The sequence below is a fragment of the Theropithecus gelada genome, chromosome 14, assembly GCF_003255815.1.
Source record: "Theropithecus gelada isolate Dixy chromosome 14, Tgel_1.0, whole genome shotgun sequence".
Classification (NCBI taxonomy): domain Eukaryota; kingdom Metazoa; phylum Chordata; class Mammalia; order Primates; family Cercopithecidae; genus Theropithecus; species Theropithecus gelada.
The window spans coordinates 75,012,622-75,156,800 of NC_037682.1; the positions used below are offsets into that span (position 1 = coordinate 75,012,622).

At 40.8% G+C, this 144,179-nt stretch overlaps 1 protein-coding gene, 1 long non-coding RNA gene and 1 other non-coding gene across 8 annotated transcripts; 1 reads left to right on the plus strand and 2 right to left on the minus strand.

The window, feature by feature from the left end:
• Nucleotides 1–10,529: 10,529 nt before the first annotated feature.
• Nucleotides 10,530–109,455, minus strand: RAB30 (RAB30, member RAS oncogene family). 6 transcript variants are annotated; one of them, XM_025357551.1, is made up of 7 exons: nt 72,046–72,271; nt 71,432–71,487; nt 70,881–70,981; nt 34,968–35,068; nt 31,525–31,608; nt 24,997–25,180; nt 10,530–19,831 (listed from the first exon to the last, which is right to left on the minus strand). In XM_025357551.1, exons 4-7 carry the CDS (start codon nt 35,058–35,060, stop codon nt 19,581–19,583), a joined length of 612 nt encoding a protein of 203 aa, XP_025213336.1. In that variant the 5' UTR covers nt 35,061–35,068; nt 70,881–70,981; nt 71,432–71,487; nt 72,046–72,271; the 3' UTR covers nt 10,530–19,580. The 6 variants fall into 6 exon arrangements, with proteins under 6 accessions (XP_025213336.1, XP_025213334.1, XP_025213339.1 ...); XM_025357549.1 differs by lacking the exons at nt 71,432–71,487; nt 72,046–72,271 and adding an exon at nt 109,224–109,402; XM_025357554.1 differs by lacking the exons at nt 70,881–70,981; nt 71,432–71,487; nt 72,046–72,271 and adding an exon at nt 109,224–109,455 and having other exon boundaries at nt 25,001–25,180.
• On the minus strand, nt 77,757–77,891 carry LOC112607475. Its single transcript, XR_003115816.1, has one exon. It is a non-coding gene; the product is annotated as a small nucleolar RNA SNORA70 (small nucleolar RNA).
• Nucleotides 109,456–109,598: 143 nt separating the features above from the next.
• Nucleotides 109,599–111,502, plus strand: LOC112606486. Its single transcript, XR_003115641.1, has 3 exons — nt 109,599–109,679; nt 110,156–110,341; nt 110,843–111,502. It is a non-coding gene; the product is annotated as an uncharacterized LOC112606486 (long non-coding RNA).
• Nucleotides 111,503–144,179: the final 32,677 nt, after the last annotated feature.

A 144,179-nucleotide genomic window follows, 5' to 3' on the forward strand; every position in this document is an offset into this window, starting at 1 on the left:
CTACCATTTTTCTTTTTCTCTCTTTTAGATTTACCCACATATTTACTATTTTCTTTACTCTTTGATGTATCTTTCATTTCAGACCTTATATCATTTTCCTTTGGCCTGAAATATATCTTTTAGAATTTCTTTTGTTGAAGTTCTCTTAGTGACAAACTCAATTTTTGTTTCTTTGCTTGCTTGCTTATTCATTTGTCTGAAAATGTTTTTATTTGGCCTTCAGTCTTAAAATATATTTTATCTGGATGCGGAAGTCTAGGTTGGGAGTTATCTTCTTTCCAACCACAATGCCAATCCCTTGTCCTCTGACTCTCATTGCTGTTAGGAAGCCAGCTTTCTATCTAACTGCTTTTTGCTTTTGAAAGTGAGCTGAATTTTTTTTTAGTGTTCCTTAGTTCTACTAATCAAGTGTTGTGATATGGATTTCTTTTCATTCATCTTTCTTGAAATTCATTGTTTACTGAATTTGTAGATTAGCACCTTTCATCAATTCTGAAAAATTCTTAGCCATAATCTTTAAAAATATTGCATCTACCCCATTCTCTCTTTTCTCTCATTCTAGAATTACAAGTAAATATTATACGTTTTCACTCTATCTTTCATGTCTCTTTAGCATTCCCTTGATATTTTTCATCTTTATATCTGTTTATGCTTCATTCTATGTGATTTCTTTTCATCTCTTCAGGTATGTCTAATTTACTTTTCTACCTATACATTGAGTTTTTGTTTTAAATATTTTCTTGTATTTTTTATTTTATATGTAAAATTATATGTCTTAGGTCAGGTGCATTGGCTTATGCCTGTAATCCCAGCAGTTTGGGGGGCTGAGGCAGGTGGATTGCTTGACCCCAGGAGCTTCGGACTAGCCTGGGCAAAATGGTGAAACCCAGTCTCTACAAAAAATACAAAAATTAGCTAGGCATGGAGATGCATGCCTGTGGTCCCAACTACATGAGAGGCTGAGGTGGGAGGATGACTTGAGCCTAGGAGGCAGAAGTTGCAGTGAGTTAAGATTGCGCCACTGTCCTCCAGCCTGGGCAACAGAGCAAAACTCTTTTTCAAAAGAAATTATATATGTAATTTCTATATATTTGATTTTTCATTGTGTATATTTTAAAAATTATATATTTTATTTCTAAAAGTTGGATATATTCTTTTTCAAATCTGCTGTATCTTAAAGTTTGCTATTTCATGCAGACATTTTCAAGTTTATCTGTTACTGCTTTAAGCAAAGTAAACATAGCTGTTTTATACTTGTGTATGACAATTCTAGTAATTAAAGTCTTGGCAGGTTTCTATTTTTTTCTTTTTTATATTATTATGATACTTTAAGCTCTAGGGTACATGTGCACAATGTGCAGGTTTGTTACATATGTATACATGAGCCATGTTGGTTTGCTGCACCCATCAACTCGTCGTTTACATTAGGTATTTCTCCTAATGCTATTCCTCCCCCGGGCCCCCACCCCCTAACAGGACCCACTGTATGATGTTCCCTTCTATGTGTCCATGTGCTCTCATTTTTCAACTCCCACTTATGAGTGAGAACATGTGGTGTTTGATTTTCTGTTTTTGTGGTATTTTGCTGACAATGATGGTTTCCAGCTTCATCCATGTCCCCGCAAAGGACACAAACTCATCCTTTTTTATGGCTGCATAGTATTCCATGGTGTATATGTGCCACATTTTCTTTATCCAGTCTATTATTGATGGACATTTCAGTTGGTTCCAAGCCTTTGCTATTGTGAGTAGTGCCGCAATAAACACACGTGTGCGTGTGTCTTTATAATAGAATGATTTATAATCCTTTGGGCATATACTCAGTAATGGGATTGCTGGGTCAAATGGCATTTCTAGTTCTAGATCCTTGAGGAATCACCACACTGTCTTCCACAGTGGTTGAACTAATGTACACTCCCACCAACAGTGTAAAAGCATTCCTATTTCTCCACATCCTCTCCAGTATCTGTTGTTTCCTGACTTTTTAATGATCACCATTCTAACTGACATGAGACAGTATCTCATTGTGGTTTCGATTTGCATTTATCTGATAACCAGTCATGATGACCATCTTTTCATATGTCTGTTGGCTGCATAAATGTCTTCTTTTGAGAAGTGTCTGTTCATATCCTTCACCCACTTTTTGATGGGTTTTTTTTTTTTCTTGTAAAGGAGAATGCTGCATGAACCCTCATCTCTCAATCTAGGCATTTCTCCGTGAAACACCTTCCTTCCTGTTGATCAATGTCTGCCACTACTTGAATAACTTAAGGTCAAGCATAGGTTAGGTATTCTGCAATGGTTTTCTCTGATCCACCACTTGCTTTTCAGCCTAAAGTAATTTGTGATGTGATTAAAGAAAGTTGCCTCCAAGAGAGAAACACAAATTCACCTGTAAAAATATCACACCTTTCCTCTAATAGGACCCAGTTTATTTCCTGCAGTTCCCTTTATGTGCCAAGCCAAAGTGCATGACCACTTGGCCCTTCCGCACAGCTCCTTCACAGTCTGAAGCATTTTCTGCTAACTAGAGGCATCAGCTGTGCCAAGACAAGTGTTTGTCCCTCCCTTGCCTGCCTTGAGTGGGAAATGATAACATGATATTGTAAAACACAGGGCTGACCAGCAGCCTTTCATTTGGTGAAAGTAACTGCAAGGGCTCAGAGCTGGGTTAATAGATACAACAATGCCTGTAAGCAGATCCAGGTGCTGTATATACTTGTTATTGATTATGACTTCAATAATTGCAAAATCAACCAACCAAAATAATCATGAAAAAAAAGTTACTCAAGAGGCCCCATAACCAGCAGTTGCTAGAGAAGTGTTTATCACCCTTTTCAAGATCTAAGCTTAGGGTATTGTATGTTTGGCAAAATAGCTATATTTCAGCAGGCCTTAAAGAGATAACTTGTCTCAGGGTTTTCAGTTTGGCTGGTAACAGATGAAGGCAGATTGATCGAAAGCATTTGAACAAATATTAATTTAAACAAGCTGAATGGACATGATTAAGTTAATTAGAGTTGATAAATGCCATTGACAATATGTTATAACTCTTCCTTTATCTTAGAGTATTTCTTTCTTATATAACACAGGGAAAGTGGATATGGTGACTCTAATATTAAACCTGTAACTGAGTAGCCATTTGGCCTAATTAACTAGACACCATCTCTCAATGGCCTGCTAGATAATTAATGTTTTATTTTATACATGTAATATTACTCATCATTTACTGTATGTCTATCATGTACCAGACGCTATGGCATTTACCCTGTATTTTTTTAATTTAACTTTTATTTTAAGTTCAGGGTCACATGTGCAGTTTCTTTACATAGGTAAACTTGTGTCATGGGGGTTTGCTGTACAGATTATTTTGTCACCCAGGTATTAAGCCTAGTATCCATCAGTTATTTTTCCTGATCCTCTCCCTCCTCCCACCTTCCATCCTCCAATAGGCCCCAGTATGTGTTGTTAACCTCTGTGAGTCCATGTGTTCTTATCATTTAGCTCCCACTTACAAGTGGGAACATGCCATATTTGGTTTACTGTTCCTGAATTAGTTTGTTAAGTATAATGGCCTCCAGCTCCATCCATGTTCCTGCAAAGGACGTGATACAATCTTTGATCTTTGTTGGTTTAAAGTCTGTTTTGTGAGAAACTAGGATTGCAACCCCTGCTTTTTTCTGTTTTTCATTTGCTTAGTAGATTTTTCTCCATCCCTATAATGTGCATCATTGCATGTGAGATGCATCTCTTGAAGACAGCACAGCAATGGGTCTTGGTTCATTATCTAGCTTGCCACTCTGTGCCTTTTAACTGGGGCATTTAGCCCATTTACATTCAAAGTTAGTATTGAAATATTTGGATTTGATCTTGGCATCATGATGCTAGCTGGTTATTTTGCAGACTTGTTTATGAGGTTGCTTTATAGGGTCACTGGTCTGTGTACTTCACTGTGTTTTTGTAGTGGCTGGTAAGGTTCTTTCCTTTCCATATCTAGTGCTTACTTAAGGAGCTCTTGCAAGGCAAGTCTAGTAGTAACAAATTCCCTTGGCATTTGCTTGACTGAAAAGGAACTTCTTTCTCCTTTGCTTATGAAGCTTAGTATGGCCAGATAGGAAATTTTGGGTTAAATATCTTTTCCTTAAGATGGTCAAATATTGGCCCCTAATCTCTTCTGGCTTGTAGGGTTTCTGCTGAGAGTTCCACTCTTAGTCTGATGGGCTTCCTTTTGTGGGTGACTTGGCCTTTCTCTCTATCTGCCTTTAACATTATTTTCTTTTATTTTGACCCTGAAGAATCTGATGATTATGTGTCTTCAGAATGATCTTTTGTAAAGTATCTTACTAGGGTTCTCTGCGTTTTCTGAATTTTAGTGTTGGCACCAGTGGTGCATGGCCATGAGGGCTGCCCTGCTGGGGATCTCCACTGGTCAGGCACAGTCTGCCAGTGCAGAAGCTATGGTGCAGGCCCCCAGGGCACCTGAGAATGCCCTATAAGTAGGTATGGCCAGTCTGAGGCCTCAGGAGAGGCCAGCAGACCAAGGGGTGCTCAGGTCAGACCAGCCACATCTGATAACCAAGACAGCCCTGCAGAGATCAGGTCCAACAGTCTCCCTAGAGATAAAGTCTCCTGTGAGAAAAAGTTAAGCCTAGGGGAATGGGTGTCCCTGGATGTGCTCTGCTACAGACCATCTGGCACTAAACTCTCTGGGCTCCACATCAGCTGGCTTGCTGCCCCTACCACCTCTCTAAGCAGCTCTTTCTGCCAACTCAAGTGTCCATGGTGGTTGAGGGGTCTCCTCCTGCCAGGGTTCCAGAGGCCTGTAGTGAGGGTGTGAGTTGCTCCTTATCAATTCAACTCACCCATTCCTCTGGAGCCATTGTGGGCCAGGAACAAGTTCCAGTGCACAGTAGACCATGCAGGGTTCCCACCATTCTCCTCCTTCAGCTCAGCTTCTGTGTCTTCCCTCTGTTCACTCTTGGTGCCTTCCCTCTGAAGATCTGTTAGGAGCATGCCGGTCATCTCAGTCCCTCAGTGGGAGCTGTTCCACCTAGCTGTGTCTAGTCATCCATCTTGCCCACCCCTAAAGATGATTTTGCATGTACAAATATTGACACTCAGTGGCTGGGCAGAAATTCTGTCATTTTAAATATCAATTTGAATGGCTAGCTGAAGTTTAAGTAAGAATTTACTTTATAACTGTTCGCTGGTGCTGCGTGCCTCTGTGCGGCACAGCTGGACCATACCCTACAGGTTTCCCACTTCCACTGCACACACTGGGAATGCCCTGTATCATTTCATTTAATCCTCTGAACACTGCATGGTCAGTGGTATTAGCTCAATCTTACAGAAGAAAAAACTGAGGGACAGAGGCAAAATAACTTGTTCAAGGTCACAATCAGTATATGGTAGAATTAGAATTCAGTCTTGTCTATAAAACCATGTTCTTCCCACAAATGTTAAGGCAAAAATTGTTAACTGCCTACTCAAATATTCATTCTCTGCTTCCTTCTTTGTAAAAAACACCTATTTTACTCAGGGTAGCATTATTCCCTATTGAAAGAATATATTTTCCATGCTCCCTTGCAGGCCAAGTCCTGGCCAGAGAGATAAAAATGGAAATGTTGAGTGGACAATATCATGAAACCACAATACTAGTCCCAGGCTACCAACCTCTAGACTTTCACATGATGACAAAAAACAAGCAAACAAACAAAAACCGTATTTTGTTGTCTCAGGTTTCAAAAATTATATATAGCCAAATAATCCTAACCAACATTCCACCACATTTTGTTTTCGGGATAGGATCTTGCTCTGTTGCTCAGGTTGAAGCACAGTAGCACAATCATAGCTCACTACGGGTAAAAACTTCTGGGCTCAAGTGATCCTCCTACCTTAGCCTTCCAAGTAGCTGGGACTACAGGCACATGCTGCCATTCCTGGTTAATTAAAAAGTTGTGGGGTTTTTTATTTTGTAGAGATGGGGCCCCACTATGTAGCCCAGTCTGGTCTTCTGGTCTTGAACTCTTGGTCTCAAGTGACCCTCCCGACTCGGCCTCCCAAAGTGCTGGGATTATAGGACACGCCACCATGCCTAGCCCTCACCATGTGTTTTTTGTTGTTGTTTTTGAGACAATTTCACTCTATTGCCCAGGCTGTAGTGCAGTAGTGCAATCACAGTTCACTGCAGCCTTGACTTCCCAGGCTCAAGTGATCCTCCCACCACAGCCTCTTGAGTAGCTGGGACAATAGGTGCACACCACCATGCCAGGCTCTTTTTTTTGTTTTTGTTTTTGTTTTTTTTTTAAGAAATGGAGTTCCACCATGTGACCCAGGCTGGTTTCAAACTCCTGGGCTCAAGAGATCCGCCTGCCTCGGCCTCCCAAAATGCTGAGATGACAGGCATGTGCCACTGTGCCCAGCCACCACATGGTTGGGTGTTTGTTTTTGTTTTTGCCTTGCACGATTTTCTAAAGCCAAATAATTCTGCTCTTAATGACACATTGATTAGTAAAACAGCTGTCAGTGTCCAAATTATTAGCATTATCTTAGAAAAAAATAAGCCCAGGCCTGGCACAGTACCTCATGTCTGTAATCCCAGCACTTCAGGAGGCTGAGGTAGCAGAATTGCTTGAGCGTAGGAGTTCAGGGCTGCAGTGAGCTGTGATTGCACCACCGCGTTCCAACCTGGGCAACAGAGAGACATCCTGTTTCTAAAAAAAATAAATAAATAAATAGACCTATAGGTTCTATCCTTTTTAAAAATGCAGAATCCATGCTTGAGGATATCAAAGAGATATTCAAAACTTTTCAGATACAATAATGATATTATGGTTGTTTTTAAAACTCTTGTCCTTTAATGATACATACTGAAATATTTCTGGATGAAATCGTGTGATGAGCCAGGTGCAGGGGCTCACATTTTTAATCCCAGCACTTTTGGAGACCAAGGTGGGAGGATTGCTTGAAGCCAGGAGTTCTAGACCAGCCTGGGCAACAAAGCAAGACCCCATCTCTAAAAAAAAGTTATTAAATTAAATTGAAATTTAAAAATGAAGAAACCAATTGTATGATGTATGGGCCTTGCTTCAAAATAGTACAGAATGGAGAAAATGGAGGGAATATAGATAGAATAAAATTGACCATGAGTTGATAATTATTGCAATTATTGACCATGAGTTGATAATTATGTGTACATAAAGTATCATTACACTATTTTGCTTTTATTTATGTTGACATTTTCTGTAATATAATACAAAGTTAAATAAGATAGAGCCAGGATCATGAGCACTTTCTACAATCTCCACACTTACTCCTATAGTACAAGTCACCTTTCCTCACCTGCATTGTAGCAGCAGTCTCCCTAGATGGTTTCATTTCTTCTGCCTTTGGCCCTTTATAATCTATCCTCACAGGACAGCAGAGTGACCATGCTAAAATATAAATCCAAATTGCTCTTCTACTCAAAACCCTCCAAGGGCTGCCATTTTACTCTAAGTGAAAACCAAAGTCCTTGCAATGGCCTCCAAGGTGCTGTGATCTATGCCAGTATCCCTCTCAAATCTCATCTATCCTTGCCCCTACTCATTGATTTTATTTCACCCATACCAGAATCACTGATGCTCCTAGAGATCCAGGAATTCTTTTGCCTTAATGCCTGTGCACATTCTGTTCCCTCTGCCTAGAACACATTTCCTCAAGATGTGTATACTATTCCCTCCCTCGCTTCTTTCAGGTCTGTTTTCAAATGACACATTATCAATGAAGCCTTCCCTTGACCACCCTACATAAATTAGCAACACTCCACCATCATGGCCTTTCCCTGGTTTGTTTATTCTTTCTTACCCTCACTTAGGCTGGAGTGCCATGGCACGATCACAGCTCACTGCAGCCTAGACCTCCTCCTCAAGCGATCCTTCCACCTCAGCCTCCTGAGTAGCTGGGACTGCAGGTGTACACCAGCATGCCATCTAATTTTTTGTATTTTGTATAGAAGGGATTTCACCATGTTGCCCAAGCTGGTCTCGAACTCCTGGGCCCAAGCAATCTGCCTACCTTGGCCTCCAAAAATGCTGGGATTATAGGTGTGAGCCACCATGCCTGGCCTTATTTTCTTCATAGTAATGATCACCACTTGATGCACTACACATTTCTTTATTTTCTACCCCTCCCATGCTATGATGCAAATTCCACAAAAGTACCTTTTTAAAATTTTGTTCACTGCTGTAGTTCCAGTGACTAGAACACTACCTGGCACATGACAGGTAACTGACAAATAAATGAAGACAAGCATTGAGATCCTCATTTAATAAATGAGGAAACCGAGGTGAAAACAGGTTAAATAACTTGTCCAAAGTAATATAGGTTCTTTGGCCTAAAGCCTTTGTACTCTTCATTCCCTTTGCCCAGAATATTTCCATGTTCAAAGCAGCGTCTTAATCTTTGCCTTGCCTCAAAATCTGTATGCCTTGTACTTCAGGAACTGAAAGTACTTCACAGGGTTACAATGAAGATTAAATATAAATATGAGCATCAGTAAACTTTGTAGAATGTTAGGCCTCATACAGTTGTTAATTCTTGTGGGTTCATCTCTAAGAACAAAGTCAGAAAGACTGTGTCTTCAAGCTTATTTTGATCTAGATGTGAAAATGCAACCATTCTATGGCCAGAATAAAGTCCAGGCATGAAAATACAGATGAGATGTCTTATATTATTAAACATGTGGTTTCTTGCAAGTAATAGAAATAAGGTATTTCAGTTCCTGAAATGTACTACAGGTCTTGAAATATTCAGATGTGAGCACCTGGCCGAAAGTACACCCATGTGGTTATGGTTTAACTATAGCTCCAGGTTTCATCTCTCAGTTACAGATACATTTTGAGGTATATAGATAGTATATGTCAATTATAGTCTGCCAGGTAACAGACATGGAATAATCGAGTCAATTAATAATACTGATCCTCAATGGTTTTTAAAATACTGATTTCCAATTTGCCAAAGAATTGTGTATCTGTATCATTACACTGCCCATGTGAGAAGCACAATGATCTAAACATTTTGATATTTTAGGAATAAACTGTATTTATGTTTTTCTTCAGTGATCTGTAATGATTTTTATATGAATGAGCATTTTAAAATTCTATGCAAGTTTGCAATTTGTCCCATTTAACTAGTGGAAAAACCAACGTGCAAGGCAAACTAACTTGTCTAAATTCCCTTAGTGGTAAAAACAAAGCAGAATGAAAAAACTTAAGAGTTTTAATTTTTTTCTACAGCTAGTGGCATTTGCCTGCCAGTCTTTGCTGCTATGACTTACAAGATCATATGAGAATGATATAAAATTGCCAATATCTGGCTGGTTTTGACTTACAAGAATACCAATTCCATGTGGCTCAAACTAATATTAATAATAGAATGCTTAAAAACCATGACACATGCAAATTTAGAAAAGAAATTTCTGCAAACATATCCTTTTAGTGAAGGTGGTAAAATAGCAAAATTAAGAGCCTCTTACCAACTGCAGATAAGCTGCCACAGGACAATAACATAAAATTATAGCAGATGGTTTTCAAAGCTCAATACTTTATAAATATTAAATAATAGTGGCAGAAAGGGTTACAGATTGCCTGTGTTCAATCAACTAAAGAACACTATGCTAGAGAGCCCAAGGTCAAAGGTTTGACACCTTTGTCATCCTGTTAACTCTATCATGTTCCATGACCTCCTGTACTCTTAATCTAGGACATTCAACTCTGAAATGCACGCTCAAGGCAGAGGGTGAGAGGCAAGGATTGGAGTGGAAATGAATTTCAGGAAAAGGTGCAAATCTATGACTTCTACAGTGGAGATGGGGGCATCTAAAAGGCAGACTCTTGTGCCTGCCCTATGGTAGATGTTCAATAAATGGTGAATAAATGAATGGGTGAAGGAATGGATGTCCTACTAGTGATGAGTAGTCTTATTACTAATTGTGTAGAAAATCTCAAGTGATATCATATAATGTGTTTTAGCTGGAAGGGATCTTGAAACTATCTAATCTAGTGTCCATATTTTGTAGTTGGGAAAAATAAAGTTTAAAATGAAGTGATTAACCTGAAGTCACACTGACTGGGACTAGAATTTATGGCTTCTCGGTGTCAGAACTGGGACTAGAATTTGTGATTCCTAGTTCTCAGTGTAAATACTCCTTCCAATATATATGATAGGATAAAGGATCTTTCTCACCAATAGAAATAATTAGCATACAATTTTCATATCCTGAATATAGCAGAGTAGTCTCATTTAGTGTTTATAATCACAGGACGCCTTAAAGATGATCTAATCTAGCCCTTTGTTTTATAAAGGAGAAAACCATAGTGCAAAATGTTAAATGACTTGTCCAAAGTTAGCCAGTTAGAAAATCAACATTTAAACTCAGATCTCCAGATCCCCCAGATCCAGGGCACATTTTGCACCATGCTGAAAGACATTAGTACACTTAAAGTTTGTTTGCTTTTTACATATTTTGATGGCATACGATTACCCAAATGTGGGCAACAGGAAATGTTTATTTATATACAAGTACATGGGAAAGCAATTTCCATTTAGTTTTTTTAAAAAATTGTTACAAATAAAAAGTTTTTAATACATTCATCCTTTGCACACAAAATACATTCTTTTTCTTTTACTCTCAGTATGAATTATTTCTGAATAATAAAAACATAAGCTACAATGAATGGACAGTCATATGGTTTGGCAATTTGACAAACTTTTTTTCAAGAAGTAAAGTCCAAACTTTAAAAGACAGACAATATACAAAATAACTTACATATTTAAAATGCTACTTCATTGAATCCTAAAAGATTGAATGAGCACTCTTATCCAGCATGATTTGTAGTTGTCCTTTAAACAATGCAGAGGACAAGAAATCCTCTACGTGATGGCAACTCAATTTCTACAAGACTGAAACAGTCTTCATGAAATTGATTGATTATCACATCTAAATGACAGGCTCATAGAAAAATTCTTATGGATATATTGGGGAGTTAGACTTTATTCAGGGGTCTCCTAATTGATCAGTTAAACTAAGATCATAAGTTGCACTCACCAAATAGGATTGCAAGAGGTTCTGCTTAAACATAAATGATTTGATTTGTTAGACTAATTGTTTTTAAGAGAGATGTGAAAACATACACCCATACAAAAAACTTTTACATAAATGTTCATAGCAGCATTATTATAATCAAAAAGTGGAAACAACCCAAATGTCCATCAAATGATAAATGGACAAATAAAATGTGGCATACACATACAATGAAATATTATTTAACCATGAAAACAATGTACTGATTTATGCTACAACATGGATGAGCTTTGAAAACATTATGCTTAGAGAAGCCAGACACAAAAGGCCACATATTGTTTGACTATATGAAATGTCCAGGACAGGCAAATTCTTAGAGACAGAAAGTAGATTAGTGGTTGCCAGATACTGGGGGAAGGAGGAGGAGGAGTGATTGCAAATGGTATGGGGTTTCTTTTGGAGGTAATGAAAATGTTTTGAAGTTAGGCAGTTGGTGATGTTGCACAACTTAGTGAATATGTTTACAAACATTGACGTTTACACCTTAATAGGGTAAACTGTATGGTGCACGAATTATATCTTAATTTTAAAAAGAGATGCAACTTCATTTAAGAATATTTTGTTCAAGTTTGTGTTCCCTCTCCCCTTCCCTTTTTTAATGTTGATTGAATTTTTCATACAATCATCTTTCTACAGAATGTTTTCAGCTAATTGGACTCAGGTCATCAGTGGGTTATATTTCTAACAGGCTTTTTGTTAAGTAAAAAGATCAATATATGAACACATAAAATATGATGTAGTATACTGTTAATATTTGCATATTAACATTTAAAATCAAGTACTATTCTTATACTGAAGTTGGTTAGATTTTATATATTGCTGTATACAAATAATACTGATATCCTATGCTTAAAACCAATAGCCAAATATCAAGAATCGAGTTCATAAAACTCAGTGATTAACTTGTTTATTAGTTAAAACTATGTGTGTATTAATATTAAAGATCCATGTCTTAATGGAGTGATAGGAAAGGTGGGGGAGATCAAGGATTCTCTAAGTTTTCATAAAGCAGCTTCTCTAAATATTTTAACTAGCTGCTGAGATCTCCAGAATTATATATTTTGCATTTTATTTCATCTCTATACTAAAAGTCATGCATTAAAAGTGTGTACAAGATATATGGGGCACACTTTTTCCCTTCAGATTATCAAAAACCTCTTTTTACTCCTGTATTATCTGAAATTTGGAGCAGAGTTTGTTTCTTCTTTTTCCTTTTTTTTTTTGCTCAAAACAGAAATTTTGTTCACGAGTTAGTTCAAATACATTTATGTAGCTCCCTTATATACTATCAAAGGAGCTCCAACCATCTGGTATGTCTGGAAGACACTTCAGTGAGTAGAAATTAGAAGCCAGCATTTGAAATTTTCTACCACAGGGACATGAAAGCCTAAACCGGCCTTAAAGGGATAAGAGGATTTTACATTTTTAAAAAATAAATCAATTAACATTCATTGTCAAATAGCCTACAAGAAAGTTCCACTAGCATTCTGCAATTGTATAGAATAAGAGAATATTTGTTGCTAATGATTACATTCCAGAAAGCAATATGTTTAGCAGCTGTTTTTCAAAAGACTTGTCAGGTTTTACTATTGTTATTTAATCCAGGCATAACTGTGTAACCTTAAACAAAAACTGTGCATTATTCAACCAGCTAGTGACAAATTATCTTAACAAACTAGATTATCTTTTGCTTTTCTGTACATGAATGTTTGCTTTTTTAGGCATTTTGTATTCCAATTTTTGTTTTAGAATTTAGTGCACATGTAGAAAGGGGAAGAAACCCTTTTGGATGTTGGTAATTATGTACATCAAATAATGTCATATATGAAATTAAAAGCAGATCACAAAACTGAGATTCAAGACTCCATTTTTACCAAGGGGAGGAAACAAGAACCATACAGCCAGAATAATTATTCAGAAGCACACTTTGTTATCAATTATATAACTAAAGAATCAAAGTATATATATATAACTGAAGAGTTAATCAACAGTAAGACTGTGATCTACATCTGATACCAGTAAGAAGCTAAGAGTAATAAATACCTATCCTGACATTCACTAAGTAAATAATGATTATCATTTTAATGATTATCATTTCAATGATAATCATTATTTTTTTTTCTGACTGTTATTGTTTTAAATAGGCAAAAGAGCAATAATAAATGGCATACGTGGCTCCTTAAAAAGAAGAGGGATCAACCCAATTTTCTTCCCATGAAGAATAGGATCAAGAAGAAAGAGGTTTAAATTGCTCTGTGAGGTATTTCAGTTCTAAGATTAAGCTTCCTGATAATGAGTTTACAACCTGGAATTGCCTATTGGGAGAGAGAGAGACCACCTTGCCTGAAGTTTGTAAAGAAATGGAGGGTGACAGCAATGCCCAAAGGCAAAAGGATGGATCAGATAAATGACTTCCTTTTAAGGCATCCTTTCAGAAATGGAGTTCTTTTCTTTGAAGCCAGGAAAGTCTCTTTGTTTTGTCTCTTAAGGATCTACACTTGGCATCAGACCATTCAGTCTGCTCTTAATTAAGGAGAAAAGGAACTAATATTTGAGTGCTGTTTACCAAGCACTGTACTTTCAACTTATCTAATTTTCACAATAATCCTGACAGGTCTGTCTCATAGATGAGAAGATTGATGCTCAAGACATTGTGCTTCGCCTAAAGTCTCAGCTAATTTGTGGCATACTAGGACTCCTCACACCTAAACTAGTGTTTCCCCTTCTATATAACTCCCCACATCACTCTCTGAAGTATCAAAGTCACCAACCACCAAAGATTCCATCAGGAACTAGAACACAGCATCTCCAAAAATTCTGCTTTAAATCAATGGAAAAGTAAAATTTTGGCTCATACCTCAAGAAGTCAAAGAAGTGGTGACTAGCCTTTGTGCTCTGACCTCTTGTCCAAAGGAGTCCAAGAAAGTCTCAATCAAACTCAAATAGATTTGTCACCATACTGATTTAAGACCAATGACTTAAAAAACAAACAAACAAACAAACAAACAAAAACCAGTGAAGAGCTATCTATCAGCCTTGCAATGGTGAAAGTTATTTTGCAAGTGGAATAATTTGGGTCATAGGCTTCATTAGCAAAAATTGCTTACAGTTACCTCTAATTTTCAAGTCAAAAATACTTGTTTTTATTGCTTTCCACATAAAGCAATTTGACCTCAGTTCTTTTAAACTTATGTATTCTCAAGAGAATCAAACCAACAAAGGAAATGTCATTGAGACTTCTCTAAAATAGATCTTGGGGACTGCTTTATGTCAGTGACCCACCAGCCCATCTCTCTTGGGAGCTGCAAAACTTCTTGTTGGTCTGTTTGTAACAAAAGATTCTGCTCTGTTAAAAAGGCATATCCTAAAATCTTGAAGGAGACACCCATTATTTATTAAACAGAGCAAGGCCTATGTTTGGCAAGTGATAAATGAATAATTTCATGTAACTTCTACTAAAACAATACCTTTTGATTTTTAACTCAAGAACCAATTTGTGATTTCAACAGGACATCAATGAATGGACTGATAAAGCAAGTCCAGCATAGGGCATAATGGAGGGTCAGTCTCTTGGCCTAACAACGTGCAACCAACCTCTTCCCTGAAAGATGAAGGTGGGATGCACTGTGGCAGAAGAACAAGGGCCCATTAAAAAAATCATTAGCTATGAATTAACAGATATTTAATTGAACATATTATGAGCGGCAAAGTACTACATACAACATGGGAATTTAGGTTAATAGGTCACCTGCTCCAATCTCCAACCAATGGGATCCTCTCCACATCTTTGCCTCTTGACAGAGGCTATCACCTGAGGCAGCCTGTCCCATAGTGAACCAACTTTTTGAGAATGGTCTCCCTGACACGGAACCCAAATCTGTGTCCCTACGGCCTCATTCAGTGGGCCTCATTCCACCCCTCTGAACCACAGATCATCTTGTTCTAATGCGCTAATTGTAATCCCCTCTTTTTCCTAACCTAAGTCTCCCCAAATCCTTCAGGTATTCTTTAAATGTCTTGCATTTAAAATTCCTTCACCAGTCGGGTAATGCCTCCATTTGTTTTTAATTTCAAAGTATGGCTCCTGGAAATGATAATAACATTCCAACATCAAGGGACTGAGGAGAGGAGATGATATACCATCTCCCTTACTCTAACGTTGCTATATTAATATGTGTTTTGAAGGGATGATAATTTCTTGATTCAGTATGAAAAATTTGCCAGTGTGAAGAATGTAAAGGAAGGCATCTTTCCTTCCAAACACAAATTGGCTTATGTCACAGAAATAAAATCCAAAAAGAAAGTAAAGAAAACATATCCCTCCCTTATCCCAAAATTAGTGTTTAACCATGCTGCTTAAATGGAACACATTTTGTCTGAAGGATGAGAAGCAAATGTTGTTTCACAGCTTTTAATTCTTTAGTGAAGTCTCAAAAGTATCATAGTATAAACATGTCAGGACCATGGTTGAGAAAAGTAACCAGTTGCAGTTAAAACAACAGCAACAAAAAAAAATTATAGAAAAAAAGTAATGGCAAACCCTAGAAGATCTCTCCCAGAGGCTAACAGAGCAATGATCCCTAAGTACTCGTTACTGGGAAATAGAGTTCTACAGGATTAAGAAATAAAAAAGACATTAGATTTTTGCCCTAAATGACAGGTAATAAATCTAAACTTAGGAACATTTCCTCACAGTTCAAAAAGTTCGGCCCACCTCGATTAACTTGTTTTCTGAATATCTTTAGTTGCTGGCTTAGTGGAGAAGGCCATTGGTTTGATATGCAAAAAAAAAAAAAAAGAAAGAAAGAAACAATTTTTCTGATTGTGCTATTTCATTCATGTGGCTTGATTTAAAAGAAGATGTTTCACTTTAGTAGGAAGACCAATTCAAAATCATTTACAACTGCTATTTATTCAGTATGAGTCATGAACTGAAACTTGGTGCGGGATCTGATAGAATTATGGGCTAACTTAAAGGGTAATGTGGCAAATCATTGGCCTAATTCTGTGGGAATCACCAGTGTCCTCCCAAGGCATATATTCATGAATGAAAGAAGATAAGAACCCAGTCCTTTGTTAAATCTGGCGTCTCTGGCCAAATCTAAACGGCTTAAATAATCCTGATCCAAATATCTTATTTTGGTCAATTGTTTCTACCTTCCTTATTAACTCTAAATCAGAACTTGACACATTGTCAAATCAACCCATTTAACTTTCATTTTTAGTTTTCTTGCCACTTTACTTAGGGAGAGATAAAAACGTGAAATGATTAAAAGACCGAGAAAAAGAAAGGTCAGGAAGAGCCCATGGCCTAATCTAAGTAACCCACCAAAAAGATCATTGGCCCTGTAAATTCAAAAAATATTAATATAATTCAACAGATTTAATAAAAGCATACAAAGGGAGAAAAAGCCTTCTATGGGCAAAGAAGCACAAACTCCTTTGAGGATGTAGTCTACACAAAGCCATAATAAAATATCATTATCAGCAAACTATTATTTCATAGATTTTCCCAAGCCTGACTCCATGACATGAGTATCATGCATTTTCATTGGAAACGAAAATGTTTTGCCATATATTTAATAACTTTATTGAAAGAAAAAAAGATCACACCAAAAATGGAGGAATACATGAACCCTGGTAGTCCAAGCCAAACTAAACTATGATAAAGCAATTTCTCTTTTTTCATCCACCATTAGATGAGAGTTCATTTTTATGTAAAGAAGGCTCATCTTAGCAAACAGTGCCATGACAATAAGACTGTTAGGCAAACCAATAAATTTAGGTTCTGGCCTGGGTTAAGATGACTGTAATTAGTGTCCTTTCTCAAGTTCTACTTGAAGGAATTTCTGTTTAATCAAAAAAAGCTCCTCCCCCCACCCCTCCTTCTTGGCACTTAAATGTTTATTTGACTAATATTTATTGCACCTACAAAATTGTCAGGGATTGTTTTCAAACTTGAGATATATTAGTAGACAAGCATCTGTAAGGCCTAATCTGGAATTCACACAACTAAGAAAAAAAGAAACAAAGTCCCACATTCTCATGTGTTCCTGCTGATGGGCTGTGCATGGGTAAGTTATGGAAAGGCTGGGAGGAGCAACAAGGAAGAAAGAGGCCAAGATCAGAGCTTTTTAATCCCCTTCTGAGTCTGGCCAAGGGTATATAGAGAAGGCTAAACCCTAGGGAATAATACAAGTGTGACCCTAAAAGGTGTTATTTTGCAACTAAATCAGTCCAATCTAACACAGCCATTTCCTCTAAGTTCACAAAGCAACTTTATTTTCAACACACTTGCTACTGTGAGACAAAGTTGGGTCGTCATGTGCTGGGGACACTGGATTTTTGCCCTAAATGACAGGTAATAAATCTAAACTTAGGAACATTTCCTTACAGTTTAAAAAAAGTTCTTCTGCCCTCCTTGATTAACTTGTTTTCTGAATACCTTTAGTTGCTGGCTTAGTGGAGAGGATGGGGAGGGAAAGGCAACAATTATTATAAATTATTTTGGTTTTTATTAAAATGACTTTTCTTTCCTGCAGAGACAGATTCTAAAAGAAAAACAAGTCAAACTTCTGGGATCCCTTTCTCTTTCCCATAGGATCAGGAAAAACACAGTGAGGCCAATCAAAAGTATCAGTCCCTTAAAAAATATGCATAATCTCATGTGCAAGAGACTGGTCAATCTGGAATCAGCTAGAGAAATGCCAGAAATGCTTTATCCACATCGTGTCTTTACATGACTCGATTCTTTACAATTAAATAGCTTTCAAACATCAACATATCAGGACTGAGATTGTCACCATCTACAGCAACAGTGGAATTAAACATCATATCCTTATTCCATTACTCCTCCCTCAGTTATGCTAAGCAGCAAGCTACGGAAACATCTGACAGCATCAACAGCATACAGGTTTAATTAGTTTCCCAATTTGCATTTATATCAGTGAACAAATTGGAAGCTCTCAAAGTATGGCACTGAAGAAACAGAAACACATATTCAGCAGCACATCTCCCATTTTGAGTCCTGTTTTTAAATTGGCTAAGTAAAGGCATATACACCTCCATTTGAATTGGAGATTTGCAGTAACACATGCATATAAGGATGGGAGGGAAGGAGGGAGGGAGGGAAGAAGAAAAGGAGAGACCAGAAAAACAGAGAGGAAAGGAGAAAGAAAAAAGAAAGAACGTAGGGTTAAGCGTCTGAAGGTAACATTATTACAAGAAGGAGGGGATAAATGACAGTTCAATCTGCTTCCACAAGCAGAATTTTTCTAAGGTTATCACAGAAGATATAAAAACGGGTTGTGAGACTTTTCATCTGTTGCTATTCTCACTTACCATACTAAAAAATCTACAAAATCCTAAGCCTTGGTCTGTCCAAGATGGAGAGTACCAGGAAGTAAAAGATGTGACCTACTATCGAGGACTGTGCTCTGCTTGGAGCCCTGCACTACAGTCCATTCATCCACAGTATTTTGGTCATATCTGGTCTGTTTCCTCATACTACTCAAAATGTCTTAGAGCTAAGTTTTTATATTAGAATGTCATCAACCATTTATTTATTTATTTTTTTCATTTTGCAAACTTTTTCATTTACATAAAGGGCCGGAGACACAAGAGAAGAAAGTGGTAGAGATTCAGAGAAGAACATAAAAGGAAAACTATTCTCTTTTCCCAAAAATCCACCTTTAAAAAGGTAGTAATGAGACTTTGAGAAAGAGTATTGATTCATGGACTTCCCCCATTTTTTTTTTTATTTCTTTATAATACATTTAAGGACATTAACGTACTAAAACGTTTGGTCTGTGAAATAGCGGAATCATTAGCACCAAAAGGAGTCATGGAGTTTGTATATATTATTAAAACAATGATTGTTACTGTTGGTCATGGGTAAAGGTTTCATTTCATTTTTACATCCCAAAGTTCTTGAAAGTGCCTGTGGACAAGAGAAATAACACTTTTCAAAATCTCCATGGGGTCGTCAATACGCACCACAGAGACTGTACTTGGCCTTCCCAGTTTTGGTTTATCTGGTAGACAAGAAAATCAGGGCCCCAAGATGATTACCACCGAAGCCCTAAAGAACAGCTCCCACATGCACCCACTGATGTGCAGGAGGGATCCCTACAGTACATTTCCCCCTGGACTCTGTTCAGGAATGCGCTTTTACTTGCTTTTTAAAAAAACAAAAGCAACATGCTCTGCAGATCATGGAGTGCCTAGTGCAATTTTCTCCTTGCTCCAACTCCAGACTGCAAAAGGGTGAAACCATTATATGTTCTGCTAATGCTGGCCTGTGGTCGAGGCCCTTGGCCTGCCATGCTTTGTAAGCTCAGGAGCCCACAGGAGTCCGAAGGTCCGAGAGCGGGAGCCACAGTCATCGCCAGATCTCCCCAGCATCTCATGGCCCATCAGGGCAGTTGCTGATTCCTTTTGCTTCTCCATGCCTCAGCCTTTAGTTGAAATTACAACAAGTCAAATAGCTGATGCTTTTCCCTTCTCCAGGTAAGGGTGAAGATACATTGTTCACAAGTGTGTTCTGTCTGGCTTCACTGATGAGTCGGCATGCTAAGTCAAGGAAGAGTTTCTCCACATTATCAGATTCCTTGGCTGAGGTCTCCAGATAATACATGTCCTGAGCTTCTGAGAATTCTTCAGCTCGCTGCTGGGAAACCTCTCTCCTTTCAGCCAGGTCAATCTTGTTGCCTATAACAGTAGTAAAATCAAATAAAGAATCAGTATTTGACTTTTTGCAGGCTGAGAAGCATCAAAATTCAACTCCAGATCTGAAGTCAAACCAGACAGATGGGCAAGTAAAGCAAAACAAATGTGACTGTGATTACTGAAATGTTTACTTTAAAATATGAGTGCCAGCTGTGTACAGTGGCTCACACCTGTAATCCCAGCACTTTGGGAGGCCAAGGCGGGCGGATCACAAGGTCAGGAGTTTGAGACCAGCCTGGCCAATATGGTGAAACCCTGTCTCTACTAAAAATACAAAAATTAGCTGGGTGTGGTGACACGTGCCTGTAGTCCCAGCTACTTGGGAGGCTGAGGCAGAAGAATCACTTGAACCCTGGAGGCAGAGGTTTCAGTGAGTCGAGATCACACCACTGCACTCCAGCTTTGGTAACAGAGTGAGACTCCATCTCAAAAAAAAAAAAAAAAAAAAAGAGTGCCATTCATAATGGCAAGAACTAGAGACAACCCAAATGTCCATCAGTAGGGCACTGACTGAATAAACTATGGTACATCCACACAATGGAGTATTTGCTGCTGTAAAAATCAATTAGGAGTATTTCTATATACTGCCATGTAATGGAAACATTGGGATACGCTGTTAAGAAAAAAAAAAAGCAAAGCAGAAAAAACAAGTATATACAATATGCAACTGTCTACCCAAGAAAAAGGGAAGGCTATGAATACATATATTACACACGTATTTTAGTTCTTTATTTTTTAATAGAAGAATAAATCAAAATCTTAATTTAAAAGAAAATGGTTACCTATGAAAAGAACAGGGTTGAGGTGAAAGGAATAGAAACCCGATCTCTCTGAATATACTTTGTTTTGTAGATTTTACTTTAGGAACTTAAAAATGCTTTATATAATTATACAATTAATTTCAAAATTAAATTTAAAAACCAATCCCTAAAAACTGAAAGCAAAATTAAGCAAATGAACATGTTCATCATGTATGGAATAACCACACAGAGTATAACCCTTTTTTTCTTTTAATTGAGACAAAGTCTGGCTCTACTGCCCAGACTGGAGCGCAGTGGCGCGATCTTGACTTGCTGCAACCTCCGTCCCCTGGGCTCCAGCCATCCCGTCTCACCTCAGCCTCCCCGGTAGCTGGGACTACAGGCGTGCACTACCATGACCAGCTAATTTTTTTTTTTTTTTTGCAGAGATGGGGTTTCGCCACGTCCAGGCTGGTCTTGAACTTGTGAGCTTAAGCGATCCACCTGCCTCGGCCTCCGGAGTGCTGGGATTATAGACTATTGAGCCACTAAGCCAGGCCAACAGAGTAACTATTTCAAGGTGTTTAAAATACAGTAATTCCATGCAACCCCAGTGGTATACAGCCTAAGGACAAAAAGAATTGAAGAAACAATCTTGAACTGTTTCAGTAATCATTCTTGGTGGTGGTGCTGTTGGTATTATTATTCTGAGGTTGCTATCTGTGTATTAGGGGATAAAGCAAATTAGTAGTTATGCTGGTATCTTTGGGAACTGGGACTTTTGGCATAGGAAAAATGAAATATAAACATAAGATTAATGAGGTTAAGTAAAATTTCTGCAGTCCTGAATTATAAATAGAAGTATCAGTATGAATAATTCATGATGTATTTTATCTTTAAAAAGTTTTCTACCTACCTCAAATTCTCCAGGAAACCTGACAAAGGTGTGTCAATTGTATTATCTGGCAACACCACTTATGGTAAAAATGACCCCTCATTGATAAATTACTTCTGGCCTGGGAATTCTATCTACGAATTATAAACACCTAATGGAAAGCCATAGCTCTGAGCTTCCCTGAATGTGGTGACTTCACTTGAAGAGACCCTGAAAGTTATGATTGTGGAGTTGCTATGATAGATTTAGGCTCCTATGGGGTATTGAGGCTGCTAGGCCAAGGCAGATCCTCCATTTGTTTGACATGAACCTTGCTCCCTCACACTAGAATTGTCTGGGGTGTGGGGACCGGGTAGGAGGTCCTGGAAAGTTACGTGGACTGCTACTAGGATTACTTCCACTGAAGAGGGAAGCTGGATGCTGATCTGCTGTTAAGCTGTGTTTCCTGTCCTGCGTCCTTCTAAGTGAACATGATGCCATGCGTGGTCTATGGTAGTCTTGTGAGTCGGAACGCTAGCAGAACATAATAGGAAAACCCTCCTGAGGATACTACAGAATCCACCACACACATGCACACATACAAACAAGCTCTGTCCACTGAAAGGCCTAAAAACAATGGCTAAACAGGAGGGCTCCTAACACCTAGGTTGTGGCCTCTAAATATGACTCCCTATTGAAAATAAAGCACTTCTTGAACAAATGGCTAATTCCAGGTCTGGGGCAGGAAATGCACAAGATGTGATTGAAACACTTGTTATACCAGAAAGCAAAAAAATTATCCAACATTCCTGGGGTCATATCAAAAGGACTCAGGAGCCCATTTAAAGAAGCTCCCACTGGTAAAGTTGGAATAATGGGAGCATCAGTAATAATAATTGCAAGGGACTGAAATACATCAAATTTAGTTAGTTAGTTAGTTTTTGAGACAGAGTCTCGCTCTGTCACCCAGGCTGGAGTGCAGTGGTGCAATCTCGGCTCACTGTAACCTCTGCCTCCCAGGTTCAAGAGATTCTCCTGCCTCAGCCTCCCGCTGGGATTACAGGCACACGCCATCATGCTTGGCTAATATTTTGTATATTTTAGTAGAGATGGGGTTTCACCATGTTGCCCAGGCTGGTCTCAAACTCTTGACCTCAAGTGATCCACCTGCCTCGGCCCCTCAAAGTGCCGGGATTACAGGCGTGAGCCATCGCGCCCAGCCCATCAAATTTATTTAAATCTATAAATTTATAATAATATTAAAAATATAAACAGATGTCAATAGTTACTTTTAGAAGATACTGGAGAACCAGCTCATTACCTTGAAAAGTGGTGAATAAAAAAGAATCAAGCATTCTTCTTGCCTGTCCTATGAGAACTACCCCTCAGAGTATGATATATGTAGCATTTTGTCTAAAAAGAAAACCAAAAAAACCCTGACTGTCATCAGGCCTCTAGACTTACCTACAAATCTGCAAGAAATACAGGTGATGGAGGTGATATCAAATGATACCTCAGGGGCTATAAAACAAAATTTAGACTTGTAAAGCCTATAGGACAAACAAATGCATTAGCAATAAATTCTAATAGAAAAAAAAAATGGGAGTGGAAACTTCAGAAAAAAGAATGAAAAGATGTAGCTGTCAATCACAACGTATGGGCCTTAGATGGTGTTCTTTTTTTTTTTTTTTGAGACAGTCTGGTTCTGTCACCCAGGCTGAATGCAGTGGTGTGATCATAGCTCACTGCAGCCTTCAACTTCTGGGCTCAGGTGATCCTCCTGCTTCAGCTTCCTGAGTAGTTGGGACCACAGGTACAAGCCATCATGCCTGGCTAATCTCGCTATATTGCCCAGGCTGGTCAGAACTGCTGGGCTCAAGCAAGCCTCCTGCCTCAGCTTCCCAAAACAGGTGTGAGCCACCGTGCCCGGCTTCTGGACCTTATTTGGATCTTAATTTGAACAAACAAACAAAAAATTCATGAGTTGATCAGGGAAATGTGAACTCTGTCTAAGTTTTTAAGGCTACTAAGGAATTGTTAACATATTTTAGGTGTAAAAATGCCACTGAGGTTAGGTTTTCTTTTAAAAAATCTATTAGAGATATACACAGATATTGAAACATGAATTAATACAACAGCTGAGATCTGCTTCAAAATAATCTGAGGGAGAAGGTGGACGCATTGCTAGGGAAGAGAAAATAAGATTGGTCATGAGTTAGTAACTGTGAAAGCCGGGAGATGTGTAGAAGGGGATTCACTATACTGTTTCTCTACTTTTTGCTTATGTTTGAAATTTTCCATAGTAAAATTGTTTTTAAAGCCAATTCCTCTTTCATATTGTACTAATTATCTCCCCTCAAATTTTCATTTAACTTCCTTAGATAAAATCCCAAGTAGTAATGCTTTGACTCAAGTTCCTGAAGGCTTTCTGTAAAACAGAAGGTACAAATGTAGACCTCTCAAATGCTTCATGGCAAAGGTTCAATATTGTCCAAAAGGGTTTTACAGGGAGCACTAGCTCATAGAAACACAGATGCTTCACCCAGCAGCTTGAAGGAAGAGTCTAGCAATTTGTTACAACATAACATATTACACAGCTGGACAACTACAGGGCTTGGAGTTGATTTTACATGCTGTGTGACCTTGGGAAAAGAACTTCACCTCTTTGAGTCGTGGTTTCCTGATCTGTAAATCAGGGATCATGATACATAAAGTTCCTCGTATCATTCCTGGCACACATATACCAATTATAACACTATTCTAAAGTGTTTACTGAGCTTATTATTAACCATAATTTGTAACTTAACAATGCTTCTAAGGCTCTCTACTCAAATTTCCCAAATTCAGGTATTGCTAGACTATATAGGAACGTTCCTTTCTAGGAAGAAAATATGTTAATGATCAAATGGTTACTGACACTTTTCCACTACAGACAGAGAAGTTTTTAATGATCTGGTCCATTTCAATGCATGTATCAGTCATGATAGAAAATCAAGGGTTGTTTTATGCTTTCCCCGACACTAAATAGAGGTTTTATTCTCCTACAAAATGAAACAAACTATAGCATTGCCCTTAGCAGATTCTTTCTGAAACATAGAGTTTCTCAAATCAGGCTATATGTTAGGAAGGGAAAAAAATTTACCAAAATCCATTTTTAAGGCAATAAACAATTGCTTCAACAATGAATTCCTAATCAACTTAAAAGATACATTTTTCTTCTAGAACAGCCATTTCTTTCATCTTGTAATTAGACTTTTTAAATTTTTAGCAGCTCACATAACTTTCATGGCCATCCAACTTCTTCCCTAGAGCTTACATTGATAGAAAATGTTTTCTACTTTATTTTTCTAAACCGTCACTATGGGATGGCACCTATTTCATTTTCTCTTCAATTGCAGAAGAACTAAAGGTTGACTGCATGAATTATTAGCTATAGACTATATTCTTGGAAGGTAGCAATGTATGAGCTTTATGTGATTATAAATCCTCTAATGCCCACAAATCAATTTCCCTCCTGGTTAGCCCTTACTTACCCACTAACACAGTGATGACTTTGTTGCTGGCATATTGTTCTATCTCCCGCAGCCACTCAGGAAGGCAACGGAAGGATTCCTCACAGGTAATGTCATAGGTGAGGATCAAGGCATTGGCGCTTCGGTAATAACTCTGGGTAATGGACCGAAATCTCTCTTGACCTGCTGTGTCCCAGATCTGTAGCTGTAAAGGCATAACAGAAGAATCAGGTGGAGAAGGATCAGGTTGGAGAAAAAAAGAAAAAAAAGCTTTGCCTTGCTTTAGTTTGGAAATGTGAACACCTTTAATGGTTTAAATGTGTTTAGTGGGAACACAAATAATTTAACGGTTACTTTCTGCCCTAAAGAAAAAAAAAAGCACTGAAAATTAAAAAAAAAAAAAATTGTTGGGTGTGTTTCTGGTTCGGAAGAGGGGCTTATTTTGTTTTCTGTGTGTTTTTTTTTTTTTCTTTGTTAAGAGTTTCCTTTTCATTCTTAAAAAATACACAAAGAAAATTCATCAAGCATTTATTATGTGCCAAGCTCTATTCTAAGCATTTTACTTGTGGCAACTCACTTATTCCTCACAATAACCCTATGAGGTGGATACTATTACAATACCCATTTCTTGCATGAAGAATCTGAGGCACAGTGAGATTAATTAACTTGCTCAGCATCTCATAGCCAGTATGTCCCAGAACCAATTCAACCAGGCATTGTGGTCCCAGAGTCCACTTTCTTAAACACAATGCCATATTACAAAAGGCATGATACACGGCAAGCTGTTATCCTGTGACTGCTGGCATTTAATCAGCAACTGGAGGGACAGCCAACCTCACCACTTTTCCAGTTCGAAATTCAAATGAATGTATTAAGGTATTAGCTTTGTTAAAGAAAACAAGAACCATGCCATGGCAGACCACAATATAATTTCCCTTCAGGTCTCTTAAGCTCTATGACCTTGGTCAAGTCACTTAATCTCATTGGGCTTCGAGTATTTTTTTACAAAAAGTGGTTAATACACAACCTGATGAAGGTTCACTTTTTCTGCAGTTATCAACCAGTTCTAAGTCCTAATAACTAATAATTCTAATAACAAAGAAGGCAGTACTTCTCAATTTCCCTGAATTTCCCTGCACAGAGTAGACAACTACTGAAAACAAACTATCCTCCACAGTATAAATCACAAGGCCTTGAGAAATAAGAACATCAACGAAAATACTAATCTTTCCTTCTAATTGCACAAATTTTGCAGGTCACAGGTGTATTCATGTCCAGTAAATAAGACTGCTTCCTCAGGAAGGCTTTCCAGAACCTTCAGATTAGGTTAGGTTCCCACTAAGCCACCCCTCCACCCCACACAGTCTCTCTTGCAATACATCCTGCCATTCTCCCTCATGGCACCTGACATGCCTGAAGCACTTACTTGTAATAATTTGTTTAATAGCCATCTTTCCCACTAAACTGAAATCTTCATGAGGGAGACGTCAGGGTCCATTTAGAGCAAATAGAGAACTTGGCAAACAGGAGGTGCTCAAATATTTATTGATGGTCTCATTTAATCTTTACAGCAACCCAGTGAGGTAGGCAAGTGTATACCTCCCCATATTAATGGAAACTGTCCCCTAACTAACTGGTTACCCGCGAAGCTAGGACTTGGCATCCAGGCCTTCTATTTCCAGTTGAGAACTCATTTCATGCTCCCATGCTGTTGTTGCCACCAAAGACTAACTAAAATGTGCATCTGTATCCAAAGAGGATGAATCCACTGGTGTCACTCTCTGCTCATACCAGGTTAGCTAAAGAGACTGCTGAGTGACCCGTAGTCCCTGCCATGAATCAGCAGCACACAAAGGCTCTCCTTTGATCTGCAGTTGCAGCTGCTCTTCGATGATACACATGAAAGCCTGTGTATGCTAAAGGCCGCTGTACAGATGTTACGGTTTTTGCTGGGACAAAGGCTATTTCTCTTCTCTGCCTCAAACCTAGGGACACGGTTCCTCTCTGCCAGGATGTGTCTTAGAATAACGGGCTATTGTTTTAAAGCTGCACTCAGTGCAGCTTTAAAACACTTGTGATTGTGATTTAGGTATTGTTCAGCATTAGAAATCAGTATGTTCTCACATCTTGAGAACAGCTTCGAGGGTTAAAGCCACTGAAATATTTTCTAGAACAGCGATTGTGTGAGCATGCCAAAATATGTTACCTTCTCATAGGGGGCTGCCTGTTTCTAGCTGAGAGTTGATTATTGAGAATATTCATATTCTACTGCCTTTGTTACTCAACTTGGTTTCACCATTCTCTGCAATTCATTTGCACCTTTCAGCATCTATAGGACATTAACATATGCAAGGCACTGTGCTAGGCGCATGGAGTATATAAAGATGAGTAAAACACAGGGAGGATATAAAGATGAAGAAAAGCATCCCTAATTTCAAACAGCTCACAGTCTATAGGAAGGACACACACAGTTAATTAACTATAGTAGAATACAAGATGTTCTATTAAAAAGGAAGAGAGCGTCTCCTGCTGTTAGTCTCATGTCTGTCAATATGTTTTCAATACTGCAGCCACAGGCTTGCCAACCACTCTCACCTGCAGCATGTGGCTACATTGTTTGTCTACTCTCTTCTTTACACCACTACTTAACCTCCATTGCCTCACCGTCACAATAATGTACTGCAATCATTGGTTTACTACTCTACTACTGAGTTCTTTGAGGGCAAAGGCTGTCTTCTATTTGACCTTACAGCCCCAGTACCTTCCTAACACAGTACATAGTATGTGGTGGAAACATTTGAATGATGGCTAACTGAATGAACAAAGGATTGTGGAATCACAAGGGAGGAATTGGTCAATTCTACTTAACAGATTAGTAGGGTATTAAAGAAGATTTCACAGATGGAGCTAGATGACAGTAAGTTGCTAAGGGGTAGTGATGCTTTACCACCACAGTGCTTGGCACAAAACATTTACTATAACACAGGATGGAGGAATGAATGGATGGACAGATGGTTGAAGAAACAAATACATACAAATATTTTGATGACTCGCCTATTAATCAACATAGACCTGATTGGAAGGAGATACAGCAAATCTTCTATTTCTATTATGATTAATCTCCTAAGGCTAAAATGGTTTAAATTGAGCTTAGAATTTTGCTTATTACTCATTAATTTATAATAGACTAAAAATTATATAAGAAAGTTCTGTGTTTTTTCCAATTTTTTATTCTGCTAAAACATACATACAATTTATCATTTTAACCACTTTCAAACATACAGTTCAGTGGTCTATATATGTTTTAATTATATTTTCTACCAGAGGTCACTTTCATAATGCAGACTATTTTAAGAGAAGCGCCTCTTCATTAATTTTGTTTTTACTGATTTGGTGCTTACTTGGCCTTACTAGCTACAAGAATCTTTCTAATACCTTGGATTCCCTGCCTTCAATCCTGGGAGCCATCCTGGAAAGAATGATACTTGTAGAGGACACTGACGAGGGTGTCAGGAGAGTGGTCCTGCCACTCACCAAGCGGATGATGCCATACAAATCACTGGTGGATTCTCTTATCCACTGACTTTATGAGGCTCTGGGAAAGCCTGCAAACTACTAGCAAAAAGACACTTAAACATCACTGAGAAAAGATATTCGGTAAATGTTAAAGAAGAAGGATGACAGGCTGGATGTGGTGTCTCACGCCTGTAATCCCAGCACTTTGGGAGGCTGAGGCAGAAGGATTACTTGAGCCCAGGAGTGATCAATATGGCAACATAGTGAGACCCCATGTCTACAAAAAATAAAAATAAAAATGAATAGCTGGGCATGGTGGCACACACCTGCAGTCCCAGCTACTTGGGAGGCCAAGGTGAGAGGATCACTTGAGCCTAGGAGATCGAGGCTGCAGTGAGCTGTGATTGCACCACTGCACTCCAGCCTGGGCAACTGAGCAAGACCCTGCCTCAAAAAAAAAAAAAAAAGGATGACAGTAAGACAACAACTGTGCAGTTCTGCCCTCTTCTAAGGAAGGATTAAAGAAGTTCTTCCTCATATGCCTACATGGTAATGAGGCCCTTAAATTAATGTGATTGAAGAGGGTCACTCTGTATCTTTATTTTATATATTGGGCGTGAAAGAATCACAGGCAAGTTGATTTGGACTAGATGTGGGAGATGAGCCAACTGTCACTTTTTATAAAGTTCTAGAAGCCTGAAAAGGTACTGGGGACAGAAAGTGTGCTGTGAATACAAATATGAGTAAAACACAAACCTTGCTCTTGGGGAGCCTGTGGCCTTATGGTGGAGTCAGATGTTATAAAAATATCAATTTTTGCAGAGTGTAATAAGCACTTTAAAATAAGGTTTGCAGAAAGAATAAATGGAATATTTATGCCCGGGAATTTAGGAAAGAAAAATAAGCCTGTTCTTTAACACCAGGGACCATTCCTTATTCACCCTTATTTATGGCCAGTGCCTGGAAGGTAGTAGGCACCAACATTTCTGATCAAATAAATGAACTCATATATATATATATATATATATATATATACACACACACACATACATATATTCATATATATTCATATATATATATATATATATGAATGAATGGAAAACCCAAATATCTGGAAGTAAAATGCATGAAACAGTAGTTATCTTTACCCAACTCCTTGGGTAACTACCTCCCCTCCGCTAGGACAACAGAAAGCTACAAAAGGCTCTTCCCATCAATGCCTCCTGAGCATACTCCTGTCTCTCTTTCCTGTCCCCATAGCCTAACTCCTTCTCCCCATCCCCTACACTATTTTTGTTCACTTTTTAGTTAGCATTTATGTGGATTTCATACCCTGCTTTCCTCTTCCAGTGCTCCAGCTCCCCATTCACTGCTGTATTTGGTGTGAATGTCTCTGCAGTACAAGCTATTTTAGTAGTCAGGGCTGGAAGAGACACTGAGAGAGCTTCTGGCCTCCACTCAAAGACCTCCTCCTAAACACTTCTCTGTGATGGCAAGTATCTAGAAAATGCTGAAGAGCATTACGGAGCTTCTCTGCTCTTCCCAAGGCACTCAAAGGAAAGAGAGCATGTACATATGGGAGAAGGATGCAAATGAACGGACCCAAACATAGGATGCTTAGGTTGGGAATCAAGGTAGAACTCTAAAATGCCAGTTTTCATTGCGCTGCTGATGGCTGGGCTCTCCTTCCTTTCCTTCCCTCTTTCCATCCCTCCCCCACACCCCCCTGACTCCATCTGTCTGTCTTTCTCTCTCTCTCTCACACACACACGGTCTCGTTCTGTCACCCAGGCTGGAGTGCAATGGCACAATCATGGCTCACTGTAGACTCAATTTCCCAGGCTCAAACAATGCTCTCACCTCAGCCTCCCGAGTAGCTGGGACTACAGGTGCATGCCACCATGACCAGACAATTTTTTATCTTTTGAAAACACGGAGTCTCACTATGTCTCCAACTCCTGGCCTCCCAAAGTGTTGGGATTACAGGCGGGAGTCACTGTACCCGGCCTTGGCTATCACTTCTTTCCATAAGGCCCAGCTCTGAAGAGCCAATTGTGGAACTTCAGTAACTCTGACGGCAGGTAGAGCACAGTGCCAAACATCAGTATATCTACCCTCCTTCCAGGTGATTTAGTCTCACTTCACATTTCTTTCCATCACCTCCCTCCTTTCCTTGCTCCAGGTGATAGGCCTAGTGTGCCTTTCTTCCCCTCTTCTTTCATGGCAGGGGAGACCCCAGAAAGGCAGTGGTGTGTATTGGTTGGTTAAATGGGTTCAAATCCTGCCTGTCCCCTTTCCTATACTTATCTATGTGTAGCCATGGATAAGTTATTTAACCTCTCTGAAGCCAGTAAAATGAGGATAATACCACTTACCCCATGGGTTTACAGTAAGGACTAAACTAAATATAACATATGTAAAAGCACCCAGCAGAGGCACTGGCAGATTGTAGGTACTCAATAAACATTCTCTCCTTCGTCCTGTTCCTGGACACACCATACGTCTTCCAGGTACCAAACCATCCAGAAGCCACAAAGGCTGGAGCGGAAGGAAGCAGGCGGTAGAGAGCATGTATCCTTTCCCATACTCCTCATTTAGTGTCTTTCCTTTTTAGAGACAAGGATATGATAGGAGAGAGGATAATTTAAATAAGTGATTCATAATGAAACATAGAAATCAGGAGCCTCTTTCATGGGGCTGCTGTTTAGAGGAGGTAGCACCTGCTTATTGGCCCAGCTCAAGAGATTCAAAAAGAAATTTCTTCCTTGTCTTTATGTCACTTGTGACATGACAGGAGACAGGACAAACTTGCCTTAGCCATTTTCTGTCTTCTAATCTGTAAACACATCATCCAAAATTCCTTCCTTCCCCCATAAAAAAGACTAGAAGAACTCTGGAAATAAGCTGCTATGGCTGAGTGCATTGTTTCAATGTGGGTTTCAATTTGGAGATTTAATAAATGTTATGAAAGCACTACTTCCCCTAACCTCTCACATAGCACATGACAACCTTAGTGAATATTTAACACCTTACCTTTACTTTTTCACCATTAATCTCCACTGTCTTAATCATAAAATCAACTCCAATTGTGGCTCCTTGACCTGGGGGGAAAAGACCCTGAAGAAGAAATAATGGAAAAGAACAGCTAAGCAAATATTTCCATTAAATGAAATTCTTTCTCCTCTCCCCCAGTAACACCCATCACCAGGTCCTTCCTTCAGCTGAGTTGACTGGTAGAAAAGAGAACTCTGGTTACCCTCAAGGGAGCCCTGTGCAACTCTGTATGCATGTCTTAAGGAAAAGAGAAAAGAGGGAGAAAGTGTGAGAGAGAAATGCTGAAACAAGAGGAAAGAGATAGGAGGACAGAGAAAAGGAGATAAGACAGGTGAAGGAGAAAACTGAGAAAGGGCAGGGGAACCTGATTTTAAGAATGAAACAGAAAAATCAGACATGAAGATAAGATTGAAGGGCATGCAACCACAGGGATGATATCAGAATCGGAAAGGTCAGGGCAAAACGGATAGGTTCTTTCTAAGAGGTAAAATCAAGGGTACTTAAAACTAGTTATCAGTCTTGAGCATGGACAGCCATGGGAGTGGGCAACAATATGAAAAAACAAAAACTCAGCATGAGAAGCAGGAATAAGAGAGTTTTGGGATCTTTTTGGATCTCCAGAAGCTTCTGAATTTTCCTTTGCCCCAGGGTGATCACTGTTTTCCTCAGTGCAATGTACCATGCATATGTAATTACATGGATCAAAGCCAATGACACTGGGAAGATAATCTAAGAAAATTAAGTCATCAGGGAGACAGTAGGGTAGAAACAGCATTAAACCAGGAGGCAGCAGCCTTAGAATCTCTGTGTAACCTCAAACAAACCACTCACCCTCTCTGGGCCTCAAATTCAATAAGTTTGAGGCTGATGTAAGCCATTTTAAAACAAACAAACAAAATGCTTTACTTCAAACTGGAAACTTAACCAGAAAGATGAGATTTTAACAAAGGCACAAGTATAATTTATGCAATTTACTATTACATACTGTTTCCTATAAGCTTAGGGAGGGAGTTGGGGGTAGCAAGAAATTCTGTCAAGAAAGAACTCTTCACCCAGTTTCTCTTCCCTCTTTACTTATATTCCAGAATTTCCAGAAATTAAAGTAAAATTGACTTTATTAGTTCTGGCAACTATGACGCAGATATCTTTAATTAAGAATTATTTAATTAAAGTTTTAGCTTAAAAGATTGAACTTCAAACCAAAAGAAAATGTTCTACTGCATGTCTGCAAAAGATGTAAATATAAACATTCATAACTTTACTTTCAAATATTGAATCAATTTTCTTCTGTTTTGGTTTGGCTCAGAAACAAAAGCTGCCAAGCTTCAAGTTTATAGCTCCAGATGTTTGCACCTCAACAAATGCCAAAAAGTTAAACAAATTCTTCCCAATGTTTCACCTACCATTTTGTTCCCCAACCCCTGTGCCTAAAAAACAGCTAGATCCAATTCATTTTAACTGTCTGCTAAATAATAAAAACAAACATAATCTTGCCTCTGAAATATGAGTTTATGGTGGAGTGGAGGGGCTGGGAGGGGTAAAATGTAGACACAAAAGACAAATAAGAAAGAAGAAAAATGTGCTTGTTGGCAAAAAATTACTGTTGAAAATGGAGACATTTTCACATCTAATGACAGAGTTTGTGCTTTTAAAGAGAATGGTCTCAGAAGTTAGAATGTATAGGAGGTAGAAATTATCAGGCTTAGAACCTGGAACCCGGGTTCTAATCCTAGCCTTGCCACTCTATCTAATCTCACAATATAAGATCCTAAGCAAGGCATTTAGCCCCTCTAGATCTGACCTTTCATCTATAAAGTGAGAGAGGGGGGTTGAACAATGTCCTAAGTGACCTTTCAGTACTAAGACAAGGTCAAGAAAACTTTTGATAAAGGGACTGAAAACTTTGCTACATCTCTGTGTCTTATCCTTTTGTCAAAAGCAGAAAATATGACTAATGTTAGGTAGAAGTAAAACCAGTTGGAGTTTCCCATATATCTCCATGGCGGCTGACTGAGCCCAGATGCCTATTAGCTTGCTACTTTTGGTTTCAGCAGGCCACGGCTTAAAAAGCATGGGTTCTATTCACTTATCATGGGAAAAACCCTGACATTGCCAAAGTGACTCTGGCCCCTCTAGCTGTTTGTTATTCAATCTGCCTCTCTCGTTCTCCACAAAACCACAGACTGTCAGAGCTGGAAGGGGCCTTGGAGCTCACCCAGCCCCTAATGCGCAACAGGCAGCCCCAGGAAAGGGAGGTAACTTACCCAGGCTCATAGAGCAAGCCAGGGGCAGAACCAGGACTAGGACCCATGTCTCAACTCCCAAGCCAGTGCTCTTTCCACAGCGCCAGGTTATCCTATGCCTTAGATAGGGGCGCAGGTGCCAACTTGCTGAACAAATACTTTATGAAAATTCAAGATATGTATGTAATGGTCCTACGAAGGGTACCATTCATATTTTTAGGGGAAAACACATAAAAAAGGTCAACTTCGGAATGAGTTCTCACTTGTTTCCATATGAAAGCAGTATATAATCTCCAGCAGTGATTCTCAAAAGGGTAGTCTCAAAGGGAACTTGTACTTAGATCATATGTGATAAGAATCGAATCCAACCCAGAGGGACCATTCAATTCAGTTCAGATAATTCTTCACTATTTTCATGTCGTTCCCACTGAAGAGATTTAGAAAATTGGCCTATTTGCTCCTAAATAAAAATGATTCATTCAAGTTTCCTGGGAGGATTAAAGGGGGCCTAGGCAGAATTTGACTGGTTTAATTTGTATTAGAGTTTTAAAAAATTTAGGTTCAGTTTGATGTCTAGATTCATTTGTTTCCACCTGGGGATTATTAACTAGTAACTTACTTTTATCCAATAATTTAGTTTTGATACTGCACACTGACAGCAAAACCACTTGCCTTTGTCATTAAAAGAAGCAAGAAGAGGCGTGGGAGGGTTGGTGGAGACTCCCAGGGCCATGCTCCCAGGAGGTGGTTTAAAACATATGTCTCGGATAGATTGTTGGTGCATGCTACAAAAAGAGCGGAATATGAGCCAAGGAAATAGCTTGTTTTTCCAGAAGGTCCCCTTTGGGAAGACTTATTGTTGTGACCTGAAAATGTTAATTTGAAGATGTGGGGCAGGGACAGTGACATTTCTGTAGTCCTAGATGCACAGAATTATGGGAAAGAATGTTGATTTCTATACAGTGTGGCGCGCTTTTTTAATAATCATTTAATCTTGGGAAAATTGAAAAAAAAAAAAATCCCTTGTCTAGGCTACAAAGCAGATGCAGCTTTCAAAGGGTGCATCAGGAACCCACAGCTAAGCCCCTGGCATTGAAACTGGTCATCCATCTCGACAGATTCCCCCAACCCCTCAGGCTAGACTGACAAACCCAACCCTGGGCTTACGAGTTCCCTTACCTGAGTGAATCTTCGGACGAGGCACGTCTTCCCCACACCAGCGTTGCCAATTAAAACAATTTTGAACAGGAAATCATAATCTTCCATACTCATTTACACAGCTGCAAGGCAAACACAGGCAAAAGTGAGAAGGGCCCAGTCAGACTTGCCCACAGAGCTCAAGCTGCACCAGCCTCGTCTCCGGGGGAACAGGTCTGACTCATTTAAAGAGCAATTTAAAGCTCCCCTCTGGTGACCCTGCCAGCGAGACAGAAACACAGGTGTTTGGTCACAGACGGACTTTATTCCTTCTCAGCTACCTCATGCCACAGAGAATAAATGACGCAGATGTCCTTTCACCTGGTAACCTTTATTCCTCCAAGCTATCATGTCACAGTTTCCTCCTGCAATAAATCTGTTTTCTTTCAGCATGAAAAGGAGATGACAAATCCATGTGCAGGCAAGCTGGGGTGCAAAAAAGCAAGGACAATAGAGAGCCCATCCAGAGCTTAAAGGACATTTGTGGAATGTATATGACTGGAAAAAAGTGCTAGTGACGGGGAGACTGAATGAAGGGGAAGGAACTATAAAGGGCCGTTTTAGTCTCCTGCTTCTGGAAGTCTTAGGGTCCTACCAATGGTAGTCATACCATCTTTCCCTTCTACCTCCTATACGTCTCCTGCCAGCCATGCTGATGCTACAGGGCCTCCCAAAGTGCTTTTCCCAAAGTTCACTCCTCTGGGCTTTGGTATGTGCCATTTCTTCTGCCTGGGATGCCCTCCCTTCCACCCATTCTGCCCCTTGAAGTCCTTGAAGGTCCAATGCCAGCATCTCTTTCTCTTTGAATCTTTCACTGATCTTCCCCAAATAAAGCTAAACACTTTCACCACTCCTCTGTCCTAAAACTTCACTTGTTGTATACAATTCTTTGTTCAAATATCTGCCTCATTCTTAAGGGATGGGATTATGCCTTTCAGTTCTATTTCCTAGCCCCTGGACAGAGTTACACTTTGTAAATGTCTATCCTATTGAAATAAAAAATTAGTTAACGGGCATGTTGCTTATGTGTAGGCCTTAGTTTCTCCAACTGCACTAGAAAGACTGTGACTAAAAGGGCATACTAAAAGAATGCTCTGTCTACTTCAGTGGACTGCCATTAAGATTTTTAAAAACTTACAAAAGAACCTTATACAAAAATTACCCAGGTGTGGTGGCGTGCTCCTGTAATCCCAGCTACTCAGGAGGCTGAGGCACAAGAATTGCTTGAACCCAGGAGGCAGAGGTTGCAGTGAGCCGAGATCACACCACCGCCCTCCAGCCTGGGTGACAGAGTAAGACTCTGCCTAAAAAAAAAAAAAAACCAACCTTGATACACATAAAGCGCTATCCTGGTAAAAGCAATTGTAATCTACTGGGTGCCTACTACAGTACTACAGGAAATACAGAGAAGAGACAATGTCTGCCCTCAAGACCAACATGAGAAAAGCTAAATAATGAAAAAAAAAAAGCTAAATAACAATTTGCGCCAACAGTGGAGCTCTTTTCCTAAGGTGTAGGCAGAACAGACCCAGTAGACTCTGGAGAGACAGGAAATGGGCAATAAGGGAGCTCAGGAGGGGAAAGGTGCTCGGGAGAGTAGGGAAGCCTCAGGGTCACTCCTACCAGCAGACCTGGAGCTCAAATGCCTGTAGCCTTGTAGGGCAGAGAGCAGAGCCCAATTAGCTGAACCTGTCAACTAGCCAGGGGAGAAAATTCCATGTGTGCAAAGATGATGCCTGTGTAGATTTCAATTAATCCTTGGAAAAATAACTGACAACCAAGCCAACATGTAGGTGGCAGCTCATGGGGTTCCACCCCAGTTCACTGGGACTGTGAAGGAAAAACATTTCTCTGTACAAGAATCTGGGTCCATGAGCAGTGGTAGCATTATACTTGGCCCTTTATGTGTATTTCCATTTGTTTCTACAAGTATACGAGGTTTGTATTTACTAACACATTATCTATTTTACAGGTCAGTGAACTAAGGTTAAAGGAAATTAAGAGGGTGGCCTGAAATCATAAAGCTAAGAGCCAGACTTCATGTTCCAAAGGCATATAGTATCGTAAAAAATGGAGCCAGAGAGACCGAGGTTCATACCTGGCTGCACTGACCTTCTAAATCTGTGCCTTTGGGCAAATGACAATTTTTCAAAACCTCAGCTTCCCCATCAACAAAATGGGGCTAATAACACCTATACCACAGAATTGTGATGCTTGAAAGAACGCATGGGAGCCCCTAAGGACAGTACCTGGCTCTTTGTCACCCAAACTCCTTAAAATGATTCTCAAATTTTCCATGATCTGGTTCCTGCTGTCACTGCCAGCTCTGTCTCCTACCACTCTCCTCACAATCCACATTCTAGGCTCACTGGATTTCCTCAGTTGCTTAAATACCATGGGACTGCCTTTCTCCTCAGACCTTCACATATATTGTTCCGTCCGCCTAGAACACAAAACACAACTGAACCTCGCACCCTCGCCCACCACCCCAAGCCTCCTCTAGATCTCAGCTTCAACATGACTTCCTCCAGTCTGCTCCTCTAACCTACGAAGGGCCTGGGCCTCCCCGCTCCAGGCTCCCACAATGCCCTCCTCCTCTCCTGCTGTAAACTCACCATGCTACCTGTAATTAATTATTCACATATCTCACACTCCGGCCCCATCCCTCAGCACTTCAGCCCTACACACGTGTACACTCATGACTGTGAGCAGCATGAGAGCAATGAGGTGTCTGGTTGAGTCCCTAACTGTGAGCAGCATGAGAGCAATGAGGTGTCTGGTAGAGTCCTAACCCCTCCCCATCATCATCGTCTCATTCTATATTCCTAAGTCATTTAATCCTCAAAACAACCCTATGAGGGGGATGCTATACTATTAGTATCCTAATTTGGTAGAGGGGGCTGCTGAGACACAAGAGAAGTTAAATAAGCAGTCATAAGGTCCCACAGCTGATAACTAGTGGAGCTGAGATTCATACCCAGATAATCTGGCTCTCGCATTCATGTCCTTGAACCACTACCCAAGTGACTTTCACAATGCTGGCTCAGAGCAAAAGCTCAAGAAAGATGGATGAATTACATGATGAAGGACAGGCACTTAATCAATGTGACCGCTCTTTCCTCTTCCCCTCTGGCTTCAAATATAAAACTCTACCACCCTGTAGAAGTTAAACAAGAATCAAAGTCAAACTCCTGATAAACACTCAGGGACATGATATGTAAACTAAAATTCAATAAAGCTATTAGAAAGAGAAATCATAAAACTCACGGAAAGGCACACGGGCAGCAGGAAGGCATGAGGCTCTGTGGACCACAACTCTCTGCTTTCATAAGCCCATAAGAAACAGGAAACACAGGACTGGACTGCATTCTTTTTCTGTGCCTAGATTGTTTGACACACACTCATTTCTACATCTTTGCTGGAGGTCAAAGAACCAAAGCAGGAAATCCAGAGGAGAATGTCAAAAATAAAGACTTTAGAAATAGGGCTCTTAAAGAAGGTTCACAGTGCCCCAGTGATGCACCTTTAGAAAAAGAAGGTGAAAAAAAAGGCTTTGTCATAGTGAACATTATCTCGTGTGGTTACCACCTGGAGCAGGCTACAGAATAAGTTAAGACACTACCTCTTTCTATAAGAAATTAATGCTCTGTTGAATGTGTTTTTGTTTGTTTTGCTTTCTTTTGTTTTTGAGGCAGGATCTTGCTCTGTTGCCTATGCTGGAGTGCAGTAGCACGATCACGGATCAAAGGACCCTCCTGCCTCAGCCTCCCAAGTAGCTGGGATTACAGACACAAGCCACTGGGCCCAGCTAATTTTTTAAATTTTTTTGTAGAGATGGGGTCTCACTATGTTGCCCAGGCTTGTCTTGAACTCCTGGCCTCCATCAATCTTTCCACCTCAGCCTTCCAAAGTGCTGGGATTACAGGCAAGAGCCAGCATGCCAAAATGTTGGATGTTTTTAAAATGGACCTCTGGGTAAAAATTGGTCTTTAATAATGCAGGCTGTCTATGGGTAAAGCTGGACTGTAAACTCCAGGTTATCTGTTGTAGTTACTGTTTTGCTTCTAATGGAAAACACATTACTGAACGAAAAGATCACAAGATTATCTGCAAACTTCTACTCTTTGAGGAAGCCCTTCTGTTTAGTACATAAAGTAACAGCCCAGGCATCACCAATCCACATGTGATGAGATAGCATTTCCCCCGAATAAGGGAAACCCATTCAGAAGCATTTACACCCAGCCCTAAATTGACAACAAAAGTCATGCCTCATCTGGGAAGCAGACATGCCACAAGATATGCTACTAACCAAACACTACTGCCGTATTTTATATTCTATTATTGTTAACATTGATAACAGCTTAACATTGATAACATTGATATTCGGCGCATTTTATGTCTTGGGTACTCTTCTACATGTATTTGCTCATTTAATCCTCATAACTCTATGATGTAAGTACTCGTATTATCCCTACCTTGCAGAAGAGGAAGCTGAGACAGAGATATCATCCTAAAATCACACAGCTAGTTAGTCTCAGGACCCAGATTCAAACCTAGATCCATCTGACCCCAAAGCCTAGTTCTTTCTGCAACAGGATGCTGCTACCCTCTGTCTTGTAATTAACATTGTCTCTCTGTCATGAGAGCTAGAGGCTCAGCTGAATGAGGCCCCAGGCCCTTTGAACTGCAGTGTTCTAGAATCTTCCTGCTCTGGAAGCAACACACCCACACTGATGGAGCCACACACTGAACTTCAGATTACACAAGCGCTGCTCCTCACCTTGCCCTCCAGCCCAGGATTCTTTCAGGACCTGAAGTCACACTTCAGCTGCATCACTCTCACAATTCAGTCATCATTCATCCCTGTAAGTAAGTACCAGGCATAGGGAATATAAACAGGAGCATAGATGAGCAAGCAAAATCCCCAGTATCATCATCACCACAACAGTTGTAAATAAATGGATACATGGATAAGATTCAAACTGGAAAAATAGATGAGCAAGATAAAAAAAATGAATTTTAAAAAGGTACAGGAAATGAAATCTAGTATGAAAAGCTTGAAAAGAAAAACAAAAACCATTCTAAGCAACGTGAATTTGGCAACATTTAAACCATTCTTTAAAAGTGGCCTTTACCAGGCATGGTGGCTCACGCCTGTAACCCTAGCATTTTGGAAGGCTGAGGCAGGAGGATCATTTGAGCCCAGGAGTTCAAGGTTGCAGTGACCCATGATCACACCACTGCATTCCACCCTGAGCAACACAGTGGGACTCTATCAATAAATCAGTGAATAAGTGGCCTTAAAAAAAGCCTGTATTCACTGTTGCACACCTGTGCATTTTTCCTCTTTCCCTTTAGGGCTCAATATAACAGATAAAGTCAGAGGCCAGGTCTTCTCCCCAACTTTCTGACACACCTCCAACCCCAGTCCCCTAAAATATTTTGGTGACTTGTCCTTATTCAAAAACTGTGTGTCTCAGGCAGGTCCTTTGGGCCTTTACTTGGTCTGTAAAGGGAGGGGCTGGGTAAACAGGCAACAAGGCCCCTTCCCATGGCAGCAAGTGTGGTTACTCTTTCATACCAAAGAGGCAGCGTAGGCAATGAAGCCAGAGGGCCTGGGTCTGTTAAAGAGCACTGTGTAGTTTCCTTATCCACAAAATGGGGATGATATTAGAACCTATACCACTGAGTTGCATGACAGGCAAATAAGATAATATATGGACAGGTACTCCTTTCAAAAATATATAAATAGTTTTTCCCAGCATTCTGACAAAAATCATACACACTGATTGCAGAAAATGCAGACAAGCAAAAAGGAAAAGAAAATTATCTATCATCTCCTTCCCTACCCAGACCTTCTCCGGGGAATAATTAGTTAGCATTCTGGTATACATCCTTCTAGTCTTTTTCTTTTTTCTTTTTAGACAGAATTTCACTCCTATTGCCCAGGATGGAGTGCAATGGCGCGATCTCGGCTCACTGCAACCTCTGCCTCCTGGGTTCAAGTGATTCTCCTACCTCAGCCTCCCCAGTAGCGGGGATTACAGGCATGTGCCACCATGCCTGGCTAATTTGTATTTTTAGTAGAGACAGGGTTTCTCCACGTTGGTCATACTGGTCTCGAACTCCCAACCTCAGGTGATCCGCCCACCTCAGCCTCCCAAAGTGCTGGGATTATAGGCGTGAGCTACTGCACCTGGCTCTAGTCTTTTTCTTTATATATACTCGTGTCTATGTGTATATTTTATTACAAATTTATTAATTTAAAAAACAAAAACAACATCATAGAATTATATAAATTTTTTTCGATAGAATGGTATTTTCCCAAAACCCAAAATCAGAACTCATGGTCTGCAAATAGAACCGATTACCAGAGACCCTCAAAATTCATTCAACGTTTGGTCATATGACCCTAGATACTCAGTAAGTGGGGGGTGTAGAGGATAGCTTCACAGTAACACAACTCTGAGAAATACTATTATCACCCAATCTTGGAGGTTTAAAATGTTCTGAAACTTCCCATAATGAAGGCTAGTTAACTTCATTTAATCCAGGATTTACCAAACATGATTTTAGCTGAGAATTCTTTTCTCATATAAAACAACTTTTTTTTTTTTTTTTTTTTTTTGAGACAGAGTCTCGCTCTGTCGCCCAGGCTGGAGTGCAGTGGCCCGATCTCCCTCACTGCAAGCTCTGCCTCCTGGGTTCACGTCATTCTCCTGCCTCAGCTAGGGCGCCCGCTACCGCGCCCAGCTAATTTTTTGTATTTTTAGTAGAGACGGGGTTTCACCGTGTTAGCCAGGATGGTCTGGATCTCCTGACCTTGTGATCCGCCCACCTCGGCCTCCCAAAGTGCTAGGATTACAGGCGTGAGCCACCCAGCCGGGCATAAAACACCTTTTATATATGCCTTGCTACTAGGGCTCCATGAAACAGTGTAGTAAACACTATTATATTTTATAGCATTTGAAATAAGAGCTGCCCAGGTAGGGTTGCCAGACACAGTTTAAAAAAAAAAAAATAAGAAATCCAGATCATGTCACCCTGACCATGTCAAATTTCAGTTTCAGATGGTCAGATGGCAACAAATACATTTTAATATAAATTTGTTCCAAATATTGCATGAGACATATTTTAAAGTTTGTTGTTTATCTGAACTTCAAAATGAACTGGACATCCTATCTCAGTACTCAGATCGCAGTAGAAATAGAGGCCCTAGGCATAACACCATGCTTGCCCAGAAGCTATGGAGGGTGATGGGCAGGGCATAAGAAACAAGATATCCCTGATAAATCCAAAACAGCCAGAGGAATAAAAAAGGGCAAGTAAAATTTCAAGAAGGCATCATAGGGGTTCTTTAGAATCTGGGCCAGACTCTGGAGGGTGGGTTCAGACTGGCACAGAGGGCTCAGCAGGTGAGTCTCACCCTCTTTGATGATCCCAGAGCACTGTGGACCTTCCTCCAAGTATGTCCCCACGTGTGCATCTGGCCCGTGGAAGGAGCCATGCTATATGTGTCTCTCACCCTTACTATCCTTAAGGACAAGGACTGTACCTCAACAAGACACCTGTCTCTTCTTATCCCACTGTTGTGTTCAGTAAGTGTACGTTGAATTGAAAGCCTTTGATCCATCTTTCCACCTAACAAGATTCTGTCCCTGGAAGCTCATTATTGCTTAATCACTAGCAGGCAATTACTAACTATTACTATAATCAACTGCTGCAAGCTCACTTGCTTTACATCAGCTGCTAATTTCATGTTATTGCAAGTTAATTATTCTCCTTGGCCACAAATGTCAAACACCCACCTGTGCTGTGGCTGCTCCTTATTCACCAGACTGTAAACTCCAGCATTTTTACATGGCCCTTTATAGTTTACAAAATTCTTTCACAGACATTATCTAATCCGGACCTCCCAACAACTTCAAGAGAAAGCGCTCATCATTTTGCAAATGAGGAAACTGAGGGTTTAGGTGATGAAGTTACTGACTTACTCTGACACACTAGTGAGTCACAAGGTGGCCTCGGTATCCTGGCCATCTAGAATTTCTCCTCTGCCCGAACATACTATGTGTTCCCAGGTTCCTGGCCATTTGGACCATGATTTGAACACAATGTGTGCTAGGAATGGTGTTAAATGTTTTCCACATGTAATCTTATTTAATCTTTTCAGTAGTCCATCAAATGGGTGTTACTATTCCCATTATACAGACAAAAAAATTGAGGTTCAGAGAGATTAATTAGTTCAAAAATCAAACAGCTAATGAGTAAAAGTGCCTGGATTCAAAACCCAGGTCTTTCTGGAAAAAAATTAAGTTGGAGGTTTGTCTCACTCCTTATACTAAAACAAATTCTGGATGGATTCAAAGTTTGGATCTAAAAAACCGAAGGCATAAAAGTACTAGAAGAAAACATTATATATATATATACACACACACACACACACACACACATATAAAATCTTAAAGTAGAGAAGGCTTTTTAAGAATTACTCAAAATCAAGGCTATAAAGTAAAAAGACTGAGAAATTTCATTAAATGTTTCAAAATTCTAAATGGCAAAACAGTAAAAATGAAGAACTGACTAAATATCTGCAATATATATTATTGAGGTCTAACTGATTACATGCATAGAAAGTTCCTATAAAATGAATATGAAAAATTCAATAACCCCCTAGAAAAAACAGGCTAAGGACATGAGCAGGTAATTCACAAGAAAGGAATAAAAATAGCACTTACATTTTTTTTTAACTGATCAAATTTACTCACAAAAGTAAATTCAAACTATAGTAAATTTATAATTATAAATTATAATTTTAACTATATATAGTTATAACAAGAGGCCATTCATCTCAGATTGCCCAAGTTTATCCTGTACTGGTGACAGTATAGAGAAATGGGGCACTTGTATACTACTGGTGGGAGGTAAATCAATGCAACCTCTATGGAGAGCACTATTGATTTAAAGCTAAAAACGCTATTACAAACCCTCTGACCCAGCAATTGCACTTCTAGGAATCTATCACATTTATACTCACAAAGGCACATGTAGTGGGATATTTATTACAACAGTATTTGGAATAGCAATTACAAAAACAACCTAAAAGTCCATCAGCAGAAAATGGTTATATAGATTAAGGTAGCCATACAACAATGGACCACCACACAGCCTGCTATGGATATCTGCAAGATATATTAAATGAAAGAAGCAAGGCAAAGAATGGTGTGTTTATAGTATGAAGAAATGGTGGGGGCATGTGAGTCTATATCTGTATAGGCACAAGATATTTTTGGAATGATACAAAAAAACTGGCAACAGTAGTTGCCCCTGGGGAGGCTATAATATTTAGCTCTTTCTAGGAAAGAAGATAACCTCCAACTCTTAAAATATACTCTGCCCTTTTATTCAGTCTATAGTAGTGATTCAAAAGAAAGAAAGTTTTCCTAATACAGGGGGGGGCCCTTTTTTATAAAAAAAGATCTATTTGGGGTGCTCTGTTTCAATCTTTCTGTCTTTTTCTTTGTCTGCCTAGCTGCGCCCCTTCATGGGACAGAGACCCCAAGAAGGAATGTCCCACCCAGACTCTGGAGTTGCTTTTCCAGTTCACCATGTGTATTACTGCCTTCTCTAAACCATGTCTCAGCATAGTGAGTCTCTACAAGGAGGATTCATTCTTTCACACCGACTTCCCTCAAAACCAAGTATCCACAGTATGGCAGCCAAAACCAATGGATCAAACAATAGCTTTCTTGTGTCATGAATAAAAACAAAACTCTCACACATTCATACAGCTTAGAAATTACTCTCACTTCACTCTGACACAGAACATTTCTGAGGAAGCAGAAGGAGCTCATCTTTTTCTCCCCATTTTACAGAGATGAGATTTGAAACCAAGATAGTGACTTGCCTCAGGCCACGCAGCTTGTAAGCAACAGAGCCAGAAGAGCAAACACAGGTCCGCTGACTCCAAATCAGAGCTGCTGCCAGGACAAATAAGATCTGCAAATATAAATCCCTATTGGGCAAGGCCACAGACAAAACCATCAGGGGGGCTGGCATGAACACATGCCATGGTGTGGGGGTGGAGTTAGGAGGAAGGAACTCAGAAGCAGCTCTTGGAATACTTTTCAAGATATGCAAAAAGTAAAAATGAAAATGAAAAATAAAGCAGGCCTGAGACCTCCACAATACTATTTTCAAAAATCAAGACAATCAAATATTCGATTTTATTTTTTGTATATTATGTTTGATATTTTCCTCATTCCTAGAAATACAAAACAGATTTGGGATTCCAAACATGAGAATGATTCCACAAAGCAGCATTTTGTCAGCATTAACCCAAGCAAACACCTGAATTATCTTCTGGTGCTCTTTCTGCCATAGTGAGAAGCTGGCCATAGGGAGCATCCCTGCACTAAGCACAGATTTGGTTTTCCACAGATGGGTGAGAGCAGAAGGGAGGAGGCCACCGCTTAGGACCCACTCAGTTAACTCCCCAGGCGGGGCTAATTTGTTTTGTACCACAGCACCTGGGAGCAGGTGTTTGACAAAGAGGCTCAGATGTGCCTGGAAATGCTCCTGCTTTGTTTCCTGGGGGAAGAAAAAGGATACCCCTCCCACCCATCAACCCCTTTCCAAGTTGGAGAACTTCTGTCTGCAAAACATGTTTGTTAAACGGCCCTAAAAAAGGACCTTGCAGACCCAACTCGCTGTTTCTGTCTTCTGCACAAGCAGGTGGGGCTCCCTCTGTTGTCCTCCAACAATAAACAATACCACTGCAAAGAGCTCTGGGCTTTGCCCCATTGCCCTCCCAGTTGTATTCTCTAAATCAGGGACCGTGTCTAATCTTTCCTCTGCAGAAGCTTCCCTGCGCCTGCTTGGCTGGACAGGAAGAACCTTCTTATCGGCTTATTCAGTCTCCTCCCCCCGGGCTGAACACACAAAGCAGCCTGGTCAGGCAGCCAGAGGTCAGAGCCATGGCTCAGAACTGGGCTCAAGTCTTTCCCCTGATGGTCCTCTGCCCTGGAGATCAGAGGCGTACCAGGAACAGAGATGTCTTCTCCCCGATGGAAGACTGTCATACCAGGCTGGACCCCTCCCTCAGCTGTTCAGACTCCTTCCTCACTGGAAGCAGGAGAAAAAGTGATAGGGAAGCAAGTGTCCACATGCTCAGCAACCCGAATAGATGAAGACAAAAAAAGAACTCTCCCAAGTTTGTCTCTCAAGTTTGTGACAGGTCCTGTGCCAAGCAGAAGAATGACTACTTGTCTAGAGCTTTACACACAGCAGACCATTATTGCATCCTTGAATCAGCCCCATTGAGCAGAATTTCTTACATACTGTCACTATCAATATGTTTTTACATCTATAGAGCACTTTTAGTTTCCTAAGTGTTTTCCAGTGCATTATCTTGGCAAATTCCTGCATCATGGCCAATTCTTATGCAGAAGATAGGGTACAAATTTTCCGTCAACAGGGACGGACACACACACATGCGCGCGCGCACACACACACACACACACAGCATACCATAACCACCTATCTGTCACCAAGGCCTGCTTGAATACACCCCTGCTTAACCCCTGTCCCTACTGCACCAACATGGCTCAGGGCCTCATCCAGCTCTCCCCCATCCAGCCTCCTGTGAACTTCTAACCAGGTTCCCTGCGGCCAGTCTACGAAGTGTTTTCCCAAAAGTGCCAACTAATTAACAGCCTTGAGGATGCAGTTAAACTCCTTAGGTAGGTTGGTGTAACAAGGCTTTTCATAATCTGGCCGAAATTCACCTCTCTTCAATTCCCATATACCTTAGACTCCATCACGTAACAATGAACTCTGGGCTCCTTAAACTTGAATTCAACAAGTATTTATTAAAGAAACGGCCAAAAAGCAGGAACCTTTTTTTTTTTTTTTTGAGCAGAGTTTCTTGTCATCCAGGCTGAAGTGCAATGGCGAGATCCCAGCTCACTGCAACCTCCACCTCCCAGGTTCAAGCAGTTCTCCTGTCTCAGCCTCCCGAGTAGCTGGGATTACAGGCACCCACCACCATGCCTGGCTAATTTTCGTATTTTTAGCACAGACAGTTTCACCATGTTGGTCAGGCTGTTCTCAAACTTCTGACCTCAGGTAATCCGCCCGCCTCGGCCTCCCAAAGTGCTGGAATTACAGGCCTGAGCCACCAAGCTCCACCAAAAACGGGGAAATTTTTAAGCCAAAATAAGTAGTCTCTTTCAAAGAGTTCTAGATTTCAAAAAGTCTATGAAATCAATAATTCTGTAACCATGCTGCAGGGTACAGTTTGAGGGCTGGGTGGAAGATGTGGATGTGTGAAACTTACCAACAGATGGAACATGAGGGAAATCCTAAAGAAAATATAAATTCTGGGATTTTAATCCCAGGAACAACATGCCCAGGGATCCAAAAACACCAAAAATAAACAAACAAACAAACAAATAAATAAATAAATACAAAGAACAAAAGACTAGAGAGGTCCAAACTTATTTCAAGATAAACAGATAAATAAATGGCCACTGGTGTTAACTTATTGAAGGCAGGAATGGCATCCAAACATTAACAGGTGAAGTAGAAAGGGGCACAACTTTCCTCAATAGCAACTTTTCAGTACTCATCAATACTCATCAAAAGCCTTTCAATACTCATCAAAAGTCTTCACAAGGTCCACACACTTCAACCCAGCAAGAGGAAAATTCTGCTTCTGGGAATTTTCCTACAGAATGCTTCCTAAATGTGCACAAAGATTTACTTATTTACTTACTTTTACTTTTCGTAGAGATGTGTTCTCACTATGTTGTCCAGGCTGGTCTCGAACTCCTGCTCTCAAGTGATCCTCCTACCTTGGACTTTCAAAGTGCTGGGATTATAGGTGTGGGCCACCACATCTGGCCAAGAGGACCCCCAAGATGGAGGGAGAAGTAAAACCTCTATACAGCAATAGAGAAGGGCTAATAGAGAAGCCACATGATACAACATTATGAAATAAATATTTGGACTGGGTGTGGTGGCTTGTGCCTATTAACCCAGTGCTTTGGGATGGCAAGAAGGAAGGATCACTTGAGGCCAGGAGTTTGAGACCAGCCTAGGCAACATAGCAAGACCCAACCTCTACAAGAAATTTAAAAATTAGCCAGGTGTGGTGTCATATGTCTATGCTCCTAGCTACTCAGGAGGCTGATGTGGGAAGATCTCTTGAGCCTAGAAGTTAGGCATTACAGTGAACTGTGATCATGCCATTGCATTCCAGACAGAGTGAAATCCTGTCTCTAAAAAACAAAAACAAAAAGAAATAAATAAATACTTAGAAGGAAATATATTTTTAAAATTCTCACCTTTGGGTGGTGAGATTATGAATAGCTTCTTTCCTTTTTTAAAATATTTATATCTTTTCCAATGCACATTATTAAAATATCTTAGGGGCTCAATAGTGGGGAGGGAAACATGGGACAGGTACACATATATGAAGCCAGTGACCATCCACATTCAATGGGCTCTTTTAGAAGGCAGGGTCTTACTTGGCACATACCAAAAGCCATAAAAGAATTCAAACCTTTCATGCAGTTAGTTCACTGCTAAGAATTCACGTTAGGGAAATAACTGAATGAACCCAAAATGCCAAATGAACAAAAATATTCATTACCTCTTATCTAAAAGAGTGAAGAACTAGAAACAATCAAAATGTCCAAAGGAAAGTTCCATATAGAACATCAACACCATGGAATGCAAGGCAGCCATTAGAAATGCCAATTATGAAAACTATGTAGAAAAATGAAATAGTGTTGACAATAGGCTGTAAAATGAAAAGAATTCACAAAGCTGCATTTGTCAGGATTGCAGCTATGAAAAATACGCATGTATATCAACAAGAGCATTTCAAAAGTAAAAATGTGTTATGCTAGAATTATGAGATTACAGAGAGCTTTTATTTTTGAAGTCTGTTATTTTTTAAAAAACAAGTTGTTAACATTTTGCATGTACCATAGACACATTTTCAGAACTTTGGAAACATAGAAAAGGGAAAAATGAAATTGCCAATACGAATGCAATCACTGTCAGCATTTTGATGTGTTTCTCCTAGTTTCTTTTTCCTATGTACTGGCTGGTTTTGTTTTGTTTTGATCGTTGTTGTAATCGTGTCAACAATTCTTTAAAGCAGTTACAAAATCATTTCAATTTTGAGAAACCAGAGAACTTAATATAAATCTTGTACTATAACATAGTGGCTGCTATCAAGAGACCTCATATAATGTCAGTTTGTAAGTAATAAAACAGAATATTGTACCACTATGACAAAATAGATGGACCAATCAAGGTTCCTAACACCTGTAGATGACTTTTAGGCCTATTTCAGCAGCCATAAGCCAAGAGCATGGCGAGTACTGTGTATTAAAGCTGGAGAGTGCATAACGTAGTTGGAATTAGAAAGACTGAAAACAAAAAGATACAATGAGGTACCAAGTTTTCAGATCAGAAGAAAGCTGAAGGAAACCAATTCAATTGGTCATTAGGTCCAGAATATTTAACTTCCTTTACATTTCTCATACCTTTACTCTCCTGGCCTCCTGCCCTTCCCTTCACCAAGGCCAGACTCTGGTAGCTGGGCAGCAGCTGCTGTGTTCTGCTTGTTTTCCCTGCCTTCCTCCTGCCTCCCCACTTGCAGGCTGTCCTTCTTCCATTTTGCTGCCAAATGCAATGCAGACCATCACAGGCCTAATGCGCACCCATATCACTATGGACTTCTCTAGAGAGAGAAACAAGGGCAGGGAAAAACACTATCTAAGCAATGCACAGGCTTGGCCATGCACTAAACAGCTCAGTCTGTTGTCACCACTGAGGGGCTCAGTTTCTGCAGGAGTGTGATGCTTTTGTGCTTCTCAAACAACAGGGTCCCTCAACACAAACTGATCATTCATCTATTATATGCAGGTCTTCCAAAGACTCTGCCCTCTGTCCTAAGGATAGAGGAAAAAAGCTGCTGTGTTGGACTGTCTAAGATGTAGTATGCCACCACTAGCATAGCAAACCTCACTCAGAGGCAAGAAGAAATAGAACTTGGCATTTTTTGCCTTCAATGCTTTTAGAAATGAACACTTGTACAAGATGCAATGCGACTCCACTGCAGCCTCTCCAAAGAACTAATCTAATCATGTCATTCCCACACTTAAAACTCTTCCAGGGCTCTGGCTGCCCCCACAAAGTTGTCTGTAAGAAGTAGTACAGTGCCCTGGTTAAGAGGGCAAACTTTGGAGCCACACTGCCTGAGGATTGAATGCTCTGAATGCTCTTGATGAGTTGGGTGACCTTGGGCAAGTTCCTTGTCCTCTCGGTGCCTATATTTATTTATTTATTATTATTTTTAAGAACAAATTCAATACCTATCCTATGTGTATTTATTTACAAATAGGGATAATAACAGTATTTACCTCATAGGACTGTTGTGCAGATTAAAGAAATTAATACAATAAAGTACAAAGAAGAGGGCCTGGCAAAGAGGAAGTGCTCAATAAATGTTAGGTGCTGCTACTGTTATTGTTATTGTTGGCGAAAGTTCAAATTCTCCCGCAGGGCATGCAGAGCCCTCCACAGCCCAGCACCTCATATCTTTCAGGCTTTGCTTCTCATAACCTGTTACCACTATGACTACTGTTATGATCACACAGTCTTGCCAAGTTCCCAGAGCATGGGCCCCTAGACACCTTTAGTCACAGGGCTCATCTCTCTTTACTGGATGGTAAACAACCAATTATCTCTCAAACCGTACCCACCCTCCCTGTGAACTGGTCACTCTCTACTTTGTGCCTCCTCTGTGTTCTGCAGACTTTTTCATAGACAATTTTTTAAAATTTATTTTTTAATTTTAATTTTTATTGTTTTGAGACAGAGTCTCACTCTGTTGCCCAGGCTGGAGTGCGATGGTGTGACTTTGGCCACTGCAACCTCTGCCTCCTGGGTTCAAGAAATTCTCCTGCCTCAGCCTCCCTAGTAGTTGGGATTACAGGCATGCACTACCACGCCTGGCTAATTTTTGTATTTTTAGTAGAGACAGGGGTTTTGCCATGTTGGCCAGGCTGGTCTCAAACTCCTGACCTCAAGTGATCCGCCTGCCTCAGCCTCCAAAAGTGCTGGAATTACAGGCATGAGCCACTGCGCCTAGCCAGACACTTTATTATTCTTGTTGGTTTATGTATTCTGTTTCCTCCACTAGGCCTTAAGGACGGAGGCTCCTGCAAATTCCTATCTGTATTCTCATTGCCTGACATTTCAGTAGACTAAACATTAAATAAATGCAAAAGAAAAACTGATCAGTACACACAAAAGCTGAGAGTGCTTTTCAGAGAAACTAAACATTAGGATGAGGAAATCAAACCCCAAAGCACTTTGATCTTAAGGAGAGTTAATTGGCAAAGATCATATAACCAAAGAGAAGAAAACTATAATTTCCCAAGAGAAAGTCAAACCTTGCTACAATGCAGTGTCCCTGTGTGTGTTGGGGGACCCAAAGTGCAGGTCAATTAAATATAAAATACTGCAGGTGATCCAGACTGCAAGAAATAAAGAAAGAGAACTAAGCTTTGTTGAACGTCTACAATAAGCCAGATACTTAGAAAATAATAGTTTCTATAAACACAATGTGCTAGACACAGACCTATCCACTTTACCTGTATTATCAAATTAGATAATGCAAGTCCTCAACAACTCTGAGACATAAGTATTGGCCTCTCCATTTTACAGGTGAGAAAAACATTTACTCATTTCATACATTTGTCCTGAGCATCTACTATGTACAAGTCACATATCCAGAAGCAGGGGATACCATGATGAACAAGAAGACAAGGTCCCCCTCTCATACAGCATAAAAATAGAGCAATGAATGAATGAATGGGAAAATAAGCATAACATAAATAAACAAGAAAAGTATCAGACAGTGATAAGTGCTAGTAGAGAATTAAAATAGGAGGAAAAGACTGGATAGCTGTCACAGAAGTTCTCTCTGAAGTGGGTATATTTAAGATGAGAATTGATAAGAAAGAGCCAGGCCAGGCTTGGTGGTTCACACCTGTAATCCCAGCACTCTGGGAGGCTGAGGCAGGAGGATTACTTGAGCCCAGGAGTTTAAGACCAGACTGGACAACACGGTGAGACCTCATCTCTACAAAAAATTAAAAAATTAGTTGGATGTGGTGGTACGCACCTGTAGTCCCAGCTACTCAGGAGGCTGAGGCAGAGGGGTCCCCTGTGCCCAGGAGGTCAAGGCTGCAGTGAGCTTTGATGATGCCAGTGTACTCCAACCAAGGCAACAGACCAAGACCTCTTTCCTCTTGAAAGGAAAGAGAGAGAGAGAGGGAGAGAAAGAAAAGGAAAGGAAAGGAAGAAAAGAAAGAGGAAGGAAGGAAGGGGTGAGTCAAGCACATGAAGAATGGAAGAAGTACATTTCAGGCATAGAGATCATCAAGTACAGGGGTCCTATGTGACAATGAGCTTGGCATGTTCAAGGAACTGAAAGAAGGGACACTGAGGCTGAGCACATGGTCAACAAGAAGAGAACTGGGAGACTGCTGTGGGACAGGTCACATAGAGCTTGGAAAGCCAGGGCAAGGAGTTTGGATTTCATTCTGAGTTCAGTGTAAGGCCACGTAGAGGCTTTTAAGAAATGTGACACAAACTAATTCTCATTTTTTAAATTTTTTCTAGGCTCTATAATGGAGGGTATTATGGTGTGGACACCAGTAGAAACAAACAGACAGTTAGGAGGCTACTGCAAATAGTCTAGGTGAGAGATCATATGGCTTGGACCAGGGTGTTAGTAGTGGAGACAGAGAGAAGGGTATAAATTTTGGAGTGTTTTTGAAGATAGAGAAGATAGAACTTGGTAAAGGATTGGAAAGAGGATGGGAAAGAAAGAAAGAAATCAAAAGTAATACCTAGATATTTGACTTGCGCACATGGGGGGATAATGGCACCACTTTGTGAAGTTGGGAAGACTGGGAAAACAGCGAGATTGGAGTGGAGCTGAATCAAGAGTCCTCTTTTGGCCATGTTAAATTTGAAAGGACTCTTAGACATCTATGTGGACATGAATCTGAAGTTCCAGAGAGAGAGTTTGAGACTAAAGATACAAACCTAACAGTCACTAGCAAATGGATGTTATTTAAAGCCATTGAATCATCAGAGGATATCTATGGAGAGTGGATAAATAGAGAAGAGGGCCATTTCAGAACCTGGGCATATCACCATTTAGAGATTGAGGGAGGAAGGTGACTAAAGAAAGCTTAGAGAGGTAGGAAGAGAATCAAGAAGTAGAGTGTCAAAGAAAATGGTGATCAGTCTTGTCAAATGCTGTTAAGAGAATAACTAAGGTTAAAACAAAGACAAGGGCTGGGCATGGTAGCTCATGCCTGTAATCTCAACACTTTGGGAGAATGAGGCAGGCAGATCCCGTGAGACCAGCAGTTTGAGACTAGCTTGGGCAACATGACGAAACCCTATCTCTAAAAAAAATACAAAAATTAGCTGGGCATGTTGGCGCACGCTACTAGTCCCAGCTACTAGAGAGGGTGAAGTGGGAATATCATCTGAGCCTGGGAAGTAGAGGGTGCAGTGAGCTGAGATAGTGCTGGTGCACTCCAGCCTGGGCAACAGGAGTGAGACCCTGTATCAAAATAATAATAATAATGTAACAAAGAGATTTTTATTTCCTTTTTAACTTTTTTTTATTTAAATACTTTGTGGGGAACAGGTGTTTTTTTATTACACGGCTAAGTTCTTTAGTGATAATTTCTGAGATTTTGGTGCACCAGTCACCCAGGCAGTGTACACTGTACCCAATGTGTAGTCTTTTATCCCTCACCTCCCTCCCACCTTTCCCTCCAAGTCCCCAAAGTCCATGTCATTTTTATGCCTTTACATCCGCATAGCTTAGCTCCCACTTATAAGTGAGAACATACGATATTTAATTTTCCATTCCTGAGTTATTTCACTTAGAATAATGATCTCCAACTCCACGCAGCTTGCTGCAAATGCCATTATTTCATTGCTTTTTATGACTGAGTTATATATCATGGTGTCTATATACCACATTTTCTTTATCTGCTCATTTGTTGATGGGCATTTAAGCTGGTTCCATATTTTTTCAATTGTGAATTGTGCTGCTATAAACATGTGTGTGCAAGTGTCTTTTTCATATAATGACTTCTTTTACTCTGGGTAGATACCCAGTAGTGGGATTGCTGGATCAAATGGTAGTTCTACTTTTAGTTCTTTAAGGAATCTCCATACAGTTTTCCACAGTGGTTGTACTAGTTTACATTCTCACCAGCAGTGTAGAAGTGTTTCATTTTCCATTGGGTGTGGTGGTTCACACCTGTAATCCCAGAACTTTGGGAGGTCGAGGCAGGTGGATCACAAGGTCAGGAGATCGAGACCATCCTGGCCAGCATGGTGAAACCCCATCTCTACTAAAAATACAAAAATTAGCTGGGCATGGTGGCACGCGCCTGCAGTCTCAGCTACTTGGGAGGCTGAGACAGGAGAATCGCTTGAACCCGGGAGGCGGAGGTTGCAGTGAGCCGAGATCGCACCACTGTACTCTAGCCTGGCAGCAAAGCAAGACTCCATCTCAAAAAAAAAAAAAAGAAAAAAAAAAAGTGTTTCCTTTTCACCACATCTGCACCAACATCTATTATTTTTTGATTTTTCAATTATGGCCATTCTTACGGGAGTAAGGTGGTATCTCATTGTGGTTTTAATTTGCATTTCTCTGATAATTACTGATGTTGAGCATTTGTTCATGTTTACTGACCATTTGTATATCTTCTTTTGAGAATTGTCTATTCATGTACTTTGACCACTTTTTGATAAGATTGTTTTTTTCTTGCTGATTTGTTTGAGTTCCTTGTAGATTCTGGATATTAGTCCTTTGTCAGATGCGTAGTTTGTGAATATTTTCTCCCACTCTGTGGGTTGTTTGTTTACTCTGCTGATTATTTCTTTCACTGTGCAGAAGCTTTTTAGTTTAATTAGGTCTCATCTATTTATTTTTGTTTTTGTTACATTTGCTTTTGGGTTCTTGGCTATGAATTCTTTGCCTAAGCCAACATCTAGAAGAGTTTTACTGATGATATTGTCTAGAATTTTAATGATTTCAGGCCTTAGATTTAAGTCTTTCAATCCACCTTGAGTTGGTTCTTGTACAAGATCCAGTTTCATTCTTCTACATGTCGCTTGCCAATTATCCCAGTACCATTTGTCAAGGTGTCCTTTCCCCACTTTATATTTTTGTTTGCGTTGTTGAAGATCAGTTGGCTGTAAGTATTTGGCTTTATTTGAGTGTAAAAAGTTTTTTTTTTGTTTTGTGTTTTGTTTTGAGACAGAGTCTCACTCTATCACCCAGGCTGGAGTGCAGTGGTACGATCTTGGCTCACTGCAACCTCCACCTCCCACGTTCAAGTGATTCTCATGCCTCAGCCTCCTGAGTAGTTGGAATTACAGGCATGTGCCACCATGCCTGCTAATTTTTGTATTTTTAGTAGAGATAGGGGTTTTGCCCATTGGCCAGGCTGGTCTCGAACTCCTGACCTCAAGTGATCCGTCCACCTCAGCCTCCCAAAGTGCCGGGATTACAGGCATGAGCCACCATGCTAGGCCAAAAGGTTTTCTTAAAAAATAACAATTATGTATTTATGTTCAGCAAAAGTGAAGATGGAAATTAAGGTACAGATCATTTTGTTTCTTTCCTCTTTGCCTAGCTATCTCAGGAAGCAAGTGGCTAGGAAGTGGCCTCTTGTCACCTGTTTTCCATGCCTACCCTGTTTTACCATGCGGCAACACAAACCCCCACTCCCCTGCCCCATGTTTCTCTCACCTAGCTTCCCATTAACTGTTCTAGTTTGCTTCTTCCTTCAGGGCAGCAGAGATGCCATCTCCCCCAGGAAGTCCTCCCTGATCTCTCCATCTCTGAATCTTTGTAACACTAAGTTACTAGTACACACAAATTTAGCTCTTGATCATATTTGGTCTTATAATCATTCTCTGATTCAAATATCAGAGTGGGAGCAAGAGTACTTTTTTTCAGTAGGAAATTCAATACAATTGTTGGCTATTGTTACTGTGAGAGGTAGCTTAATGCAATGATTCAGATAGCTTTGGGTTAAAATTATGACTCTGTTCCATCTCTTACAGGCTGAATGATTTTGGGCAAGTCATTCCCTGAGACTCAGTTCCCCTAACTAGAAAATGGGAATAATACTGCCTACTGATGACAGTGGTGAGCTGTCTGGAGCAGCCGCTGCCATCACGTTGCCTACAGGTGGAAGGCGTGGCCAGGACTGCATGTTCCATGGAGCCAGCGAGTGCCAGGGACAAGCAGGAGCTCTGCCCCTTCTGAACTGGGGAGGGAGCTACTCAGGTGCCACTGCAACTACCCAAACCATGGCTGCAGACCCAGGCCTCCTGCTCCACAGAGCAGGCAGAAGCCCCACCCTCCCGGGCACAGCTACAGCCACTCAAATCACGACTGCAGACCCAGGCATCCCTGTACTCTTGAGGGTCCAGGAAGGTCCCTGCTTGCCTGTGCAGGCTCAGAGGTGCCTGCTCCCACTGCCTGGCCTCTCCCTACTCCTTATGCCTGCTCTAATCTTAGAGCAGGGTTGGGGCCAAGCTCGGGCACTGTCACAGCCTTGCTGGGTGTGCTCACGCTAGGACTCTGTTGCCTCAGCCCCCTCCAGACTTTAGGCACTGACAAACATGGGGAAAAGCCGAGGTGGGGGCTGAGGGCGGCTCTGCGCTGGCCTGCACTTGCCTGTTGGCACGAGCAGCCTGGATACCATGACTGAGACAGGAGGCAGAAAAGCTCCTGGACAGAAGGGGGCGGGTCCCTGTTGAGACCCCACCTTCAGGCCTGGGAGCTGGGCTGTGAGTCCCACAAACCAGGGTGGAGATTTGTGGTGCCTTTTTCAGCCTGCCCATGGCCACCCATGGACCAACTGCATGCACTTCTTCCCCTCTGAGACCCATAAAAGCCCTGGGCTCAGTCAGACCACAGAACAGAGGGAGGATGCAACAACCAGCTGTAGAGAGGAGCTACCCTCTCTGCTGAGAGCTGCAGACAATGGGACAACCTGCTTGCAGAGTGGAGCCACCAACTCTAGGGCCTCCTCTCTGCTGAGAGCTGCAGAGACAATGGGATGACCTGCCCGCAGAGAGGAGCCACTTCCTCTTTGCCAAGAGCTGCAGATGACAGGATGACCAGCTGCAGAGAGGAGTTACCTTCTCTGCTGATAGCAGGAGCTACTCTCTCTGCTGAGAACTGAACACTTGTTGGGACAACCTGCCTGCAGAGAGGAGCTATCTTCTCTGCTAGGAGTTAAACACTCATCAGGACATCCTGGCCATGGAGAGGAGCTGCTCACTGCGGGTCTTCTCTGAACTGTTCTATTGCTCAATAAAGTTCCTCTTTGTCTTGCTTACCCCTCCGCCTGTCTGTGTACCTCATTCTTCCTGGTCATAGGACAAGAACTTGAGACTCACTGAATGGCGAAGCTAAAAGAGTTCCTGTAACACAAACAGGATTGAAACATGTCCCTTGCTCACCAGGTTATGAATGAAGAGGAGAGATGAGCTGTGGCCCTTCAGGAAGCCCAGACCTGGGAGCTCCCTGATCCAGGGTGTGACTCCCTCTTTGGGGCCCCGTGGTTCCTGGTGCCTCCAAGCTTCCAGGCGCCGCCTCATTCCCCAGTACCAGCTGGGAAAGCTGCTTGTGGTGCACCTGGTCCAGCTGCAGCCTCATAGAGAGCTAGCACCTATGCAAGCACCTTGAGCTACCCACCTGGCAGCAGCAGCTGACGTATCTGGCTGTGCAGAGGCCAGGCTCCATGCTCACTCACACAACCCTCTCGCTCCACGCCTGACTCCAGTCTCTCTTGGAGGCATGGGATCCAGCCCAGTAGCATGAGCTGAGCACAGCCTGCCAGGCCGAGTGGGCGGAACAAGCCCAGAAGGCCTCAGTAAAACTGGGGCAAAGGCCCCACCGGCCACAGGTTTCCAGCCAGAAAAGCGACACCCCAAGATCCCATGTCACTACCTCAAGGGCTGTTGTGAGATTTAAATGAGATATTTTTGTAAAGCATCTGTCACAGTACCTGGCCTATTGGAAATGCTCTATAAATATTAATTCCCTTCCTCCTAATGACTTTGTGAATGTCAGTTTTATCTCTCCAACAAGATGTTCTTGAAGACAGATCATATATTTTACGTATTTCATTAGATCTTCCACATTCTTAGAACATAACTCAATGCATCATAGGCACTTAATTAAGTACTTCTTGGTTTGATCACAAGTAAAAATCATGGCTGTAGGTATGCCTTACAATAGACCAGTGTTTCCTAAATGCTGGTACCAGGTGAACTACATTAAACTCATCCAAAGAGCTTCTTTTTATTGGGGGTGGGGATGAAGGGGGTGGGGGAGATAGGGAACAGGGCCTTGCTCTGTAGCCCAGGCTGGAATCCAGTGGCATGATAACATGGTCAGTGAGGCCTGGACCTGCCAGGCTCAGGTGATTGTCCCACCTCAGCCTCCCTTGTAGCTGGGACTATAGGCACATGCCACCACACTCAGCTAATTTTAAATTTTTCTAGAGATAAGGTCTTGCTATACTGCCCAGGCTGGTCTTGAACTCCTGGCCTCAAGTGATCCTCCTGCCTCAGCTTCCCAAAGTGTTGGTATTACAGGTGTGAGCCACCGCACTTGGCCCAAAGAGCTTCTTAAAACTAAAATTGCTAGATCCCTTCCCTAGATATTCTTATTAAGAAAATCTGTTCCATTAACTTCCAATAACTGAGAAAGGTCTTCCAATTTTTACTTTAGATATTTTTATTAGATATTTTTGCACTGCTTGAATTTTTAAATAAGTATCCTTTATTTTATAATTTTAAAATAAAGACAACTTTTAAATAAAAAAAAGAAAAACTGACCAGAATCAGAAGTGAAATCTAGAGTACTACAAAACATTTCTTTCATAAGTAACGGGCAAGTAAAAAAAAAATTATAATGAAGTAAAAATATCCCCTGGCCACAACTGGGGAAATATGAGCATGGCCTGATATCAGATGATCATTTTGATTTTTGTTTTAGATAAAATTTTATGTTGCATCAAATGTCTTTATTCTTAGAACACACATGCTGAAATGAGAATTTCAGGTGAAGTGTTATAACATCTGCAACTTTCAAATGGTCCAGCATATATGTATATATGCATATGTGTGTGTGTGTGTATATATATGTGTATATATATGTATATATATACACACACACACATACATACACGAGAAATAAGGCAAAATGTTAACAATTGTTTAATTTAGTTGGTGGGTATTTGGGTGTTCAATTTATTACTCTTTCAAATTCTCAGTATGATTAAAATTTTTCATAATAATAGTTGGGGGAAAATATTCTCAGTTGATTCTGGTGATAACCTAGCTTGGGAACCACTGTTTTACCCAATAGATTCATTCCTGAAGTTAGAAAAATAAGAATTCTGAGATATACAACATATAAATGCTCTGAAGGCAATAGTATTTAAAGAAATCTCAAGTCACAATCTCTCTGTAAAACACTGTCTCCTAATTAATTGTTCATAAACCTACATTTCACATAGGATTTGCTTAAGGTCAGCGCTCAGATAAGGGCAGACTTGAAATGTTGGTTAAGGGAAGAAGAGGCATGTACAAGCACAAAGCCTGAGGGTTGTACTTGACTTCTGTCTGCTCCCTAACTCCTGTCTTGCTGATTTAGCTATTGAATATTTATCAAACCAGTCCCCTCCTCTCCTCCACTCCTGTTACTGCCTTGGGTCAGACTTCATCCTATCTCCCCTGCACCAGTGCTGAGAGTTCCAGCTGATGGCCCTGCCTTGGGTCCTACCCAGCTCAGATTCACTTCCTCCTTGGCTAATACATATCCAAAACATATGCTGGCTCGTTGCTCTTCTACTGAAAACCCTACAATGGCTTCCCACTTCAAAATCAAGTCCAGAACTCTTCAACCTGTTTATAATATCCTCTCAACTTTGCCAGCCTCAACTCTCACCAAACTCACATTTTATAGCCCAGTAACAGTGAATTCCCCATGATACGTCTCACCTCCATGCTTCAGCCCATGCATTCTTATTCCACCTTACTCAGGCGTCACTCTCTTTCTGAAAGCTTTCTTGGATTTACCACCTGCCATGCCTTCCCTCCCATCTCCCATACAGAGGTTAGAGTCTCCTATTTGGTTCTCCCACAATACCTCGACAGAGTTTGATCTGTGCAGTTAACCAACTGCTCACAATTATTTACTTATAAGACTATTTACTCCATATCCTGGGACTTCTTGGGGAAGGACTGGATTTTATTCATCTTTATAGCCCCAGTACTTATTTCTGCTTTGCCTTTCTGATGCCCCATTTTCTCCTCTAGAGAATCAGAAGAATATCACCAACTTGAAAGGCTGGCATTAATTAAGTATTCAAAGCTTACCACAGGCATACAATAGGCCTTCAGCACATTTGATTTATATGCTCAGCATCTCTTGTTTTTCGCTTTCCAATTCTGCCCTTCAGGACCAGCCTCTTACACTGGCCCTGTTTCCAGCAAGGACACAGCAAGTAAGCTCCCCATCCATCTACATGCCAAAATAGTGAGGGTCTCAAACTCCAGATCTGCCTCAGGCTTCCCCACCCTGCCAGTGCCCTCTGGACTCTAGGATGACTCAACTAAGGAACCAATGCCGTACTGCAAACATTTCTTGAGCAGTTTTATGCAAGGCAATGTCCCTGATGCAGTGGAAAGTGATACAACACGTACAAAAAATGTATGACCTCTTATAGGGTAGGGGAAGGCTGAGGAGACAATTAGACAAGTGAAGGCAGTAAAATTCAAAGAAGAAAAACGTTGTACGTCTCTGGGGGTAGATAGAAATGCCTTAGAGGAGGTGGCATTTGAACTAGACCACAAAGGATGGATTAAAGCTAAGAGGCTGTTTCCAGAATTATGTGTGTTCCATAAAACACAACACCGAAATGCTACTGCTACTCAGATGAAAAGTAAAGTAAATTTAGAAAATGCTGCCTACTATGTACCCCTCTAGGAGATCTGCAATGCACAGTAACAAGCGTGAAATAAGGAACCCTACTTAACTGTGTTGAACCCAGCATCCCAAGTTTGTTTGACTACTAGTTAATTCCCTATTTCTTTCCTCCTGGGAGGAGAGAGTTATAGCATCTTTCAAGCTCTGAGGTGTCTTGAAGTAGGGAACCCTATATAACTCTGTTTAACCCAGCATCCCAAGTTTGTTTGAACACTAGTAAGTTCCCTATTTCTTTTCCCCTGGAGTTAGATGTATAGCAACTTGGAGAACACACTTTAAGAAACAACAGGTTAAATGTTACCCTTTCAAAGCTATCCATTTGCATTTTACCAGGACTTCACATTGATAATACCTTCATATCTGACTTTTTAACAACACAACCAGCAATTTTTAAAATTCTCCTGACATTTTGTCAGAAGAGAAAAAGCAATGGAAGATGCTGCAGAACCAAGAAGTTTCTCATTGTGAAACACAGTGTAGACCATAAGCCTTTTTATCAAGCGAAGGGAACAACACATCTCTGACTGAGTCCATTCATTCTTTGTTAGGATGTTTACACTCTTATAGCTGCCCTCACTCCCTCTGCAACCTGCTGACTGGGTAAACAACACCAGACTTGAAAGCAAAGGGAACAACATTGCATAACAACAAGCCCACAGGGCATGTTTTGCTCCTTTATATTTACCAAACAGTTGTGCTTGTAAAAGACAAGAAGGAAAGGGGCACTGCAGCTCATCTGTCCCCACTCCTGAAATTACAATGCTGAATTATTCAGTCTGAGAGTTAACATGTTTACTGGGAGTGAGGCACTGTGCTCATGATACAAAGAAAAATAAGGTATAGTCGTTACTTCACAAGCCAGGGAAGACAGGCAAACAAAATGTAATGCAGCAAAGTGCAAGCAAACACTTCTACAATAAGAGGGGAGTACACAGCAGCCAGGACTCCTTACCTTTGCCTGGGCTTAAGGTCAAAAGAAAGTATGTTAAAATAAGGAAAAACTCCTCTTCATTCTTAAAGAATTGAAAAAGAGTTTTCCAGGCAAATACAATATATGGAGAGATATAGATATACAGATGTAGATAGATGATATAGATATAGATACAAGGCCAGGCATGGTGACTCACATCTATTAATCCCAGCACTTTGGGAAGCCAAGGTGGGGGGACTGCTTGAGCCCAGGAGTTTGAGACCAGCCTAGGCAACATAATGAGACCCCCATCTCTTCAAAAAGATTAAAAAATAAGCCAGGCATGGTGGTGTGCACCTGTAGCCCTAGGTACAAGGGAGACTGAGATGGGAGGATCACTTGAGCCTGGGAGGTTGAGGCTGCAGTGACCTCTGATCATCCCACCCCCCCCCCACCAAACCAACCCCAAAAACCCCTGCCAAAAAAAAAAAAAAAAAAAAAAAAGCACATAGATATAGATACACATACACACATTTAAAAAAAAAAAAAAAATAAGGCCATAGGGCTGAGTAGAATAGGATACGTGATATGATTTGGATATCTGTCCCCTTCAAATCTCATGTTGCAATGTAATCCTCAGTGTTGGAGGTGGGGCCTGGTGTGAGGTGTTCATGAATGGTTAGCACCATCCCCTTGGTGATGAGTGAATTCTGGCTCCAGTAGTTCATGTGAGATCTGGCTAAGAGTGTGGCACCTCTGTCCTCACTCTCTCTTGCTCCCACTCTTGCATGTAACATTCTGGCTCCCAGTCACCTTCTATCCTGACTGTAAGCTTTCTGAGGTTTCACCAGAAGCAGATGCCAGCACCATGCTTCCTGTAAAGCCTGTAAAACTGTGAGCCAATTAAATCTCTTTTCTTTATAATTTTCCCAGCTTCAAGTATTTCTTTGTAGTAATGCAAAAATGAACTAACAATAGGATAGGACAAGATTGAAAAGAAAAAAAGAGCAGCCAGTCTGGAGAAGGTGTCAAACTGAACTACTGCATCTAATTTCACTTATTCCAAAAATCCCACAAAAATTCAGTAAAGTGCTTTCTTCTTATTAACAAAACCTTACAAGTACAGAGAAGACAAGAGAAGACAATGGTGTCAAATTTTGGAAGCTTGGGAAGCAGATGAACAAGTAGTAACGGACTTAGCATACTCAGAAAATCCAGAATTCAGCTGATTTAAACCACAGAATCCTTAAAAAGTACAGGAACTGACAGTACCTTGTACTCCTAGAGCAGGTGTATAGGATGCTAGAATAAAGAACACAAGAGAGAAGGCTAATCAAGGAGTTAGATACCTAGATTCCCCCTCCTCATTAACAAAACTCCAAAGGCTTGTCTCTGCAGAGCGCAAAACAGAAATATCCAGTATTTGCTTGAAATAATCTGAGGAAGGGGATTGGGGGATACAGAGCAAACTAAAATATCCATCAACTGAAAACTAGTGAACCTGAATGATGGGTAGATGGGGATTCACTGTATTGCCGTCCCTACTTTTGTAATCTTTAGCATTCCCCATAATAAAAAGTAAGAGTGTCTTTGGCCTGGCAGTATCCAGCATGGTTGAGGGGGAAACACATCATGATAAGGTACTATGTCTACAGAAGGTAGAGTGCAAATGTTCCCACATTCCTTCTGAGTACCAAGGCACAGTCAGATAGAACCCCACCATCCGAAGAAGAGTGAAAGACTCTTTGCTGGTGAATGTACCCAAGGGAAAACCTGAAGATGCTAACATCAGGGGAGCCCAACAAACAGCCCATCCAGATCACCCTACTGTGAGGCTCAGAGCTAATTATCTCCATTCTGTATTCAGAGTTTCCTGATGGTACTTTTTAAAAAGAGCTTTATGTCATATAGCATATAATTCACCCTTTTAAAATACACAATTTTGCTCTAGGAACTACATGAAAAATAAAATGTATATTTCAGTGGTTTTTAGCATATTCACAGAGTTATACAACCATCACCACAATCAATTTTAGAACATTTTCCATTCCCCCAATGAAAATCCTACACACATTAGTAGTCACTGCATTCCCCCGACTCCCGCAAGTAACTACTAATCTATTTTTTTGCCTCTATAGATTTGTCCATTCTGGCCATTTCATATACATGAAATCTTACACTGTGTGGTCTTTTGTGAGTGACTTCTTTCACTTAGCATAATGTTAAGGTCTTGACAGCTTTTTTTCCTCCTCCTCTTAATCAGGAGCAACACAGTCAAGGATCACATTTTAGAGTGACATCTTGGGAAAGCCTCTATTAAAGATACAGACCACGGCAAACACACAACAAAGAGACTTGAAGGAAACAGATAATATGCAAGGACAGAAATACCATTAATATTCTCACAAATTGAAATAAAACTACATCCATGAAACAAAAATAGGAGGCTATATAAAGGAAACACAGAGAACAAAAAGAGCTCTTAGACATTGACAACATAATAGCAGAAATTTTTAAAAATCTTCAATGAAAGGATTGAAAGATAAAATAGCAATCTTCTAAAGAATAAAATCAAAAGACAAAGATATGGAAACAGCAGAGAGAAGTTAAGAATATTCTAAAGGCTCAGTACAGGAGGTCCTATATCCAAGTAAGAAATTCCCAGGAAAGAACAGAAAAAAGAAAAATCATAACAATATAATTCAATAAAATTTCAGAGAACTGAAGGATGCAGGTTGCCAGCTTGAAAGGGCCCAGCACACCAAGCACACTGTGAAATTTCAGAAAGTTGCAGACAAAGAGAAGATTTTACACACTGTCAGAGAGGAGGGAAAGACAAATAGGTTATATATAAAGAATCAGAAATCAGAACCCTTCCAACTTCTCTACAGCAACAATAAAGACAATAAAGCAATGCCTTTAAAATCTGAAGGAAAATGATTTTCAACTTAGAATGCAATACCCAGATAAACTACCAATAAAGCACGAGAATAGAACAATGATAATTTAAAGTATACAAGACTCAGAAATTCATATTCCATGCACCGTTTTATAAGAAGCTCCTACTTTGAGAGGCCAAGACAGAAGGATTGCTTGAGCGCAGCAGTTTGGGAGCAGCCTGGCCAACATGGCGAGACCCTATCTCTACAAAAAGTGAAAAAATTAGCCAGGCATGGAGGCATGCACCTGTGGTCCCAGGTACTTGACAGGATCACTTGAGCCCAAGAGTTTGAGGCTACAGTGAGCTGTTTCACATCACCACACTCTAGCCTGGGCGACTGAGTGAGAACCTTTCTCAAAAACAACAACAACAAAAAGCTCCTGGAGGATGTCCTTCACTAAGTGGTATACAAGAAACATCTAGAGATCTAGTCCAAAGACAAGCAACAGAGGACCCCAACAGGACCCCAACATGACTACCACAGGAAGTAGTCAACCAGACTAAAGAAGTGTAACTCAAGAGACAGACACATTGAAGACAGCCATCACCAACAACCCCACTGCCTTTAAACCCTCTTTTGTGTTGTGTTCAAATATTTTAAATATATGACTATAAAGTTTTCAAACATACATAAAAGTAGACCCCTGACACCCATCACCAAAATTCAACAATTACCAAGATTTTGACATGTTAACTTAATCTATCCCTTCCCCCCCATTTTTTCTTTGTTTAAATATTTATTATTATTATTATTATTATTACTATTTTAAGACAGGGTCTCGCTCTGTTGCCCAGGCTGGAGTGCAGTGGTATCATCATGGCTCACTGCAGCCTCAACCTCTGGGATGCAGCAAACCACCTGCCTCAGTCTCCCACAGCGCTGGGATTACAGGTATGAACCTCAGCACCCAGGCTGTTTAAGTATTTTTAAACAAATTCTACATCATATCATTTTATCCCTGTGTACCTCAGAACTCATCTGTATATTATTCATCTTCTTACATTATACTACTATTATCACACCTGAATAAAAGTAACAGTAATTCCTTGATATCATCCAATACCTAGTCCATAAAATTTTCCCCAACATCTCAAAAATGTCTTTTTACACACATCCACATGCATACTTGTAGCAGCACACCTCACAACTGCAAAGATATGGAACCAAACTAAGTGCCCATCAACCAATGAGTGGATAAAGAAAATGTGGTATATATCCACCACGGAATACTACTCAGCCATAAAAAGGAATAGAATAATGTCTTTTGCAGAAACTTGGATTGAGCTGGAAGCCATTCTTCTAAGTGAAGTAACTCAGGAATGGAAAACCAGATGCCTTATTTTCTCACTTAAGTTGGAACTAAGCTATGAGGACACAGAAACAATACAGAGCAATATAATGAAATTTGGGACCTGGGGAAGGACGGGGCAAGGGGAGTGAGGGATAAAAGACTATATATTGGGGGCCGGGCATGGTGGCTCACACCTGTAATCTCAGCACTTTGGGAGGCTGAAGTGGGCAGATCACAAGGTCAGGAGATAGACCATCCTGGCTAACACAGTGAAGCCCTGTCTCTACTAAAAATAAAAAAAAATTAGCCGGGTGTGGTGGTGGGCACCTGTAGTCCCAGCTACTCGGGAGGCTGAGGCAGGAGAATGGCGTAAATCCGACAGGCAGCGCTTGCAGTGAGCCGAGACAGCATCACGCACTCCAGCCTGGGTGACAAAGCAAGACTCCGTTTCAAAAAAAAAAAGACTGCATATTGGGTACGTGTACATTGTTTGGTTGACAAGTGCACTAAAATCTCAGAATTCACCACTGCACAATTTATCCATGTAACCAAAAACCACTTGCAACCCAAAAGTCATTAAAAAAAAATTTTTTTAAATGTCTTTTCAATGCCAGGTGTGGTGGCTCATGCCTATAATCCCAACATTTTGGGAGGCCATAGCAGGAGGATCGCTTGAGCCCAGGAGTTCAAGAGCAGCCTGGGCAACTTGGTGAGACCTCATCTCTTCAAAAAATTAAAAAAAAAAAATTTGTTGGGTGTGGTGGTATATGCCTGCAATCCCAGCTTCTTGGGAGGTTGAGGTGGGAGGATTGCTTGAGCTCAGGAGGTCAAGCCGTGTTCATGCCACCGTACTCCAGCCTGGGTGACAAAGTGAGACCCTGTTTCAAAAAACAAAAAGTCTTTTTTGACTGCATGTGGTGGCTCATGCCTATAATCCCAGCACTTTAGGAGGCCGAGGTGGGCAGATCACCTGAGGCCAGGAGTTCGAGACCAGCCTGGCGAACATGGTGAAACCCCATCTCCAGTAAAAATACAAAAATTAGCTGGGCATGGTGGCACACACCTGTAATCCCAGCTACTCAAGAGGCTGAGGCAAGAGAATTGTTGAAACCAGGAGGCAGAGGTTGTAGAAAGCTGAGATCGTGCCATTGCACTTCAGCCTGGGCGACAGAGCAAGATTCCATTTCAAAAAAAAAAAAAAAAGTCTCTTTGCAATTAAACTAAATTGTGTCCCCCCACAAGTTCATATACAGGTTGAAGCCCTAATTGTGTCCCCCCACAAGTTCATTGTGTCCCCCCAACAAGTTCATACATATGTTGAAACCCTAATTCCTAGTACCTTAGAATGTGACTGTTCATGTATTTGGAGATAGAGCCGTTAAAGAGGTAATTAAATTAAAATGAGGTCCTTAGGGTGGGCCCTAATCCAATCTAACTGGTGTCCTGATAGAAAGAGAATAGGACATGTAGCAGACACTGGGAGTGTGCATATACAGAGAAATAACCATGCAAGGAAGTGGCAAGAGGGCAGCCATCTGCAAGCCAAGGAGAAAGGCCTCAGAGGAAACCAATCCTGCCAGCACCTTGATCTTGGACTCCTAGCCTCCATAACAGTGCAAATATTAATTTCTGTTGCTTAAGCCACCCAGTGTGTGGTATTTTGTTATGGCAGCACTAGCAAACTAACACACAGACTATCCGAATCAAAACAAGGTTCACACATGACATCTGGTTATAATTCTTAAGTCACTTTATTATTTTTTTCATGTCATTGACTTGTTGCAGAAGCCAAGTCAGTTGTCTGACAGAATGTTCTACATTCTAAATTTTTCTGTTTGTTTCCTTAGAGAGTAATTCAACTTGTCATCCTTTCCCCCATCTTTCCAATATATTAAAGTTAGCTCTAGAGGCTTAATGAGATTTTAAGAGTCAATGTTTGGGTAAGAATATTCCATAAGTGGTGCTGCACAGTTTTTTTTTTTTTTTTTTTTTTTTTTTTGAGATGGAGTTACGCTCTTGTTGGCCAGGCTGGATTGCAATGGCGCAATCTCGGCACACCGCAACCTCTGCCTCCCAGGTTCAAGTGATTCTGCTGCCTCAGCCTCCCGAGTAGCTGGGATTATAGGCATGTGCCACCACACCTGGCTAATTTTGTACTTTGAGGAGAGATGGGGTTTCTCCATGTTGGTCAGACTGGTCTCGAACTCCCAACCTCAGGTGATCCACCTGCCTTGGCCTCCCAAAGTGCTGGGATTACAGGTGAGAGCCACCAGGCCGGGCCTGCATATTCTCTTTTTAACCTGACAAAAAACGCGTAGGTAAACTTGGTCCAGGTTCTTTCTGCCTCTATTTGTCTTGACCATATGCTGATGAAGTACCTGCTCATCTCCACACGATTTGTTGGGGCTAGTTGGTGACATTCACTTTATCCTACAAAAGAGTTCTGCTTTGACCTACTCCTTGAGAGCTGAAAGGAGGCCAAAGAGAGACTGGAAGTAGAAAAGACAGAGCCGTCTATTCTCTGTAACCATATTCCACACGTCCAGTGTGTGCCCACACTACAACCCTGTCAGATGTCTCAATAGTAGTGATCCTTGTTTCCTAGGATTCACTCACATCCTTGCCCACTGACTTCCCCATTAGAGCCTTTTAAACCCCCTGGAAATCTAAAGCCATATTATGACCCAGAGTTTAGATCTAACAGTGACAAAGCTTGCTCGGTTTGTGCTTGCCTTTTGGTTTTTTAAAAAACATTTGTTTTAGTAATACAAACATAGGTGGTTAAATTGTACAGAAAAGTAAGAGAACGATGAACATAAAAGTCAGGATAATCATTATGTCTGGTGAGGAGAAAAGGTGGTATGAGTTCAGGGCAGAGAGTGGACAAACAGCTTCTAGGATACAAATAATGACCCATCTAATAAATTGGATGGCACATTCACAATTTTCTTTCTTTAATTTTTTGAGACAGCATCTCACTATTTTGCCCAGGCTGGTCTTGAACTCCTGGCCTCAAGCAATCCCCCAACCTCAGCCACCTGAGTAGCTGGAATTGCGAACATGTGCCACTGCATCTGGCCACAATTTTAATGTTCATCTTTAAACTGAAAATATGTATTTAAAACATTCTTTCATACCCATTGTATATTTCGCATTAATTATTTTTATGTAAGCAGTCCACCATAGCTAGAACACAGGGTTTGAAGAGTAGAGTAAAAGGAGAAAAGACTGGAAAAGGAGTTTACTCTACAGGCAAATAGGAACCTTAATCATGTTCTCTTGGAAGTAACATCAGGGAACATTTATACCCAGTATCAATTAAAATGGCTGTCTCATAATCTATCTATCAAGAATGATAGGAAAAAATCCATCTTTTCTAAGTTACCTAAATATGAAATACTCGACATCTTAAACATCTCACTGGGGAACATAATAATATGATTTTGATGTATTTTTCCAGGGAGAGGAGTTTCAGCTTGCCCTAGGGAACACGTTTGCCTCAAATTCTTTTTTTTTTTTTTTTTTTTTTTGAGACAGAGTCTCACTCTGTCGCTCAGGCTGGGGTGCAATGGCGCGATCTCGGCTCACTACAACCCCTGCTTCCCGGGTTCAAGTGATTCTCCTGCTCAGCTTCCAGAGTAGCCAGGATTACAGGCACATGCCACCACACCCAGCTAATTTTTGTATTTTTAGCAGAGATAGGGTTTCACCATGTTGGTCAGGCTGGTCTCGAACTCCTGACCTCAGGTGATCTGCCCACCTTGGCTTCCCAAAGTGCTGGGATTAAACGTGTGAGCCACTGAGCCTGGCCTGCCTTAAGTTCTTAAATGACACAAAGCTGGGAGGGATGCAGAACAAATGTTTTACATGACAGAATTAGAATATATCTTGGCAAGCTGGAGTGACAGGTCAAATCTAGGCCAATTTCTAATAACATCTCACATTTGTTGAGAACACTCGATATGCCAAGAGCTTTACATAATTTATCTCATTTAATCCCTACAACCACACTGTGAAGTTGAGATCCAGGAAAGTAACTTGCCCAAGGTCATAAAGCAAGTTAATAGCAGAGTCATGATTTGAACCTAGGTTTGCAAGCTCAAGTTTCAGTCTCAAGTGAGATTCCTTCAGCCACCAGAAATTAACATTCAAAACTGAATCCTCTGCTAACACATTGGGAATTAAGAAAACAATAATAAATAAATAAAAATCTCAATCCTCTTTAATTCAGCCTGTCACCCTCAGAAAACTGCACCACCCAATCCCAACCCCCTTGGGCATATGAGGGTATCAAGTACCTCCAAAGAATGATCAGATCAAATGAAAAAACAAACAAAAACAAAAAAGAATAATCAGATTAGGCCATTTTCATTAATGTAACACTTGGGGACCCCCAACAGCTGCCAGGAAACCTCCATCTGTCCTCAAAAGCAAGTCCAGTCTCAAAAGCAAGCTGTAACAGGATTCTCTCTGCAACCCATTCCCAGCTCAGCCATGTCTGCCTCCCCATCTGTATTTAAGACTTTGCAAAACTCAAGCTCTGCAGTTATAAATGGAGGCCCCTTACCACAAAGGTTGCTCAGCAAGACCCCTCAGTCAGGCTATTCCCTACCTTCAATTTTCTCTCGTCCTCAGGGGCACTGTGATTTGATGGGTGTGTATAGCTGAGAGAACAGCACAACCGGCTCCAGTGCACAGTCATATCCAATGGAGCTATCCCGAAAGACAGCCAGAGAATTTTAATGAAAACCAGAAAACCCCTGGCTGCTAAGTCCAATTGCAGTTCAGGCCTGCCAGCCCCTCCCCCTGCAGCTAAGAATCTCTGAGCCAGCTTTGCCCCAAAGAGCAGGGAAGAAAATCCATTTTGCATTCAGTAAATCCTTCCATAGCAGCCATTCCCAGGGTCATTTAGGTTAAAGGTGAGGCATATGATAACTGCAATGGGGCCCAGGGACCCTGAGAGGCACAGGGTGTGGCAGCAGCAGATTTGAGCCAACAGATTATGAAACAGTCATTTAAAAAAAAAGAAGTCTTTCCTTCTGCCAAAGCTCTCTGCCCACAGCTGCATACAAGGCTAGCGAGGAATCTTAACAAGCTTAAAGGGGCCGTATTTCAGATACTCGAGAACCAAGACAGGAGGAAATAAGTATTTTGAGCACTTACTATGTATCAGGTGCTCTGATCTCATTTCATCCTCACTGTGAGATGGGAACTGTAAACTGCATGTAACAGATAAGATCACTGACTCAGAGAGGTTCCGTAACTTGTCCGAGGAACACAGTTAGCAAGAGGGGAAGCGAGATTGGAAAGTTCAGTGTGGGTGAGGCTCATCAGAAGTATCAAACTTTTTGTTAGCAGAGAGCAGAAAAAAAGAAAAAGAAAAGAAAAAAAGAAAAAGAAATACTAAAATCAAAATCCTGACCTGTCCTGACTAATAAAAAGAATGACCATTTACTGAACACTGGCTATGTGCCAGGCACTAAGCTAATATTTTTACATGCACTGTATCCCCTAATCCTCACGGCAACTAGATAAGATATAGGTCGTTATTACCTCCATTTAGTAATGAGCAAACTATGGCTTAGACATTCAATAACTTGATCAAGGTCACTGCATCACCAGGATTGGAACCCTGGTCTAATTCCAGAGTGCTCACCTTAAAACACTCACCCTAACAGCCTTCAGAAGGGAGCCATCTAGATCATCATGCCAAGCAGGCAACTTGCAGGGAGATTTCTGCTCCCCTCCCCAGCAGGTAATGCACATTCCAGACTTGCCTTTCAATTCCTCCTAGCACTCTTCAGTGGAGGCACAGAATCACTCGCTCTGGGAAAGCTGATAGCTATGGTTCCACCTTCCCATGTACCACGGACTCTGCTGTCCCGACATGAGTGAAGGAGAACGCCACCACCATGATCCAGAGACTCACGTGAGTATAGAAGCAGACAGCTTCTTTCCCCGGGCCCTGCTCCATAGGCCCATGCAACCTCAAGCAGCAACCTCTTCCTCAACAGCTCACAGGCCTGTTTTGTATTCTTAACAGGAGACCACGTGCCTCCTCTTTGAGCAACTGTGATTTCCCAAGGGAGATGACTGTCTAGACACAGCATCTATCTTGACAACCAGACTGGGCCACACGATGTTCGGTTTGATAATTTAGATTTTAGGGTCTGTGTTCAGCTCTCCAGCGAAGGCTCTGTGCCTGGCACCTCTGGGTAATCAGATTGAGTATCATTCAGTGCAACAGCTGACACCCTGGGTTAGAACCGTCTTCCCAGCCAGGCACACACACAGGCACAACACACAAACAGTTCCATTAATGAGGCTAAAACTTGATAGAACTCTTCTATGCATGTTTAGAATTAAGTGCCAGGCTTTGACTGGTGGTAGACTGAATACCTAATATGTATCAGGTACTGTGGTGGGTACATTCACAGTCAATGTCTTAATTGACCCGCACTACATTCTGTAAGGTAGATAGAATTGCTATTATTCAGATGAGGCAACTAAAGCCCAGAGAGATAGCATAATTTGCCCAAAGTCACACAGGAAGTGGCAAAGCTCAGGTTCAAATTCTTTTTTATTTTTTTTTGAGATGGAGTCTCACTCTGTCTCCCAGGCTGGAGTGCAGTGGTGCGATCTCGGCTCACTGCAACCTCCACCTCCCAGGTTCACGCAATTCTCCTGCTTCAGCCTCCCCAGTAGCTGGGAATACAGGCAGGTGCCACCACACCCAGGTAATGTTTGTATTTTTAATGGAGACAGGGTTTTATTATGTTGGCCAGGCTGGTCTTGAACTGCTGACCTCAAGCTATCTGCCAGCCTCAGCCTCCCAAAGTGCTAGGATTACAGGGATGAGCCACCACACCCAGCCTCAAATTCATTTTTAATGTGATTCCAACACCCTTTCAGTCAATTATGAGGCCATTCATTTATTCCTCAGATAATTATTGAGCACCATCTATGAGCCAGCTACTGGGACACTTACAGAGGATACAACTGTTAACGTAAGGTAGGTCCAGTCACCAAAGAACTAATGTTCTTGTGAGGATAGATGACAATGCAGATAGATAATTACAGAATGATGAGATGGGGCCTTACAGGAGTGATGGGGTCAGGCTTCTCTGAGAAAGTGAAATGTGAGCTGAGACCTGAAAGATGAGAATGAGCCAGGCATTTGCAAAGCTAGGAAAAGAGCGCAGGCCATAGACAGAAGAAGTGCAAGGGTTGGCTACTGGAAAAGGCTTGGCATGTCCAAGGAACATAAAGGAGAACAGGGACCAAGGCTGGGTGAGCAGCAGGGAAAAAAGAACGGTTGAGATGACACAGGGCCTTGTTGACCATGGAAAACACTTTGAATTTTGTTCAAAGGGCAATGGGAGATCAAAGAAGAGTTTTAATCAGGGAAATAGTGTAATCTGATTTGCGCTTTAAAGAGATAATTCTGGTCGCTGTGTGGAGAAGTGAGTGTAGGGAGTGGGCAAGACTCAGGAATGAGGGAGAGAGAACGGTGGCCTGGACCACGATAATGGTAGGGGAGTGGATTTTACATTTGGGAATGAGAAAGAAAATACTTAAGGTGAAACTGTTTTTTTTAAAAAATAAAAATAAAAATTTTGAAATTTAATTACAATGTAAAAAAATAAAAGACAAATGAATTTTATTTATTTATTTATTTATTTTTAGAGCAAGTCTTGCTCTGTCACCCAGGCTGGAGTACAGTGGTGTGATCTCGGCTCACTGCAACCTCTGCCTCCAGTCTCCCTAGTAGCTGGGATTACAGGCGCCCACCATCATGCTTGGCTAATTTTTGTATTTTTAGTAGAGACAGAGTTTCGCCATGTTGGCCAGGCTAGTCTCGAACTCTTGACCTCATGTAATCCACCTGCCTTGGCCTCCCAAAGTGCTGGGATTACAGGCGTGAGCCACTGCACCCAGCAGAATGAATTTTTAAAAAAATAATGAAAATACTTGCTGATGAATGGCATGTGAATGGTGAAGGGAACAAACTCCTAGGTTTCTAGCTTGAACAACTGGGTAGAGGGTGGTACCACGTATTAACAGAGACTGGAGGAGAAGCAAAATGCTCATGAGATAACCAACTATATCACACTAAGAAGAAAAAAAAAAGTGGACCCCAGTTGTTTATTCAAGGGGAAGCTAGGAATTAAAGGCCTGAAGCTGCTACTCTGGTGAAAATAAAGTGTTTAGGGGTTATGATAGAGAATAAAGTGCAAGAATCTGAAAGGCTGCCTTAGGAAACAGGGGTTCCACTTACTTCATGTGGCCATCACTGCCAAACTGGAACCAATGTGTGGAAGACAGACATAGGAAAGGAATTCAGTCTGACGTAAGAAAGGGCTGTCTCATGGTCAGAGTGAAATGAGCTGCCTTGGGAGTGGGAGAGGGTGACTTTTCTGTCATTGGAAGTGTTAAAGAAAAAAACAGATGACCCCTTGTCTACAGGGTTAGAGAGAGAATTCAGTAATTGAATAGGGAAAATGCTACATAAAATCCTCCTAAACTCTGGAATTCTGTGGTTTAAAGATAAAATCTTAATTAATCTAACCTTCAGGACTGGAGTTTCTCCAACAGGGCAGAACTCCCTTGGTATGTCCTACCTCTCAGAAGGCAAATGAGAACAACGTTAGCTAATTTTAGTCACTATAAAGTGACTCCTAGTTCATTTCTAAGTGTCAAACAAGATGTTGAAAGGCTTTTTGGTGTAAGTGAAAGGCATAAGCTATGGAATTGGATATCACATATCTGCAATTGATTAGCGCTGTGTCCTCTGGCAAATTATTTAAATCCTCTGAATCTCAGTTTATTTCTTTGAAATACGGGGAAAGCAATGCCTTCCTCAAGATGTTTACTGTGAGGACCAATGCCTTGTGCCTGATACATTCAATTAAGAATAATAATGAGGCTGGGTACAGTGGCTGACGCCTGTAATCCCAGCACTTTGGGAGGCCGAGGTGGGCAGATCACCTGAGGTTGGGAGATCGAGACCAGACCGGCCAACATGGTGAAACCCCGTCTCTACTAAAAATACAAAAATTAGCCGGGCATGGTGGCGGGCGCCTGTAATCCCAGCTACTTGAGAGGCTGAGGCAGTAGAATCACTTGAACCTGGGAGGCAGAGGTTGCAGTGAGCAAGATCGCGCCACCGCATTCCAGCCTGGGCGAGAAGAGAGAAACTGCATCTCAAAAAAAAAAAAAAAAAAAAGAAGAAGAAAAATAGCTAACATCTATTACTACAGATCCATAACTATATGCTAGGCATGTACTATGTGCATTTTAAAAAATTCAATCCTTACAACAACCCAGAAAGTAGCCACTATTATTATTCCGTTATAAAAACCAGAAAATTGATTTCTAAAGGTAAAGTAACTTATCCAAGAATCATATAATTAGTAATTGCCCAAATTAGGAAAAACCAAATTCAACAAAGTTGAAACAAAAAGATAAAGAAAACCATATTTAGATAAGTTGAAAAAAAGTTACCTACTGTCGAATTAACAAACAATTCAATTCACCAACTAGTCATTTAGTAAATATTTATTAAACATATAAATAAATAACTGAATGAATGAATGATTCCAAAGAACATTTATTGAGTTCCTGCCAGGCACAACATCAAGAAACTAGGGTTACAGAAAATGTACATCAATTTAATTGAGAGTTTGCCATTAACACCACAATCTTCAAACTGCAAATAAACTGCCAACTTAACAACACTTAGTCCATGATAAAAAGTCCTAAGAAATGCCATTCTCAGCTAAGCGCTCATGACTCACGACTGTAGTCCCAGCACATTAGGATGCCAAGGCGGGCAGATACCTTGAGCTCAGGAGTTCAAGACCAGCCTGGGCAACATGGCAAAACCCCATCTCTACAAAAAATACAAAAATTAGTCAGGTGTGGTGGCATGTGTCTGTGGCCCCAGCACTTGGGAGGCTGAGGTGGGAGGATCACTTAAGCCTGGAATGTTGAGGCTTCAGTGAGCCGAGATCACGCCACTGTACTCCAGCCTGGGGAAGTCAAAATTCTTAGGGGAGAGCTCCGAGCAGTAGGCAGAGAAACAAGAGCACACAACAATGGAAGCTGAGGAAGGAGGCAGTCTCAAAGAAAAGATGAGTAAGACTTCCAAAGGAAGCAGAAATCTAAAAGAATAAAGGCTGAAAAAGTGGCCGACTTAATAAGTAGGAGTTTGTCAAAGGACTTCTCTGGAACTGTGGGGAAATAAACCAAGTTTCAAAGGGCAACTGGATGAATGGGTTAAACAGGAAGATGAGGCACTCTTTTAAGAAGTTTAGCAATAAAAGGAGGGAAAGGGAAAGAAAAGTAAGTAGTCTGATGAGGAGAAGCAGCAAGGCTGTTATAAAGAGTATAAGGTAAGGAGCAAGAGCCAAAAGAAAAGGAAAAGCTGAAGACAGAAGATAGATGCAGAAGATGCAGGAAAGAAACAGGATGACCAGACCCCAGCACGTCAAGAGGGGATAGCTACCCTTGAGAAAGAAGTCACCTTCTGCTCTAAGACAGAAATGAAAGAAAAGAGATTTTGACAAATGGACATGGTGAAAAGTTACTCTGAATCAAGCCTGAATACAGTACAGAGAGTGATCAAATTGAATAACATCATTTTGAACTTAAAATAATATTGATTTTTTTGAATCGCTCATAACTTGGTATTGAAAACGACAACCACCATTTTGGATATAAGTTCTATACAGTTAAAAATCAGTATCCTTTTTTTCTGGACAGGAAGTAGGATTTATTGGTGGGCAGTAGGAGGGAGCAGCACAGTGGAAGCCCTCATGAAAGCAGGGCATACCACTGGCCCAGAGGAATGTATTTGACCCCACAGCCATCTGGGATGAGCCACTTCTCATCCCAGAGCCACCATGTCTTCAAATTCATCTGCCCTGGTCAGGTGCAGTGACTTACGCCTTTATTCTCAGTACTTTGGGAGGCCGAGGTGGGTGAATGACTTGAGGCCAGGAGTTCGAGACCACCGTGGCCAGCATGGTGAAACCCCGTCTCTACCAAAAAAATACAAAAATTAGCTGGGCATGGTGGCAGGTGCCTGTAGTCCCAGCTACTCGGGAGCCTGAGGCAGGAGGATTGCTTGAACCTGGGAAGTGGAGGTTGCAGTGAGCTGAGATCACACCACTGTACTCTAGCCTGAGAGACAGAGTGAAACTCTGTCTCAAAAAAAAAAAAAAAAAAAAAATCATCTGCATCGAACTTCATAAAGCCCCACTTCTTTCAGATGTCGATCTTCTGGTGGCCAAGGAACTTGAACTTGGCCCTGCGGCGGACCTCAATCACATGCTCCTGGTTCTGTAGCCTGGTGTGCATAGACATGATGACTTGGCCAGTATGAACCCTGGCCAAGGCTCCTTGAGGCTTTCCAAAGGCACCTCCACTGTTTGGAGCCTACACTGGGGACAGTACAAGGTCAGAGACATAAACATACATTAGAAAGGCCTGTCTCCAAGGTCCCTTAGAACAACCCATACAAGAAACAGGCTGCATACACTACCAAGGAAGCTGCTGTTTGCAGCTATTGCACACCAGGCCCGAAGGAGGAAAGGAACTCAGAAGGCTTAATTGGCTGCAGAAAAATCAGTCTTATAGAGATGTTGGTTATGTTCTGTTTCTTAATCTGGGTACTGGTTACCCTAATGTGTTCAGTTTGTGAACTTCATTAAGCTTTTTTTTTTTTTTTTTTTGTTAAAAAAAAAGGTTTTTATAAACTCTTTAACTTTAAAACATTTAAAAAAAATTTTTTTAACCTAGGCAGGGTGAGGTGGCTCATGGCTATAATCCCAGCACTTTGGGAGGCTGAGCTGGGTAGATTTCGCTTCAGGCCAGGAGTGTGAGACCAGCGTGGTCAACATGGTAAAACTCTGTTTCTAGTAAAAATACAAAAATTAGCCAGGTGTGGTGGCACATGCCTGTAATCCCAGCTACTCAGGAGGCTGAGGCAGGAGAATCGCTTGAACCTGGGAGGCGGAGGTGCAGGGAGCACTGCACTCCAGCCTGGGCAAGAGAGTAAGGCTCTGTCTCAAAAAAAGAAAAATATTTTCTTGGTATTTTTAGTAGAGACAGAGTTTTTAACTTAGAATCACCACTCCTCTCCTATTTGTTCAGTTTTTAAAAGAGTAACTCAAGAAAATTATATATTCCTTCAGACAGGGAACATTCCTTACCATTCTTTTAGAGCCCCATAGCACTAAATCAGACTAGATATACAATAGGTATCTAACAAATATACGTTGATGTGATTGGAAGAAGGCTAACACCAAATGTCCATACTCAAAACAAATCTAGGCCAGGTGCAGTGGCTCATGCCTATAATCCTAGCACTTTGGGAGGCCAAGGTGGGTAGATTGCCTGAGCTAAGGAGTTCAAGACCATCCTGGGCAACACGGTGAAACACCGTCTCTACAAAAAAAAAAAAATACAAAAAATTAGCCGGGCGTGGCAGAGCATACCTGTAATCCCAACTACTTGGGAGGCTGAGGCAGGAGAATTGCTTGAATCCAGGAGGCGGAAGTTGCAGTGAGCCAAGATCGCACCATTGCACTCCAGCCTGGGTGATAGAGCAAGACTCCATCTCCAAAAAAAAAAAAACAAAAACAAAAAACAAAAACAAAAAAACCCACAAATCTTTCTCTAGGAAATGGCACCTTCATGACTGCAAAATCTGGCAGCTCCCTAATTTTAGCCAGTGATTCCACTTAGCATCACTAATGATCTGGACAAACTGACATTATGTGCCTCCTTTTGTGATGAAATGGGAAACATACAACCTCAGCTTTAGAATTCTTGCCCAAAATATTTAACCTGTATATAATCATGCAGAAATAATTATACAAATTCAGATTATGAGATATTGTTAAGAAAACAGACCTGGAATCTTAAAAATATCATAAAACACAAATAAGGGGGGAGACTCCTATAGATTTAAAGAGACAAAAGAGGCATAACAACTAAATTTAATGTGTAACCTTGTTTGGATCCTGGATTAAAAACAAACCGACAGTTATAATGATTAACATTATAACATTAACATTATTATTAACAGTATTTGGACAACAGGGGTATGACAGATTGCAAACATGGCTGTGATTGTTCATGCCCCTGTATCCACGCCCTTGAGCAATATGACTTTGCAGTTATTTCCATCAAGAGGAGCGTGTGACTTGCTTTGACCAAAAGATTGTGGAAGTGATGCTGTGCCAATTCCAAGCCTAGGCCTAAAAACGCTTTGCACTCTTCCACTCTCTTAGAGCCCGCCCATAAGCATGGAAACAAGCCTGTTCTAGATTGCTGGAGGATGAGAGACCCCTCTGGAGCAAAGAAAAGCCATCCAAACTGAGGCCGACTTAGACCAGCCAGCTCCTCGTCAGGCCAGCAGCTGACTCCAGAGGTATAAAGGAGCCCAGACGATCAGCTGAGCCTAACCCACATTAGAAGAACCACCTAACTGGTCCATGGAATTATGAGCACTAATAAACTGTGGTTGTTTTAAGCCACTAAGTTTTGACATGATTTGTTTATCAGCTAGCTGATCAAAGGCAAAATTTAAATATGGACTCTATATTAGATGACATTATGGAATCACTTAAATTTCTAAGGCATGATAATGGTATTATGGCTATGAAGAAGAATATCCCCCTAACACTTAGGAGAATATCCCCCTTACACTGATACATATTAGAGATAAAGGATCATGATATCTGCCCTACCCCCTAGTGTAAATATACATTTCTAAAGAAAGATAAATCAAATGTGGCAAAATGTTAGCAATTAGTAAACCTAAGTAAAGGGTTTTTTGGTTGTCCTTTGTACTAATACGTTTGTTTTAGATTTTTCAAAATAAAAAATTAGATAGAAAAAAAACACACACCCCTATTTACCCTGTAACACAGCAAGCTACCATGCAGTGAACAGATTATTTCCATCCTCCACCCCCTGCCCCTTTTTACTGGAGGCAGCACTACTGCTGCTGAAGGGGGAGGGGAGCAGGTATAAAGTGCAGTAAACCAGGGTTATATTATGATATAGTTAAATGAAAGACTCATTAGGAAACTAAGAAATGTTTAAAGGGAGGTGTGTTAACAGCAAGCAGCCACTGAGGTTTTCTTCTGATATAATCAGAAAAAAAATTTGTGTAGGGTTGGATGGGACTTGAAAAGAACAAAGCTTTGGCAAGAAACATGGGCAGGTCTTTGAATTATTTTGTGCTGGAAAACAAATATTCCTGTGTTTCTCTATTTTAAGAGATTTCTCAAACGCCTGCAAATGAGAAGGGTATCTTGTATTCATCTCTACCCCCTGAAAATCCCTAAAGAATCCTACTACTATAACCTAAATCTGTTTATTTACAACCTCATGAAAGCCTTCTTTATTTAATTTGGATTTTTCCCTCAAGTCATATACAGCAATTATTAATGCTGTATATTGACTTATGTGGACAAACCCAGAGGCCTAGGTTCAAAAGATATGGCTTTCTGAACTAAAATCTAAGAACTTCAGCTTTATTATGCCATATAGAAAAATTCTTAGAGTGAATGGCAAACAAAGCCCATTCTCTATATAAAAAACAGTAACCCAGGTAGGAAGTTTGTTTGTTTGTTTGTTTTTTAGAACTATCTCTACAAATCTGTTCAAAGATCTTTGGCTTCAAAAAAGCCCAGTAGAGCTATCCCATGTATTATCATTGTCAGATGAGAAAAACATTCAACTTATATAAGAAAGGGAAGAAAATACTGCCAGGTACTGTACATTTAATGAGTTGGTTGTTCTTGTTCATCAGAACTGAAAAATTAATGCAGCAAAGGCATCATTTGGCTCAAAGCCAAATCCATGCCTCATTTTTCTTATAGAATTCCTTGACTCGCTAGCCCACAAACCCCAGGATGCTTCAGAATATAGTTTGAAACTACAGCTTTAAATTAAAATGGCTGTGCAAAAGGAAGGTACCACATACAGAGAGAATCTTCCAGTTGTCTCTACAAACTTTATCAGATTCAGAGAAACCAAGCAGGCTATCAGGTCTTCAAGGAATCTTTGATGTTCAAAGAGAATTCTACTGTACACATTAATTCTCAAAAATGGTCAGGGGCACTGTAAAAACAGCAGCAGGGCAATAGGCTCTCCTAGCCCAAATCTGCACATTAGCCTACCTCATGAAAGGACTAGCCATCAGCAGATCTAGACATGGTCTAATACAGACACTGAATTCCCATTCACTCATCACCAGAAGTGTCAACTGTTTAAAGAAGTGTGGATTGATTAACTCATTTATTCATTTATTCTGTAATCATTTTTTTTTTAATAGAGACAAGGTCTCGCTTTGTCACCCAGCCTCCCAAGCAACTGAAACTACAGGCATCCACCACTGTGCCCATATATATATATTTTTTCCCTAGAGATAGGATCTTGCCATTGTGCCCAAGCTGGTCTCGAACTCCTGGGCTAAAACGACCCTCCTGCCTTGACCTCCCAAAGTGCTGGGATTACAGGCATGAGCTACCACACCCAGCTCTGTAAACATGTATTGAACAAGTTTTATACGCCAAGCCCAGAGTAGAAAAACACAGCCGAAAAGGGCATGCCCACTGTCCACCAGGAAGTCACAAACTAATGGAGAAGCACAATCCAAGCACTTAGTCAAACTGCAATAAAGAGCTTTGCCATGGTTAAACACTTGAGCCTAGATCCTGACTCTACCACTTAATTGGCTTGGTGGCTTTGGACAAAATTGACTTAACCTCTCCAAGTTTTGTTTCCTCAGCTATAAAATGGGTACCTGTTACATTGAGTTACTATCAGACCTGAGATTATGTATATGACTATACATATTATAGTAACTTTAGGTAAATGTTGGCTAGAATTATTCATCTTTATTATTATCTGAGTGGTTATACTAGGTATCTATTTGTATCTAAAATCCACCCTGAGATTCTAATAATTAGCTGTGTGACCCAGAGTAAGTAATTTAAAATCTCTGGGCTTCAGACTCTTCATCTGTTAAATGAGAGGTTATAGCTAAGTGATCCTAAAATCCCTTCAAGCTCTGGAATATTAAAAGGATCTATGATTGATCTTATACGGTTTCATATGTGTCTCAATGACACTGCTCAGATAAACTGATGAAACAAAGCAACTGCCAAGTAAATCACCTTTCTTCAGTAGTTGTCTGAATCTTTCATTTTACTTCCTTTAACCTCATTACTTACTCAGGCATATATGGCATATGCATAAGTAACAGTCCCCAAAGAAAGAAACAAGTAACTGGGGGAAGCCAGACCCCGATCTGTCCCATTCCTTTAGATTGGGCAGATGCTTCCAAAACAACAGTGAGGGGGCGGGGGTGTGTGCAATGAATGAATGAAGTATCCTATCTCACTGCGGGAGAAGTGCCTTGCTGTGCTTCCACAGTACCTACTGCTTGTCTCTGTATGCCACATTCCACATGGCCATCTCATCTGCCTGCACAGACTAAGCTGACTGAGACTAAAACTCTGTCGTATCAAATTGTGCATCCTTAATCCCAAACACAGTCCTGGAAAGTGATAGGCACCCAGTGTCTTAAAATTAACTACGATTCATACTTTCCTCGGGACCAAAGCTATACATATGCAAGGTGACTGGACACTCTAAGGTGTGGGCCTGACCTCTAGGGACCCTTTTCTAAGTGTCACCACTTAGAAAAAGGGCTGGGAGGGGGGCGGTATTTCACCTTTTGGCTTTCAGTTTCCTCACTGGTAAAATGAGGGGAATCTATTAGATCAGGGGTTGGCAAACTATGGCTCATGGGCCAAATCCAGCCTATATCTCTACCCCCAGCTTAGAATTATCTTTACTACTTTTTTTAAGAGACAGGGTCTCACTCTATTGCCCAGGCTTCAGTGCAGTGGCGTGATCATAGCTCACTGCACCCCTGAACTCCTGGGTTCAAGCCATCTCCCACCTTAGTCTCCCGAGTAGCTACAACTACAGGTGTATACCACCATATCCAGCTAATTTATTTGTATTTTGTAGAGATGGGGGTCTCACTTTGTTGCCCAAGCTGGTCTCAAACTCCTGGCTTCAAGTGATCCTCCCCACTCGGCCTGCCAAAGTGCTAGGTTTACAACTGTGAGTCACAGCACCCAGACCATTTTTACATTTTTTAATGATTGTAAAAACAAAGAATAATATGCATCAGAGACCATATGTGGCCCCCAAAGCCTAATATATTTACTTTCTGGCCCTTTTAATAGAAAAAGCTTGCTGCCTCTGGATTAGATTATCTCTAAAGTCCCTTTAAACCCTGACATTTTAGCATTCTAATTCTGCTGGGTTTCCTTGAATTGTCTGATTCCGGCTCTTCACGCAGAGCAGTACCAAGTCTGAAACAATACCAAAGGCACAACAGGAACTCAACTGTGATTTGCTAACTGAATAAATGAATTCTGCAGCAGCAACCCTAAGAACTAACTCCTCTACCAAGGGGGCAAGTGGGTCAATGTGTATCAAGTGACTGCCTAATAAATGCCCCCAGAGTGGACGCCACAGTGAGAGGAACAATCCACTCTATTGGCCTTTTGGATGACAGTGGCACCTGGAAGGGCCTGGAGCTCAGATAACCAGGATTAAAACTCACCTTGTTCCACCAAATAAAAAATACATGGAGCCATCCCCTGAATAAACCCCTTGGGCAAATTATAAAGCTATGTCGAAATAGCTATCAGAAACACAGATCATCTAAACTGATAATCTTAATAGTCATGGACCCAAGAGAATAAATTCCATCCACAATAAGGCATATAGAATAATTTAGCTCACAACATTATTTCTTTTTCCCTCTATTGTTGTTAAAAATACATGATACCAAAACAAGGAATTCAAACAATTATGTCAGGGCAACAAGCCAAGGAAAGTCTTGAATATATGATCCTATTAACACTAATGGAAGATAGAGCAAGGTAAAAGAAAAAATGAAGCTCCCTGCCTCGACTCTTGACTACACATACTTTCCCAAAATAAACAGCCAGCAATTATTCTTTTAATGTTCCTCCTCTATTCACCCATAAATCACTGCTATGTATAAACCTCTTGCTGATTTCAAAGGATGTTTTTTTTTTTCTTTCAGTCTTCCTCTTTTTGATTGCTAACAGTGAGTTCTAAAAAGGGCTGAGGGTGCTTTTCCACCATCCCTCAGTAGAGCATCTCCATTCACAAGTACAATACACTCCAACCACACACTTCGTCGTCATACTGTTACTTATAAATCACAAAGTTGATCTAGAGATTCTGCCTTTTCTCCTTTCCTCTAAAGAAGCAACTTGGGGCTGGGCATGCTGGCTCATACCTGTAATCCCAACACTTTGGGTGATAAGAGGATGGATGGCTTGAGGCCAGGAGTTTGAGATTGGCCTGAGCAACATAGCAAGACTCTGTCTCTACAAAAAATAAAATGATGCCCACTTCTCTCCACAAGGCCCCGTATGCCCAAAAATGACATGGAGTCACAAATCTCACCCTCTCCCCAGGCACCCTGCTCTAGACGTACTGGCTTAGAAGGTTTAAAAAAAAATCCCACCTCTAATCCCAGCACTTAGAGGCTGAGGCAGAAGGATTGCTTAAGTCCAGGAGTTCGAGACCAGCCTGGCAACATAGTGAGATCCTTAAAAAGTAAGAAATTAGCCAAATGTGGTGGCACATGCCTGCAGTCCCAGCTACCCAGGAGGCTGAGGTGGGAGAATCACTTGAGCCCAGGAAGTCAAGGCTGCAGTGAGCCGTGATAATACCACTGCACTCAGCCTGGGCAACAGTGAGACCCTGTTTCAAAAAAAAAAAAAAAAAAAAATCCTGAATATCATAATGTTCATTTCCAAGCTCTTTATAAACCAGAAGAGAGACGAACACTTAAAATCTGAATTCTTTCCCTAACTCAATAGGTAAGCTTTTTCTTTTTCCAATAGTCAGAGGACACAGACAAACATTGGCCCCTCTGCTGACCTTTCTATGAACCTCAAAAAAAATCTCTTTACTTCCCAACCTTGTGGTTGTCTTCGCACGTTTTCTAGCCAATCAAAATGAGTTTAATTTTAGCCTGCATCCTTGTTTGAGAGGTAACGAGCCTGCACTAGGTTCATGCTGTCTGAGCTCTGCGACCTCTAAGGAAAGGTCCTGTCACAGCTGCTCGCTGATTCCAGGCCCAAACAGCCTCACCCACCGTCTCTCCAAATCCCATTGCTGTAAGTCCTGCTGCTGTGCCCCAGCATGTCCCTGAGTGGCTGCACTCCACCCTTCTTAGATGCTCTGCCCTTCTCCCTGCTGGAGCATGTGATCTGGAGCATCCACTCAAGCTCGAAAAAGAACCACATGGTTAAAAAGAATCTTTTTAAAGTAGGTAGATAATTAATGTAAAGAAGGGCAGACTGCCTCTACAATAAGATAAATCTGATATCGCCTTGTTTTGTCTCTATAGAAGTCCTTGTAAACTATTTATTAATGTTTGCAAAAAGATGCTGGGTGTGGTGGCTCATGCCTGTAATCCCAGCACTTTGGGAGGCCAAGGCAGGCGGATCACGAGGTAAAGAGATCAAGACCATCCTGGCCAACGTGGTGAAATCCCCGTCTCTACTAAAAATACAGAAATTAGCTGGGTGTCACGGCGTGCGCCTGTAGTCCCAGCTACTCGGGAGGCTGAAGCAGGAGAATTGCTTGAACCTGGGAGGCGGAGGTTACAGTGAGCCGAGATCGCGCCACTGCACTCCAGCCCGTCCACAAAGCGAGACTCCATACCAAAAAAAAAAAAAAAAAGAGAGACCAACATGTGCCTGGTTTTTTTTTTTTTTTTTTTTTTTTTTTTTGGAGGGGGAAAGGGGGAACGGGCAGTTTTTTTTTTTTTTTTATTGTTTGTTTGTTTTTTGAGACAGGGTCTCACTCTGTTGCCCAGGCTGGGGTACAGTGGCGTGATCACAGCTCACTATAGCCTCAACCTCCTGGGCTCAAGCAATCTTCTCATTTCAGCCTCCCAGGTAGCTGGGACTACAAGGTATATGCTACCATGCCTGGTTAATTTTTTTTTTAAATTCTTTGTAGAGACAGGGTCTCACTATGTTGCCCAGGCTGGAACATGTACCTTTTGAAGGTAAAGCTCAATAGAAAATTTGAGGTGATTCAAATAGGCTTTGGAAAACATCTTGGCCAACTTATTGATTATTATCAGGCATCTTTGGAAATAACTACACATTAATTATCCAAAGAGACTATTACTCTTTTAATAGTGTACAATCATTTTAACAGTAAGAATAAGAATGGTACAACTATTCTCACTCCTCAAAGTAGAATTGGCCATTCCCCTTCCTTTTGGGGCCCACAGTACCCTATATAGATTTTAATAATGGGGCCAGGCATGGTGGCTCATGCCTATAATCCTAATGCTTTGGGAGGCTACGGTGGGAGGATCACTTGAGCCTAAGAGTTTGAGACCAGCCTGAGCAACATAGAGAAACTTCGTCTCTACCAAAAATAAAAAATTAAAATTAGCTGGGCATGGTGGTACATGCCTGTAGCCTCAGTTACTTGGGAGGCTGAGGACTGCTTAAGCCTGGGAGGTTGAGGCTGCCCTAAGCCATGATTGAGCCACTGCACTCCAACCTGGGCAACAGAGTGAGACCATGTCTTAAAAAGAAAAAAAAAAAAAAGACTTTAATAACAGGACCTGGACCACTTTATTTACTTATTTGTTTGCATGATTGTCTCTTAACACCCCGCTGCCCTTACTACCCACACTATAAGAACCTTGAGGTTCTATAAGAACCATCAAATTCCTTCTTGAGCCCTAGTATTTGTTTAACAGACTGTCTGACACACAAGTACTTCATAACAACAGGATGATGGAAAAGGAGGAGAGGGGAGAGGCAGTAAGAGTTTAAGAAGGCAGAAGCTGAATTTGTTTTATTCATTGTTACCTGGCCTGCAAGTATTGTTTAAATGGACTGAAAAAACTAAATGAGCAGTAGTACCAAAGCATGAAATTATAGAGCTTTGTTTTAAAGTGATAAATATGATCCTTCATCAATTCTAAAAATACTTTTTCTTACATTTCTGACAGGCTGGAAACTAGGATGCATTTTATAATGGCATCTTAGCATTTTGTGATATTATTAGGAACCTCATTTTTGTTTTCTCAGTGGTACATAAAATAGTTGTATATATTAGAAATGATGGTGACATAGATTCCATGAAATGCAATCATTTGTTGTGGCTGTGGTAATAAGGGTTGGAAAGAGGACTATAAAATTGAGCTAAATTTTCCACAAGAGTAGAAACTAAAGGAGAGGTTGAGCCTTTTTAGTGGATGGCAAATAGGGTGACTTTAAAAAAAAAAAAAAGATAGGCCAGGCGTGGTGGCTTACGCCTGTAATCCCAGCACTTTGGAAGGCCGAGGCAGGCGGATTGCCTGAGCTCAGGAGTTCGAGACCAGCCTGGGCAACAAGGTGAAACCTTGTCTCTTTTAAAGTACAAAAAATTAGCTGGGCGTAGTGGTATGCGCCTGTAGTCCCAGCTACTTGGGAGGCTGAGGCAGGAGAATTGCTTGAACCCGGGAGGCAGAGGTTGCGGTGAGCCGAGATCGCACCACTATAATAGCCTGGGCAACAGAGCAAGACTCTGTCTCAAAAAAAAAAAAAGAAAAAAAAAGATAAGGTTTCGCCCTGTCACCCAGGCAGGACTGCAGTAGCATGAACACGGTTCACTGCAGCCTTGAACTCCTGGGCTCAAGGGATCCTCCCACCTCAGCCTCCTGAATAGCTGGGACTATAAGCACATCACCACAGCTGTCTAATTTTTATTTTTGGTAGAGACAGGGTCTCACTATGTTGCCCAGGCTGTTCTCAGACTCCTAGGCTCAAGCCATCCTCCTACCTCGGCCTCCTAAAGTGCTGGGATTACAGGTGTGAGCCACCACACCTGGCCAAATGGGACAACTCTTTATCTCACAGTGATTCACCTTCACTTCACTAGCAGCAGCCCAAGAGGGGCTCCCACTGGCCACAGCTATACAAAATCACCCTGCTCTTCTGGCCACTGCTGATTGATCTAGGGGTGGTCATAGGATCCAAACTGGTCCAATCATCACTGATTGAGATTTTTTTTACTGGAAGCCAGTGTGAGTGTGGGTCAGTCCTCTCTGGTGGTAACCACAGTAAGATTTAGTGTTCTGGAACAATCCATGGCCATGCTCCTTGCGACGTAGGAGAGAAGCAAAGGCAAGGGACGAAATCTTAACAGCTTTTGAGTCCCTGTGTGGTTCAAACTAGCTAGGTGCTCACCGAACCCATTTTGTTTTCTTCCTGGGCAAACAGGCCTTTCTCAGCTGTTATTGGGTCACAACTAAATTATGGGGTCACAAACTAAATTATAATCGATAGACTGAGGACAGAAATGACATAAGCCACTTTCAGACCTGGCCCATGGAATCCTTCCATGTGAGATCCTTCTTCCATCTCCTTCTCCGTCTGCAGGTTAAAAGGAGGAAAGCTCTAAGAACAGAGGAATCACAAGATGGAAGGAGGCTGGGTGCCCGAAACATTAAAGGCAGCCTAGCCAGGAATAACCATGTTGAACTGCTGTACACACAAGAAATAAACTTCGTTTGTATTGAGCCACTGAAATTTGGGGGCTGGTAGGGAAGTTACCTGCTCTAAAACCTCCTGGTTCCGGCTGTACCTGTTCTTTTCATGGTTACATAAAATACGTCAGTATCCTTCCCACAAACTCCCTCTTTACCCCAGTTAGAGTTGGGTTGCTTCCGTCCATAACTTAAAGAGTTCTAACACAGCCAGGAAGAAGGAAGAGCTATCATTTGAAGTGGCAAGAAGGTGGAAGTAAGCAATGATCCCTAAGTGTCTAGGGAACACCTAGAAAATTTGTCAGAACAGGGTAATAATTCCAACAAACTGATGACAGTCCACAAAGACCCTTTTCACTTTCCAAGGGCTTCTAGCTTTAAACTCATAAAGCACTTACAGTAAAAATAAATAAATAAATAAAAAATACCCTCTTCCCCACTCTCTCTTCATTCTCAGAAGCATGTAGGAAGTTGTAATAGCCCTGAAGTAGGGCTTACCTACTAAGATACCTTCAGGAGTTCTCAACCATCCAGAATTCTAGCAAGTGAGATATACCTCATTTATCATACATAGCCAGCTCTGCTGTCCCAGAATTTATTGGAAAATGAATCACACATAGCTCTAAGAACTCAAATAATTACTCTGGGGTAAACAGTTCTGGGTATGAGTGTACAACCCTGGCTCGAGTTTTCAAAGATAAATATTCAACAATCACCAAAGCTTCTGGTAGCATTTACAATACCATAAATGAGATTACAAAAATAAACAGGAGAATGATGCCACGAATGCCTCCTTGAGCAATAATCAGGTTTGCCAGGAACTGGAGACCAGTGATGACAGAGCAGGCCTCCTGCTCAATTTCCAGAAACATTTCTCTTTGAGCCAAATTTAGTCTTTAAGAACAAGCTCTGGCATCTGTAAAACACGCTACAGGCTTGTTATAAAGCCCATTTATACTATATATTGAGTTATGTGACTCAGAACAGCAGCATGAAGCTGGGATTGTCATCAGTTCTTCATTTTTAGCAATAAAAACAGGCTCAAACAGATCAAGTGCTCACAGCCCCAGGATTTGTGACTTCAGCCAAGACTTGAGCTCTGACCTCGGATCCTCTATCCATTTAACTATAGTCCAAACTATGGAATACCAGGGAAGAGAAATGGCCTGGCTAGAGGAGACTTTTCCCCACTGCCGTAATTCATCAACCCATGTTGGAAGTTAGTTTTCCATGTTGCGTGCAGCCATGTGTGGGAACTTAACAGCAAGGGCTAAAGGGCCTGAGAGAGATGTCTGGCCTACCTCCAAAGCCAGCTGGGAAAACATTCCCTGACAAGACACTGTGCCCACAGGGGACCTTGAGAGAAGGAGGAGTCTGAGGCAGAAGATTAGAAGTGCTGAGCCTTCCATGTGATCCTGTCATAATCTTATAGTTCAAGGTCTCTAAGAACCAGGTGACAAAGTCTCTCAGAGCTGCAAAGATAGAATCTGGAGCAAATAAGCTGAAGTTTTCCTTTGTTGGGGAGGGAGAGGGGATCCACTACAAACCTAGCTGACCTCAGTCAGCATTCTCTCAGATGATTTTTATGAGCCACTTCTAAAAGACAAACTGCCAAGATCAAACACGCACACATTGCCTGGGAAAAGAGAAAGTGGGGTGCAAGGCAGTATTAATATATTAATGTTTTAGTAAAAAAACGTTTATCCCTGGGAGCTGGTGATCTACCACCTCAGAGGGAAGACACAGGGAATTGGAGCTGTCCTTCAGTGTGTCAGAAAAGTTGAAGAGCTGGCCTCCCCTAACTATCATGAATTCCCTAGGCTCCACAGATGAAAGGGAGGCATCTATGCCCTGTACCCTGGTGTGGCTCTTCCAGAAATAGAAAGTCTAGTGTTTTGAAGGAGCACGAAGTAGAGGAAGGAGCCTTAAACCACTGCTTAGTCTCCTCCCAGCTGTGACCTTAAGCAAGTCACAACCTCTTTGAGCCTCAGCTTTTGTAGTTATAAAGCAAGGATAAGAACACCTGCATTACAGGATTGTGGGGAGGATCAAATAAAATTATAAATGCAAAGGGTATAGCACAGTTGCTCAATTAATGGTTAGTGCCTAACTTTTGCCCCTCAACCTCCACTTCAATTTCTTAGTATTGAAATTGTATATTTAGTAATTCTAATCCTTAGTAACTCAGCGGTACTTAGTAATTTTGAGAAAATCACATATATTACCCAGTGTCTTGGCAATTTCACTTGCTTTTTTGAAGCATAACCATCTGTGACTTTAGTTGTGAGCATCTCCAATAACTCTGGACCCTTGAGTCTCTTACTAATCTGCTCTGTGCTTCCCAAATTCCTTCAAAAAAAAAAAAAAAAATCTAACCCACAGTTCCCTTTTTAACCTTATAATCTTTCTCTAATCTGGAAGAGATTCTAAACCTTACAGATATTTGGCATATTGCTGGGCACTTAACTGTCATATGTGACTAAATTTTCCACAAGACTTAAAATAGAAAGTTTGCCAAAGCTCTCACGACTTTAATAAATACGTGACCAAGTGTTATGGTTCATGCCTGTAATCCCGGCACTTTGGGAGGCCAAGGTGAGCGGATCACTTGAGGTCAGGAGTCTGAAATCAGCATGGCCAACATGATGAAACCCCAACTCTACTAAAAATACGAAAGTTAGCCAGGAGTGGTGGCGTATGCCTGTAATCCCAGCTACTCAGGAGGTTGAGGCAGGAGAAACGCTTGAACCTGGGAGGCGGAGGTTGCAGTGAGCCGAGACTATTCCACTGCACTCCAGCCTGGGTGACAGACAGAGGGAGACTCTGTAAATAAATAAATAAATAAATAAATAACATGCTTATGACCATATGGACAACAGGAAGGATGAGGTTCTTGTGGTCTTCTTCATTATCTTCCTGGAGTCATTTCTTCTTAACATCCTCTCATCCTAGACAGGGTCAGGTGCCCCTCCTCTATGCTCCAATAGTTGTCTGTATGTACACTGCCAGCATTATGACCATACTGTATGATAATCATCTCTTTTACATCTCTTTCATTAGCCTATAATCTCCTTATAGTCAAAAACAGTGTGCTGCCGAATCTTGATTGCTACTACCCATGAGCACGGTACCTGGTATAGAATAGATATAAAATTAATGTTTGATGAATGAACAAATTAGGTTTTTAGATCTGGGAGAAACTTTAGAAATAACCTGGTCTAATACAAGCCTTCATTTCACAGACAAGAAAGCTGAGCCTGTCCCTGGTCATCTAGGTGGCTAGGAAAAACAACATTGACAACAACAAAAAAGACAGTTGAGGCCACGCACGGTGGCACACATCTGTAGTCCTAGTTACTGGAGAGGCCAAGGAGGAAGGATCACTTGAGCCCAAGAGTTTGAGACCAGCCTGGGCAATAGAATGAGACCCTGTGTCTACAAAAAAAAAAAAAAAAATACAAAAATCAGCCAGATGTGGTGGTGTGCACCTGTAGTCCCAGCTACTCAGAAGGCTGAGGTGGGCAGATTGATTGAGCATGGGAGGTTAAGGCTGCAGTGAGTCGTGATCATGCCACTGCACTCCAGCCTGGGCAACAGGATGAGACCTTGTCTCAAAAACAAAAAAGAAAAAAGAAAGAAAGAAAAAGAAAAGAAAGCTGAGCCTCAGAAATGTAAGGTACCCTCAAAAGCAGCAACAAGATGGCAAGTAGTAGCAGCCAGGTGCCATTTTGACTGTAGTTCAAAAGCAGACATCACTTGGCACTCACCCCCAAGGAGAAGCACGTGGCTTAGTGGACACAGCATGGGCTCTACAGGAAAAGTCTTGCTCCTGCCACCTACCCGTCATGTGATTTTGGACAGGTTACTTCCCCTCTCTGTCACAATTTCTGCATCTGCATCTGTTAAATGGAGCTAATAGCTCCAGAGTTGTTAGGGTTATTAAATCTGCCAACATATATAAAGTGCCTAGCATAGTACCTGGCACTATGTAAATGTTTACTGAATGAATCATGAATGAGTACCTGTCCAGCCCACCACAACTTCATGAACCTGGTTTAGACTTTGCTTTTAGGTCTCTGACCACAGCAAGGATGGCTGGGACACCCACAATTATAGAACCATGAACTTGGAGATTTGTTCCTTGCAAGGACCAGACTTTAAAGCATGTCTATAACTTCGCTCACTGTTCCCTTCCCCTGAGTTGCCCTTCTCACCTTCCTCATTGACACACAAATTTTATCCATCTTCTGTTGCACAGCCAGATCTACCCTGTCTTGGAGGCCATTTCTAACACTTACTACTTCTCAGTCCTTCCTGTCTCACTGATCACTTTCTACCAAGTAGTAAAGGAGTGCTATGATTTGAATGGTTTGTGTCCCTTTCAAAATTCATGTTGAAACTTAATCCCCAATGCATCTGCATTTAGAGGTGGGGACTTTAGGAGGTAATTAGGCCATGAGGGCTCCATCCTCATGAAGGGATTAGCACCTTATAAAAAGGGCTTGAAAGGGTGAGTTGTCCTTCTGTCCCTTCCAGTATGTGACCACACAGCAGTCATGCCCTTTGGAGGGTGCAGGAACAAGGCATCATCCAAAGGGCACAAGAGTAGAAAAGCAAAGGGTAGCCTTCAGCAGACACCAAACCTGCTGGTGCCTGGATCTTGGACTTTCCAGCCTCCAGAACTGTGAGAAATAAATTTCTGTTGTTTACAAATTACTCAGTTTCACGTATTTTGTTATAGCAGCACAAATGGACTAAGACATAAGGTGTATCTGTTTGGTTTTTTAAATTGGGGTAAGATATATATAACATAAAATTTATCATCTTAACAATTTCTAAGTATACAGTTCAATAGCGTGAAGTATATTCACATTGATGTGCAACCAATCTATAGAACTTTTTCATCTTGTAAAACTGAAACTCTACACCCACTAAACAGCTTCCCACTTCTTTCCTGCCCCCAGCCCCTGGTAGCCACCGTTCTACTTTCTGTTCCTTTGTGTCTGACTACTCTAAATATCTCATATAATTGAAATCATACAATATATATTTTTTGTGACTGGCTTTTATTTCACTTAGCATAACAGCTTCAAGGTCATCCATGTTGCAGCATGTGTCACAACTTCCTTCCTTTTTAAAGCTGAGGAATATTCCACTGTATGTAAATACCACACTTCGCTTATCCATTCATCCTTCAATGGGCACTTGGGGTGCTTCCATCTTTTGGCTATGGTGAATAATGTTGCTAGGTGAACACCTTAATCATAAAGATGTGTCTCAACCATCTCTATAGTTCTCAAGGTGCCTGACATGTGATGGGCTCTCAATAAATACTTATCAAGTAAAAAAGGGCTCAGTTTTAAAGATTATAAGGTGAAAAAATGAATCATCTTCCACATAAAATTGCAAATTGTCCAGCAGAAAAATCACACAGCACAGGCTCTTCAGTAAGACAGTCTTGATTTCTGGTCCTGGATCTGCGTCTTAGCTAGTCATATGATCTTAGGCTTCCTACTTCAGTTTTCAGAGATTCAGTTTTCTCATGTGATTTTTGCCAAAATTAAATGATATAACATGTTAGCATAGTGCTTGGCAGGTCATAAACTAAAAAAAAGTTTGCCAATATTATTATTATAAAGTTACAGAATGAAAGTAACTTACTATACTTACATTTTGCTTCCTGACCATAATTTTAAAAGCAAAAAGCATGCAGAATTCTAAGACCAAACAATTTGTGGCAGGTAATAGTCAAAACAGGACAGTTCCACAGCAGTAACAGTAAGTACAGATTTGTATCACTGAATTTGGAATCTTGAGTTATACAGCCATAGCTCCTCCAGAAGGTAGACATTTTGTGACTTCAAAGGGAAAGGCTTAAATGTTACACTAAGGATCTTCTTACTCAGCAAAATAGTCCTTCTGATATCTCAGAAATGTTTTAAAATCCGGATCACTTGAGGGTTTTTGTTTTTTTTTAGTGCTAAATCTATTTTGATTTTAATCATTCATATTTTGAGGCTGTTAGCAAAAAGATGAAAAATAGATATTTATTACTATTTCAGACAGAAGTATATATTTTAATCGCTCTCAAAAGAAATTGAGCTCTCTATGCCACTTCCAATTCCTGTAGGACATGAATTCCTTTTCAGGTTGCTACCTAAATTTTCCAGGCCAGAAACATTCTTTCCAATGTTAGCTCTTAGAAAGCAAAGTTCTTGAGTTTTGGAAGGAAAAGCTTATTCCAGTTTCTTTTGTCTGCCAAAACAATTAACATTTAACATGGCTAACTAAAATAGCTCTCTGCAACAAAATCAGAAACTGGGTGTTGGGTTGAGGGAGAGGAAAGGGAAGAAAAGGTCAGAGATAGTTGCCCAAATGCTAGTACTGGCCCCAAAATAGCCCAGATGGAAAGTGACCATTACCTCTAGCTTTCCTAGGACAATCACAGCTTCACACAAATTTAACACTATACTGAGATGATTTGTTAAGTGGATAACTAAATGTGATTTGATGTGTGTACTTTTAGAAACTTTGCAATTAAATGAATTTATGAATAAGAGAGAAAAGTATTCGTCAGACCACGAATTCCAATTGTGGATTCAGAACAATACTGTCACCATATGCCACAGGCCAATTTTAATTTGACTCCCACATGATGGCTAAGAGCTACTGTTGGCTTTGCCCATCCCACAATGCCAGCCTGTACTGGGAATCACACCAGGTGACAGGCACCATGCTGAGACCTGAGCCTTGTTTCACCCTTGCAGCAAACCTTGTGCTCAAAGTATTGGCATCTCCCCTCTCACCATCTTTACCTCTTTATTTTTAATTAATTTCAGACTTAACAAAAAGCTTCAAGAAAACTACTAATTACCCTTCACCCAGATTACTCAAATGTTAATGCTTTACATTTTCTTTATCATTCTTTATCATTACATTATCTTTATCATTCTCCGTCTGTGTATGGACATTTCTTTACCCCGAAATACTTAGTATTTCCAAGAAAACAAGGACAGTCCTTGTGTTTCCATGGTATAATTATCAAAATCAGGAAATTAAAATTCATCCGATACTATTATCTAATCTCAATCCTTATTCAAACTTCACCAATTGACCAAATAATGGCCTTTATGGCAAACAAATAAAAATAAAATTTTTCTGAGATTCAATCCAGGATCATACGTTGCATTTAGTTTTTAATGTGTTTTTAGTCACTTTAAATCTAGAACCATTCCTCAGTCTTTGTTTTTCATGACCTTTACCTTTTTGAAAAATACAGAAAAAAAAAAATTATGTAGAATGTTTCTCAATTTGGGTTTATCAGATATTTCCTTAGCTATTTCTGATTAGATCAGGTTCTGTATTTTTGGCAGGAATGCCACACAAGTGACAATGTGAACTTCTCAGATGTTGATTTGTCCCATCACTGGTGTAAACTTGGATCACTTAAAGTGCTGTCTGCCATGTTTCTCCACTGTGAAGTTACTATTTTCCTTGTAACCTGTAATTTCCTTGTAACTATTTTCCTTGTAATAAGTACCTTGTGAAGAAACATTTTGAGACTAGACATCCCCTATCATAGTTGAAGAACCTAAGTCTCAGAGTAGTTATGACTTGCCCAAGATCATGCAGCATGAAAATGCCATAACACAAATTTAAACTCCAGTTTGTAGGCTCCCACACTTGGGCTCTTTTTAAAGCATCCCTCTGTCTCCTGACCAGCCACCAATGGCTAAAGCAGCCTTCTCTAATGTCTTTTTGAGACAGTTTCACTCTGTTGCCCAGGTTGGAGTGCAATGGCACGATCTTGGCTCACTGCAACCTCTGCCTTCCAGGCTCAAGTGATCCTCCTGCCTTAGCCTCCCAAGTAGCTGGGACTACAGGCACATGCCACCATGCCCAGCTAATTTTTGTATTCCTGTAGATCTGGGATTTTGCCATGATGCCTAAACTGGTCTCAAACTCCTGGGCTCAAGTGACCTGCCTGCCTTGACCTCCCAAAGTGCTGGGATTACACGTGTGAACCACCGTGCCTGGCCTCTTTCCAGGGTTTCTGTGTGCAAAATCGAATATATTTTCTTATCCCCAACTTATTTCACAAATATATAGTGTTCTGCACCTTTCTTCCTTCTTTTAATATATCCTTGGAGATTTTTCCGTATCTGTACTTAGAGAACACCTTAATTCTTGTTTGCAGTTTCATAGTTTTCCCTTGTGTATACATACCCATTTATTTAACCAGTTCTCTGCGGATACACACTTAGTGTTGTTTCCAATTATTTGCTATTAGCAACAACAATGCAAGGATTGTGCTTTCTTTTTACATTGGTTTCAACAAGTGACATTCTGTTCCTGGTCCATCACGATGCAGTGTGGAGTAGCAGGAACCAAGTAGCAGGACCCGCTTGAGTTAATCAGAACTGGGTTTTCATCTGGCCACCTCTGCTAACTAGGTATATGACCCTGGGAAAGTTACTTGTAGTTTCTGAGCCTTCATTTCATCACTTGTAAGTGCAAAATCTCGCCTACTTTATCAGATTGCTTTTGGGGCCAAATAGATAAGACAGGCTCATAATACCTACATTTGGGACAATTTGAATATCAGAAAGCATAAGGTTGAGGGGGAAAAAAGGCAAGAAGATTAGTAATAGATTATAATACATTGTGAGAAAAAGAAACCATGAGTCCAAGTGATATTTTTTAAAAAAGGGGGGTTGGGGTGAGGGTGGGGACAGGCATGGTGGCTCATGCCTGTAATCCCGGCACTTTGGGAGGCTGAGATGGGCAGATCACTTGAGGTCAGGAATTCGAGACCAGCCTGATCAACATGGTGAAACCCCGTCTTTACTAAAAATACAAAAATAAGCCGGGCATGGTGGCATGTGCCTGTCATCCCAGCTACTCTGGAGGCTGAGGCAGGAGAATTGCTTGAACCCGGGAGGTGGAGGTTGCTGTGAGCCGAGATTGTGCCATTGCACTCCTTCCAACCTGGGCAACAAAAGCAAAACTCTGTCTCATTAAAAAAAAAAAAAAAAAGGGGAGGGGTTGGGGGGTTGGGGGCTGAAAGCTAATCTATCAGATAATAAATATAGAAGGAAAGAGAGAATTAGAAAATCATCCCTTCATAAATACCAATTGACCTAGGCCAGGATTATCAATAGATGTTAAAACTTTTCAATTAAAGTTATTGAGGAACAGGATACTCAAACAATCTCAAGATATCACCTCACGGATAATTTTATTAATTACAAAGGGAAAAGGTAGCCCTTTCAATGGAGAGATCTGGCAATACCACCTCAACCAAATGATCAAACCTCATGTCACCAGTGATGTTACAAACTGATATTAGGTGTCACCAATGATGTATGGGGAGGGATAGAACATCGCCTATGAAGAATTCTCACCACAAGTGTTTAACTTCAATCTAACAATGAGAAAACAATCAGACAAATCCAATTCACAAGACGACAAACTTGGAATCTTCAAAAATTTCAATATCGTAAAAGGCAAAAAAGGCAAGGGTATTGTGGTGGTTAATTTTAGGTGTCAACTTGACTAGATTAAGAAATACCTAGAAACCTAATAAAGCATTATTTTGGGGTGTGTCTGCAAGAGTGTTTCCAGAGGAGATTAGCATGTCTCAGTGGACTAGGTGTGGAAGATCCACCACCAATGTCAGTGTGCACCATTCAATCTGCTGGGGGCCTGGAGAAAACAAAAGCAGAGAAAAGGTGAATATGTCAAGCTGTCTGCTGGAGCTGAAATACACTACACTCTTCCTCTCCTGTCCTTGGACAACAACTCCAGGATACCTGGGCTTTGGACTCCAGGACTTAACACCAGCAGCCCCCCAGTCTCTGGGTCTTCAGCCTCAAACTGAGCGTTCCACCGTCAGCTTCCCCAGTTTCCGAGGCCATTCAACTTGGACTGAACTAAGCTACCAGCATCTCAGGGTCTCCAGCTCACAGACAGCCTGTCATGGGACTTCTCAATCTCCATAATCACATGAGCCTATCGCCCTAACAAATCTCTTCCCATCTCTCTCTCTCTCTCTCTGTCTATCCATCCATCCATCCATCCATCCATCCATCCATCCATCCATCCTATTGGTTCTGTCTCTGGAGAACCCTGACTAATACAGGTAATATGCTATATTAAAGGAAACTAAAGAACACAACTGTATTGTGTAAGTAGTCTTGATAAGATTCTGGATCAGAAAAATTTTTTTATGTTATAAAGGACATTGGAATGACTGAGGAAATCAGAAAAATATTACGGTTTCCAAGTAATGGTATTGTGATTACATGAGAGAATGTCCTTGTTCTTAGGGGATATGTGCTTAAGTGCCTAGAGACAAAGTATGGTGATATCTGCAATTTACTTTCAAGTGGTTTAGAGAAAGCATCTGTGTCTGTGCGTGCGTGTGTGTGTGTGTGTGTGTGTGTAAAGACAAAAGCAAATTAATCCAGATAAAAGGTGCATGGAATGTTTTTTGTTCGTTTTTTGTTTTTTTCGGTGGGATTTTTTTTTTTTTAAAAAGATGGGGTCTTATAATGTTGCCCAGGCTGCTCTTGAATTCCTGGGCTCAAGCATTCTTCCTGTTTCTGAGTAGCTGGGACTACCAGTGTGCACCACTGTGCCTGGCTTCACTGTACTATTTTTGCAATTGCTCTAAAGGTTTGAGAGGTTTCGAATTAAGTTGGAAAAAGAATCAAATAAAACATAAACCACCTGGCACCCAGTAGATGTTATGACAGTTTACATTATGGCTTCAGTAAACAACAGGTCTACAGGAAACTATTCCCCCGTGCCTGAAAATAACATGAATCATCTGAAAGTAAATGCCACCAGACAGTCCTGCCTTCATGAAGCTTATATTTTCAATTAGAAGGCAAGGCAAGAACAGGAAGCAGCTAGAGAAACAGTATAGTTTTGGTTTCAGAAAGCCTACCTAGGGTCTACATCTGCATTTTTCGGAGTGAGAGGGAACGGCTAGGCCATGTCAAAAAACAAAACAAGTTTACTTAACCTTACTAAAACTTGCTTCCTCATTTGTATGTAAAAAATTGAACTAAATTCTACTGCCTAGAATTGAGAGAATAAGACAGCATCCACAATGCAACTTTGTAGTGCATCTTTTATTGAAGACTCTCATTAAAAGATACTAGTTTCCTACAATAAAAGTGGTGAAGAACGAAAGCGCCCAGATGGTGCCACCTTTGTTTTCCTAAGAATACTCAGCACAGGACCTTGCATTTAGCACACAAACACTGGTTGAAGAACTAACAATTAGACAACATGAGACAGAATTCCTTTAAAAAAGTCATTCAGCCTACACAGGCCATTGGAGGTAAAGGAAAGACTAGTGTGAACTGGCTCAGTTTGAGACATGAGCCCTTTGACAACAGCATATATTTATGTGCACATAAATTTGCCAAAGCCCTTTTATATACATCATCTCCTTTGAGCCCCACAATAATCCCCATTTTATAATAAAGAAACTGAGGCTTAAAAAGATAAGTTGTCGGCCGGGCATGGTGGCTCACGCCTATAATCCCAGCACTTTGGGAGGCTGAGGTGGGCGGATTGCCTGAGGTCAGGAGTTTGAGGCCCACCTGGCCAAAATGGCGGAACCCCGTCCCTACTAAAAATACAAAAAATTAGCCAGGTGTGGTGGTGGGCACCTGTAATCCCAGCTGCTCGGGAGGCTGAGGCAAGATAATCACTCAAACCCAGGAGTTGGAGGTTGCAGTGAGCTGAGATTGCGCCACTGCACTCCAGCCTGGGTGACAGAGTGGGACTCTGTCTCAAAAACAAAAAAGATAAGTTGTCCATGTAGCAAACAGCTCAAATTTTTTGTTTGCTCCACCCAGCCACAATGGCTAAAGAGTGAAAATAATTCACCGCTGCGATCCTCACAATCTCTTCCCCAGGGTTCCTGTTAGGGCAGAGTGACTCACTGATGGCCACTCCTAGGCTCACACCTGCTTCTCTAAAGAAAAATGCCAAAATCTGCCCTTTGATTGCTTCTACTGAAATTCAGAAAAATGAACACTCGTGCCTTTTAACCACCTGCTTCAGATATTTTAAAAGTAGAGGTTAAATTCTCCCTTTGCAATGTGGTTGCATGACTGAGATGTAGAGGAAGTGAGCAGAAGATATTATTTTCATTTCAAGGTTGATGACGTCCACATTTTAGTGAAGTTAACTAACCATAACTAGAAAATAAAATTTTTCTGCAGAATTCTCTGGGGAAAACTCTTGACTGCTTCATTGTTTCAGTTCACTTTTTAAACACTGTACTGTGTTGCAGGCAGGGATAACGTATTTCTCTCTTCCAGGGATTTCTACATTATTTATACATCAACCTTTATTACCGCCATCACAAAAATGAGCAGGAACTCTGTAATTCAATTTTTGCCCCCATTCTGTTCACCCTTCACAACTAGCTTCCCTTAGTAAAAGAGGTCAGCCCAAGTAGCTAATGGACTTGGCAAAGGTATGTAGAGTTAGCCCTCTCAACATTGCTGACAAGAATTTAAATCAGGGGGCGATGCTAGTGTCCTTGGACTCAGCATCTCTACCCCCTGAAAGATATCTTACAGAAATATTCCCACAAATTCATAACAAAATGAGGTACTCAAAGGCTCACTGTGGCACAGTTCCCAACAACCATTAAAACAGTTAAGTTGGAGCAATATGCAAATACATGGGGGAAATGCCCAAAATATATTAAGCAAAAGAGAACAAGCAGAATTACATGTATTACAATAATATGGTTAGTACACATATGAGGAAAAATGATAGAAGAATACACATCAAAATCTGAAAGTTGACTATCTTTGTGGGTAGAATTAAAGAGGACTTTCCCTATACAGTCCATGTGTTTTTCTGTAATGAATTTTAACTAATCATATGTTATTTCTTTCTTTTCTTTTCTTTTTTAAAGACAAGGTCTCATGATCAGGGCTCATGGCAGTCTTGACCTCTGGGGCTTAAGGGATCCTCCTGCCTCAGCTGCACCCCACCCCGCAGCTGGGACACAGGTGTGCGCCACCACACCCAGCTAAACAATACAAAAATATCTTTGTATTTTTTTAGAAACAGAGTTTCACCATGTTGCCTAGGCTGGTCTCAAACTCCTGGACTCAAGCAATTTGCCTGCCTCAGCCTCCCAAAGTGTTGGGATTACAAGTGTAAGCCACTGCACCCAGCCAATCTTATGTCAATTCTAGAATCAAAAAACAAATGTGAGATATATATTTATGTACCTTTTCCCTTCGATTTGGAAACAGCTAAAGTTCCACTTGCATTACTCCCTCCAGTAATGTCAAGCATAGAGTGCCAGCTGTAGAAGTTTCCAGTCACAGAATACAGGATTGTATTTAGAAAGGATATAAAACATCACTTACAATGTCCCAAAAAGTGGTATCCCAGCTCATAGGCTCCTGAAGCAGCCCTTGATGTATTCCAGCTTTGCTATTACATTCCTGAAGACAACATTCAGGAACACCAGCTAATCAAATACCGATATCTACAACATGTCAGGTTAAACAAATGGAATCATTATCACATCCAAGAAAACTAACATTGTTACTGATTATCCACTATGTAGCTCCCATTCAAATTTCCCCAATTATCCTGAAAGTGTCTTTTGTAGCTTTTTTTTTTAAGTCCAGGATCCAATCTAGGATTACATGTTACATTTGGTTATCATATCTCTTTAGTCTCCATTAATATAGATCTGTCACTCATACCTTTCATTTTGTTGTCTTTCATGCATGACATTTTTGAAGATCACAAGCCAGCTATTTTGCAGTATGTCCCACAATCTGGATTTATCTGATTATTTATTTATGGTTAGATTTTTTTTCTTTTAATAGAGACAAGAACTGGGTAGAGTGGCTCACACTTTTGGAAGCTAAAATGGGAGGACCACTTGAGCCCAGGAATTCAAGACTAGCCTGGGCAACATAGTGACAGTTTGTCTGTACCCAAAAAAATTTTAAATTAGTCAGGCATGGTGGTGCACACCTGTGGTCCCTGCTACTCAGGAGGCTGAGATGGGAGGATCCCTTGAGCCCAGGAGGTAGAGGCTGCAGTGAGCTGTGATCATGCCCCATGATTAGATTTAAGTTAAGCATTTCTGGCAAAACTTCTACCCCAGTGATGTGTACTTCCCATTGAATCAGGTTGTGTACTTACACTAAATTATCTTTTTCCTCATTTTGTCACTGTGGATACTAAACAAGCATCATCCAATAAATAAAATGTTTAAAAGGATAAATAATGTTAAAAACAGCTACCATGAGCACCAGTTATACCAAGCATAGTGTCAGACATTTAAAACACATGATCTCATCATGTGAACCTCACAAGAGTCTTACAAAGAAACAGAGGCTCAAAGAGATTAAGTAATTTGCTCAAGGACACACACATACTGATAGAAAAATATGTGCATGTACATATGAACTCCAGCACATAAACATGCACACATATACAATTCAACATGATCTCAAAGGTTCCTGGTCTTCCTGAGGACCTTTCAGGGATGAATTAAGAACTGCTATATTAGGCTAATCTTGAGGAGGCCTACCTAGTTCTCAAAAGTTGGCTTCCTATAGGGAAAAAACTAAAAATAAATTAACTGTGGTCCATATTAAATTCCTCCATACTTGGAAATGCTCTTATTTGGAGATGGATCACATTTCCACCACAGCCAAGAAAATAGGGCAATGGTTCCCTAAATTATTACATTATTCTGATGTTTCATTTCTGCAACAAAATGAGAAAAAAAAATGCAGATAATTTTTCATAAAGCTAAATATATTTTCTATGAGATAAAAGTGAGGAGGCATTTTCAATTTACTAGAGAAAAATAACTATTGTTCACAGTACATTCAATTTTATTTTTTGTAATTTTACTTTTCTATATAATTCAAAAGTCTGAGACCCATTGATTTAGGGAACTCTATGCAATTAGAATGATTTTTTTTGAGACACTAACTTGAATAAAGGAAGTTCAGCCCAAAAAGAAACCAAATCTGAAATATTTCTGAATTTCCCTAAAAGTGATCACAAAATATTTCAAAAGCTGAAAGTGTCAAGAATACTTTTTGTTTTGAGACAAAGTCTCATTCTGTTGCCCAGGCTGGAGTGCAATGGCACCATCTCGGCTCACAGCAGCTTCCACCTCCAGGTTGAAGTGATTCTCCTGCCTCAGCCTCCTGAGTAGCTGGGACTACAGGCGTGCACCACCACACCCAGTTAATTTTGTATTTTTAGTAGAGATGGGGTTTCACCACGTTGGCCAGGCTGGCCTCAAACTCCTGACCTCAGGTGATCTATCCACCTCAGCCACTCAAAGTGCCTGGATTACAGGTGTGAGTTACTGTGCACAGCCTAGAATACATTTTAATGGGTCTCTTAAAAGTATTTTACATTTGGCATCTGTATTATTACTAATAGTCCTCTTCCAATGTGTTGGTATTTCCTGCTTCTAAATAGGCCCTCAGTGACTTAGGTTAATTCACTCACTCTACAAACATTTAGAGTCCCTAATTTGTGTGAGGCATTCTGTTAGGTGCCTGGAAACACAGTCTGGAGAGCTTTTGCTTGCCTTCATGACTAGGGTCAAAGGTGTGGATGCCTCCCGCAACCCTCACCCCCACCTCCCAGCCTAGTATTGCCAAAGTACCTCCTTGTACATGATTATTTATGTTTGTCTCCCTCAACTGAGTGAATTCCTCCAAAGTAAACAGTATCTTATTCAATGTTGTTTTCCTAGCATAGTGCATGGAAAACTGTTATAATAAATAAGTAAATTGAGTATACTGTTGTTTTCCATGCTGGGGATAAGTATAAATTAGTGGAATAAATTGTACAGATGAGGAAACTAAAGCTCAGGAAAAAAATGTAATATGTCCAACATCATACAGCTAATAAATAAGTAGTGCCCAGTGTGAGAAAGCCTCATCCAGAGCTCTCTTCTACTCCATCATGCCACATCCCACACAGGGACAGGAAGAGTGAAAGATCTTAGATGTCTTCCAGGAACCTCAAACTCAGCATGTCCAAGGGTCCTCCCTTCTGGAAAACAAAAAGATCTGGTTCCCATTCAGTGTTCTCTTTCCCTGAAAACGTCATCCCCAGTTGCTCAAGAAAAAACTCAAGTAATTTCATGACTCCCTTTTCTCCCTATTCCCCCATCCAATCAATCAACAAATCTTATGAATTACAATTTTCAAACTTAGTGTCGGCCAGGCATGGTGGCTCATGCTTGTAATCCCAGCACTTTGGGAGGCCGAAGCAGGTGGATCACCTGAGGTCAAGAGTTCGATACCAGCCTGGCCAACATGGTGAAACCCCGTCTCTACTAAAAATACAAAAGTTGCCAGGCACGGTGGCTCACGACTGTAATCCCAGCACTTTGAGAGGCTGAGGTGGGTGGATCATTTGAGGTCAGGAGTTTGAGAGACCAGCTTGGCCAACATGGTGAGACCCCATTTCTACTAAATATACAAAAATTAGCCAGGTGTGGTGGGTGCCTGTAATCTCAACTACTTGGGAGGCTGAGGCAGGAGAATCACTTGAACCCAGAGATGGAGGCTGCAGTGAGCTGCTGTGACTGCACCATTGCACTTCAGCCTGAGCGACAGAGTGAGACTCTGTCTCAAAAATAAATAAATAAATACAAAAGTTAGTTGAGCATGGTGGCGGGCTCCTGTAATCCCAGCCACTAGGGAGGCTGAGGCAGGAGAATCACTTGAACCTAGGAGGTGGAGGTTGCAATGAGCCGAGATCGTGCCATTGCACTCCAGCCTGGGCAACAAGAGCAAAACTCCGTCTCAAAAAAATAAAACAACAACAACAACAACAACAACAACAACAAACTAGTGTCTCTCTAAACCCTCTGTCACCACTCTAGATCTAAGCACCATTATCCCTCATACAGACAACAAAAATTATTTGCTACTTGGTCTCTACACATTGACTCTGACCAAGTCTTCCCTTCAATCTCCTCCACTTAACAGCCAGGATAATACTTTAATATCATCCTACATATGCCATTCATCTAGTTTATTAAAGCCGGGCTAGGTTCTCATTACCCTTAGGATAAAGACCAAAATTCACCTGTAGCTCAGAGAACTGCCTACTCTCTAGCCTCTGCCCACCTCTCCAGCCTCATTCTTCATTCTAGTCTTTCTCCTCTTGCTCTGTCTCTAACTTCCTTTCAAATCCTCAGGTTCACCACTCTTCCCTTTGAACTTTGAACATGAAGTTCCCTCTGCCAGAGACCTTTGTCCCACTATAAGCATCTCCCACTGCCATCCTGAATTACTGCTTCCACTTACCCTCCAAGTCTCTTCGAGTGTCACTTCCTATAGGAAATCTTTCCTGATAACCCCAGACAAGGGGAAAGTACCATGTCAGGCACTCCTACTCAACCCTTTTGGAAATGGCATTCATCACACTTGCAATTATTTATTAAGTATATCCCCTATTCGAATATAAGCTCCATGAGGTCAGGGGAAGCATTTCTTCTCACTGATGTAGCCACAGTGCTTAGCCCATGGTAGCTGCTCAATCAATATAAATTGTCAGAATTATAGGTTGGGGCCATATTATAGAGGGCTATAACATCAGTAAACCAAAGAGCAAGGATCATTATCCCTTTGCAAACTGAAGCAGAAAGAAATGAATAGTTATTTAAGGTCACAGAGACAGCAGTGATGAGGCCAAATCTAATGCTGCATTCAGCCCATTTCTCCTCCCTGGGACAATAAAAGAAACCTTGGTGAGTAAGGAAGTATTTCAGAAGAAGAAAATAAGTTATGAGAAGATGGTGCATAAAAGGTCTAAGAGGACAGCTTCTGAATCTGCCTGTCACACTAGTTGCCTCCAGATGGATAGCAGTTAGACTTTCCACACCTAGAAGAGCATTGCTGTTACATAAACAAATATAGCCACTATCACACTCTTCCCCTTAAGAGAAGAGTATAAAATAACAAACTTCTTTCCTGCACAAAGGAGAAGAAACAACCGGGTGGGGGGTGGGGGTGGGGGGGCAGTGGAACTGTTGTCCTCCAAGTATCTTCAAAAAACCAAACGGGCAGTTTGGCCACCTGGATTGCACAGGGAATAGGAAAGAAGAGGGGGTAAAGAACAGCCTTCCCACCACCAGCTGCAGCAAGGATGAGGGGAAAAAAATGTATTATATAAGGCAAGCCATTTGAAGACTACTTATGCCTTGGGAATTATGAGAACATTTCATGTAGAGCATTTAAAAACCTGGCTAACCCACAGACAAGCAGTTCCTAATACAGGTGCCAGTGAAAGGAAAAGTGGCATGAGCCCAACTGCAGCATTTCATTGTTCACACGCTGCTGGGGCTAAATTATGTCTGTCACAGAAACTACAAACCAGACCAGGGGTCAGGCTCATTGCTGCTCATCCTGCCAAGCACAGACTGCAAGAAACAGAAAAGGCAAAGAAATTCTCCTCAAAGAGGATTCAGCAAAAATATTCACATAGTCTACATCCACCCAGGAGTTCCCAGGTGAAGTGAAGGAGGACCAGGGAGGGTGTTCTGAGATTGGAGAGAGATGGAGAGAAAGAGATGTGATATGCTGGTGATAAGGGAGGGATTTTTAAATACAAAGGAAAACTGTAAACTGAATATGGTGAGATAGGGAAATAAACAGAATTTCAAGAGATGTGGGTGGGGTGGGGTGGGGTAGGGGGAAGAAAGGAAAGTACAGGAGAGAAGGGTAAGGTGTCCAGAAGAGCAGAGAGTTATCAACAGAGAGACATAGAGGCAAAGGCTGACTGTTGATCTTTTCCCAAATCCAAAAGCTGCTCATTGGCATCCCAATAAATCACTCTACTACAAAGCCCATACAATGGACTGTCCTTTGCATTCAGCATCAAGCAGCGTTTAACGAAATATCACATAGCTACAACTTTCGAGACCTAAGGGTCTGAATTTAAAATGAATAAAATTGGCTTAGCAGCAGAAGACAACCAGTAAAGACTTTCCCTTATGTCTGACTCAGCTATGAAAAGGTTTAGCATTCTAGAGTTAAGCAAATACTCTGGCATTTCTCCTTCTTTTGACATTCCAAGAGGGGGTGTGGTTGACCCCGGGTCCATTCATTTCCAAGGTTGTAGATCTCTCAGCTAAGACTGGCCCCATCTGTTGGGGAGCCAGCCAGCTGTTTATCTCAAAGTAACATATTTATTGCCTTTATCATCCCTATAACTCTTACAAGAGCATCATATAAGTCAGAATGCTTTCTGTCCTGTTAAATGTCAGTTCGTTTTAAAAAACAACAATAACAAAACAACTACTATGCTCCTTGGTTCCCCTGACCAAAATTACTCTTCCATGGGCACCTTTCAGTAATGCCAAATGAAGGTTAACAGCGCTTCTAACTTTCCCTTTCTCTAATGTGTTAAAAGGAACCCGGCTTCCCTAATCGATCTCTTCAAACCGTTATTTGTGAGTAGTGACTATACCTCAGGAAACAGCAGCTCATTATGGTACCATTGTCAGTGGCAAAGAGCCTATGCAATGTAATTTAAAACACACAAGCACAAATCTGTCGGCTCCACTTCCAAACAATCTTGAATCCAGCAGTCGGAGAACGGAAAACATTTAACAAAAACGCTGCTTCCAGCAGCCTCAAAGAACCTTCGTCAGACACGTGAAATGTTTCTGACTGGCACGGAGTGCACCATTAAAGGACACTGTCACCTCAAATCAGCAGAAAAGGCGAGACAAACGACATAGACAGACACACATATAATAAAGCCCCACAAAACTTAAGCACGTTCATCTTAAAAATTAATAACTAGTGCTCGTCCAAGCGGCATACAAATGTTCTAAAGTAGTGCGACCACATTAAATCACTGTCTCCATTTCTCCCCACGCATCACCCCTTCCCACTCAAACCTCAGCTCTCGGGCCGTGTGTGACAGGACTGCAGTCCCCCACCTCTGCCTTCCTCTGATTTTCCAAGAGCACTTCCCAACATCCTTCCTAGCCCAGCCCCCTCACCCCGTCTCCAAAAGGTTGAGAGGAGTTGCGACTAGGGAATTGGCAGGCACCCGTCCTCTGGCGGGGGAAGGTTGCTGGAGTTGTTCTTTGCAGTGACCCAAATTGCACAGAGCTTTTCCCCTTAGCAGCGCCTGTGAGCCTCTCCCCAATCCCCCCCACCTCCCCACCGCTCACAGCTTCCCAAAAGAAAACCTTGAGAACTAAGCGGGAGGAATAACTTGGTAGAAGCATTTGAATAAATCACTTCAACTCACCTGGTTTGGGATTTTTCTCCCCACCCCAGGCATAAACAGAAATGATGTGCGAATGAGTCACGCACGCAAGGCAAGGTCTGCGATGTCCTGAGTCCAAGGGCTGGAGTCAGTCCCTGCCCTGGTGCTGCTGCTACTCTTAGCTCAGCTGGAGCGAGCGGCAATCGCAAGCCCAGCAGCAGCAGGGGGTGGAGAGACCGTAGCACAATGAATGCAGTGGGGCTTTTGCAATGACATCATCCCTCTGTCCAAACGTCCCCAATAGCCATGCTCAGGGGCGGTGCTTTCTGGGAACTGTAGTGTTCCTACGTCCTGGAGGGATACCGAGGCAATCGCCGGAACTACAATGCCCAAAATGCTCCAAAGTCGCACGCGCCCAGAGTGAAGGAGCAAAGGGGACTCGGCCGCCATGTTGGGAATACTGGGACGATTCCGCGGAGCCGGGCAGAGGTTTTAGGGGTACGCGGGAGTCAAGTGGTGGTTCAGTGGGGACAGTGAGGTGGAGGACGACCTGGTCGGATAGCCGCGGGCACGAACCTGGGAACCAGAAGGTGGAGGCCGTGCTGGGGACTGATGTAGGGCGGGACCAACTGGAAGCCGCATCAAGAGGCCCACTGAGCCTCGGTCTCAGCTCCTGAAGGCGTTGCATGGGGCCCTACGCTTCCTTCTCCATTTTTTAGCTAAGAGATTGAGAGAGTCGGTTTACTTTTGGGCTTGGAGTATCATTTAGATTGGTTAACAATACAGTTGAGAGAGTTGGTGTCTTTTGTTGAGGTGCGAGGACCCCAGGCGGCGACCCTCGCCTCTATTCGGAGAAGCCCATTTCCACTCACGGAGTTGGGGTAGTCCTCCCAAATCCTTTTTTGTTTTGCCGTTTGTTTTCCAACCCCCCTTCCCTCTCCCCAAGGTTTCAGATTCACTGATTTTTCATACAGGAATGATTAACAAAGGCGTCCGAAGAAATCGTTGTTGGAAGGTGGCCAAGCTGGAAAGAGACGTTGCTTTGGCCCTGCAAGTAAGAAAAGAGACGGAGCAGCCTGAAGGAGTAACACTAAATTTAAAATGACACTTTTTTTTTTACCAACCAGCGAAAGCAGATGTTCAAAGGGGATATTGGCCGGGTGCAGTCTCTTATGCCTTTAATCCCAGCACTTTGGGGGCAGAGGCAGGGGGATAGCTTGATTCTAGGAGTTCAAGCCCAACCTGGGCAATATACGGAGACCCCGTACCGTCTCTGCAAAAACATTAAATAAAAAAATTATCTGGGCATGGTGGCATACCCCTGTAGTTCCAGCTACACTAGAGGCTGAGGTGGGAGAATTGCTTGAGCCCAGGAGGTTGAGCCTACAGTGAGCCAATATCCTACCACTGTGCTCCAACCTGGGCGACAGAGCGAGCGCGTGTCTCAGAAAAGTGGGGAGGGGTAGGATATTATTAATGATAGGCCTTCTGACGTCTGGCAGTAGGTTCCAGAGTAACATCGGTCATGGATAAATTTCTTTTTTTAACTAAGTGACTGAAACCAAAGTTGCTTGTCTTTTGAGTGATTTCGCACGGTATCTCAAAATGAACTGTACTTTTTTTCTTGTGCCCCTGAAACAATGCTGTGTGTTCTTTTTCAGAGTCTATCACACTAAGATGAGAAATGTGTTTTCTTCCTGAAGGTGTCTGATGTGTAAAAATACTGATATACTTAGGGCTGTTTCCTCTCTTTCCTTTGCACGTTATTCTGAAACACAATTAACTAATTACTTTGCGTCATCGAAGGTATGCACTTCACCTCTATGTTAGGAGTGAATAAAAAATAGATCCTCATATCAAAGAAAGGCTAGACAGAATGATTAAAAATGACCAAAACATGTTAGAAACAGTCTTTCAGATGTATGCAGATGGTAATTACAAAAACACTTTTTCAAAAAATGATTGTATGTGTCATGTTTCTGGGAACAAGTCAAGATGAATGAGTTTGATTTTTAAGCAGAAGTAGTATGTGTTGGTGTCATCCGTGAATACCACAATGAAAAAGGCTCAAAGTTTTTGTTACTTAGAAACTTCTCTAAGTAATGGTGGTAAGTACAGGAAAAGGAACAATGTCTACCATTTTGTTTCTAACCTTCAATTTAACTATTGTAATGTTGTAAGCTTAATAGAGATTTACACTTAGGCTTAATTTCAAGCTCTTCAATTATTTTTCGTGGTTGGTGATTCAGGTGTATTCTCATGTCTTATGTAAATTTATCTTGAGTTTGTTCATTTTATAATATATTTCTTTATGTAAGCCATAGCCTTGTCAGTTTGAGTTATATGGAAGACAAATTGTAGGGAAAAAGAGCTACAAACTACTCAGAAACCTTCTGTCTGAGCTGGGCATGGTAGTGCAGGCATGTAGGCTTAACTACTTGGGAGGCTGAGGCAGGAGGATCACTTGATCCATTAGTTTCAGGCTGCAGTGAGCTATGATTGTGTCACTGCACTCCAATCTGGGCAACAGTGAGACTATGTCTGTTTTTAAAAAAGAAAGAAATCCTGTGTTTGAAAAGTGATAGGTGTAGAATACAGTGATTTCTATAATTTGTCATGTGTTTGAGTAGTTTGAAGTTTTTCTGTCTTTATATCTAATAGACATCTGACCATAAAGATAGAAGAAATCCTGCACTCTTTAGAGATTTTATTTATAAAATTAATATTTGAGGAGTTGGGGAGGCCAGCTTCTGAAAAAATAACCGCAGTGTCCTGGAGAAACACTGCAGTTAGGAAAACATTGTTAAAGTAGAATTAGGAATGTCTAGAGGAGGTAAAGCTTTTCATCTCTCAAAAAAGAATTAGGGCCAGGTGCAGTGGCTGACACCTGTAATCCTAGTGCTTTGGGAGGCCGAGATGGGCACATCACTTGGGGCCAGGAGTTCAAGACCAGCCTGGTCAACATGGGGAAACCCCATCTCTTCAAGAAATAGAAAAGTTAGCCAGGTGTGGTGGTTTACGCCTGTAATACCAGCTGCTAGGGTGGCTGAGGCAGGAGAATCACTTGAACTGGGGAGGTGGAAGAGGCAGTGAGCAGAGATTGAGCCACTGTACTCCAGCCTGGGCAACAGAGCAAGACCCTATCTCAAAAAAATAATAAAGAGAATTAGGACATTGATTTGTATTAAAATTATAGGTAGCTCATTTAAGAGTATGAAGTCAATTGCTGTTAGAGCAAGGGTTTTTTTCAATAGAGGTGTCAGGATAACCTAGAGAGCTCTAAAAGTATATGGCTATTACCTACCCATCCCTGTTGAAATCTCCAGGGTTATATCCAAGTATTGTGTTTTTAAAACTATAGGTGAGTCTACAAGAGTTGGATGGAGTAGTCCTCTACGTCCTGTATTTGTATTTTTGCAGTATGTTACACAATAACAAAAGCTTTGAGAAAGATTTTAGGTTTATTGCTAATTATACCCATGAATCAATTCTGAAAATGTGTAGATAAGGAATTTACCTGGTGAACTGTTTACACATGGCAGTTGTGGGAGGGAGAGGGGAGTGAGAGATGAGGTGAGATCAGTTTTAGCCTTAAGAGAACCAACCGGGCCTGGCACGGTGGCTCATGTGAGCCTGTAATCCCAGCAATTTGGGGCCAAGTCAGGTGGATCATGAGGTCAGCAGTTCGAGACCAGCCTGACCAACATAGTGAAACCCTGTCTCTACTAAAAATACAAAAAAATTAGCTGGGCGTGGTGGCGGGCACCTGTAATCCCAGTGACTTGGGAGGCTGAGGCAGAAGAATCGCTTGAAACTGAAAGGCAGAGGTTGCAGTGATCCAAGATTGCACTGCTGCACTCTAGTCTGGGCAATAAGAGCAAAACTCCGTCTAAAAAAAAAAAGAAGGACCAACCATGATATCCTGACTAACCTGTATATTTCTTAGAATTAGGGTTTGGCCTAATATTAAGGAGGTCTAATGTTAAGAGACACCTAGTAAGAGCTCAATGCTGTGGTAAAATTATGATAGTTATGGAGAAACTTAAAAGTTGAGACAATATGTTTTTTAGAATTTTCTGAAAATAAAAATTTTCTTGCCCTAAGTCTTGAATTTTTAAGTTATTGATGTTATCTTAATGTTTATGATATTTGAACAAGTGATATTATAATAGAGTATCTTTTAGGTCATAGTGACCCCTTTTTAGAGCTGAGAAATCTTACAAATTCTTTAGCCCATGTTTTACAGATAAGGAAATAGGCATGCGCAAAGTGAAATTAAAACTTGCCATTGGTCACACTGTACATTGATGGCAAAAGGCAGGGCAGAATTAGAATCCAATTATCTTACCTGTTCAGTATCTTTAATGCTACAGCAAGCTCACCACTGTTTCTCTTTACTCTTTAAACAGTGGATTTTTTTTGTCATGATACTCTCAGAATGTGATTTCTTGTATAATGCAGTTCCATACTTGTTTATATTTTATGTTTCAACCAAAAACACATTTTACTTTTAATAGAGGAGCTTAAGTTCCTAATGTAAATAATTGAGTGTGAGCTTCAGATACTTTAGGGTGGTATTAATAAACTTTGCTTTTCCAAATAGTTTCAGATAAGCATTTAATATTCAAAGCTTCCTCTTTACAGCTTAGGAAGTGGACTGGTTAAGTGACTTGAGTTCATACAGGAATATATCGGTATGTTCCTAATTCCCATCAAGTGTACCATTATATAATCTTGCTAACAGATCTAACAGATTACTTTTTTTTTTCTTGGAGATAGAGCCTTGCTCCGTCGCCCAGGTTGGAGTGCAGTGGCGCGATCTTGACTCACTTCAACCTCTGCCTCCCAGGTTCAAGCGATTCTTCTGCCTCAGCCTCCCGAGTACCTGGGACTACAGGCAGGCACTACCATGCCCAGCTAATTTTTGTGTTTTTAGTAGAGACGGGGTTTCACCATGTTGGCCAGGCTGGTCTCGAACTCTTGACCTCAAGTGATCTGCCTGCCTCTGACTCCCAAAGTGCTGAAATTAACAGGAGTGAGCCACCATGCCTGTCCTCTAGGGAAAATCTTTAGTTCATTCTGGACAATGAGAAAACTTTTAACATTTTTACTTTTAGTTAACAATACTCAGGAAAATAAAAAGTGTGCTTTTTAGTCTTAGTGACCCAGCTTGAGTTTGAAACAAATTTACATAATTTTAGCTGCTTAATATGCTGCTGAAGATAAATACAGTAAATATCCCAAGGTCAAGATTTGAAATCCAAATGTCTATAGTAATGATTAACAGGAAAAGAGGGTCCTCTTTATTATTTTATTTCTCAATTTTTAACAGGTTTGGATAATTAAAGGAGCACTAGAAAACTTTTTTTTTTTTTTAGGTAGAGTCTCTGTTGCCCAGGCTGGAGTATAGTGGTACAATCTCAACTCACTGCAACCTCCGCCTCCTGGGTTCAAGCAATTCTCCCTGCCTCAGCCTCCTGAGTAGCTGGGATTAACAGGCATGCGCCACCATACCCAGCTAATTTTTGTATTTTTATTAGAGACGGGTTTCATCATGTTGGTCAGGCTGGTCTCAAAACTCCTGACCTCGTGATCCGCCTGCCTCGGCCTCCCAAAGTGCTGGGATTTCGGGTGTGAGCCACCGCGCCCAGCCGAAAACATTTCTTTGCAAGGATAAATATATGAAGATGAACTTACTAAGCGTAAATATGTTCATGAATATAGCCACTTAAGGAAATTCAAACATGCAGAGATGTTCAGCTGTATGCAATTATGTAAGTAGGTACATATTCATGAAGCCTAATTTGATGTAGAATCTGAGGGTGCTGCCTATGCATAAACTTGCTTAAAGGTTAAAACTTTTAAGGAATGCTCATCAAAGTCACCCTCTTACACCTAACTGCTTATTTCATGAATGTGGCGCATAGGTGCTTATCAGACTGAATACCTTGGGGACTTGAGCTGCTTCAGCACCAGAAGATAAAATTCAGTAACTGTAATCCTTGAAGTACCTAAGTGATACATTTTTTTTTAAGACTAAGCCAAAATATAACAGCTTTCCTCCTTCCCTACCCTCTCCAACCAAACTTTTAGCCATTTTATTTATTTATTTATTTATTTATTTGAGATGGGGTCTAGCCATGTGGAGTACAGTGGCTATTCACAAGCATGATCATAGCAAATGACAGCCTCAGACTCCTGGGTTCAAGCGATCCTGCCTTAGCCACTCAAGTAACTAGGACTACAGGTGTATACTGGGGCTTCTAGCCATTTATGTAGTATTAAGTGGCAGCTTCTATAGTTTCTTAGTACTTGTAAAACTGCACAGTGTGTATTCTCTTGGCTCAATTATTAGCATATGTAGAGCCATTTCCTTGTGAATGTTTTGTATTTTCTATAAGAAAACCAGGAAAACTTAAGTTTTTTAATATGCTGAAATAAAGCAACTGAAGAATTTTGTTTTTGCCTTTAAGTGGTAATGTATAAAAGTATACTATTGCAGATATACTTACAGAGTGTTTTCATCGCAATTAAAATACTGCAGCTGACTAGTATGTTCCATATGTGTATATAAATGACTTATACTGGTCATCTGCCATTTTTATGGAATACTAACAGTAGTTTGGTACATTTAAGGAGTCTTAACAGTTTAAAGTGTTATTTTGATGATAAACTGTTTACATTTATTTGTTTTTACATTTGGCAGTCTAAATGCAAGAGTCTCCATTTCAGCTGTTTACTCTGTATATCTTTAATGTTGGGCATTATGCTTCTTTCTTGAGTTTCAGTCCTATGACTGTTCCATTTTCAGTATTCATGTTTATGTGTCTTTCTAAAATTGTTTTGCTTCTGTTTCTTACTGCTCTTGAGACAATTTATGGGCAAATTTTGTTACTTTTCAACTGGCAGTGTATTTCCCTGTGAAGAGTTGCTGGATTGCCTCATTTTTCAGATAAACTGAATTAATGTAGTAGTGAGGAGAAACCAGATTTCAGAGGTTTGAGAAGTGAATGAATGGGAATGAGAAAAGAAGTAGGTACTTAAAGTAAACTTTTAAGAAGTTTGGCTCTGAAAAAGGTAATGGGTTAGAGAGGGCAGGATTGTAAGGATTTAAGATGGGAGAAGAGGCATAAGCATATTTAAATTTCCCTACTTAGGGGCCAAAAATCATACTGTACCTCAGTCTGATAACCTTGTAAAAGAATTCAAGGACACAAAATTCTGCCCTGCCCTGAAATCTAGCCAGGAGGAAGGGAGAGGAGCTCTGAAGTACTTTTGTAATTTTCTTCTACATAATAATTGATTTTGTTTGATTATTTTTCTTTCCCATAGCTCCTATTTGCCAGGTTTTTCATGGCTGCCTATTTAACCAAACTTGTACTTGCAAGAATAGTGCGTATTTATGATTCTTGATTCCAAAAACACATGGCGATGATAATGTCTCTGCTTCTTTTGAGAAATTAACTTGGTTCTGAAAGATGGCGTTTACTTTTCACACCTGTATCATTAATACTTCCTTGCCAAACCTAACTAGGATCCTCCCCACCACTATTAGAGAACACTGATGCTCGGTTGAACCAGGGTGTTAAATGTGAACAGGATTTGTCTGTGTTGTTGCCCAAATATGTTTATCAATACTCATTACCTGGAGGAAGAGAAATCTGAGATAATTGAATTCATTAGATTACTTACATGAAGAAGGTTTAATTGTATAAATACAGAAAAATGCACAAGGAAAGAAACTGACACCTTAAGGCAACAAAGCCCTCCATAAAAAGTAACCCAATTCTGACAGTTGTGAACTAACGTCCATTACCTGAAGTCCTTCTCATTCCATTACCCAATAACATAAATAATATGAATTCAGTAAATAAGCTGCTTTATGTCTTGAGAGATTTAACTGGCAGAATAAATGGAAAGAAGTCAGTAAAAAGGGAGCAGTTGACCAAGCACGGTGTCTCACACCAATAACCCCAGCACTTTGGGAAGCCGAGGCAGGCAAATCACTTGAGGTCAGAAGTTCAAGACCGGCCGGGCGCGGTGGCTCAAGCCTGTAATCCCAGCACTTTGGGAGGCCGAGGCGGGTGGATCATGAGGTCAGGAGATCGAGACCATCCTGGCTAACATGGTGAAACCCCGTCTCTACTAAAAATACAAAAAACTAGCCGGGCGTGGTGGCGGGCGCCTGTAGTCCCAGCTACTCGGAGGCTGAGGCAGGAGAATGGCGTGAACCTGGGAGGCGGAGCTTGCAGTGAGCCAAGATCGCGCCACTGCACTCCAGCCTGGGTGACACAGCGCGAGACTCCGTCTCAAAAAAAAAAAAAAAAAAGAAGTTCAAGACCAACCTGGCCAACATGGTTAAAACCCGTCTCCACTAAAAATGCAAAAATTAGCCAGGCTTAGTGGCAGGTGCTTGTAACCCCAGCTACTCAGGAGGCTGAGGCAGGAAAATCACTTAAAACCCAGGAGGGGCCGGGCATAGTGGCTCACGCCTGTAATCCCAGCACTTTGGGAGGCCGAGGCAGGCGGATCACGAGGTCAGAAGATCGAGATCATCCTGGCTACCATGGTGAAACCCCATCTCTACTAAAAATACAAAAACAAAATTAGCTGGGCTTGGTGGTGGGCACCTGTAGTCCCTGCTACTCCAGAGGCTAAGGCAGGAGAATGGCATGAACCTGGGAGGTGGAGCTTGTAGTGAGCCGAGATTGCACCACTGCACTCCAGCCTGGGCGACAGAGTGAGGCTCCATCTCAAAAAAAACCCAGGAGGCAGAGGCAGTGAGCTGGGATCGCGCGACTGCACCCCATCCTGGGCAACAGGACGAGGCTCCATCTCAGAAAAAAAAAAGGCTGAGCATGGTGGCATGTTCCTGTAGTCTTAGCTACTCAGGAGGCTGAGGCAGGAGGATCACTTGAGCCCAGGAGTCGTAGGCTGCAGTGAGCTATTATGGTGCCATTGTGCTCCAGCCTGGGTAAGAGTAAGGCCTTGTTTTAGTAAAAAGGGAGTAACCAAGACAGGTAAGGATTCAGTAAAATAAAAGTCAGAAGAAGTTTATTACTAGAGCGTAGCCCTGTAACCCGGTATGTCCAAATGTGATTTAATTTGCTCTCATGAGATGTGCACCAGAAGGAATAACCTGAGGCATTTCAAAGAAAAAACAAAATGTGACCTGCTAGTTCTGTTATTCTGCCACAAGTTAACACATTTTGAACTTCAGTTAAGTGCAGAATCTCAAACATCCAGTGTGACTCCCCAAATCTCAAAAATTTAGGCTAAAACCTAATTTTGTGTCCAAGCCAGTGCCTGTGTGTTCCTGCTGAATGTAAAACTTTGGTCCAGCAATCTTCTTACCACTGGAGGGAGGGAGAGATATGAAAATAATGTTTAATGGTAATTGTTTATTGTCATGGGCCCGTATTATACCCAGATTTAGAGAGCTATTTGACACACGTGTAACCTAATGTTAATTTTAACTTAATACCTGCTCAGTCAGGTAAGACATGAAACTTCATACAGGTCCATTTAACGTGCCTAAACCTAAGTAGAAACACAAAAGCTATGTATAGTCCCTTGTTGCTTGAGATAACACTAAATTTTTAAAGAATAGCTTGGTGCTGTGGTAGATAGATTTCACTTAAAATGCATTTAACAATTTACAGATAACTGGAAAGTAATTCATCTTAGAACCCTGGTAGGGACATGCTATTAAAATATTTGTGTACTAGTTGAAGTCAAAATAGAACTACAGCCTATCACATGGTATTTATACTACTATACATTATGATTAATAAAGCCACCTAAGGTCGTTACTCCATGATCATGGGAAGTTGGTTTCGTCATAAAGAGTTTGGGTTTAGCAACAAAAATCTTGCATTTGAATCTAAACACATTACATGATTTTAGGCATGTTCATCATTCTGAGATTAAATAAAAAAGAAGGAAATATATGAAAAATGCTTAATAAGTACTCAGAAGGTAGTATGGTGTAGCAACTTAGAATGTAGACTTCAGAGCCAGTCAGCTAGGATTGAAATGACACTTCTGCCAATCACTGTTGACTATAAGCAAGTTATTTAACTCTGCCTCCATTTTGTCTGTGAAGTAGGGATAAAATCTTCCTCACTAGGTTGCTGTAAGAATTAAATGGATATATCACATGTGAGATCACTTTATTTGAGGCCAAAAAACTTTTTTTAACTAGGATTAACTGAAAATAATCTATTAAAAACATTCTTTATCATGAGAAGTATGATTTTGTGTACCTTAGGTGTTACAAAGCAATGTCCTCTCAGTTTTAACTTTACCAAAATACCTATCTTAGTAAATGATACTATATATACCAAATATTGCATGTGTGTATATAAACTTCAACTGTCTACTTCTGTCATTGACAGTTTAAAAATTGAGATAAGGTAAGTATTATCTGAGTAATATAACCATTTTCTACATTTATTTATTTATTTAGAGAGTCTCACTCTGTCACCCAGGCTGGAGTGCAATGGCGTGGTCTCAGCTCACTGCAACCTTTGCCTCCCGGGTTCAAGCAATTCTCCCACCCCACCCTCCCAAGTAGCTGGGACTGTAGACATGTGCCACCACACTTGGCTAATTTTTGTATTTTTAGTAGAGCTGGGGTTTCACTCTGTTGGCCAGGCTGGTCTCGAACTCTTGACCTTGTGATCTGCCTAAGATGAGGATCACTTGAGCCCGAGAGGTTGAGGCTGCAGTGAGCCATGATCATGCCAGTGCACTCCAGCTTGGGCTACAGAGCAAGACCTTGTCTCTCAAATAAAATAAAATAAAATAATTCACGATGCCTCCCAAAAGCTTATTGTAACATCTAAGAAATAATTTTACCTTCCAACTCTCCTTCCCTTTTAGCACAATGCTGCTGGCTGATAAACCACTAAGCTGCCTTGGCAGCCACATGTTATTGTTACCAGTAGGTAATATGCTATTTCTTCTGCTTGGCACATACGCAGTAGGCATGAAGTAATTGCTTACTGGATAAATAAGTTGTAAATTCTAAAACTGATGGATTGCTTAGTCCTTTAACAATTAATTTACATCCCCCCTCCCACTCATCCATTTCTTTTGTGACAGATTTTGCACTAGCAAACTGCACTGTTTCAGACAATCAAGAAAATATAACATTTCTTGATGAAATCCTACCTCGCCTCAACAGGAGACTGAATTGGAGTCCTTGATTCTCAGTATATCAGAACTAGTCTGTGAAAGGATCAGGAGAGGACCATAGTATTGGAGAATAAAACATTATGTATTGATGGTTGAGCTTTATGTCATCCTGTAGTTAACGCTATGACCACAAGGCCATTACTGTTAACACTTATCTTCTGAAGGAAGCCTGTGAAATATCTCCAGAAAGACTAGGGGATTTTTTTTCCTGTTTGTTTGTTTGTTTGAGATGGAATTTGCTCTGTTGCTCAGGCTGGAGTACAGTGGTGCTGTCTCAGCTCACTGCAACCTCTGCCTCCCAGGTTCAAGTGATTCTCCTGCCTCAGCCTTCGGAGTAGCCAGGACTATGCACTGTGCCACCACACCCAGCTAATTTTTGTATTTTTGATACAGAGGGTTTCCCCATGTTGGCCAGGCCGGTCTTGAACCGGCCTCAAGTGATCCGCCCACCTCGGCCCAAAGTGCTGGCCACCACGCCCGGTCAGACTTGTTTTTTAGTGAAATAAATTGTTTTCCTTTAGGACCTTCTTCTTTATGATAACAGATTCCAAGAATATGCAGTCTTGTCAACAGCTGTTTCATCCTCAGTTTCTTTAAAAATAAAATACAATTAGAACATTTTTAGATAGGCCACATCCAGTCTATTTTCCTGTCACCCAGTAAGGTTTTCTGTCATCAGCACAGGCCTATGAAAGGACAGTAAAGGGTCTCCTGTTACATACCCCAGCACTAATGTTTCTAATAGAATGTTGAGATAAGTTGTTGCCATGTAATTGGACTACATTCAGTCTTTCTCTACTCTCTGTCCTCTATTTACCCACCTATGCGTGTTGTGTGTGTCCTACTAATTATATTGACAGTACATGACCACTAAGTAAAGTACTTTTTTTTTTTTTTTTTTTTTTTTTTTTGAGACACAGTTTTGCTCTTGTTTCCCAGGGTGGAGTGCAGTGGCGCGATCTCGGGTCACCGCAACCTCCGCCTCCCGGGTTCAAGCAATTCTCCTGCCTCAGCCTCCTGAGTAGAGTAGCTGGGATTACAGGCATGTGCCACAATGGTGGCTAATTTTGTATATTTAGTAGAGACAGGGTGTCTCCATTTTGGTCAGGTTGGTCTCGAACTCCTGACCTCAGGTGATCCAGCCTCGGCCTCCCAAAGTGCTGGGATTACAGGCGTGAGCCACCGCGCGCCCAGCCCATAAGTTCTTTTAAAAGCAGGAGCTCAACCATGTTTGTGTTCACATTTCCTTCTGCTTAAAACAGGGCTTTTGTTTCTTCAGTATATATTCATTCGGTATCCACTAGGTGTCAGATAATATACAAGGTAGGTTCTAGGGATACCAAGATAAATAAACACAGACTTGCCAATATGAGTCTATGACAGTTTTGGCGGGGAGAGATGGAAAATAGATCTGCAAGCCAAAAAAGCTGCAGTAGAATAATACAAATATTGTAATGGCAATACAATACAGAACTATTAATTTTACATTTAGTAATCAGTATCAATTAAATGGGTAAAATGGATATGTTGGCATGAATGACATATCACTGAGAAAAACACTAAGAACTGTATAGAAATTGAATTAGACATATCAGTAATATTAGTAGGAAGGGAAGAGAATATTTGATTCTAGGTAGGCTATCAATCAGGATGCTTTTTCAGCACAGCCCTGGAGTAAAATCTGTAACCTTCGAAAACAATCACATTTTTGTTCTTATGCAATCTTTTTTAAAAAATCATTTATTGTTTTGGCTCCAGTCACTGTATGTTAAAATTTTAGTATCAGTCTTAATTCTCACTTACCTTCCCCAGACCTTATTCCCTAATTTTCTCATTTCCATTAGTCTCAATAAGTGCCAACCTTACCTTGAGTAGAATAGTGGATTTCCCAGCTTACAGTGACTAAAAAGTCATTTCCAAAAACATCTGTCCAAAAAGTCTGCCTCAGTGACTAAATTTCTAGCATTAGAATGTCATTCTTAGTACACTGATTTGATCTTTACAAATTACATAAATGTATAAAATTATCACATGAACCCCAAATTATATGCATCTAATATGTATGTGTCAATAAAAAAATAATTCTGTATGCTTTTTCTCCTGTTAAAGAATTCTTTTCTTTTTGAGACAGGGTCTGGCTCTGTCACCCAGGCTGGAGTGCGGTGGTGCAATCTTGGCTCACTGCAGCCCCCGCCTCCCAGGCTGAAGTGATCCTCCCACCTCAGCCTCCCGAGTAGTTGATACTACAGATGCGTGCAACCATGCCTTGCTAATTTTTTGTAGAGACAGGGTTTTGCCATGTTGCCCGGGCTGGTCTCAAACTCCTGAGCTCCAGCAGTCTTCGTGCCTTGGCTTCCCAAAGTGCTGGGATTACAGGTGTGAGCCACCACGCCTGGCCGATTCTTTAGAAGACCAGTATTGCATTGTGATTGCCCCTGGACAGGAGAACTAAGGGGCATCAGTAGACTATGCAATTACTTTTTTCCTCTTAAAAGTCTTGTTAATTTTTAAGTTTACATATTTTGGTATACAATTCTATGAGTTTTGACAAATGCATAGAATCATATAACCACCACCATAATTGAGATACAAAATAATTCACCTCAAAAAAAAAATCCTCTTGAGCTGTTTCATATATAATTTTTGTGGTTAAAAATTGTTATTTTTCAAAAAGTAACGTTTGGGCCCGTGCACCTGGAGTGCACCAGTAGTCCCAGCTACTAGGAAGACTGAGCCAGGAGAATCGTTTGAACCCGGGAGGTGGAGGTTGCGATCAGCCGAGATCACACAACTGCATTCCACCCTGTCAGTGGGCTAGAGAGTGAGACTCCGTCTTAAAAAAAAAAAAAAAAAGAAACTTTAAATGTTTCATATAGTTACTCCTTATTCAAAAAGTATGCCTTTTTGGGGTTAAGACAGTGCCATTTCAAATAGCCTTGTAGAAATATCAGCAAGGAAATGCTAAATTATATCATTATTGATCATTAGTACCTTAGCTTGTAGTTTAAACTGTTGAAGAGAATTAGGACTCCATCTGGCATTGTGGCATAAGCCAGTAGTCCCACCTACTCAGGAGGCTGAGGCCTGAGCTCAGGAGTTCAAGACCAGGCTGAGCACATAGCAAGATCTTGTCTCAAAAAATGAAAGAAAAAGAATTAGGACTCAGAAAAGGTAAAAGGTGTGTGTGTTTGGTTAGGTAGGGGATGGGATTGAAGGTTTAAGGAAGAGATTAGGGCCTGAGATGGAACAATGTGCATGGAAGGATAGATATGAGTAGTGTGTTTTGAGTAATATAAGAGACCTGGATTCTCAAAGATAGGCACCAAAGAGATGAGTCCTGTAGAGTGGTGATCTTCATGTAAAAAATCATCTATCTTAATTGGGAGCTGCAGACCTGGGATTCTGTACGGAACTTACAGAGAATAAGTAACTTAAAAAGTCACTTCCCCAGTCGGGTGCAGTGGCTCATGGCTGTACTCCCAGCACTTTGGGAGGCTGAGGCGGGTGGATCACCTGAGGTCAGGAGTTCAAAAGCAGCCTGACCAACATGGTGAAACCCTGTCTCTACTAAAAATACAAAAAATTAGCCAGGCATGGTGATGGGTGCCTGTAATCCCAGCTACTCAGGAGGCTGAGGCAGAAGAATCACTTGAGACAGGAGGCAGAGTGAACAGAGATGGCGCCATTGCACTCCAGCCTGGGTGACAAGTGCAAAAACTCCATCTGAAAAAAAAAAAAAAAAAGTCCCCCTTTCTGGGCCTCAGTTTCATAATCTGTAAAATAGTAAGATTGGACTGAGTATATGCCAAGGTCCACTTCAGAGTTCTCCAGCTAGAAGCAAAACCCTTGTGTGTATGTGTTAGTTTTTTTCCCTTAAGGTTTTGTCCTCTAGTTTTAACTAGAGAGACACATTTGGGGTATCAGTAACCGAATTCTAGCAAGCATTATGATCTCTTCAGATTTCATGTAGTTTGATGTCAGAAGTTGCATAGCAAAGTTAAGGCTGATCTAAATTGGCTTCAAGTGGATAGAGCTGTGTGACCCTCAGTCTTCTCATGTATAGAATGACTTATGTACTCTAAACTTCCTTGTAGTTTTCATATTTTATGAGTATGAAACCTATGAAAACTTATCAGTGTTTTTTCTATTCACACTTCCTTTGAGTCTGCAGCTGCTGTTCTTCTGATTTGATTTTTTTGTTGTTTATTTTTATTAGCCACTATTCATTCAGTACCTTCTATATGCCAAAACGTTTGATATTTAACCTACATTATTTAAGGGCTTTTGTACTGCTGCTGTACTTTATAGGTGCATAGATATGGTAAAATCACACCATGCCTCCTGCTCTGACTCTGGATAACATATTCCTCCAGCAGGACCTCACTTCAATAAAAATTAAAAGAAACACTAGAGAGAGGAAGAAGGGGAGAAGATAAATGTGGCTTTAAATTGATAAGTGAAAGGCAAGGAACTAACATTTGAGGATCTACTACATGTTAGACACTTTATAACATGGATCTTCTTTAGATCATTGAGATAAGCAGGTAGAAAGACATCACATAGGGAGTCCACTTGTACTGATAACAAGAAGAAAAAAATGACTTCATGCCATAAATCACTGGAATTATTCAGAATATTTGTTTTGCATGTTATCCTCCATTATGAGGACAAAGACAACATAATTTCTCTATGTAGTATTTGGTGAATGTTTATTGAATAGGGATTTTTCTCATGCGTATAGTAGTGTTTCTTAATGTTTTGGATCCATGGACCTATAAAAATTTTATAAAAGCTATGACTACATCCAGAATGTTACCTCCCCGCCCTGCCACACACAAAAGGAAACAGCCAAGTCCCTCCCCTCACTCTAACCATTCCCACATCTATATTTGTGTAAAACCCATGGTTTTAAACTATTTGCAGCCCCTCTGTAATCCATTCACATGACCCAGGAACTCAGACCTGGAAACATCTCTGGGTATCCAGGTAAACTAAAAGCATAGTTCCATTAATTTATAGTGCTATATGGTTCTGCCATGCTTTATTGGTCCTTTATAGACTTGAGAAAATCACACCATGCCTCCTGACCATTAACAAATGGTCATGTTCCGTCTTCCTTTTTATGAGTGGAAATTGCATCCAATTTGCTTTCAGGTTCATTAATATGTACTACAACCAAAAGATCAGCATTATATACTTTATCTTTTTTAGTTTTTTGAAGTACAAATTATGCAATTTTACAGATAAAGAAATTATCTCATGGGTAGCATATGTCTGGCTTTCTAGGCAGAATGATTCCTATTTCTTTTTGTACTTCTCCCCATTCAGAAACTCATTTTGAGGCCAAGCATGGTTGATCAGACCTGTAATCCCAGCACTTTGGGAGGCTGAGGCAAGTGGATCACCTGAGGTCAGGAGTTGAGAGACCAGCCTGGCCAACACGATGAAACCCTGTCTCTACTAAAAATACAAAAATTAGCCTGGCTTGGTGGCACACCTGTAATTCTAGCTGCTCGGGAGGCTGAAGCACAAGAATCACTTGAACCTGGGAGACAGAGGTTGCAGTGAGCCGCGGTTGCACTGAGTCGAGATCACGCCACTGCACTCCAGCCTGGGCAATAGAGTGAGTCTCCGTCTCAAGAAGAAGGAAAAAAACCTCACTTTGAACTCTGCTAGGCCATTGTCCTTGTATGTGAAATTTTATCTAGATAGAAAAAGATGAGGAAAAAAATTGTCTTGCCTTTTAGTGGAGGAAAATGACATGTAAAACAAGTATTCTAAAAGAATTCCAAATATGGTATGAGAACTACCCCATAAAGTTGTGAAGGTCAAATTGGTGAAAGGAAAACTAAGTGCTGTGTAAACTAAAGTTTTCTAAGTACCCACCTGGTCCTTACCTTGCTATAGAATCTTTTTTTTTTTTTTATGAGACAAAGTCTCACTCTGTCGCCCAGGCTGGAGTACAGTGGCACAATCTCTGCTCACTGCAAGTTCTGCCTCCCGGGTTCACACCATTCTCCTGCCTCAGCCTCCCGAGTATCTGGGAGTACAGGCGCCTGCCACCACTCTAATTTTTTTTTTTTTTTTTGTATTTTTAATAGAGATGGGGTTTCACCGTGTTAGCCAGGATGGCCTTGATCTTCTGACCTTGTGATCCGCTTGCCTCTGCCTCCCAAAGTGCTGGGATTACAGGCGTGAGCCCCTGCACCCGACCTACCTTGCTATAGAATCCTTAGGGCCTAATATAGTCTAGCCAGAACAGCTGTTTGTTTTCCCTTTTATACATAACTGCAAAACTGACTCACCTAGGTTTGTGATGTTAGAAACTCCAGTTGTTTACTATTATTATTAAAGTGGGAAACAGGGAGTTCATTGATCAAATGGATTGATGTTTTGAGTACTTACTATACACCAGGGGCTCTTAAATTTTTACATAAACTTTCTGGATGGAGGGTGATAGAATCTCCATTGTTCACTTGCCGCAAGCCATACCATTTGTAGCTAACATTTGAATGCTACTATAAGCAAAGGCACTGTTCCAAGGGCATTACATGCACATCATTCATATTTCTCGTTTAATCTTTATAACAACTCCTTAAAATACTGTTAATATTCTTGTTCCCTAATTTGTCAATAAGAAAACTGAAATTTAGAGATTATAGAATTTGCCCATCAATATTGGAAAGCTGGGACTTTGAACCCTAATTGATTTGACTCCAAAGTCTGCACTCTATTCCAGTAGACTGCCAGTGCCTCCGGAATTAATGAGCATTAATCTTTTCTGTTGTTCCTGATCTCAGTATGGCTGTCCCTGGCAGGGAGTCAGTGAGGGAGGCATTAATGGGGAATCACTGGGCCACTTCTGAGAGATGTGGTGCCGTCCCTCACAAACAGGTTTCTTGTGGTGAAAGGTTGGAAGGATAAGAGAAGTTGAAGAAGGTGGAGGTGGTGTGGTTGGGCCTGTTTAGGAATTGATTACATCTGAGCCTCTGGCCCTTTTTCCTGCCAACTGACTCAGTCAGAGCTGGCAGATGGGCCAAAGTCCAGGCAGGTTGATTTCATGGGCTGTATACTTCAAAGGATCTGATTCCTGGTGCTACTAAGCACATTGGAAGGCACAGTCTTATGGGGGAAGGAACAGGATGGTCTTCATGAGGTGTTTGTGAAAGCCCTAGGCAATGTTTGCTCTAATCCAAATATATACAGCTTGTTTTAAGTTTGGCAATAAAACACAGAGCCAGCCCTAAGCAGGGCTGAAAATTGAGTATTTAAACCTCGAGTATTCTGCAGTACAACAAAAGTTAAGTATATGGGTCCTAGAGTCAGATAGAACTGGAATCTAATCTTGACTTCACTGCTCAGCTGTAGATAAATTACTAGACCTCAGTTTTCTTGTTCATAAATGGGGATTTTAGTTGTAGAGTACCTACTTCATATGGTTGTCATGAGGATTAAACAAAAATGTATACCACAGTACCTGAGATGTGGTAAACACTCTTGAAACATTAGTCATTACTCATTTTTTAAATTTTTCCTTCAAATACTTTCCTATCCAATAGTCACTATTCATTGAAAACTTCTATTTTCTAAGAGGATCTCAGCACTTAAACAAAATAAATTGATTCATCATGTTTTAACAGACATTCAAAAGGCATTTATTATTGTGTTGGGTAGACAGATGGAGAAAATAGCAATAATTTTTGTTGAACACCTAAAATGAGCCAAACTCTTTAAAAAACATTGTCTCATTTTATGTTCACAACAGCTCTATGAAGTATTTTCCTATGTTATAGATGAGATCATGGGCCAAGAGAAGATTAGCAACATGCCTAAGATCATATAGTCAGCACTGTCTAATTCTGAAGCCTATGAATAAGGTAGCATTTATCCCCACAGAAGCATGGTATACAGCAGGCAGGCAGACACATAAACAAGTACAGCTGGCCCCTCTAGCCTCAGGTTCTGCATCCATGGATTCAACCAAAAATGGATTAAAAATATTTGGGAAAAAACAAAACGATTAAAAAATACAAATTTTAAAATATAGCATAACAACTACTTACATAGCTTTTACATTGTGTTAGGTATTATAAGTAATGTAGAGATGATTTAAAGTATACAAGAGAGTCTGGACACAGTGGCTTATGCCTGTAATCCCAGCTTTTTGGGAGGCCGAGGTGGGTGGATCCCTTGAGCCCAGGAGTTTGAGACCAGCCTGAGCAACAAGGTGAAACCCTGTCTCCACAAAAAATACAAAAATTAGCCAGATGTGTTGGTGCGTGCCTGTGGTCCCAGCTACTCAGGAGAGTGAGGTGGGAGAATCACTTGAGCCTCAGAGATTGAGGCTGCAGTGAGCTGTAATCACATCACTGCACTCCAGCCTGGGTGACAGAGTAAGACCCCGTCTCAAAAATAATAATAAAGTATACAAGAGGATGTTCATATGTTATATGCAAATATTATACTTTTGTTTTGTTTTGTTTTGTTTTGTTTTGAGGCAGTCTCTTGCTCTGTTGCCCAGGCTGGAGTACGGTGGTGCTATCATAGCTGATTGTAACCTCAAACTCTTTCCTAAACTTGAATGATCCTCCTGCTTCAGCCTCCCAAGTAGCTGAGACTACAGGCATGTGCCATCACATCCAGCTGATTTTTTATTTTTAATTTTTTTGCAGAGCTGGGGTCTCACTATGGTGCCCAGGCTGTTATGCCATTTTATATATAGGACTTGATTAACTGCAGATTTTGGTACCTAAAAGTAGGGGAGTGAAGTGCTGGAACCAGTTCCCTGCAGTTATGGAGGAAGGACTGTACCTACGTTCAAAGTGCTGTTGTTGAGGTTTACACTAGGTGCTTGGGAGAATGGAACAGAATAGGTGAACTCTGGGGTGAAGCGAAGGTAGTCCCATTCACAGGAATAAATAATAATGCGGCTTCAGGTGGGAATGAGGAAGGAAGCCTTTGCTGGTGGAGGAGTTAAGGGAGTTCTTTCTGGGTTTCCCTAAGTCATACTAGAAGAAAAGGGTTACAGGGAGGCCTTTCTGGAATTCCTCAAGTCAATATGACAGCCTTTTAGATCCAGCATTACAATTGCAGCACATTTTATAGCTGCAGACAAACTGTCTCCAGAGAGAGAGATTATGTTGTTTACTTCAGGCAAAATGCTGGGGGTTCTATATAAATGATATGTCTGCATCCAAATCATCTGTGCCTTCTTGGGCTTTAGAACCAAACCTAATAGTAATAGTAGCAACCAATTCTTAACTGCATGATCATTAGGTACTAATCACTGTTGCGTTCACAGGCTAGAACTCTTAACTGGAGAAAGGTGGAAATGATTTGTCTAAATCAGTAATCTCAAATATCAGATTTGAGTATATACCCCCAATATATGTATATTACTTTATAAGTTATACACATCCACTACTGGGCTAATATAAAATATACATTAGGCCGGGCGCAGTGGCTCACGCTTGTAATCCCAGCACTTTGGGAGGCCGAAGCGGGTGGACCACAAGGTCAGGAGTTCGAGACCAGCCTGGCCAATATGGTGAAACCCCGTTTCTACTAAAAATACAAAAATTAGCCGGGCATGGTGACATGTGCCTGTAATCCCAGCCACTTGGAAGGCTGAGGCAGGAGAATCGCTGAACCCAGGGAGACAGAAGTTGCAGTGAGCCTAAATCATGCCACTGCACTCCAGCCTGGGTGACAAAGTGAGACTCCATCTCAAAAAATAAATAAGTAAGTAAATAAATAAATAATAAAATATACATTATGAAATGTAGACAAAAATTTTGAAGGAATAAAATGAAAATGAATAAACTATTTTATCTCAGGGAAAATATATACTTAGGTTTCTGTATCTTGTTATTAAGTGGATACAAATTAATACTATATTTCAAATAGACTTTTTAATAGTTTTGGATGTTTTGGGTCAGCTGGTCAGATTTTGTTAGATAATCATTGTATTTAACTTCATAATGTGACTGATGAAGGGATCATACTAAGTAAAAGTGTCAGTTCTGCCATTTGAGAGTGGGGGATCCTATGTATTATCTTCAATTCACAGGGTTTTCTTTTTTCCAGCAATTTTTTAAACCAATTATTCACTTCGTAAGATTTCATTTTGTTAGATTTTAAAAATCCATAAATTCCCTTTTGAACCACAATATGTCACTAATGCTCAAAGAAAGAAACTCCATTTGTACCTCATCTGACATGAGCATCAAATATAGAGACAGTGTGGGGATGCCAACCTCAATCCATATGGATTAATAGGGCTTAATTTTCTCATGATAAACATAAGTAAAAGCTATGAAAATTCTTATCACACTTCAGTGAATTGTCTTGTATACCTCTAGAGTGAGCATATTGCACTTTGGAGATCAATAGTCTCAGCAACAAGACTTGTGGCCATAAAGTGGAAATAATGCCATTTTTAGCAATGGTTGGCCTGGATTCACTTATGAGTGACAAATGAGAAAGGTACAACATGATTTTCCAGGAAATCAGAAGAGCTAAGTGTATCTGAGTCTTTGAGCGTATGGCCTATCCATACAAAGGCAGAATCTACATTTGTCCACGTGCCTTCAAGAAACATTCTACCCAGATATGCATCTCCACAAAAGTAAGAAAAATTAAAAAAAAAAGATTTAAAAATTTTATTTTTAAAAAATCACACACACACAAAATACATTCTAGTTTTTAAGAAAATTGACTTAGATTTAATCCCAGCTCTGCTATTTACTAGCCATGCAATTTTGGGAAAGTAACAACCAATTGGAGCCTGTTTCTCATCTTGGAAGTGAGAATGATTAATGCTATGCCTACCTTACTGAGAAGAAGAGTGTATCATGGTCATATTGACCCCTCACTATGTGCATAGAGATGCTGAGCTAAACTCTTTACAAGCATTTATTTAATCCTCAATATACTAGTGAGTAGAGGCTAAGTAGTTTACCAAAGCATTTTCCTTTTCCTCCTGAGCACACAGGACTATATTTCCTGGCCTCCTTTGCAGTTAAGTGCAGCCACATTACTGTGTTCTAGCCATGGAAATATGGAAAGAAATGATCAATACCACCTCTGGCCCTGACCCATAAAACTTTCCTTGCCATTCTTCATGCTCTCATTCTTCCTTCATCTGCCAGAGGATTCAGCAGAACCATTCGGTGCACAGAGCTCTTCCCTCCTCCCACTACTTCCAACGTGCATTGAACTGTGATGTGAGCCAGAAATAAACTTTTATTGTGGTAAATCATTAAGATGTGAGAATTGTTTGTTGCAAGAGTTAGCGTACACTGACTAATACAGCAAGGTTTGACAAGAACCCAGAAAAGGGAGAGAGAAATTGTTTACAGTGTCTGCTAGATAATGTAAAATAAAACGGGCGATAAGCATCATTAACTTAAGGAAGATGAAGATTACCTTCATGAGATAAGAGCAAGTGTCTGTAAAAGTCCTTTGGGTAAAGTGTGGAAAAATGTCAAGAATCACAGATTTACACTGCTTTCCAAAGCTTTTTGCAGACACTGGGGACTCCTCAATGAATGGAAACACGACCCCTTTAGTATCTCATGCTCTACAGCCTACTAAATCAGTTCAACACATTCCTCTGAGGTTTTTTTTGTTTTTGTTTTTAAGAATAACAAATATAAATGCATTTTTTATACTGGGAATTTTGGGAATCCTTCCTCTACCTTAATAATGTTTTGTGTTTATTCAGATTGAAGAGCTGAAGTGTGTTTAAGATTTTTTCCTCAAGTCGGCCTGGATGTAACCCATAGTTTCCTTTACTCTAACAAATTTTCAGGACATTACAGTACTTAGCTGGAGTCATATTTTGAGCTTGAATCATTGTATTCCTGTTATTTGGATTACCTTTGGTAAACTAAATGATCTCATGGCGTATTTTTCAACTAGAATATATTGCTATGTTTTTCTCTTTTTCGTACTTACTTGCAAAATTGATTTCTATGGAATTGCCTGGATAGCTAATTAGGCTCTTGGTTCATATTTTTTGCTCAAATGCAGATGAATTATTTATTGTTGACTTTGATGAATCAGAACATCAACACAGCCTTTCCAGACTATCTGTTGCTATCATGCTTATCATGCTACCTCCCTCAATCCTATGACTTTTTTTTTTTTTTCTTTAGAGACAGGATTTCACTGTGTTGCCCAGGCTGGTCTTGAACTTGAACTCCTGGCCTTAAGGAATCCACCTGCCTTGGTCTCCAAAAGTGCTGGGATTAGAGGTGTTAGCTACCACCTGCAGCCACAATCCTATGCTTTGGAAACGTTCAGGACCTGGGCAGTGAGTTTTGAAGCCTTGATAAATATAAATGTTCATGGAAGCTATATGGAGGTTGCAGGGAGCCAAGATGGTGCCACTGCACTCCAGCCTGGGTGACAGAGTGAGACTCCATCTCAACAACAACAGAAAAATGTAATTTACACCTTAACTGATGGAAGGCATAAACACATAGGGTCATTTCAACAGACACAGAAAAAAAAAAAATTGTTTGCCATTTTTTCATTAAGAGGAAACAAGCAGACTTCATATTTAGACAGACCTGACTTCCAGTCCCGGCATAGCACCAATTAGGTATACATGACCTTGGCAAGTTGATTCAACCTCTTTGGAGTCACAAATACAATGGAGATGGTAAAACCCACTTTGCAAGGTAAATGAGATATATAGACTGCTGTCACTTTTGAACCTGGGTACAAAGGTCATAAATAAAATACTAGCAAACCAAATTCAAAGTATGTATCATAACCAAGTATATCAGAAATACAAGTTTCATTTAATATTTTTAAAAATTAAAAATGTAATTTACAGCCAGGCACTGTGGCTCACACCTGTAATCCCAGCACTTTGAGAGGTGGAGGCGGGCAGATCACCTGGGGTCAGGAGTTGGAGACCAGCCTCGCCAACATGGCGAAACCCCATCTCTACTAAAAATACAAAAAATTAGCCGGTCATGGTGGTGGGCGCCTGTAGTCCCAGCTAACCAGGTGGCTGAGGCAAGAGAATCGCTTGAACCCAGGGAGGAGGAGGTTGCAGGGAGCCAAGATCGTGCCACTGCATTCCAGCCTGGGCGAGAGAACGAGACTACGCCTCAAAAAAAAAAAAAAAAATGTAATTTACACTTTAACTGATTGAAGGCATAAACATATAGGGTCATTTCAATAGATTCCGGAAAAAAATTGTTTGACATTTGTTCATTAAAAACAAAACTCTTGGCAAATTGAGTGTAGATTTCTTAAACTGATAATGGGTATCTATAAGAATATGGCAAAAAAAGCAGACCTTTATTAATTGATAGAGTATCTATTAAAACTATATCATTATACTTAAGAATGAAAAATTTCCTTTTGACACCAAACTCAGGCAGGCATAGTGGTGCATGCCTCTAACCCCAGCTACCCAGGAGGCTGAGGCACGAGAATCGCATGAACTCAAGAGGCGGAGGTTGCAGTGAGCTGAGATTGCGCCTCTGCACTCCAGCCTGGGCAACACAGTGAGACTCTGTCTCAAAAAAAAAAGAAAAATAAAAATAAAATCCTTTTGAGACCAAGAATAAGAGACTTCTTTATTTACCATTGTCCTGGAGGTCCTAGCCAGCTCAGTAAAGCAAAACACATATAAAATAGAAGGTATTAAGGATTGAAAGGGAAGAAACGAAATCTAAAAACAACTGTAAGTTATTAGACTTATTAGAAACTTAGAAAGTTTATTGAATACAAGGATAATATGCAAAAATCAATTGCATTTTTATATACCAGTTACAAATAGTTTTTTAAAGTTTTAAAGATAGAAAATTTATCATAGCATTAAAAATATCAAGTACCTAGGACTCTAACAAATGACGTATATATCTCTAGATGGAAGACTAAAACTTTGTTCAGAGACATTAAAGAAAAAGTAAGTCAATGGAAATATACCATCTTCAGACTCACTGTCTCCTTCACCCTGCTTTTTGTTGCTCTGGGTATAGTACCCTACCTGGAACTCAAGTCCTGTGCTTCAGAAAACTTCCTGCCTCCAGTTCTTCCATGTGGAGGATCAGTCAGCTACAAACAAATGTCAGTATAAGAAGGAAGAACTCGGTGGCTCACACCTGTAATCCCAGCACTTTCAGAGGCTGAGGCAGGTGGATCACAAAGTCAGGAGATCGAGACCATCCTGGTTAATGCGGTGAAACCCCATCTCTACTAAAAATACAAAAATTAGCCGGGTGTGGTGGTGGGTGCCTGTAGTCCCAGCTACTCCGGAGGCTGGGGCAGGAGAATGGTGTGAACCCAGGGGGCGGAGCTTGCAGTGAGCCGAGATTGTGCCACTGCACTCCAGCCTGGGCGACAGGGCGAGACTCCGTCTCAAAAAAAAAAAAAAAAAAAGGAAGAACTAAAAACTGTTCAGAAACAGCTCCTGATAGTGTCAGCACTGTTGTATCCAGTCCTGGACACGAGGTTACTTTTAGTAGTGGGGATGGCAAGGAACACTCTACTGGGGCTGCATGGTGGACCCTGATCTTAGAGTGTTCTCCAGACAGAAGAAGAATAGGCCGCATTTGTAGACTGGTTCACTCTATCCAAATCATATTATTTCTTTTGACCCTTAGTACAACCTTATGGGGAAAGAATATGTATTATCTCCATTTCATATGCGAGAAAACTAAGACTCTTCCAGGTTAATGCCAGCCAGTACCCACAGTCACTCATGGAGCTAGGACTCAGACTAGGCTCTTTGATATAAAATTCAATGCATTCTCATCTATAAAAGCAATATTTCTTTTTGAGAGCAGCCCTGTCCTACCACATTCACCAGGGAAAATACAATGTCTTATGGATTCCTGAATTTTGGATGACTGCACAAACCTTTTGCTGGTGCCTCTATTTTCAAACAATGAGTTTCTGTAGGGATTATATTTTTACGTCTTAAGAAGGAAAGGAAAGAAGAGAAAAAAGAGAGAAGAGACTTTACAGTATTTGTCTTACAAATTGGCAGTTGCTATTTTTAGGCAAGCCAAAACCTCCCTTCTCTTACCTGTGAAACTGAGACAATAGATGTGCCTCTCTCTCAGGCTTTGGAGGATTAAATAATATAAAGAAAAAGAGATTTAGCCAGGCACAGTGGCTTACAACCGTAATCCCAGCACTTTGGGAGGCAGAGGCAGGTGGATTGCCTGAGCTCAGGAGTTTGAGACCACCCTGGGCAAAACAGTGAAACTTTGTCTCTACTAAAATACAAAAAGTTAGCTGGGTGTGGTGGTGTGCGCCTGTAGTCCCAGCTACTTGGGAGGCTGAGGCAAGGGAATTGCTTGAACCCAGGAGGCGAAGGTTGCAGTGAGCCAAGATCGCATCACTGCACTACAGCCTGGGCAACAGAGCAAGACTCCGTCTCAAAAAAAAAAAGAAAGAAACATTTTAAAAAAGCGTTCACCACTGTGCTTAGCCCATAGCATGTGTTCAATAAGTGCTAGCTATTGCTATTGACAACTACTACACCATCAGAAGATAACCCTGTGAGCTTTACAACCAGAGTGCTCCACAAAGCAGGGCAGAGGAGACACAACACCAGACTGACTATAGCCTTCTTTTGCCAGGTCTTTGTGCTATTCTTGAAGACACATCCCATTCCTGGTGAACTGCAGTGGGGAGAAAGACCCCCGGGAACTAAGTGTTTTGACTTTCAGTACATGATTCACAAAGAAAATCATATTGTTTAAAATATCTTATCTTTGTTCATTTGTTCATTCTTTCATTATTTTATTCAATATACTCTTTTATTGAAGAGCCAGCTATGTTCCAGGCACTATGCTAGTATGGAAAGAAATATGTCACAAGATGGCATTGCAGAGGAAACTGTGGCAATCATCTTAGGCTTCATAGTATGGGAGTTCTGGACTGTTCATTGGGAGGAAGAGGGGGCAGAGTATCAGGTATGGTGGAAAAAGCACAATCTTTGGCATCAGAGAGATCAGGATTTCAAAAAGGGTGCTACTAACTTTCTGTGTGAACTTGAACAAATCCTTCACATCTCTAAACCTCCATTCTCTCATCTGTTAAATAGGAATGACACACATACGTTCTATGATGGGTTATTATAAAGATTCAGTGGGTTCATATAAGTGAAATACCTGGCCCCTAATGGAGCCTTCTTCTCACAAAAGCAATACGGTGCTCTGCCTCTACAACTTCTGCACTCCACATTGAATTTTTTTTTTTTTTTTTTTTTTTTTTTTTAGACGGAGTTTCACTCCTGCCCAGGCTGGAGTGCAATGGTGTGATCTTGGCTCACTGTAACCTCCACTTCCCGGGTTCAAGCGATTCTCTTGCTTCAGCCTCCTGAGTAGCTGGGATGACAGGCATGTGCCACCACGCCCGGCTAATTCTGTATTTTTAGTAGAGGTGGGGTTTCTCCATGTTGGTCAGGGTGGTCTCAAACTCCTGACCTCAGGTGATCTGCCCACCTTGGCTTCCCAAAGTGCTGGAATTACAGGCATGAGTCACCACGCCCAGCCTCCACATTGCATTTTTATCTTTCGTGTCTTCTTTTTCCTTTTAAGCTTGACCTTAATTTGCTGTAAAACTTGCTCTTGTACACATCGTGATCATCATCATCATCATCATCAAATAAATGGAGAAGTGGGTAGAATACACAGTGTACTTTCTCCCTAACTAGGAAGCCACCTTCCCACTTCTCTTCCCACACAGCCATTATTGCTTCAAGCACACATTACAGGCTCTCAAAGGCCAGCTGTCCTTAATTGTCCATAACCAAGCGTTTCAGGCCATTTCTGATTAGTACATCAAACGCATCCATTTGGTGCAGGTGGACTATTGCCACATTTGCCCTTTATACTTCAGTAACTGGTCAGACTATTTAGAGAGAAAAAGAATCTTGCAAGGCAGTTGGCTCTAAAGGAATGCTGAATATTTCATTCTTGGGCTCTTGATGCATCCGAACAAATCCCCTTTGTCTTCTTCTGGATAGTGAGTGATGGCATTGGTTCTTTATGTATATTCAAACCGTGCCCTAAGCACTGAGAAAGTTGTTTTGCTCATTTATTTACATATGCCTTTATTCATTCAATAGCCGTTTATTGAGCAACAACTATGTTCCAGGCCTGTGATAGATCTTGGGGATACATCGCTGAGAAAGACCAGCAGACTTACATTCCACCAGGGTAGGCAGACAAAAAAACATGTCATCGAATAAGTTAACAAGAAAATTGTGATAAGTACTATAAAGAAACTGTATCTGGATAGTGTAATTGGGAAGAGAGGGAGACAAAGAGAGATGGGTGGTCAGAGTGGACCCTTCTGAGGAGAGAATATTTAAACTGAGTCCTGAAGAATGAGAAGCCAGTTATGTGAAGAGCCAGGAAAGAGGTTTCTCAGCAGGGGAAAGGTTAAATGCAAGTCCTCTGAGTTGGAGAAGAGCTTGATATGTTTAGAGAAATGAAAGAAGAGTAAAGAGGTTGGCAGAAGACAAGTTAAACAGGGTTTTGTAAACTAGGACTGTAGATTTTACTTTAAGTACAAGTCATCACGCATACAGCAAACACTAATTAAGTGCCTAATGTATGCCAGGCACTGTTCTAGATGCTGGACATGGAGCAGTAACAAAATATAAAAATCTTTCCCTCTTGAAAGTTATAGTGGGGAAGATAAATAATAAACAAAGTAAATAAGTAAAATAGATAGCAATTTTAGATAGTGTTAAGGAGACTATAACAAACCAAGGAAAGGAGTTAAGTAGTGTAGGACTATAATTTTAGATACGAGTGGCCAGATAAGGCTTCACTGAAAAACTTACATTTAAGTAAAGGTTTGAAGTGTCCATGTGCTGCCCAGGAGCAAAATCCTGGGCCACTTCAGTATTTAAAGGTCAGGGAGAAGATCAGGAAAGGAGAACGACAAGGACCATTGGGAAAAGTAAAAGAAAAATTAGGCACATGTCCAGAAAGCTGGAAAATATTTCAGGGAGAAGAAAGAGCAACTGTGTAAAATGCTGCAGGCGGCAAATAAACATGAGGACTGAAACATGATCATTTGTTTTTTATTTGTTTGTTTGTTGAGACAGAGTCTCACTCTGTCACCCAGGCTGGAGTGCAGTGGCATGATCTCAGCTCACTGCAACCTCCACCTACCAGGTTCAAGCAATTCTCTTGCCTCAGCTTCCCAGGTAGCTGGGATTACAGGTGTGTGCCACCACGCCCAGCTAATTTTTGTATTTTTTAGTAGAGACGGGGTTTTGACATGTTGGCCAGGCTGGTCTCCAACTCCTGACCTCAAGTGATCCACCCACCTCAATTTTACATTTGACCTCCCAAACTGCTGGGATTACAAGCATGAGCCACAGTGCCTGGCCCAACACATGTTCATTTGATTTAGCCATGGGGAAGTTATCAATGACCTTGAGAAGAGCAGTTTCACTGCTATAGTGGAGACGAAACCTGGGTAGGAATATGTTCAGGAGAGAGTTGGAGAAAAGAAACTGGAGATTCGGAGTATAGACAACACTTTCAAGGAATGTGCTGTAAGGGTAAGGGATTTGAAATGGGTCACCGGCCGCAGGAGAATTTAGATCAAAAGAGGTTTTTCTCCAACTTTAAAAAAAATGTTCAAACATACAGAAAAGTTGAAGAATAGTAGAATACTCATATACCCTTCATCTTATTGCAGCAATTGTTGACATTTTGCCATATTTGCTTTCTCTCTAGAGAGAGGATTTTTAAAATCTTTTTTCAAATTGCTAAGTGTAATGCATATACAGAAAAATCCACAAGACAAAAATATATAACTCAATAAATGATCAAAAACAAGCACATGTAACCACCACCAATATCAAGAAATGTGCTTTTGGGTTGGGGTTTCACACATAGCCGAGCAGCTCCCTCATTGCGATCTATTCAAAGTCAGCCCTCAACACAAGGATTTGTAAAAAAACAAAACAAAACAAAAAACAAAAAGAAACTGGTGGCATCCTCATAGTCCCCTTGTGCCCCCTGACTCCCATCAGCACATAACCGCCATCCTGAATTTCATGATAATAACTTCTTGCTTTTCTTTCTAATTTTACTACGTAAGTTTCTAAACATGACAGTTTAATTTTTGCTTGTTTTTGAATTTTAAAAATCGAATCATTCATGTAGTAATATTATTTTACATTTGACTTCTTTAGCTCAATATGTTGTTGTGTATTTATTGTTCCACTGTAGTGTTCTGTTGTAAAAATATGCCAGCTTTTATTTATTCATTCTACGGTTTATAATGATGTTAGTTGTTTCCAGGTTTTTGCTCCTATGAATAATGCTGAGTGCTGCTATAAATATGCTTGTTTATGTCTCCTGATGCACAGATTCATGCATTCTTATCCAGTACATTCCTAGGAGTAGAATTGCTGGGTTGTAGAAATGTATATATTCAACTTTCATAGCTAATACAGAGAGTTTTCCTGATTGGCTATACCAATTTACATTCCCATTAGCAATGTATGAGAACTATTGCTCCATGTCTTCTCCAGCAGTTGGGATTGTCTGTCCTCTTGAGTGGGTGCACAGTCATATTTCATTGTGACTTTAATTAACATTTCCCTGAATACTGACATTCATTGGCCATTTGGATATCTTCTTTTATAAAGTGCCTGTTCAAGACGTTTGCCCACTTATAAAATTAGACTTTTTAGACTTTTTCTTACTGATTTGTAACTGTTTTTCTTGTATACTAGGGATATGAGTCCTAGTAGATTATATGTGTTGCATATATCTTCTCTCACTCTGGTTTGCTTTTTCATTTTCCTAATGCTATCTCTTGATGAATAAAGCTCTTCATTTTCATGTAGTCAGGTTATCAGTCTTTTCCTGTATTGTGCTTTTTTGGGTTATGTTTAGGAACTTATCATCTGTCTCAAGATGGATACTCTCCTATGTGATCTCCTATAAGGTGTATTGTTCTATCCTCCATATTTAGGAATATACTACACCTGGGGTTTTTATATTGTCTTTTCTTTTTTAGCATTTGGATATCTAATGACCCAGCATCATTTATTGAAAAACTGTCTTTTTCCTACTGTTCTGAAGTGTTATTTTTGTCATAAATTAGATGTCCTTATGGAAGTTCATTTCTGGGCTTAGTATTCTATTCTATGGCTCTATTTTCTAACCTTGCACATTACCATACTGACTTCATTGCTATAGCTTTGTAAGTCTTGATATTCAATAGGACAATTACTCCTACCTTGTTCCTTTTCAAAAGTTTCTTTGCCATTCTAGGTCCTTTCCATGTTTCTATAAATTTTAGAATCACCTTATGGAGTCTCATAAACCAAGTTCTCTTGGGATTTGGATTGGAATTGCATTGAATCTATAGATAATTTGGGATGAATCAGTATCTTTAGTGTCATTGGGTCTTCCAATCCATGAATATAGTATAGCCTCTCCTTTATTTAGTTGTTCTTTTTTTTTCAGGTGGGTTGGGGGAGAAGGAGCCAATTCAATGTCTAGTCTTTATTGGAAAGAAGAAACTTGACAGCACATTTTGAGCAACTAAGTGCAGAAGCTCAGTGGATCAACTGGTGGGGCACCAGATGGTAATGAGTTTCACAGTTAGGGCATTGCTGGATCTCACCTTTGTGCAGGCAAAAACTAGAGGACAGCACTGTTGTACTCTTCACAGATGCAGCCCACTATTCACTTGTTGGTGATGGAGGAGACTAAATTAGCGTCTTCTTTGGTGCCAGAAGCTTCCTTTTGGAGTAGTGTATTGTATGGGTCCATTCCCTTTCATGCAGCCATTATAACCTACATCTCTAGTCCAGACACATCATCATCAGTAGGAACACCACCTTCACATGCCATGGAGCACATCAAGACCACCCCACTGGAACCATCAGCCCTCAGAGTCTGCAAAGCCAGCACTCCAGCTCTGTAGCATAGCCTTGAAGCCATATGCTCACGACAAGCAGCAGCACTTCTGGGAACACACTGCAGAGACAGCTTGAGTTCTTCCTTAATTTCTCTCAGTAGAGTTTATAGTTTTCTATGTACAGGTTGTGTACTTTTTCTTTGTGTGAATTTATTCCTATTTGAAACTTCAGATGCTGTGGAAATTGTATCTTTTTAAAAAATGTTCTAACTGTTTATTGTTGGTATGTAGAAATATAACTGATTTGCCTATTAGTCCTTTATCCAGCAACCTTCTTAAATTCACTTTGTAATTCTAATAATTTATCTGTAGATTCTTTTGGATTTTCTACGTATGTAACTATATCATTTGTAAATAATGACAGCTTATTTCTTCCTCTTCCTCACTCTGACATTCCAAAATGTCTCCTCTTTTCTATAAGTACTTTAAAAATAATGATTAAATAATTTATTTATCTGGAGTTTATTTTGAGCACTGAGTATGAAGTGCAGCTCTAAGCTAACTTTTTTCCCAGATGGATATCCTGATTTTTGTGTAACAGTTATTAAATAAGCCATCTTTCCTCAATAATTTGAAATGAGACCATTATAATAGATTAAATTCCTATATGTATTTGATTTCTTTTTTTTTCTTTTTCTTTTTTTTTTTTGAGACGGAGTCTTGCTCTGTCCCCCAGGCTGGAGTGCAGTGGCGCGATCTCCGCTCACTGCAAGCTCTGCCTCCCGGGTTCACGCCATTCTCCTGCCTCAGCCTCCTGAGTAGCTGGGACTACAGGCGCCTACCACCACGCCCCGCTAATTTTTTGTATTTTTAGTAGAGACGGGATTTCACCATGGTCTCGATCTCCTGACCTTGTGATCCACCCACCTCAGCCTCCCAAAGTGCTGGGATTACAGGCATGAGCCACCGCGCCCGGCCTTGATTTCATTTTTGAGGGTTTTTTTTTTGGATCACTGAACTTTCTTCTGTTTTGTTATTGTAACTTTAAAATGTTTTAATATTTGGTAGATCTTCTTATTTATTTCTGGAATATATATTTCTATTCTTATTTAATTTTTCATATAAATTTGAGAATCAGCTTATCTAATTCCAAAGTAAAATTCTATTTAGATTTTTATTAGGAGAGCTTTAAGTTATAGATTGTATTTCTAAAGTTGAGCTTTCCAGACAGGTCCAGTGACTCACACCTGTAATCCTAGCACTTTGGGAGGCCAAGGCAGGTGGATCCCTTGAGCCCAGAAGGTCAAGGCTGCAGTGAACTGAGATTGTGCCATTGCACTCCAGCCTGGGTGACAAAATGAAACCCTGTCTCAGAAAAAAAAAAAAAAAAAAAAAAGGTGAGCCTTCCTATCTTTTTCTCTGTTTCTTTTTTCTTTTCTTTTCTTTTTTTTTTTTTGTTTAGCAGAGTCTCACTCTGTTACCCAGGCTGGAGTGCAGTGGTACAATCTCAGCTCACTGAAACCTCCGCCTCCTGGGTTCAAGTGATTCTCCTGCCTCAGCCTCCTGAGTAGCTGGGACTACAGGCATGCACCACCATGTCTGGCTAATTTTTATGTTTTTAGTAGAGACAGTTTTGCCATGTTGGGCAAGCTGATCTCGAACTCTGGACCTCAGGTGATCTGCCTGTCTCGGCCTCCCAAAGTGCTGGAATTATTGGCATGAGCCACTGTACCTGGCCAAGGGCTACTTTTTTAATGGTTCAAATTGTTTGTGTCACTTAATACTTCAATATAGATCTTGTGCATATATCAATTTATTTCTAGACGTTTATCTTTTTTGTTGTTACTGTTGATAAAGTTATTTTCTTCATTATGTTTCCAAACTGGTCATTGTTTGCTTGAATGTTGCTTATTAACTTTTCTGTGAGTTAATTTTGGGTTTTTTGTTTGTTTTGGTTTGTTTTTGTTTTTGCTTTTGCTTTTTTTTTTTGAAACAGGATCTCACTCTGTTGCCCAGACTGAAGTATAGTGGCACAAAAATGGCTAAATGCAGCCTTTAACCTCCTGGGCTCAAGAGATCCTCTCTTTTCAGCCTCCCAAGTAGCTGGGACCACAGGCGTGCACCACCATGCCTAGCAAATTTTTTTGTTTTATTTGTGTAAAGATGAGGTCTCACTGTATTGCCCAAGCTAGTCTCAAGTTCCTGGGCTCAAGCAATCCTCCTGCCTTGGCCTCCCAAAGTGCTGGGATTACAGGCATGAGTCACTGTGACCAGTCATTCTGTGAGTTAATTCTGTAATCCAACCACTGAACTAAATTTTCTTCTTGTTTGTAATAGTTTTTCAGTTGATTCTCTTGTTTTTCTCAGGTAAGCAATTTATATAATTTTTAAACAACATGTAATTTACTTCTTCCTGCCTGTTTTTTATTTCACTGATTTCTGTTAAGAGATTTTTGCCCTCCTTTGCTTAAATCTAATCTAATTACAACATCAAAAGATTACACTGGCTGCAAAGGTGGAATCTAGAAAATCATTTAGGTGTCCAGTAACAAAAGATGATGTCCTGGGCTGAGAGATTGGCAGTAGAGGTAGAGAGAAGTAGAGAGACTGGAGATATATTTTGGAGGTCAGATATGTGGCAGAGAACAGGTTAATCATGTTATTCTAAAGATTTGGAAACTTCTTGGAAATCTTAGAATGTAAGTATCATAGTTTATTAGAAGACATCATAAATATAATCAAGAGTCTCTAACCCGATGCATTCTCAGTTTCACTACAATTTCCTGGCTACTTCCAGTGGTAGAGAACTCACTACCTCCCATGGCAGCCATTCCATTTATTCAATTCACTCCACAAACCCTGCTCTTTGTCAGGTACTGTGAGGGACCCTAGGAAACATGGATAATGAAGATTCACTCCCTT

Excerpts from the sequence above, each read along its gene's own strand:
- RAB30 (XM_025357548.1), bottom strand. The coding sequence starts at position 35,060 with ATGAGTATGGAAGATTATGATTTCCTGTTCAAAATTGTTTTAATTGGC. Across the intron at positions 25,181-31,524 it reads TTAATGGTGAAAAAGTAAAG|CTACAGATCTGGGACACAGC; the intron begins GTAAGGTGTTAA and ends ATGCCTTTACAG. Across the intron at positions 19,832-24,996 it reads AGTCATCACTGTGTTAGTGG|GCAACAAGATTGACCTGGCT; the intron begins GTAAGTAAGGGC and ends CTACTGTTATAG.